The following is a 144179-nucleotide window of genomic DNA, read 5'->3' on the forward strand; positions in this document are numbered from 1 at the left end:
TCTTCACGCAGTTGCTTTACGAGGGCTGGTGAAATGCTAGCTGCAGAAGTATGATATCAAACAAGGACAATAAACATTGATCAGGTCCTTCTAAAATCAGATAAGAAGAAAAAGAACTGGAAAACCTTCCGCAATTTTCAATCCCCATTCTTGGAAAAAGGAGGAGTAAAAACTGACAAATTTCTCAGTTTTTCCAGATCAAACAGATTTAGCTGCATATCTGATGTTGCATAGAAATTGATTTCACACGAAAATAGCTAACACAAACTATACCTTGCACCCCACTTTCTTTGGGCAAATCAGTGCTTCCTTGTCCATTAGAACCTGCAATGCTGCCATTTCCGTCGGGAGCAGGCACATCATTTTCATCTTCTGGTGTTGCATCTGGAGAAGATTCAGTGGCAGCAGCAGTTACTGGTTCCTCTACCCGACTCTCCTGGGGTTCTTCAGTGACCTTGCTCTCTGTATAAAGGATCCAGTCGTCAGATGAATTTGGATCCTTTTATTGTATAATCAAACTAAAATGAACAGTCAGCTCTCTGTATTGACAAACTATTTTTTTGAATATTATTCGTCACATAACTCTCATCAACTGCCGCAGAGCCAAATTTGTTATGCAGAACGATATATTGCATATAAAAAGTTATAGCAAAGAATAAGCCACAAAGATTACTGTTTTCACAGACGTCAAACTGATGAAATGTTTTCGCTCCCTACAGTCAAAATGTGATATAGCCTAAGACTATTACATACTTTAAATTTACCGGATATCCCGAAAATGTTATGTTAAGTACCAAAGTACGAACCTGTAATTTCTGATGAAGAAACATCAGTTTGTACATCTGAGCTCGAAACAGTGCCATTCTCATATGTGCTTGATTCCACCATATCCTCAACTGCCAGTTCACTGGCAACAGTTTCTTCTACTTGTCCTTCATCTTTCACAACAGCATCCTCGGATTCATTCTTCTCCTCAACTGCCAGTTCACTGGCAACAGTTTCTTCTACTTGTCCTTCATCTTTCACAACAGCATCCTCGGATTCATTCTTCTCCTCAACTGCCACTTCCTGGGTAACTTCTGCAACAGTTTCTTCTACTTGTCCTTCATCTTTCACAACAGCATCCTCGGATTCATTCTCCTCCTCAACTGCCACTTCCTGGGTAACTTCTGCAACAGTTTCTTCTACTTGTCCTTCATCTTTCACAACAGCATCTTCAGCTTCGCTCTTCTCCTCAACCACCACTTCCTCGGTAACTTCTGCAACAGTTTCTTCTACTTGTCCTTCATCTTTCACGACAGCATCCTCAGCTTCGCTCTTGTCCTCAACCGCCACTTCCTCGGTAACTTCTGCAACAGTTTCTTCTACTTGTCCTTCATCTTTCACGACAGCATCCTCTGATTCGCTCTTGTCCTCAACTGGCACATCCTTAGCAACTTCTGCAACAGTTTCTTCTACTGGTACTTCATCTTTCACAACAGCATCTTCAGATTTGCTCTTCTCCTCTACTGCCACTTCCTGGGTAACTTCAGAAACAATTTCTTCTACTTGTGCTTCAGCTTTCGCAATGGCATCCTCGGATACCAAACTAGCAGCTGGTTCACTGACTTCTGGAGTCGGATTATTCTGACCAGATTCATCAGTTTTCAGTTCATCTGCTGCAGGAACCTCCTCAGTTATCAAACTAGCAGCCGGTTCATTATCTTCTGGAGACAGATTCTCAGAACTCTCTTGTTCTTTCACCTCTGTCTGAACTGAAGTCTCAGACATGGTTGCCTCTACACTTTCAGGGATGCCCTCGTCTTCCGCAGCTGCTTTATCTGATTTCTCCAACTTCTCCCTCTCATTTAGGAACACTGCAATCTCCTTATTCTTCTGGAATGCTAGAACAAAGGGGTTCACCGCTGTATGGACAACTCCTTGTGTGAGTTCTGCGTCCAACTTCCCGACATCTCCCTCCGTCTTCATGGTCAATGTGACCTGTCCTCTGGCAATCCTTAGAACCCGAACATTAACTTCCTGACCAATTTCTAATGATGTTGAACCCATCATGCTGCCAAACCCGCCATCAGCTTCCTCCGATGTCGGGAGAAAGCCTTCTTCCCCCTCAGGAAGAGACACAAAGGCACCGGACCGTGTTAGATTCTTCACCATCCCCGTCAGTTCCTGGCCCTTCACAAATTTTGAGGCTTTCCTTGCTTCGGCTCTCTTCTGACCTGTTGCTCCAGTATTTTTCCTCGGAGTTCTGGGCCTGCTATCACCATTGGAAGTAGAGCCAACCTGCTGCTGGGTTTTACTGCCCGAATCGTCACCTTCACGCATTGTGAGGGAGATTCGCCCTGTCTCAGTATTTGCCTCAAGTAATCTCACCTTCACCTCTTGCCCGACTGAGACAAAGCTCCCAACGTCCTTAACAAAGCTGTTGCTCAACTGCGAGACATGAACGAGACCATCGGTGAAAGCCCCAAAGTCCACAAAGGCGCCAAAGGGCTGAATGGATCTCACTTTGCCTGTAAAGGTCGCGCCAGGAACAAGCTCCTCGTTCTTTACTGGCGGCAGCTCACTCTTTCGAGGGCCCCTCGATCGCTTTGTCTCGGCAGGGGCAGGGCCTGCCTCCTGTTCAGTTGGAGCCTCGGCGGACTCACCAGAATCTTCACCAGCGACAGGGGTATCTTGTTCCTCCACTGCCACATCAGTTCCCGTGGCTAATACTATATGATCACTTCGAGGTTTGTAGTGTATTGCCAACCCAATCCTGTTGTGGGGAAAGAGTCTGCGAGATGCTGGCCGGGGAAGGCTACATCTCTGTTTTGCCCGTACCCTATATATACTTTGACGGGTTGAACAATTATTGCACCTGCTCACCGTGAAGGCAACTCCAGGAATAAGTGAGACATTGGTCATAGAAGATGGAACCACAGGTGTCATTTTCTTTTTCAGTTCCTAAAAACCTCAATGTGATGCAAGTTCCTTAGCCTTCACCTACACATATAGAACCAAAATTAATAAGGCATCGGCAAACAAGTATTCAACAAACAAAACTTCAAGCAGAGCTGCCAATTTCCTGAAAAAGCTTGAGCATGAGAAATAATAGATAAAAGACGTAAGCATACATCCTCTGAAAGCTGTTCCAACTATTGCCTAATCAGTCATAGCAATTCCTCGTCGAAGAAAATAAAATGAAAGGGCAAATGCAGACACAAACTGCGTCTAGAAAATCTCCAAAGCTATTTCAACCAAAATTTAAGCAGTGAACATTTGCAAGCTACGAAGACACTTACAGGTCACAATCCAAACAATAAACATAGAAGTAAAAGGCACCACACCAAGTCCCCACTAAAAATGTCAGAAGTTCACGTATACAATTCTCACACACCACAATTTATATGCTATCACATGAAGAACCATCCAAGTCTCCTTCTGTCTTTCCAGTTCCACAACTTTTGAACAAAATAGATGCTTCGTTTGACCGAAAAGTTTATCCCAGCATAAAGACATCCACTTCAACATTAACAATAGCCAGAAGATATGGGGCAAAGGAACATTATCGATCACTCTGCAACTTTAACATGTAATTTTGCATGCAAACCACATCACATTTCAAAGCTACACAATGTTTCAAAATTTTTGTTTAATTCGTCCTCTTTTCAATCCCGAACTTCACCAAAAGTAACCGCGTATCCACTTTCAATTTTCTGGTCAATTTTTCAGCTAACACCTCGGTTCCAGAATTCCGGACTCATTCCCCATAACCAATGCCGGGACATTGCAGCGATGTTTTACGGAGAGGCGACGAAGCAATTTTAGTTCAATTGGGAAAGCATAGAGTGTCAAATTAAAACAACTGAAACAGCCCAAAATTCAGCAAGTATGAACACCCAGTACTAATCCGAAACACCGAAATCAGCTCGAAAAACTCAAGACCCGCCAAGACCGGCAGATACCCAGTACGGGGAACACAGCAGAAAGTAACCTTCATGAGCTTCAACCAATCAAGAAGAAACAAAAAGCCAAAGGAAGAGGAACTGAAAAACCAATCATCACCATCAAAAAGAACAAAAAGAAAAAAAAATGGGAACTTTTTCGTTTATTGTTTTGTTGGGTGTCTGAAAAATGGAGCTTACTGATAAGGAGGAGAAGAGTTCATTTCATTCTATCAGTGGCGAAGACCGTTGAGCGGAGGGAAAACAAGAGGTAAGGCGGGGCTTCATAATCTTATCTTCTTCTACCTCTGCTGTCGCTGCTCTCAAGCTCATTCTCTACAGCCGAGCCGAATCCCCACCGGCTCCGCTCGGATCTTTTCGGCTCTGTTAGCCGCTTCGTGGTGGATTACTAGATGGGCCTTTGTGCGGGCTTATGGGCCAAAATTGACTCCAAAAAGGCCCAATCTGAAAAGAGCTAAGCTTCTATAAACCTCGTTGTTGGGCTTTTGGAATTTGTTATGTGGTCCTGGCAGTCTCTTTCTCATGGAACTATTTTTTTTAGTTTTTTTTTTTCAAAACTATTCGTATCCTTAACCTAATAACTGAGACCGTTTCCATTCAGGTATCTGCTTGACCATCACCATGTGATACTTCTAGCAATTTTGGAACCACTACAGTACTGGTCATTCAAATCCGACCACTAATAATAGCTCATTTGTTGTTGAGCGGCAGCCTCGTGGTTTCCTTCCAGATTGAAACTACATAATATTTATTTGGCAATAGCATTGTTTGGTCATGAGAAAAATACTGAAGATTTTCGTTTTTCTCAAGTTTTCAATATTTTTATTATAGATAAAAAAAGGAGAGAAAAAAATTGATACCCCACATTTTTTAGCTTGCAACCTCTGTATTCTTTAGGAACTAAAAAGGAATTGGTAACTTCCTTTTCTTGGTCATGATCTATCAAACATGAAAATGGGAAATAGAATAACTTTCAATTTTTTTTTCTACATGTTTATAGTTACAATATAGATCTGTAGCACCTAAACTGCTAGTAATCATCAATAAGGCCACGTAAAATGGCAATTTTTGCACACCCGAGCCGTTGAGTGGTTAATTTGTTCATGATTATTGATTGTCGTCAAAGCCTATACATAAATAATTAGGACAAATGGAGAGTAGCATCAGCGTATGATCATGAATTTTGGTAGGCATTCTATATACTGGTTAGTTAGGGGGACAAGCTTATTGCACAAGCTCTCAAATGCATTAATACATCAATTAGTTCTCCTAATGATTCTTGAGAAGGAAACTTCTCAAAGAAAATAATTCCATCGATATATATAATACATAAGGGTGTCCACGGGTACCGGGTATACCCGGAGCCGGTCGAAACCTACCCGTTAGAGTAGGGTCTGGGTAGCTCGTATTGAAAATAGGGTAGGTTCCGGGTATTAAAATCAGGATCCGGTGAAAATCGGTTCCGGTTCCGGTCCTGCCTACAGGGTACTCGAAACCGGTTATTTATTAAAAAAAAGAGAGGAAAGAGTAAAATTACTGTCTCATCTAATGAATCAGAATAGAGGTACTTTGTTATGTGAGATCGTATTATTGAGGTTTAATTTTGTCGATGGACTGATGAGACATTTTTTTTATCATTGTGAATTAATCTAAATTTTATTGATATTTTATTTTGCGTGATTACTGATTATGTATATGACATTTTTGATTTTATTTAGCCAGAGAAAAAAATTTATAGGTTCCAACAGGGTATTCGGAACCTGTGGTATAAAACAGGTTCCGGTTAGGTTCCAGTTCTATGATTCAACAGAGTAGGGTCCAGTTCCAAAATCTTGGAACCTATCCCTTACAGGGTAGGGTCCGGGTATCGTGAAAAATACAGGGTATCCGGAACCGATCACCTCTAATAATACATAATCAATGACGGCATGAGTAGTCATTGGACCAGTCCTACATGCAGACCGACTCTATTGTATAATTGCTCAAGAGTTTAGCCATAGCTAAGCTAGGACACACATTAATATATATGTCTCAAAAAACTATAGAATAGTTTAATGTATATATGAATATATATCCTCATATTGGTATCATCATTGAATGTATTTTACTCAACCATAATAATTGGTATTATATTTACTCAATATGCATGCAGGCAGTATTATAATTAGTACTCCTAATTATTTGCACAAAAGAATCATCTTGAAGAAAATAATTCTACAGCTATGTACTACATAATCAATTACGCGTGTATGAGTACTCGTTGAACGGTTGTATAAATGTAAAATCTCCGCAAGACTTATAAAGCGATTGGACACATCTCTAATTCAAACAGACACACTCTCATCATAATTTATCATGACTTCAGCTATAGCTAATTGAAACATCACCATATCTCTTACAACTACAAAATAAAAATCTTTAGAGCTATTAGTATCAGATATATTATTTTTTCTTTCTTCGGTTACATCAGATATACTATTTATATTTCATATATATTCAACCATAATAATTGGTATCTTTTATTATTATTATTTTTTACTGAAGATGGCATGAAGGCAAGTTGAAATCAACTAGCATATTTTAAAATCAAGTTTGTACCAAAAAATAAGGCATGCATTGCATTGGTGCCCCATGAAATTCCGTAAAACATCAGAAGTATCAAAAAGTTTTGAATAAATACATACATATATGTATATGTATGTATATATTCGTTTGGAACAACCATAACTGTTAAATACTATAAAAATGTTACTTTGTTAGGGAATGGGCCTAATCTCAAACAAATGTTCCAACGCAAAAGAAGAAGATCATGACATCAGCCCTACTTGGATTTCAATTTAAATATCAAACAACAGATGGTTAAATTGATCGATTCATTTCCAATTGCAGATTCTCTTCTTCTTCTTGATTTCCCAATCGCAGATGCTTTATGTTAATTTCGAAAACTAATTAATGGGGGAAGAATTGAATTATAATATTAACCACGTGAGAAGGTCCTATTAATAATTTTTGCCTCCTTTTTAAACAAAGGCAGTGTACAGTACTACGACTTATGTTCTAGCACATTTCGTTCTTTTCTTTTTTTTCTTTTTTTTTTGGGTGAGAAGCTCTTTTATAATTAGGGCACAAAAATGAGGCGGACATCTAGCTGTACAATTTTTTTCTAATTAAATTATACACAACTTAGGAATTAATTCATGCTTTTAAAGAAAAAATATTGGTGTCGAGGATACATATAGCACGGTGCCACTTGCTAATTTCTTTTTTTTTCTGTAGATAATTTCGTCAACATTATGATGTTTCAATTTTATTTTTTGCCCCCTGTTTGGCTTAATATTTAATACTACTTTATAACATTTCCCTTTAATATTTATGACAAACTTTAATCTCTCCAATTTAGGGTTCTTCATAGTTAGGTTTGCTTTCTTCAACTTGGGCTTGAAGATAATGTGCTAAATTAATTTATGAACCCCATTCGCCTATCTGGCCATGGTGTTTGGCCACAGAATACTATTTAAAATTTTAAATCACAGCATAGACGCAGTTGACTGGATTCATCAAATGTAAATGTTAATGAAATAGGTGAATGAATTATAATATTTCTTCCTGAGGGAGAAAAAGAAAAAGAATTCCCCGTATATATCCTTTGTCTCGTGTACGAATTAAATTTTCATTCAAAAAATTAATTAGTCAATTATATTAAAAAATGAAATTTTTTCCTATGGTTTCATCCAACATATTCCAAACCTAACTTTTAAGATCGATATACATTATCATAAATCTGTGGTCAACTACCTACCTAATAGCCATCTCATTTCAACGTAGAGGCATTATAATTTTGTGACACGAATAAATTTCAAAAAACTCTGCCACCTTAGAGAACAAAAAAATTTAATTACATATCATGTCACGCAAGGGCTTGTGATTATATATATATATATATATATATATATATATTTTCCATACAATTAGACACGCAATATATAGGACGAAAATATCTTCAAGGACTTTCGGAATTGGAAATGAACAGGACTAGTCAAGAAAATGATAAACATTGATTTTTGTCATCGATATAAGATTTATATTCGTAACAGTATCTACGGTTTAGAACGCAAAAGAGCTAGCTGGCGTCCTGAGGATGTTGGTTCCATGGGAACTAATAGGAGATAAATAGGATGAAAATTCATTCAACACCTCGAAAAAAATTTGCACGACAAACTACTTTCCTGAACATCATTTTTTTTCCCTTTTGAATTACTAATTTACAACTTGATCTTCTAACCAAATCGAAGCAAATTCTTTTACCATGTGAGCTATTTGGAATCTTATGAAAATAGCATAATCATGAGCTTCAAAAGGTCAACCTTTTTTTTTTTTTTGATTGACAGATGATGCGCAATTTATCATTGATTTATTTAACACTCCCCCCACTCGTATTTGAATAGTTACAAGACCCATCCCATGGAATTTAATTATTGAATGGGAGGAATATAAATGTGAAATGTTTCGAAGATACCATCTAAAATTTTAATAGTAGAGTAAAGAAAGGGGTTCAGTGCAATAGTGATACTTAGTTTATTTCAAGTCAAGACATCCTAGATTCAATTTTTATCGATAACAGCTTTCGCGCCCTGCCTTCCTCTCTATCTCCTGCCACACTTATGCACTTTTCTTTTGACCGGAAGAAGAGGGAAAAAAAAAAAGTAGAATAAACGTACCTACATGTATACGTGTGTCCGTGTGTGTCCAGTAGTTTTGGGCCACGCCACGGCACGCTGATAATTTCATAATATATGTTTCTATGCATTTCAAAGTTTGTTGGGAATTTAGTGTCATATCGACAAATTTAAAAACAGTCGTCTCCGTTATCTATGTTACTGAAAATAATTATTTTTGCAATCTGCGATAAAAAGAACATGCGTAGATTAGTTAGACGTACTACTCATACCGTCGACCACATAATTTTTCTCATCTGATCAATTATTCTCACATAAGTATGAAAAAAATATGTATTGCCCCTATTTTTTTAAATACCTTTTTCATTAATTTATTATTTATTTATTGGTAAAAAAACTTTCTTAATAATAATTCTCGGTGGATTTTCTTTTATCACATGACTAACTAACTAATATTCACATAATAAATTATGCATTGCACAGATACAGTGCAAATATATATGGTTTGCGTTGCTTCATGCAACAAAGAAAAGAGATTTTATATATAGTATAAGATCATATAAGTATTCCATTCAATTTCCTTGTCGTTCTATCGTGCCAAAATGAGTCCCAATTTTTCTTACTATTATCATTGTTACCATCTATATATATATATATATTTGTATATATAACGTTGTATTCCCTATAATAAATGGGGTTAGAAAAATAATTATATATATAATATAAGGTCATAAAGGTAAATGTCTAAATAAACAATTATAAATGTATATACAATTAAGATTAAATTTGTAAATGCATATAAATCATTACATGCGTAATAATTTTATTATACAAGCACATTCGTGATTTAAAATATATAATCTCAAAATTTATTTGTAAAAAATACAATTTCTTAAAGTATATATATATATATATATATATATAATTTTTGACATAATTAGTAAGTAAAATAAATCTACTATATACAATAAGTATGTTTAAATATTGAAGACTTTTGAAATAGTAATAGATAGATTTATTTAAATATATATATATGGGAGATACAAATTTATATATATAGATTATTAAAAATAGATGATTTGTACTTCTTCTTTTTTTTTTTACAAAATACATGGAGGTCATCTAATACAATTTTTTAGAATTTGATATTTAAGAAAATGTAATATGTTTTCTAAGTAATAACATTTTCTTCATTTATATTTGGTGCTATTATGCATTTGCAATTATTCTGAATTTGTTATTATATGCACTAATATTTGAATGCTTTCAATTTAAGATTGTATAACTTAATGAAAATTTCAATTGTAATGTCAAAATTTTTAAAAACTCATCTAAAAGTGATTACTCTAAACAACAATCCATGCATCATACGGGCAAAAAAGCTAGTTACAATATTATAATGGAGCCCATGGACTTAATATATAGGAATGGAAAATAAAGAAATTGCAAGTCCAAGAAAATAGGAAAAAATCTTTAACAAAAATAGGAAAAATAGCCCCACATAGCACAGTTTTTACCTTATTTTCACTTCCTAACACGTTTTTAAAAATTGTCACGATCTAACACGAATCACCATTTTATTCTCGGATATAGCACACCGTTAAACTCTGTCTAATCGAGAGGGTATAGAGCAGTAACACACGCCCTCACCCGGTAACTAAGAGGTTCCGGTTTCAATATTTGAGGGGACTATCCATACTCTTTTATTATATATTAGAATTTCTATTTCATTGTACTAGGCTCATGGACCACCATTATCGCTGAAAAAATGGTTATGCTCTTGGTCCTGCAGGGGCGAGAGAGGTAATTGTATCAATGGCTTTATGCATAATATTGAATTTGCTTCTTTAGTTACATATGAGCTTTGGGGAGTTTATTCGAGTCTTGAATTGGCTTGATCCCTTGGCTTTCGTCACAATATTCTAGAGATTCATTCGGTTGTTGTGAAAGATATGATTTTTTTGGGAGAATGCATGAATTTTCCCTTGTGTAGCTTGCTTTTAAGGATTCGAGATTCTCTTGATTGTGAATGGGAGTTAGAGATATGACATATCTACAGGGAGAGTAATTCTAGTGCGGATTGGCTTGCTCGATGGTTCATTAATTTTCTTTTAGGAGTCCATGTATTAGGTATTCCCCTAATGGGCCTAGTCATCTTTTGTCAGGGATATTTTCAAACTTTTCACTCTCCGACTTTGGATTATTTAATTAATCTAGGCTCGGCCCCTAGCTCACTAAAAAAAACAAGTTATACTTATGTGCACTCATGTTAGGCTCACACCACACCAGGTCTAGTATCGAAAACCATCCAAGGTGCGCCTAATCTTAATTTAAGCTCGAGTTTGGAACTTGTGGCATAAAAGCCCGAATGTGGAACTCGTGGTCTATTTGTTTCACTCAAGCTCGAGTTTGGAACTTGTGGCATAAAAACTCGAGTGTGAAATTCGCAGCTTATTTGTCTAGTTTAAAAATTCGAGTGGAAACCTCATGGTTGGTCTATCTCCCTTTATCCGAGCATGGAAGAAAATATCTTGCTTGTCGTCAGTTCTTGATAGCGGGTGTTTAAATCTACGTGGAGCTATAGGTGAATTGTCAAAACCACGTGTTGCTATATGAGGGCGGGTATTGAAAGTTAATTCCCACATGGAGAACGAAAATAAAAAATCGAGAATTTATAAGAGATTATGTACCACAACCTATTAGTTTAAACTTTTGGGTTGAAAATGGGCCTACCAATTTATAAGTCGAATGGATATTTTTCATGGTATCAGAGTGGATTATACTTCCAAGCGCTCATTTAGGCTTATCACCTCAGCTTTAGCATCAAGAGCCAGCCAACGTGTCTCCCGTCTTAGTCCGATCCTGAGAGTAGGACTCGTGGCACGTTTGTCTAGTTTAAGCCCAAGTATGGAACTCTTGGCCCAACTAACATTTGAGGTCCACTTTAGGTCACCTTGCCTGGAAACTAGACTAGATTTGGAGTGATGTGAGCCACATAAACACGCGAATGCATAACCCCATATAAAATTTTTACTGGGCTTATAAGCGATTGGCCAAAAACTCAAATTGATAAGTTGTGGAAGCTAATCCCTTATAAATCCATAGTTTTTCTATTAACTTTCCGATGTGGGATTCTTGTTAATCATTAACTCTCAATACCCACACTGACATGGCAATGTTGAGAACTTGTGGTTAGTTTAATTTGAGTATGGAGAGAAAACACGGCTCATCCTCAATTTAAACCCCCATCGTCCTCTCACTCGAGATGAGAAAGAGGAAAGCCACCTCGTGGTTAATAATCTAAAGCAAGAAAATGGGCCTGACTCGTAGTCAATTTTTGTGGGTGGGTGTTCAAGTTCACATGACACGTGTAGGGTTCGAAGGGTTGCTCTGCTTTCTTTGGACCATCACATGTAGAGTAAATGACTAGAGAGATGGGAATTTGAAGAATTACCTCAGGTTCTAAATCAGTTGAAGTGACATTTTCGAATGGTGGGGAGGAGACTACGGAGGAAAAAAAGGAAACCCTAAGCCCCCGACCCCAAAATTTCTTGGACATCCTCTAATTTTAATTTGAATGCGATTGATTCAATATAATTAATAACTCTTTTTGCACGATATCGATATGTGCTGGTCTAATTACCCTATACTAGAATATACCCACGCGTGCCACGCGACAACTGTGGAAAAAATTAATAGTAAGAAAATAAAAGTAAGAGTTGGAGATTAAACTTAGAAAAGAAAAATATAATATGATCGAACAAGGGTGGGGATACGAAATATATATCGGGAGAGGGTAATTCCAGCATGGATTGGCTTGCTTGGTGTTCCATTGATTTTCCTAGAGGTGCGACGTGTTAGATGTTCCCCTAATGGGCATAGTCATCTTTTGTGATGGGATATTTTGGAAGTTTTCATGTTTTCAACTTTGCATTGTTTAATTAATTTGGGTTTGACCCCTTGCTCAAAAAAACAGAAAAATGACTATATTGTGCTCGTGTAAGCTCTCACCACTCTAGATTTAGTACCGAGAGCTAGCCAAAGTGCGTTGCATTTTAATTCAAGCACGAGTGTGAAACTTGTGGCATGTTTGTCTTCTTTCAAGCCCAAATGTGGAACTCGTGGCCTATTTGTCTTCATTCAAACTCAAGTGTGGACTTTGTGGCTTGTTTGTCAAGTTTGGAAATTCAAGTATAGAACTCATGGTTGGTTTATCCTTCCTCATCCGAGCACGAAATAAAATATCCAGCTTGTGGGTCAATTCTTGAGGGCAGGTATTTAAATCTATGTGGCACGTGTATGTGAAGTGTCAAAGTCATAGGTTGCCATGTGAGGGTGGCTGGTGAGAGTTAAATCCCTCGCAAAAAATTGAAAGAGAACACTGTGAGTTTATAATAGATGAGGCATCACAACCTATTATCTCAAACTTTTGGGTTGAATATGGACCCAACAACTTATAAGCCTAATGGATATTTTTCATGCTATAAGAGCGGGCTACGCTTCTGGGTGCTCATATGGACTTATCACGTTAGGTTGAGCATCAAGAGCCAGTAAATATGTGTCTCTTCTTAATTCAAGCTTGAGTGCAAGACTCGTGGCTTGTCTATCTTAATTCAAGCTTGAGTGTACAACTCGTGGCCTAGTTTAAGCTTGATTGTGGAACTCATGGCCTAACTAAAATGTGAAACGCACTTTAGGCCACCCTGCCTTGAATTTGGACTGGATTTGGCATGTTGAAAACCGACATAAGTATGTGAATGCGTAACCCATATAAAATTTTCATTGGATTTATATGAGTCTGACCAAAAACTCGGACTGATACATTGTGGAACCTTAATCCTTATAAATCCATAATTTTCCTATTAAATGTGGGATTCTTGTCAGTCCTTAACTCTTAACACCAACCCTCACGTGCCAATATATAAAACTTGCAATCACTTTAGTTTGAGTACGAGGAGAAAACACGCCTCATCGTCAATTAAACCCCCATCTCACTCTCATCCGAGGTGAGGAAGAGGAAAGTCACATCGTGGTTAATAATCTTGGGCACAAAAATGGGCCCAAATCCTAGTCAGTTTTTGTGTGTTAGTGGTTATTCTAGTCCACTTAGTGTGTGTAGAGTGGATTGCCAAAGTCATATGTTACCATGTGAATGCGGATGTTAAGAGTTAAGGATTAAGAATAATCTCATATGGAAAGTTAATAAGAGAGCCATGGGTTTATAAGTTATTGGATTTCATAATTTATCAATTTAAGTTTTTGGATATAAGATACGCCAATTGCTTATAGGCTCAACGAAAATTTTGCATATATAGCATCAGAATCTCACCAAAAGTATTTTAACTAGGGTTAAATCAGCGTCCACATAATGCTTAAAGACAACCTATTAAGGATACATTGTGGTCTCATAAAAAAATGAAAGGCATGATTGCCTTGATCATTTTCATGTATTTTCTAAGGGCAAATGCACATATTTATTATATATAAAAATTTATGCTCCTGTGACGAGAGCACTCCATTCGTTTAATAAGAGACTTCCATGAGTTTTCTCTCATCTGATAATTAAACGTCCATTCACATCCCTTATTTTAATGCATTATGTGATTGCCAAGATGAATTCATTACACAATAGATAATATGCTGAAAACGAGATCGAGAATCCATTTTTAAATATTATCCTATTAATGTTCATGAATTCAATTTTAAACTAGTTGTAAAGCCCATTCATTGCACGGAATAGAACGTGATATTACATAAAATTAGAGAATTTTGAAATTTTACAATAGTTTATGTCTAAAAAAATAAAAAGCAAAAAATTGGAGAATTCAAAAATTCTATACAAATTTGTGTGAGAAACAACAAGGAAGTCAAAGAACTCACATTTAGAAATTGAATTATAAGCATAATAAAATAAACTCATGGCATACGTGCAAAAAATTGAAGAACCCTAGTGGTAACTATATTTTTTCAAGGCGAATTGATCATAGTTTATATGTGATAGCTCTCTTATTTATAACATATCTTACAGAATGTAATATAAATAATATATCATAACTATTTAAAAGAAAAATGATAGAATTTGCTTTTTAAAATGCAAATATATATTATATAACACATCATATCTATAAAATATGATATAATTTGTTTTTAAAAGAAAATTACATGATTTGTTTTATCTAGATCTTCTCATAAAATATTTATATTTTAAAAATTAAAAAATAAGACCAATCTGATAAATCTATATCCATATGTTTTAAAAAATTCATTTTAAAACAGCTAAAAAAACCCAAGAAAATAACGATCAGTCCCACAAATCTATTTATATTTTTATATTTTTACAAAAAATAAAAAAAAATTATCTTTTTCAAATAAGTAAAAGAAATCGAAAAAAAATAAAGTACGGTCCCACAAATCTTCCATATTTTTATATTTTACAAAAATTCAAAAAAATTATCTTTTAAGAAAGTAAAAAATCAAAGAAAATTTTACTCAGAAACCGAGTGTTCTAAGGCCATCTGGCTAGGCTCACCTTGATCATGCTTTCAATTATATATATGGATGAGATATCCCCCTATTCATAAGATAAAATAGGTTTCAAATTGTCATTGTGAAGATAATGAGAGTGTATATCCACAATCGGTTTTTCTTTTATATATGTTAGCACCCCGTTTTGATCAACTGGTTCTAATAGGGGACATTAACAAGGCTCTTGGCTATGACTCTTGGAACTCTAGCAGAAGTAGTCCGGTGAACCCCAAGTCACTATACACAGCCTGGTCAACAAGGGCCACTAGACGATCTCGGAGAATGACAATATAGAAGGCCTTAGGGTTCTCCACAAATCCCAAAGAGAAGCCACAGAGCCTAGATGACGGGCGATCTTGGGCTAGCAAAAATTGACTCCAGCAGTACTATCCACTGCCGGCTTACCAGGCCATTAGAAGGCATCTAATATGGGGCTAAAAAAATCCATCATAATGCCAAACTGTTGAAAAACATCTTCGGGCACACTCCGCAAATCATCTGCTTGAGTCAGGCCATACCCGAGTAATCATAGACGACCCTTCCAGCGAGCTTCCAGAGACACTGGCTTGTCAAGCAAATTATGGATATCCAAGAATAGGTCTAGCCAGGCTCAGGGATTCTCTAGACCATGGGGCTTACTTCAAATTGATCTCTATAAATCATCTTTGATTCTCGAGTAGAAAAAAAAATGGGGTCCTTTCAACGAGGTTCTCGAGTCGGTGGCATGTCGGCGAAATGTTAACACCCGAGGTCGGACCCGACCGGTCCCAGTGACCCTAAGGACCACGAAGGTCATTTCTGATATGACATAAATCATTCAAACTTCCCTAGTAGAAAAAGGGACCGTTTCAACGAGGTACTCGAATCGGTGGCCTGTCAGGCGAAATGTTAGCATCCGAGGTCAGGCCTAACCAATCACAGTGACCCAAGGACTAGGGAGGACATTTCAGTTCGGACTGCAAAAATCATCCAAGCTTCCCGAGTAGCTCCAGAAGGGTCTCAAACCCTGCCTAATAGATCTTCGGGATCCGTTTTCGACGAACGGAAGACACAGTGGTCTCCGGGCACCTCGAGGCACCTAGGAAATATTTAGAGAAGTTCGAGTACAGATCCCCGGGTCATTTTCGGTTTGCCATTTGCCTGCGGAGTGAACTGTTCGACCCCAACTACAGAACATATCAAAATGACCGTCGAAGAACGCAGACACGCAAAAGGTCGACATAAACAGTTAACTTTGCTCATATCACCTGAATCGTGCAAAAGCGACCCTTGAGTCTTCGGGCCCTCAAGTCATCCGTCTAAGCAAAACATGTCGATATTGGGCTCGCTGGAATCCTCTATTCGCCAACATTAACAATGCACTATCCATTCGAGTTACAAAATTCGAACGTGCAACCAACCGAGACTTGAGCTTCCCCGACACCCCAAGCTTACCTATGGGACCCGCGGCTGCTTCCCCCTAGCCGACCAAGCCTAGCCACCCTCTTTTTCCCTATTTCCTCAATTCATGGAAGTTTGCCCCATATCTTCAAGACCAAGGACTACATCCCATCAATCCATTCACTTCTTTCCCATAATAAATGTGAATCTTGCCTTCTTCTTAATCCTCTAAATTCAGTAGTCCATCCCCTAATCTCCTCTTAATATTGCTTTCATTTGCTCATTAACACTCATATATAAGCTTAAATGCAAGACCATTTAATCACTCTCTACAACTCATTTTCTCTTTAAGTCTTTAGCTCTCAAAAATCCTCTCAAGCCCTCTTGTCTTCCCACCAAGCTCCAGAATTTGGTCAGCTTATCCCAAGCCAAAACCGGCCATAATTTGTCGAAAAACCACTCGATTTTCCAGTAATTACATCCCAACTCGACCCGAACTTTAAACAAACTACGTATACCACATGTGTTCGACCTCCCGAGTCCATTGGTAATGTTAGTTTCTCCATTTGAAGACTCCATTTGCCCGCAACAGCCTAGGTCAGTAGCGCCTCCTCTAAATTCTCCCATTTCCCAATGAGTTTCCTTCCTCCACGACTTACGAGAGTCGTGCCCACCACCGCGGAAGAGCCACCAGCAGCCCTCACTCTCCCCATGACAAGGAGGACACAACTCGAGAGCCATCCCACCATGTGCAGGCACTTCCCAGGGTCCTATCCTCCTCTTAGGTAACCTTCTCATTCTCTCGAGTTCACACTCCACGCGGGCCAGCCTGTGGACCAGCCAACCGAACGCCACCCCAGCCCGTGTCCAGGGGTCACTCAGCTCCCACGAACCACCATGCATGGCTGCCACAATCTCGCCTAATCACCCTCCTAGCCGGGTCTCCTCTCGGTTCAATCGGATCACCCAACCCCCTTGCATTTCCTCCTAGCTACCGAGACCTCAAATCATACCCCTAAGCGTAGGTATAACTCTCTAATACTTAGAGGAGTAGGTCTTTTAAATTTTATCTCACTTGTGGAGAGATAAGGCGGAGATCAGAGTCGGGGAGTCCATGAGGACTTAAGTCGGGTCAAGAGGAGTTCTCAGTCAACCCAAGTGGGTTTGGTCCAACCCCATTCCCCAACCCTACCTTGGTCCAAAATAGACTCATTGGCCCCGATCCGACATTATTTTCATGTTTATCGCATGCCCGAGTTATCTCATTTTCATGTCAGTACCGTTTTATTGATTCTCGCTTAAATATCATGTTATATACGTAGTTGTGTGTAAGTTGCATGCGAAACACAACCGAGCAGACCATCTCAGACACAAGTTGGGTGGAGGAAGTCTCGGGCAACCCGTAAGGGTAAGGCCGAGACCGCTCTCACCCAGTTTGGGTCCATGACGTTATCATCGATTCCACTCAATTGTGCTTTCGTATTTTTATGTATTCATCGCTATCATAGCGGTACTGATTTCGTGTATACTTTCTTGATGTCGTGTTTGATTGATGAGGCAGGCGGGAAACGGTCAAAATCGAGGTCGAGGAGGATATCTCGACCTGAGCCGAGTCAAAGGGTCTCTCAGTCACACCCATGAGGTAGGGCCGAGAGCCTCTTGATCCATCTTGGGTCTATGGTGCCTTCCTCCTCCTTGATTTAACTTATTTCCCGACTCTTGGTGTAACTTTGTTTCCCGTGCCAACGTTGATCCGATGATTAATCACACGTTACATACAAAATTTGCATGAACTCGGGTCGAGATGACCATTGTGGGCCTTTTTCTTGGCCTCGTGAGGACCCATCATGGTCTTCCTATCACGAGTCATTTTCAAACGATTAAACTGCTCAGGAATTAGAAATCCACTCAGACGGTCCACTCATGATCGGCCCGATGATTTGAAACCCACAAATCCAAAAGCATTTTGCAATTCGTCAAATTAGAAAATTTCACACACATGGTAATTGGGATGTTTCATTCAGCTGATAAATCCGCCCAAATTTTCTAATAAATTGCACGAATCGGCCAATAACTTGTAATCGAGTCAACACGTCATGGACCGGTGGTCGTGCCCCTTTCAAAACCTATTATTTTCAACAAAATACTGAGACACGTAGTAGCGCAGCATGGACATCTAGGGAGTACTCGCGTGTCTTAACTTGAGTCTGGGCCTTATTTGAGGTTGCTCGAGTCGAAATATAGAAGTCATTCTTAGATCACTTCCAGGGGTTCAATCGTGCTCTTGGCTTGCTCAAGGTTCATACGACCCTGGCAGGTCCAAGGGATAGGTTGGCACCAGCTACAGAGCTCGACGTTTCGTATTACACTGTCTCAATTTACCTTCAGACAAGCATATTTTTTTCGACTCAAGGGCATGACGATTGGTTAATGGTTTACCGACAACCCTAAGGTTAGGATGATCGAAACACTTCGAGCCATGGGTAAAGACAGGCAACCCGCACAAGCACAGGTCTTATTTACATAGCCCTCTTCACCCGACCGAAGTGTTTCTGTCATTCTAGCATAAGCTCGGGCGCTTAAGAATGTGGATTAGAGGCGCGAGCGAGGAGGGCCCGTGAAAGGTTATTTGGTTCTTCATAGGACATGAGTAGAGACCTTGGCACCCCCGTGGTGTTTCGAATTCCCCCTATCCTAAGTTTGTGTTTAGATCGGGTTTATCCATCATAAAACACAAAAATGGACTAACCACGTAATTGACATAATCAAACACAGGGAAATGGGCGGGGCAAACTATAGGTTTTAAGATCCTTGCAAAACACATCTCGATCATAATCTGTTAATATGTCAGTATCATAAAACAGAAAAATTTAAAACGAACCCACACATTCCGGACTTGACAATAGACGTCATGTTTGTCAAGTCCTTTCTTAAGCAAAGCGCTATGCTACATGCCCTTCCAAGGCTACCCATGATCAATTTTCATCGCGTATGTAATTTCTATTTTTGTCTATCTAGGATAGAGACATGTTTGTTAAGCAACTCCGGTTAACTGGATAATAACGTAAATATGACAAATAACTCAACACTTGTTTGTTTTATTTGCTTTTATCCGTTCTTGTCTGTTTTTTGGTGGTTCCAACCTGAACCCATAGGACGCACTTAACACGGGATCGAATGCCCTAATCATTTATCACGGGGTCCAACGGCCCCACACACCGAGTGCGCGCGACTTGAGCTCGATATGGTGTCCAGTCTCGAGTCACCATTTCGACCTGAATAGTATCCAAGAGGAGGATGATTTTGGTCCGGACGCGTGAAACAAGATTGGACAATCATCTGCAAGCTCGACTAGTCCCACGGCTACCTCAAGGACCATTCGGTCCTCATGGGATCCGTCGATTCGGTCAGACCCGACCCTCGGCTCCCATGAGCCCGCGTTGTTTTAATTTCAATTTCGGTCTTTCAAACTTACGGTAAGCGTGAGCGGAATATTGGTCAAACGCAAACCAATTAAAATACACTTGATGTATTTATATTTATTATTGAGAGTATATTACGATGCATTTATTTGTATATTTATTCATGTAATGATCCCGGTTAGCGAGCGAGAGGTCCGAGAATGGGGACTGGACGAGTCGATTTACGGGTCCTTGAGACGAGATTGACTACATGAGTCATGGGCTCGGTCCACACGGTGAACCGGCCATCATGATCCGATTAGCCGAGACGCGAGGATGATGGACCGATCCTCCAACGCGAGAATCCGCTCCTATTTCGGTCTATTAGCTCGAATCGATCGTTTTTACGAATTTACAACGTCAAACCGAGTGAGATGAGTGAAACTTAATTCACACGGTAAAGTTTTAGACAAAACCACACGTAACAGATCCCCCTAACTTGGAACCCTCGGTTCCGTAGACCATATGCCTTAGCAATTAGGTGTATCCATTACCCTTAGACTCGGGCAACTCACCGACCCTCGACCTTTGAGTCATAAATAGATAGTGGCGACTTTTTCTCATGCGTGTCCTTCATGCGTCCCCCGGAATAGTGGATACTCTTAAATTGTGCGATCAGTGCGCATGCATGTACTCGACGAAACAAAATTTAGGTACGCATAATATAAATATAATATATATATATATATACACACACAAAAGACTCTTGCACTTTTGTAATAAAAAACTTTTCAAATTCTATGAGTGATGTGGCGAGATTATGACATATCATTTATTAGTTATGAGTAGTGAAAATTTCATAAGTCATTCAACCAGGAACTATCTACGTCGTAAGTAACTTTTTCCAGTGAGTTGCTTGAACTTTTATAATTATATACATAGATATTAATTTAAATTACAAATATAAATACTCTGCAATGTACGAGTTACTATAATTATGGGTAATAGAACTAGTTCTTTTTGGGTCAACATAATTGGTGGGGCCCCATATTCATGGATTTCTTTGTGGACACCCATTAATCAGAAGAGGACAAGTGTTTTTTCATCGAAAAAAAAGAAGAAGAAGAGGCCAAGTGTTGAATTCTAAATGCATTCAGCATCTCACCATGTGCATCAGGAGCTCTCTCGGTAGTTTCCATCCAATAGTGTTTACATATAAATTCCGATATATAAATATGATATCTTGCAAATACTATATAAACCCATAGGGGACTTCGTGGTCTTATTATTTTTTTAATTCAATTTATATAATCGACAGAAAGATAAGAAAATCTCCCAACTCGCGCAAATATGAGTTGGATATTTTTATATTGCAATACTTGCTAATTTTTTATTTTATTAAATATTTTTATGGGTAAATATATTATTAAATATGGTTTGAGCATTATGACACAAGGGAGATGGATCTTTGGCATCCAATTTGTAAATTAATTTCAATCATGATGTTTATTTTAAGGCCCAAGTGTATAAAATTATTGATTTCACTTTCTACACCCACCAAAAAGCATTTCTATACCACATGTCCTGCAGCTACCAAATCACAAGCCCCTTTCTTCAGTGGCCAATTAATGTAGATATTAAGTACATTTCCAACGCATGCAGATAATAAGTATGATTTCTTATTCCCAATATATAAAGTATTGGATACATATATGGCCTCATAGATGATGTCATGCTGTAATTATAATATTGGATGACTTGTTATGTAAGTGATATTTCTTCCATTTTCTGGGATGGGCAAGATCTAGCTTAAGGAGTCACACAAGCATTATAGCAACTATATTCAATAAACTTGGAAATTTTCCAACAATGTCTAGTGGGTTAGTGGTAAGAGCATGGTACAGTTGCCTTGATATTTTCTCGGATTTGAGTCGCCTCGCATACAGTCATAGTTCTCCTAAAACAAGAGTTTTAGTCAGGAAAAACTTGTAAGGAGTCTACTAGAGTCTGGAGGAATTAAAGTAAATTGTTTCTTGCTCACCGATAGCGCCTTGGTGGGGCACTGCACGCCTACGCCCTATGAGGGTATCAATGCACCGGAATTCCGGGGGAAAGACTCTCCATACTCCAAACCCCTTATTTTTATTTTTTCTAAAAAGAAACTTAGAAATTCATCGAGACTTTGAGAGCTTGAGATCTAGCTAGTAGAAACTATCAATTTATATAATTAAGAATAATTTCTTTTCTTTTTTAACTTATTTTATGAGTAGTTGACAGATTAGAAATTAATAAGAGTGTGCAGCGTTGAAATTCTTATATGCAATCCAAAATGAGAAATAGAAAATGATATCAAAGAAAAGCAGATACATAAGTAAAAAATAACATATGACCCATATATGGAGTATTCCATACGACAATTCTCATCTCTAATTTTTTTTATGATATTTTATATTTTTATTTCAACCAAGATAAAACATATGGATTATATATATACAAGTAATAAATTACTTCTTAAAAGATGTAAAATAGGTTTCAATTAATTGTGATAAGCGCTTTTTCTTGTAATTTTTTTGGGTAGATCTCTTTCCTATAATTTTCATATTGACATTTGATGAATATCCTTCTATAGAAAGGGAAAAAAAGTCCAATAAACCAAGATAAAACATATAGATTATATATATACAAGTAATATATTACTTCTTAAAAGATGTAAAATAGGTTTCAATTAATTGTGATAAGCGATCTTTCCTGTAATTTTTTTTGGGTAGATCTCTTTCCTATAATTTTCATATTGACATTTGATGAATATCCTCCTATAGAAAGGGGAAAAAAAGTCCATTGGTAGTGCAAGTTTCTATTGGAAATAGTGTTACCCACAGAAAAAGGACACGTCTTTGATTTACAACTAATAGCTTTTGGATTTGATTCTCCTACTGAGAAATATATATCGCACTTTTTTCTGGAACACTGATGCAAAGAACCCTTTTAATTATAAGCATGCACAGTAATTACTAATTAGCATATTGTGTGAAGGACACTGAAAGATCTTGTTGGGCTAAAAAAAAATCAAATACAACAAGAAGAGTACACACATATAAGAGATAATAAACCCCAGTAGATTATGGTTAAATTAATATGATAAATAAAAAGAATAATAAGATAAAATACAATTATTAATTCCAGATAAATCTCTCAAATTTCAAGTGAAACATTCTTGACTGAGGAAGTAAACAATCAATAATTGTGAAGTGAGTTATCCGAAAATATCAATAACCATAAAAAAAAATACAAAGTTTCACAGCCAGTTATATAATTCTCCATCTTATTCTTTGGATAATTGCTAGGTTTCTTTTTTCGGTGAGGGCAAATATTAAGTGTCAAATAACTAAATAATATCATCATATCTAACAAGGTTAATCTTTTAGGCCAGATGATTATGGTATCTCATATTTTCTCACACGAGAGTGGTCAAAGAGACAAGACTCATGTTGAACCTAATGCAAAAGAAAATGACTATACTTGAATAAATAAAAGATACAGTGGAAGATTGCACATGAATCTAGCTTGACTCTAAGTATAATTATGAAATCCTGCAAGTTTGTTAGCGCTTCATTATTAGAGATTATGAGTATTTAAATTCCGAAAAAAAAAAAGGGGCATACATGCCCTAAAAAAAAAGGGGGCATTACGCATATAATTAGCCTTTGCCAAACCAAGAATCCATAATTACGAAAAGTTATGTCTTTAGACTATGTTATTATCTTTGCCTATATTTTGCTTTAGACACAATAATAATGAAGCATTCCAGATTAATACATGTTGATTACTCTTATACGTGAGATGTAACCCACAGATTTGTTCAAACAATATAGCCGCAATGATTGCCTTTGGACTCTGCAAAGTAACGAGAGACATAAGTTCAGATTGAACTGCCTGCGATTATGACCTTTCTCTACAGTCCACTTACAGAGCCAAAAATATATATATATTTGGCTCGTCAACTGAAGTTTATTATATCCCGTAATTTAAATTAAGTTATATATGATACGATGATCATCTTTTTTTCTTTTGCCACTATTAATGGATAAAATTTACTATTGACGTTCCAATTGTTATACATAAATGGTCCACACGACACTTCTAATTTGGCCATCACTAGGATGTCTACACAGGAGAAAGACATATATTCATTATTAGCATTTATACTTTGGGGTATAATTATAATTTTTATGTTTAGGCAGATTATCTTACGTAATTTTAGTAAGTCATTTATATACCGCATCCCAAAACTTTAATTAGGGTTAAGGCTTTACAAGCATAGTTCTTTTTTTTCGGTGTGTACCATGATATCCAAAAATTTATCTAGCCTCGTCTAATCCAGTTCGAGACGGATTTGCCCATTGAGGGAGTAAAACATTGTTCTTTGTTATTAAAGCTTTTTATGGTATCTAAGTGAAGACAAGAAGAATTTTCCATAAAAAAAGAAGATTTATTACAGTGGTACAAGTAATCAATTGGAAATCAAGAGGTCTCGTATTCAATCCTCACTATTCCATGAGTCTTCACAGTTTTGCTTACTCTACTATTGTAATAGGACCAAGGACCTTCCTTATTACTAAAAAAAAAAAAAAGAATGACTCAGTTGGCCCATTGTGTGCGCGGCCTTATTTATCATATAATTTGTTTTGATTATTTGTACCACCATTAGAATTCTGTATATCTCAATCCAATTTGTATATATATGTTTTTCACGCCATCGAGAAGTTAGTCATCTAACCAGGACGGACAGGCTTCCATTACCTGTTCAACCGTTAAATCTATCGGTCTTGTGAGAGTATTCATTTGAATTGAGCAAAAAAAAAAAAGGAAAGGGATGGGAGAGAGTTTCTATGGAAATTTTGCAAAATCCTATAGAATTCTTTCCTCCTCATAATCTTAAATATTTAAGACTTTATATGAATTGGGACCAATTTTCAACCCAAAAGTTTAAATGGATTGTGGTATCTAAATCTATATATATAAACCTAAGAAATCTCTTTTGATGCCCGGTATGGGATTTTTCCCCATGAGTCTTTGACTTTCAATACCGACCCTCATATGGCGACCTATCGTCTCTCTTTCATTTGCCTATACATGTCACAAATGCTCTTGAACACTCAACCTCAACAACTGACCTCGAGCCAACTCCTCCCTTCTGTACTCATGTTGAACTACCACAAGTTGGACTTCCTCCTCCACACTCGAGGGAGGGGGACAAATCACTACTAGCTGGGCTTCCACTTCTGAACTCAAACTTACTAGCCACAAGTTCCAACCCGAGTCAGGGGTAGTGTGAGTCCTGCACGGGCCCATAACCTTACTCCGACATATCTTAAACTTTTATTGGGCTTATACGAACTGTGGCCTATCTCCAACCCAAAAGCTCAACCTGTTAAGTTTTGGTACTCATATAAACCCAAGAATATCTCTTTTGATGCCCGGCGTGAGGTTTTTCCCTTTGACTGGCAATACTCGCACATGTCTTCTCTCTTTCACTTCCCTACACGTGCCATGTGCCCTTAAACATATTGAGAATTGTTATCCCACTCAAAAAATCAATGAGATGGGTCCAACTGATCATAGGCTTTTAGGTTGAAGATATGTTCAATTGCTTATAAGCTTACTATAAATTTTACATAATATTAGAGTGTGTTACATTTCAGTGGACATACACCATGCCAGACTCAATGTCTAGAGCAGCCTAAATTACCCTCATGTTAATCCCCCTTGCTTGAACATGGAAGAAAAGCTCGACTCGTGATTAATTGTTGAGGGTAAGTGTTTAAAGACATGTGATAACAAGTGTGAAAAAGAACCACATGGTGCTATAAGAGGACAGATGTTGAAAGTTGTCATCTCACATTGGAAAATCAATGAGAAAACAATATATTTATAAGATATTGAGTATAACACAACTTATTAGCTCGAATTTTTTTTATTAAAAATGGACCCAATAACTTATACGTGAAAATTTTACTCCTTCATTTCGGTCTATCTAAAAATAAGGTTAGGCCGAGAAGGGTAACTAACTTAACGAGTTGATAAGAACTGGGAGGGAAGAATTGAATTAAAAAAGTTAGGATTAAACTAGGTTTTGGGTTTTTGAAAAACTTGATTTTAAGGAAGCAACCATGAAGTTGCCTCATTTATTGGCAAACAATGGTGATTGTTAATAAACAAATAATAAGATTCACAGACCACAAGAAGAAGATATATATATATATACACACACACATTTATATAATACATTGCTATGTTAGACCAAAATCTTTTTCAAGAATCTTGGAGGATTCTTTCCTTTATGTTACTGAAAAAAATTAAAAGAAAAAGGGGAGGGCTTTGTGAAGTCCCAGAAACTGATCACAAGCCCCCACATCCTTTTGAGCTCAATCCTTGAAGGACTGAACACAATCCTCCGTGTCCTTCAATTTTTTAAATAGTTTTAATTAATAATTCACTATGCAGACTTATATTTTATGGGATTTAGGTTGATTTTGTCTCCATAGTTTGATGGATTTGCCAGAGTCAGGAGAGCTTTTTTTTTTTTTAAATCCTGTATGGATCTTTCGTAAAGGGCATTTATTCAATATTGGTTTCTCAAAGGGATCTCTTCGCACGTCCATCATCCAAACAAAAAAAAAGAAAAATCAATTATTCACTGTTTTCCCTTTGAAAATATTTGATATTCTTTCTTTCAGATAAGAACATGGATTTTTTAATCTATTGACCAAAACAAATCTAGTTGACGTCTGGACTTACCTTTGATTACGAGGTTCTTTGAGTATTAGCATTGCAAATATAATATGTCAGCTGATAATTCAATTTGCCTTTGATAATTCAATTTGCCCGCTAATAATTCAATTCACCTCTAGCTCTCTTTATACCGTCTCTATAAGATTCTCTAAGTCCTCTCTAGCAGAGTGTACACTCAAACCGTTTGATCATGAACGTTTAAATGCCAGAACAATCTGATCCGACAAGGTAATTTTTACGTTAAAATACGCATGAACATGATAGAATCATTGAATTAATTTTTTTTCCATAATCTCATTGAATTAATTTTTAAGCTATTTGGTTAATGAATTGCATGTGCTCACAATCTAGAATAGAAATGATAATATTCCCTCTACGCGTCAATCCCTCTCCGGTCCGGTCCACTTACCTCTGTTTTTGTTGTTCCCTATTATTTTACTCCTACGTCTACCTGCTATCATATCAAACATAATCCAAAATATGCCCTTGTTTCTTCTTGAGCTTTTTCAACAATTTATTAATTATTATCATTATCATTAATTATTGTTGTTATTGTTCTGGTACAGTGTTTCGTATATTATGAGGGAACACAGGCTTTAGTGCAGTTGCTAGTAGCAGACATAAACTTAACTTTTTTTTTAAAGAAAATGGTTATTTATAATATAGTTGCACACGCTCTTGTGTAATAATTTAGAAATTTTTAATCCGATTCTCGTGGTGAGACTATCTATGTCTCGTTAATAAATTTCTCATTTACTTATATTGGACTCGTGGATTTTTCTGATAATTGAAAAGAAAACATTTTTTTCTATTATCTTTTTTTTTTGGTGCAATTATTATCATTATCATGCTAAGTTATAGCTTCTATAGATGATATTCGTGAAGATTCTATTAGACCAGTTAACACAAACGTAACATCTTCCATCTGATATATGATGGATGTTGTAACAATATATCTCCTAATACGCCATTGCCGAGGCAACAATCTTGCAGTGATAACATCACCTACAATTTTAACAAATTTCACCAAGTTATGTTTTAGGATGAAATGAGGATTTGACAGCATACTCTCTGGTTTGCATGGAACAATACAAATGGGCTAGTGAGAATGAGTTATATGTCTTTATTAGCCATTTATTTGTATGATAAAGTTTTAGAGACGTATCGATTAATTGTCCATATTGTTGCCTTCTCTATAAACCTTTAGAGATGAAATTGAGACAAATATTTATTTGCGTCTAATTGTTAAAATTATAAATAAAATAAAATGAACCTAAAAGTGATCAAAGGCAACCAATAGTAGCCTTATTTAATTGTTCCAAGTTTTTTACTTATTTAAATTTGTAATTTTATTTTGTACTAACATTTTGTGATATTTTTATTTTTGAAATTCTGAATAATATACTTGCTTTACTTTCTTTTCTTTTCTTTTGGCCTATAGTTGCTGACTTAATCTCAAGACTGTGTTCTTAATTCGTACTTTATTGCCTCTTAAATTTTTATTGATTATAATTATCTTGCCATTTTATAAACAATTTTGAAATAGAATCTTGAGTTTTAACATTATTTTTTGGAACCGTATAACAAGAAATTTATTAAGAGAAAAATCACTCGATCTAAAAAAGAAAAGGAAATTCAGGAAAAATGAAGAAAATGGCAAAAAGTCGAAAAAAAAAAAGAAGAATAGTCAATGCAAAATTCAAATAGATGAATCTTAATTAGCTCTTAAATTTTGTGTATGGGTTAAGGAAACAAGCAACCAACCACCATCACAACAACAAAAGATGTTCTACTATAACATCTGATTCACGACCCAAATAAAAAATTGAAAAAATTGATTAAATACTGTGATTACGCTAAACAGAGCGATTTTGTCAACGGGTTTTTATCAAAGATTGGTAATGAAATAATTTTTTGATCCCTGGCCTCATGTAAGCCACGAAATAAAGCATATTTAATTAATTAATTTAATAGTTATTTATAAATTAATCGGTGGAATTATCTTTTGGAAACTCAATATTCAAAGAGACCTAATTCGATTTGACAAGAATGATGTAGATTAATTTTTAAAATAATTTGATATATGACTATGACAGAAACGAAATCCTGGCTCAGCCGTACACCATATTAAAAAAAAACCCATACTATATTTTTTTTATCTAATAAATATTTCATCATATGTCTTTCTTTTGCTGAGATAATAATTTATATTTCATCCTATTTCTGCAGCCTATGAAGCCAATAACATAATGGGAAAACTTATAAAAGCATAGCCGAAGAGCCGACAAACTCCTTTTCAATATGCTGTACAATTGTCATGGCTCATCTGTATTTACATGCATAGAGATGCCTCGACAAATTCGACCTCAATCTCGGAACTAAATGCCATAGCATATCTACGTGGCTTTCTTATATTGCGTAACTATCTGTCGGTACTGTTAATATAAATATGTAAAGTAACTCTTCATTTCATCTCATCAGTGAAATGAGATTGCGAGTTTGATTCTTATTACTGTTGTATATATATCTTCGTTTCATTTCCTGTATAAACAATGGCTTTCTTAGAGAGGAGTATATGAATAAATGATAAGACATTAGACAACACTAATTAATCTTTTAATGGCAAGATCTAGTTTTAGAGCGATATGATAAAAGAAAATTGAACTGAAATTAAAGCGGCCTCAAGGAAAAAAACAACCAATCACAAGGAAAAAAAAATGCAAGTGTTTCATAAGTAGAAAAATATCATAATTAATGAGTTGAAAGGAAAAATAAAAAGGAAGGATAAAAAGGCAAATAAATTGCATCTTTTTCCCCCCCTTTTGGGCCAAAAGTCGGAATGTTGGCGAAAAGCTAGCGATTGTGTGGGGTGTTGAGATCATTTTGATGAAGCTCTACCTACTGGTCAGTTATATATTTAAAAATATGATCAAAATTTTCTTTTGAAACTGAATTGGTAATTAAGTTTGTTTAAGATGAAAGTGGTTTTTAGTCATGACCCGGCAAGGTGACACGTCTCTCTTATGGATAGGGAGATTTAATTATGTAATTGGAGGAGAGTTTCACGAGTCTTGTTCAAGAAATTGAGAATTGTTCTTATTGCACTTTCCACCCTCACAAGACAACCAGCTCATAAAATATGACCCACAAATCATGCCTCTGACAGCTCAGTTAGATTTTGTTCTTCGCCAAAGTCCACATATAGTTCCTTATTCCGTAATAGATACACAATACTTGTGAAGCCAGTTATGTAGCAATTAAAAAAATCCAAGACATGGAGCGGCTCAAGCAACATTACAATGTTTGCAGTTAGTTTTAAATCTATCGCAACAAAAAGAGGTTTTTTAAGAGTAATTTGCATCCCCTATATCTTATGCCGCAACATTCCAAATTTAATGGAACTAGTTGAGCTAGTTATGTGTTCTGTAAGCCTTTTCATTTTGATTTATCATTTTTTATACTAATGGCTAAAAAATAAAACTAATGTTTGCGATTGATTTCAATTCTATTTCAATGTCTGATTCGTTGAAAAGAATGATATGTAATTTTTAATTTACTAATATGGTATTTTGTTTTGTTTTCTCAACTTCTACCCTTTAATTCTATCGCCATTTCAGTTATTCAATACCGCATAAAAATATATATATATATATATATATATTTATCATATCCAATAAGAGAGCTATCAGTTGGTTAGCTAATCTCTAGTTGAATCCGTGGTACGGTTGCTAGAGGCTTTAGACCTTAATATCTAACTTGAGAGTGATCAGTTATTAGCTAATGCGATTCTTCAAAACTTCATATTTGAAAGATAAGGATCAAGAGAAAAGTAGATGAAGGAAAAAAAATTGCCAGCAGTTCCATATAAAAAGAAATTAAAAAAAAAAGTAAGAAGAAATAATCACAAATTTTTTCTACCAATTTAAATGTTACGTTAAATTTGGAATTCATCACGAATATGGGGTATTTCAATGCAATGAAATGCCTTTTTTTTTATTACGAGTAGGTATCGAAATAAATTAATTTTGCCAAAAAATAAAAGAAGATAAGAAATTTGACTTCACCTCGGTTGAAAGATATTTTATTTTAACTTCTAAGATAAGTAATTTATATATATATATACATACATTAGACAATTAATTTGGGAAAAGGATCTAATATTTGCGCTCAACAAAGGTTCTACTATAACATTTGACTAGTCATTTGCGCCTTGCGCGAACTTTCTTGCTATTTTTAGTTTTGTTAATATTATTGTATTCACGAATTTTATAATAACAAAAAATTTGAAATAAATAATCTCCTCCAAAATATCTAATATATAAATATATTGTGTATTTGAAAAAAAATTAATGTACACGGGATGCAAAGGGTCGATCGTCCCGAAATTGAAGGTTACGAAAGGAAGCTCCTCATTAATCGAATAGAGAGCTCTCATGAGCTCTCGTCGAAGGAGTCTAAATTACATAATACTAGTCCTTTGGCTTGTGCGTTGCGCAGGTATATTTGTGCTTCTTGGAGACGTGTAAGTAGATTATAAATTTATTGGATAAATTTCTTGGAAATTCGAAATTCATTAATGATGTTATTCAAGAGTATTTTCTAGAGAAAAAAAAGTTATCAAGATAAAAATTAGAAAAGTCAATGCGGGGAACATGAAGGGATAATAAACCCTTAACTCCTTATTCATCGAGTACGCTTACGTGAAAGCTTCTTAACAAATGAATCGGAGGCTCTCGTTGAAAGTACTTTAAATTACTATAGATATATATAGATATAGATTATTGTAAGAAGATATTAATATAAATATCTGGTAATAAATCTACGTCCACTTTTACCATTTTCTCGCTATTGCATTGACCCTAGGCTGGACTATTTTAAAAAGTGAGAAATCTACCAAATATTTATGAAATATTGATTAATATTACACCAGATCCATTAACAGAATTGTCTGGTGGCTCGCCACTGGACGATCATATATGTAGCAAGGTTATTAGTGGTCGTGAACTTTGATAAAACCACAATAGAGGCTGCAATAATTAGCGATATGCCACTCTAATCCTTTAAAAGACACCGATTTGAAGAATAAGGACTACTCGAAAAGCGAAGGAAAGAGGACTGCCAAGAATTTCATATTAACAATGATTAAAAATCATATTGTTGGGAATTATAATCCCATATGAAAAAGATGAACGGATATCAATTGGTTTACATGAGACTTGCGTACCACCACTTATCAGCTTGACCTTTTAAGTAGATATGGACCCAAACCCGTATAAACCCAATAGAAATTTAATATGGTATTAGAGCGGGTTACGTTTCCGCGTGCTCACGTGGGTTTACACTACGCCGACCTAATATCGAAATCATCCAAAAGAGCGCCTCGTATTAATCCCCCATCGCCCGAGCACGAAAGATGAGCCCGGCTCAAAGTCAGTTGTTGAGGATGAGTGTTTAAGGGCACGAGACAACGTGTATGTAGAAATACACTACGCATTGCACGTGAGGGCGGGTGTTGAAAATTATAATCCCACATGGAAAAGATGAACGAATATACAATGGTTTATATGAGACTTGGATACCATCACTTATCAGCTTGAGTTTTTAAGTGGAAATGAGCTCGAGTCCATATAAGTCCAATGAAAATTTAATACATATATTTTTCTAAACTCCATTTTTTTAGTTGGCCAAAATTTGCACATATATTAAAGCAAAGAAGACAAAATTGAAAGCATACAAGTTTATTGATGAGCACCATTCTAGTGAATATTTCTCTCTCATCTTATAGTTTTTCCACATGTATTTTATAGAAATTATATATGTCTAGAACTAATCAAAGAACTCCAAAAGCTCAAGTGTGGTATGGTATATTGAAAGGTGTGGTAATTCTATTCAAATGCGTAATATTTTGAAAATAAATAAAATAATAAGTCAAATATTACGCATTTGAATAGAAATATTATACCTTTTAATACAATATATCACACTTGTCGCTATAACTAATTGTCATGTTATAAATTTTAAGTCGCACCCGTAGCATGGCTGCAACGTCTAATAAAGTCTAGATGATAATTTAAATTATTAGAGTTCCTCTCTTGTATTGGAAAACAATCCATCAAGTAAAAGGCAAACAAGATTTCTAGAATCTATATATAATTTGAACATGACTTGGCCTTGCATTAACTGTTTACTACACAGTATACTTCCTATCATAATAAATAAGCTTATTTATTACAATTAATTTTAGTATCCCAAAGGGCATTCTTAATTAGCCGATATCATGAAAGATTGGTCACCGAAAAGAAAATGCAAAAATTGATAGGGGATTGTGTGCGGGTCTCATGAGGGAAAAAGATTGAATAAAGATGATAAAATTTAAGATCATTAAAATAGGTGAGAAAAAAGATATTTGATAAAAATAAAAAAAATAATTTGATTTAAGATTCGTGTTTATGTTTTAATGTAGGATTGTGAAGTGATGTTTTACCATAAGTTGGAGGTTTATAAAAAAAGCTTACATGAAAGGATCTCGCGAGAATAGCTTGAATTACATTACAGGTAGATTCCTAAATTCCTTATCCATCGGAAGATATGGCAAGTGTTGAAATATATGCATATGTATGCCTGTATATATATATTTTAGAAACATAGAGCTCAGTCCTAAACGATTGCTAAGGCATACATTTTCTAGAATGAAAAATCAGATTCCCAATGTCTTTTCTTTATAAATGGTAGTATTTTTTAAAATAAATTGTAAGATACATTACTTTTTTTAATTTTAAAAATGGATTTAAGGTTATTATATATGGATTCTTGAAATTAAATTAATTTATATCCTTCTCTGATTGATACTACTTACGACGCAACTAATGGCTTGTCAGTAACTTTAGTAGTCTTTCAAAACAATTGGCAAACAATCTGATAACTTGTCCATAAACAAATTAGTATTGTCAGTCCGGCCATACATGCTATGCGGGTAGCCCAATAGGGATTATTTTTGCATGATTTCTGAGGTAAATTGAATTTGGAACTTCCCCGAAAAAATCACACTCCTTAACCATATGGTCAACTCTTTATTGGCTTAATATCATTTAATTCACTAACATAATTGAAAGAATTTTGCAGGGCCGAAATAACGACTTGCAAAGGACCGAAAGTTCAGAGTCTTCAGACTGTAATAATAGTTGTTGAAAAGGGCTGAGATTTGGTTTAAGTATAAAATCACATCCTAACATTTAAATTGTGGGCAAGAAGGACCTGTGGTTTTAAATCATTGCTAGTCTGATGAGCTAGCCTTCGTTACTTTTATATAACTGTCGTTCTTCAAATTCCACTGCGATCTTCTTAACTTTATAAATTTACCCCCCTCTCAAATCTCTCATAGCACTCTTGTCTTTCTCATTCACAGAAAATCCGTCCATCTTGTTCAACCTCCGTTGGTCAAAAGCTACAAGCAAAGGTTAATTGATCGGACCTACTTATTATCAACCACCATCACTGTTCAACCTGTTTTTTTTTTAAAACAAAATAGGCCCATAAACCTAGTACAATGTCTATTGTTCAACCTCTTGATAAAGCCTTTTAATTCTTCATCATGTCCAGTTTCTCAGTTGAGATGTCTAGCGCTTTGCATTCTCTAGTGAACACTAAAAGTTACAGGAATATTTGATGTGACGAAACTGTTAATCGACGAGTACTCATTATGACTGGTCTAGCCATGCCTCCTATAATAGACACTAGAGGTATTGTTCCACTTGAATGTGAGAGAGTTCAGTCGAGAATGGAGTGCTAGACACTCAAGCGAGAAGGTGGATATTGGAAACTTTAGTGAAGATAATTAATGGCCTGATGGCGGTTGATTAATAGTAAAAATGCCTGATCAATTAATCCTGTTGCTTTTGATCAATGGAATTCGAACGGCATACTGAGTTTCTGTGGATGAGGACAACGAGATTGCTATGAGAGGTTTGAGACATGTCCAGGTAATTTAGTAAAGTTAAGAAGATTGGGTTGTAATTTGAAGAACGTTAGTTATACTAAGTAACAAAAGATTATATTAGTAACGATTTAAAATTACAGACCTTTTCTGGCCTGTAATTTGATTTATACGGTAGGATAGAATTTTAACTTAAACCAAATCTCAGGCCTTTCTAAGCTTGATTAATAAGCTACCATAGTACTATAGAATTCAATTTTGTGATAGTAATTTCTTTCCCTTAATCATCATGTATACTCTAAATTCTGTTGAACTAATTGTTAGACCGTAGATAAGACCTCTTAAGCAATTTTCAAAATGTTAATAGTCTCATACCATTCAGTGTGTGTATTTTTCTTACGTATGATTGATGAAAAGACACAGTGTGTGTGTGTGGGTATGGCCCTATTCCCTGTGAAGCTTCTATTTAATGATGTTATATTAACACATACATAATGTCTTTATATGTTGATATAATATTTAGAATGTGATGCACAAGTGGGAGGTTTGAAAAGTAAAAAACGGGGAACTCTAGGAGCGACATTAAGGCACATAGACAAGTGCAATATTATATTGCCCTCATGCAAAGAGCACTTGGTGAAATTTGCTTTGAAGACAATATTAATAATAATATCTCTTTAATTAGTTGGCGGGGGCCACTTGCCCTAGCAATTTTTCTATTTTTATATTCAATTCCAAATCAGAGACAATCGCTTTCAGCCTTTCAGGGTCGTAGCCTTCAAAGTTTCTATTAAAAAAAATGAAAATTAGGGAAGGATATATAATAAAAAATTATATTAACTCCATCAATTATTTAAGGTAACATAACACTACTCAATAATTAAATGGGTTTCGATAAGCATGAAATTTAGAGGAAACACAAAGCTATAGGAGAAAGCACAAAATCTAAGCATATAAGTCACGCACACACGAACCAATATGTGCAAAAGAAAAAGTTAGTAAATGCTCTTATAGAAGAAAGAATGAACAAAATGGAAAAAAAGAAAAAGAAAAAGAAAAAAGAAGAGGAGGTTTTTATTAGTATAATGTCATTTATTTTTAATCTAAAATTAAGAAATTTTGAATTTAATATTCATAATAGGACTTCGGGTTCGTGATTTGAAGTATTAGTAACAATATCTACTCTTCCTCACATTGCCTTATTTTCTGTCCTTCCATATTTCCTTATTAGGGCTTACACCTTCCTACCATTAAAAAAATAGTGAAATCATGAGAAAATTGCTCAACGCCAAACTTAGTTTTCAGTAAGAGAACTTTACCAATAGTGTAGCATTACGAATGGAAGTAGCTCACTAGGACTAAGCCTATGTTCTAACGGAATTAGTCTCAATCAATAGATTGATGATAAATGTGATTTACCAAAAAATAAAATAATAGACTAATCTGTTAAGAATTTGAGTAAAATATATCTCTTTAATATTAATTTTATTTTCTAATATTTTTCGTACGATGGACCTGCATCGAATACAAATTGCAATTTCGTGAAGGAATATTATTATTAATATTAATAATAGTGTGTAAAGCTTGCAACATCTTCTATAATATATATGAGTGTCAAATATAAAATTATAAAATCTGATACAGCGATGCAATTATTACTCACGATCTCTCTCTAGGGTTATAAAGCAAACAAACATTAACACAAAAACACACACAGAGGTTGAGAGAGGCCTTCTCCTTCTTCTTCCTCTTCCTCTTCGCCCTCTTTTTTTTTTTGTGGTGATGAAGTTCTTCTTCTTCTTGAAATAGGCAGGGGGGATCTGAGAATCAATCTCTCTGACAGATACTGTCGTTTTCTTTTTCTTTTTCATTTTTTCCCCTTCTTTTGGGTACAAAATAGTTTGTTTGGGGATTGGGAACTTCCCAATTTCTCTTCTTACAAGTTCTGTTTGAGATGTAATAGCAGTAAATATATATACACATATACATATACAGAGAGCTCAGTTGAGGAGACATGGGAAGCAGTTATTTTGGGGAGCCAAATATGGGAAATGATAGAGGAACATCAAGGAGGAGCAGGAAGGGCAGCTCGGAGAAGCCGAAGCAGCCGCAGAGAGGGCTCGGGGTCGCCCAGCTCGAGAAAATTAGACTTCACGGCCAAATGGCCAGTAGCGGCAGCTGCTCCTCCTATGGCCAGTTCCACCATCAGTACCCTTCCGGTCCTTATCCCACCTCGGCCTTCTCCCAAGTAAGTAATACCTCGTCTCCCTCTCTCACTCGCTCGATAACACGTAATTTCCTGGTGATGCTGGGCTTCGAGACTAGGAGATCGACGAATTATAGCGAAGGGAGAATGCGCGTGAGAGTGTATAGTGCTTTAGAATTCAGTGTTAGGTAGAAAGTATTCAGGACACTGTTAGTTGTTGGGGAAGTACTATTATGAATCGAGAACCATATTTTGATGTGCTGGGGCGATCGCTGCTACCTGCACACGCAAATTTAGCAGGTTGAGGGGAAGAAGGGTTGATGCGGAGTTAATAGCACGACGAGCTTCGGATTTCACTGGAAATTTTCTTGGGGAAAGATTTTCATTTTTTTTCCCGGTGATTTTACTTTTAAGAGATCCTATTTATAATCATAAGTTGTACGACTTTTGAAGCTTTGTTTGATCGTACCAATATTGATCATCTAGTCAGAAAGCCGAGAAACATGGCAGATTCTTTACGGAATCTGTTTTATTTTTCCTTCCAGCGTTGATTATAAATTCAAAGAAAAAAGAATATTGCAAATTGGCAAAATGAATCACGTGAATTATCACATTTCTCACAATTATTCATACAATATTCCATCTAAGAATAAATGGGAAAGTTGGAATATGTGCCAAATCAGACGTTTTTCGGGAGGCCGTCTGGGGGATTAAATAGATAATCTCGATCAGACATTATGTGTTTCTCATTGTTGCACGCAGTGGTCTACTGGAGAATTAATGATCTTACGGGGTCTAATTGGTTTTTTGCTATTAATGTTGCGCAGGAGGATTTCAGAGGGCAAACAGGTTATTCATCAACACCCTCATCTTCATTTTCATACACTTCCTCCTCCTCTACCTCGGCTTCCTACGGTTTGGGACCCAATTTCATGGTATGCCTCTAGTTCGTCATAACTACGTATACCAATGTATGAAAGGTTATTCTATCCAAACACGAATCCAAATCTTGTGTGGATATATATATATGCACTCTATGATTCATTCCATTTAAGCGACTCAAGAACCAATGCACATAAAACTGTCAAGATTTACTGGAAACCCTAGCTTAGATAAAGCAATTAATTCTTCCAAGTATCACTTACATAATTATAGGATAGGATAAGATCTCAAGTTATGACTGAAAATTAATCCTGGTTGGAATATTGATTTGATTTTGAACACGAAATGACATACTTTATCTATTGGTGATATGTACTGTTAGTGCATTTGTCATGATGGTATCTTCTTCTTCTTCTGGTCAATCATTAAAGTTTCCAAAAACATACATAGCATAGGAGAAGTGCTCTACTGTTTGGTATCTGAGTTTAGTGGGTCCCTGACTTGATAAAGTTTGTCGGGTGAATTTAATGCTTCTCAGCAGATGGGAGGAGACCATGAAAGAGGAAGCATAAGATCATATGGTGATAATAATTCTCATCATCATTCTTCAACTCACGCCAGGTACACAATCTAATTTAATTTGCCAAGTTGGATTATGAATTTATTTAATTTGTTAGGGCACAAAATTTGGAATCTTCGGATCATTTCTGATTGATCAAAGTTTGCTTTATATCCCTTAATTGATGATTTTCCTTTCTGATGGTTCAGCTGGGGCACTAGTCATGGCTACTTGGATATGCCTCAATATATGCAGCCTGCGATGACGAGACACCTTCTAAACTTACATGTAGAGGTGCGTTCCGCATTAATGTTACGCTGAAGTATCATGAACTTGTCAATTTTCATCTGTTTTTGGAAAACTGTATGCTAGAAAAGACGTGCTAATAGAATATCTATTATTATCTTTTGAAGGCGTCATGATATGGTGATTTAGAAGATGAATGAAGAACCTTCATATACTTTCTGTTTTTATTTGTTATTGTTGTCTCAACGTTCTTCATCTGTTTATATTAATGAAATGATACTCTTTATCGGGGGAAAAAGAATGAAGATCTGTCATTGAGTTTATTTTTCAATTTGGATTGTATAGTTTTTTTTTTTTTTGCAGTTTTAAAGGTAGTCTCCAGATAAAAAGGTGTAAATGACACGAAGATAATCTTTCCATCCTACATTCTAGATGATCGATCAACATTCATATTTATTAGATTCGTATAACATACTAACTAATTAAAGTCATGGTGATATGGGCATAAGTAGGAAATTTTCTGATTAATCATTTTGTTCTGTGGCTTGATTTTCTCGGCACAGGATCCACACGCTCAGGTCCACCACCGAAGTAGCTCACTGGGCTCTAGCCACAAGTCCGAAACGAATGACGCTCAAGAACTCGACTTGGAACTCCGACTCTCGCTCTGAATGCATATGCATTTGCTTTTACAGTCTCCCTTTTTCCTTTCACGGGATTGATTCCTCTTATGCCTAATTTGCATATGGGATGCGTTTGGCTCTCTGAAATGTTATGAAGTAATGGAGCCAAGAAATTAATCGACTTGTTTTGGAGCTCCAATTGTTGGAAAACGAAATACACTGTATGAAAGGTAAGAATAATATATATTGAAGCAAATTAAATGATTAATCATTTTTTATTTTTTTATTTTTTTTTTAAGTTTTACTCCCTGAGGATATCAAGGGGAAGAATTTATGTTGGGAAATTGTCCCGATTATAAATGAATTTTTCATAGTACGCAGATAAGGGTTATGCACAGAAAGCATAAATCATGCTATGTTTGGATACCTTTTTCCTCGTTGAAGCTTTATGTCATTCTTTTTCTGGTGAATCTTTATGTCATTCATTTGATTGAAGTATGTGGTACATAGCTTGCATAAACTTCCTTATAATTCAATAGCAATTAACTTTGCTAATTAGTTCACCTTGTCACATCCTATGAGAAATAATTAAAGGGGAATCAGTCCGCGCCGAACGATCGGCTCCAAGGTACATCATGAGAATTTCCCTTAAACACTTCTTAGCGATGGAATTCTACAGTGTCTGAACTTATTCTTATTTCAAACTTCATTTCAATTAGCTAAAAAAAATTCATTGTTCTAATCGGTCGAGTATCTTCCCTTAATACAAAAGAAAAAATGTGAAGTTTATGTTCATCATCTGTATTATACTGACTATATAGAAAAATAAAAAAAAAATTGAGTTAGACATCGAAAAACAAATCAATGAAATCAGCTCATTAGAAGAGTTTCACTCTTTAGTGGATTAAATTGACTCAAATCTGATTAGTTGGTCTATTAAATTTTGTGGATATTAAAGCTCTGCTTGGTTTCGCAGTTAAAATCATAAAAATTTTAATTTTAATTTTAACTCAACACACTATACAATTATTTGTCTTTTTCCACAATTAAAATTAAAATTAATTTTAATTTTGAAATCAAACGCACCATGTATGTCTAATTAAAAAAAGAGAGAGAGAGAAAGAGAAAATCAATGAGGCTGAGAAGGGAGATGCCATATCTGTGGGATCCCATACAGTGGACCCTATGCTGGCTAGAATTTGTCTGGTGACCCCACAAGATCACAGCTGAAGCCCTGTCAGGAGATTATGGAAGATAACAGGGAAAACTCATAATGATGCCTTGGTTTCCAAAATATTAGTTTTAAAAAATTAATTGTGCAGTAATTACTTTTTTAATTGAAGAAATTCATCAGAAGCTTGATCAGACATACTGAAACTGCAGCAATTACTCTTTTTTTTTTGGCTAATTCTAAAAAAGAAAAAAAGTTTGTAATGAATCATAACATATGTATGTCGAAGTATATATACCACCAATTATATAGCTGCCTTGGAGCTCAAGATAATGCAAATTTGTCAATCGTGATCGGTGATCTGCTTCTTCAATAAGAGACAAGGGCATTGCTATCGGTATCTTCTTCGATGTACTCGATGGCCGGTGAAGTTCTTTCACAAGCTAAAGTCACATAAATTACGAGATTCCCTTGGAAGCAAAGCTAACTACCTCCTTAGATCAATTCCCCTTCTTGCATGCTTTTTGGTTTTAGCTTCCCCTTTTTGGGTTTTTTTTTTATGAGTGAAAAAAAAAACGTGTGTCCGACAAACATTATGAGTCAAAATTTGATCAGACGCAATGGAAAAAAATATCCCACAAAGCTTTTTTTGTCTCTTTGATTACCCTTTATACTTGCATCCAGATAACATATGTGCGTACCCGAATTTAATCTCGTCGGAACACGCGTGCGCGCGCCTATACAACGCGGCTTGGAAGTATTCACCTTCCCGGGGACGCGCGACGGACGTACGTGAGAATGAGTCGATACTTGTCATTTTACGACTCGAAGGTCGAGGGCCGGCAAGTTACCCGGGTCTAGGGGTACGGGGTACATCTAATTACTAAGGCATATGGTCTGCGAAACCCGAGGTTTCGAATTCAGGGGTTCTATTATATGCGAGCCTATATCTCGCATGCTGTATCAGTACTCTAACTTGTCTAGGCTTGCCATTTTAATTTAATTACTGCTTAATTAAGTTCCGCTCATCTTACGCGTTTTGACACTGTAAATTCGAAGAAACACTCCAACCGTCCACTCTCCGACCGAGATCCTTACATGAATAAATGTACAACATAAATTCTTACATTGTCCTCTCAAATAAAATACAAATTACAACAACTGAATCTCGATCGGTTCGCGTTCGATTATTATTCCACTCGTGCTCATCGTGTGATTTGAAAAGACTACAATTGAAATTAAGATGCGCGCTCAGTGTTATGGGATTGGACCCCGTGATCTACGGTTGGGGCGTTGGACCCCTATGGATCGTATCCTAAAGGATCGGGCTCGATCCGCATAACAAACAAGTGCAAAAATGTAACAAAATAGGCACAAATAAACAAACAATAGGGTTTTGTTATTGCCGAATTTACGTGAATTAACCGATTATTAACCGAAGTATTCTTGGCATGCAAATCCTACCTTAAAACAGACAAAATGGGTACAGGGTGTGTATCGATCAAGGATCGCTTCGGGAGGGTATTTTGCATTTGGCATTATTTTCCGAGGACTTGACGTGCGTGACGTCTGTTGTCAAGTCTTGTGTTTGTGAGTTGCTTTTAGAATTGTTTTATGTTGTGACACTACGGTTGTTACAAGTTATTTCTTGAACATGGATCCCACCCGTAAATCCTAAAACCTAGTGCCTATCCCGCTATTGCCCGTTTTCGTCTTAGCCAAGTACACAATTAGTCCGGTATTTGTATTTTGAACCAATTCACCCGAACTAACTACCCGAGACTATGCTAGAATAACAAAAAACTCATCGGTCAGATAGAGCGGGCTATGCAAATGAACTTGTGCCTAGACGGATAGTCCATCCCTACCCTGATACCGTAGTGTTTCTCTTATTCTAACCCTATGGTGTCGCTAAGTTGCAAATAGACGATTTTGCCCTTGAGGTGAAAATTATTTTCAGAAGGAAAGACTACGCGGTGGGAGCCACCTCGGCCAGTGACCGGCGCTAACCAAACCCCTGGACCTTCCGGGGTTGTCAAGAACCCTAAAAAGCCAAAGGACCGATCAATCTATCCGGAAGTGATTTAAGAAGAACTTCCACGCCCCGACCCGAGTTTCCTGAAATCAGGTGAGGCCTCGAGTCAAGATGCGCAAGTCCTTCCTGGACGTCCATGTCACATCGAGCCACGTGTCTCGGGTTTTATAAAATTTGCAAGTTTTGAGAAGGGCACCAACGCATGTTTACAACCTATCGACGCGTGTTACCGATTTATTACCAATTCGAGCAAAATTATTAGGGCCAAGTGAGTTAATTAATCGCATGAACGTCTCAATTACCCCGTTAGTGGAATTATTGATTAAATTAATTAATGTTTTGCCAAATACTCTAAATATGCGAGTTTCAGACCGTCGAGCCGATCATTGATGGACCGTCCGATACGAATCCTAATTCCCGACCACCTTGGGGTTTAAAAATTAATTTTAGGTCGATTTTGCATGATTAAACCGATTCGTGTGAGGTTTTGATAAAAAACAAGAAAATAAAGCGTTTAAACACGGATCAAGAGCACATTAGCACGTCAAGCACGACAAACATGCATATTTTACACAATTGGTGCCGCCATGATCATGATAAATACATACAAACATACACAAACATAATATTAACGGAATCAATAAAATGACACCGATTCATGGAAGCGAAAAATCATGCAAACGTATTATCATGTTGTATATATATATTTACAGAAACAAAACATTCAAACGGGGCTCATACGTTGTCGGTCGGGGATCCAAGTAGGAAAGGGTTGGATATCTTTAGAAAATATCCAGGGATTGATTTGAACAATTTTAAAATATCAGGGACTGATTTGAAAATTCGGATGAAGTTTCAGAGGACTGATTTGAAAATTCTGGAAAATTGGGGACTGTGTAAGAAATACTGAAAATCTCCCAGGACTTGTTTGAAACGAATTTGCAAATTGGGGCTGATCTGAAAAGTGAAAAAATGCCCCAAGGACCAAACTGAAACAACTTTAAAAGTTTCCGGAACTGGTTTAAAATTCTGAAAAATTCGGGGACTGATTGGAACGTGCTGAAAGTGGCCGGGACTCTACTGAAACGAATTTTAAAATTCGGGGCAGATCTGAAAAGGGTGGAAAATAGCCCCGGGACTAAACTGAAACAACTCAAAAGGTTTCTTGGAGTGGTTGGAAAATTCTGGAAAATTCAAAGACTGATTGGAAAATGGTAAAAATGGCTGGGACTTGACTTAAACGAATTTTAAAATTCTGAGCAGATCTGAAAAGGGTGAAAAATGGCCCCGGGACTAAACTGAAACAACTTGAAAAGTTCTTTGGGATTCTTAAAAAATTATGGAAAATTCAAGGACCGATTGGGAAATGGTAAAAATGGCTGGGGCTTGACGGAAGAGAATTTTAAAGTTCGGGGCAGATCTAAAAAAAATAAAATGCGTCCTCTGGACTGAAATGCGACAAAACAGAAAGTTCGTAAAATCGAGTTCGGGACAAATCCGATCACCCACGTAACCCAAGAACGCTCATTTCACATCATATCCATCAAGCAAGCATTAATATTCAGGAATGGAGCCCTAATCATGCCACTAAGCCGGGGATTTACCTAATTCGGGAAGTTGAGGGGTGATTCTGTAAAAAAAAATGTAAAAAAAGAATAAAATCGCCGGATGGGTTGGGCTGTCGGGCCGAGTTGGTTATCGGGCCTAATTGGGCTGCTGCTGGGCCGTCGTTGGGAGTGTTTGTTGGGCCGCAAAGATCTGGGCCGGGTCGCGGAGAGCTGGATTGGGCCGCTCTGGGTTGCTGGGTTGTTGGCTGGGCCGGGCTGGATGGTTGTCGCTAGGACTGGGCCGGGCCGCCACGAGCTGGGCTGTTGGCATTCACGGGCGTTCCTTGTGCGTCAAAAAAAAAATGGAACTCGACCCGGTTAGAACGAACGCAGGGAATCGAAGAGAAAGGATGCGATTCGGGTGAAGGACGAGTCGGGAGTCCGGGCGGCCATGCGCGTCCTAGCTGAGGGAGTCGAGGTGAGGGAAATCGGGAGAGTGAGCTGGGGGGTGGCGCGAGAACCAGGACGAACTGAGGGATTTCGGCAGCCGCGAGGTGAGAACGAGCTCCGGGTTTCGAGAGAGTTTGTGACCTTCGGGTTTTCTTCCGCCGTGAGCTGTGGTTTTTTTGGGGATCTCGAGCTTCCGGTTCTTTTTCTTTCAAAAAAAACGAGACAGTCGAGAGAGAGAGAGGATCCCTGAAATAAAATCGAGCTGAGGGTTTCGGGAACCGGCTGACGGAAATCGGGCGAGTGAGCTGTGGGGTTTCTTGGGAGCGAATCGGCGAGCTAAGGGATTTCTTTTTTTTCCATCCGCCCTCGCCCGAACCGTGAGCTGCGGGTTTTTGTTCCGAAAAACCGAGAGAGAGAGCTCGAGAGGGAGAAAAAGAGAGAGAGAGAGAGAGAGATATCGCGTGTCGGGAACCGTTGGCGTCTCGGGCGACGTTGCGTGTGCAGAGGAGGCGGCAGGCTCGGGTCGCAGTTGGCAGCAGTGGTCACAGGATCCACGCCAGAAGAAAGAAGAAGAAAAAAGAAAAAAAAACGAAACGGAAACGTGAAGAAATCAGAGGAAGAAGAATAACAGGAGGAAGGGGGGAGCATAGTCAACGGTCAGACGTTGTTAGACTTCTGACCGTTTGACCCCAACTTTTTTTTTTTCGAATTCGACACGCATACGAATTGAAAATTTCGTCTTCTTGATTAGGCGTCGGAAAAATAATTCGAGACCGCCATCGTGCTCAGAAAAATTCGTTGATCGATATTATGCAATAAAATTATTTTCAATCTCGAATTTCGTCCCGAATTTTAAAAATTGTCGTCGATGTACTCGAAATTCGAAAACGTCCCAAATAGTATTATTTTTTTGAAAAATCATAAAATTAGTGTTAAATTAGGAAAATTGTGTTATTTCCGAAAGTCGTGAATACTCGAGCAATTAATTGGAAATACTTCCTCACGGGTGGCAAAAATGACGATTTTGCCCCTCTGGAGTCGGTGGACCAAAATTGGGTGCTGACAACATGTTTCTCGTTTACTCTTGCCATGCATGAAAGAGAAGATAACTTAGGACGTACATATGTAAAGGAATAGGAAATTTTTTTTTTTGGTTATAAGTGTCTATAAGTCTATTACAATGAAATAAAAATCCTAATGGCTAATAAAGGGGTACGAGTAGCTCCACTAATTATGGAACCTGAAAACTTCTTTGTTACCTCTTAGTATCAAAGATAGTGTAGTCCAATGGCGCAGTCTCTCACCTAGTAACCAAGAGGTTTCAGGTTCAATACCTATGTGAGACTACTTGTGTCCCTTTATTAAATACTTAAGATTTACATTTTATTATAGTAGACTCATAGGCTTTCTTTATAATGGAAAGAAAGAAATATTGATCTCATTGAAAGAATTAAAACAAACCACATCCCAACCTAGAGTGGTGGTGGCCGGTATCAATCCACCATCGTCCCACAGTAGTTTCTCTCTTGTCATAAAGGTGGGAGTTCCGATTGTTGGGGCTTGATGTCGGTCTCCAAGGCCTCAGGAGATAGGTCGTCAATGATCCTTGAGGCCGCCGGAGACCTCATCAAGGTGGTAGTGGTTGGTGTGGGCTCATTGTTGCCTTTCTCCCTTCATCAATGGCAATTTTCTTTCAAAATAATACCGGCGCATTTCCATATTTCCTTTCCAAATAATATATTATCCTAATTTGTCCTACCTGGGATTAGTTGCTTAATATTTGTATCTTGATAGAATTCAATCCTAATGTCATCCCCAAATATGGGATTTAGGAGTTCGGAAATCTTATCCTCTCTCTTATCTGGATTATCAAACGGTTGCAGGTTGAAGAAATTAAAATTCAAACATGGAGAAGAATTGGAAATATATAATATTTTCCTCGATGAGCTTAACAAAATCAGCATCTTACTGTTAGGAAAAAGTAGGCCATCTTTTATTACAACTATTTAATTTCTTGATAATATATAATCGACTGATAGTACTCGAGAAAATTGTGTATTACGGACGGGAATTAGGGACGGAACTACGCCGTCCATAATTCTACATGAACTTGGGATGGAAGACATCGTTCAAAATTTCTTTAAAGATTAGGGAGGGTTTACTGATGAAAATGCTGTGAAGGTATTTGGTATAACCGGCTTAATATCCTATGTGTGCAGCCATCATGAATATATATTACATGAAAGTGTATCGGCTAACCGTATGACAGATAATATTTCATATTACTAATATTATTCCCTAATAAATTGTCAGTTCTATTGCAATATGACATGACTCATAGAGGGGGGGAGGAAGACTGTGGGAGCAACCTTGGTAGCATGTCAATTGACATGTTCAAAACACAAGGGGAACCGTTCAAGGATTACGCCAATGTTCATATGAAGCGACCGGGCTATATGCGTGTGTGAAGGAGAAAGTGGTCGAAAAGGTCCATCAATTTCTTATGGGCCTTCATTCGGAGATGTTTGATGTCCAGTCATAGATCGTACCGATAGAGCCATTTCTGATGGTGGGTAACATATTTAGTATGGTGATCGAGGAGGCATTAAGGAGGGTCTGGTCACCCGACCAGGCTCATCGAAGGCAAGTAGGGAGCAACTCGGCATGATGGGCCTGGAGGAAAGCCCGATAATAACAACCCAATCAGCCTTGGGAGCCCATTCACGCAGACAGCACGTTCGGCCCAGCCCATCCATTAAACCCTCGATTTGGACCGATTTTTATCGTACTTCTCATCGATAATTTTAATTAATAGTATATATATAATTTTTTTCACTTAAATTTAATATGCTGTCAACCCATTGAACCCTCAGTTATTATCAGACGCCGAATGTTTATACTTCTCATCGATCTTTGTCTCCTCTCCTCAATCCCTTCCACTCGCTCTGTCGCAATGCTCTCAAAAACTAGATGTTTTATTTTATTTTTTTCAACTTGATCGTAAAAAATTTCATTAAAATTTTTAAAAACTTGTGAGTTTATATTTTTAACGGTGTTATCAGAACCGGACCGAACATCGAATCGGCCGAGCTACGGGGTCATGGGTTTATGGGTCCAACCGGGGGTTCGATGGATCGGACCGCATGCTTAATTATAAAATAAATAAAAATTTATTATTTTAAGAAAATAATATAAAATACAAGAAAATATTAATAAATATTAGATAATATGTGTCCAAAAAATACAAGAAAAAAATTATTTGCATCAATTGCATATGAAAATCGAAGAACCATAATTGTTACATTCTCCCCATATTTACTCTTTTTTACATGTAAATTCACAATTACAAGTAATGTGCTAAATGATTTTCCTCAATGATTATCTGTGCAACAACCTTCAGAATTGGTTGCAGAGTTCTCCCTTCGAATATGAAAATGTGAAGTCCAAACCAGGGCATCCCCCTGCATCCACTCGCATTTGTTATCACCGATCGACTATTATTAGAAGGACCAAATAAATCCACAAAATGGAGTTTGCGATAGAGATATCATTGGATAAACTTAAGACCGATCCAATTGTGATCCCACTGGAGCAGTTGCTGAAGCAGTGCCAAGAGCAAACATGACTGCAGTTCACAAGAACGAGTCAAATATATGAGCAAAGATCACCCAAGTAGTCGACAGTAAAGAAACGAGAATTGTCAACAGAGATCATGAGAAAAGATTTTGCAACTCAAAATTGTGTGATTCTTGTTTGAGGCATAAGGTAATTTTTCCAAGGTATTGGATTGTCTCACATATGGGCTTGGTTTTAGTAGCTCATCCAAGCAGAGATAAGATCCGGTTGTCTCTGGGGATCACTCGACCCTAAATGAGAGACACCCCCATTAAAATTCGCACGCAAAATGCCAAAAAAGCATACTCGTCGGGCAAAATTGGCATTCACGTAACAAGAGAATGCGAAAGCTGATAAAAATCCAAACTTTACCCACTTTCCACCCGCAATTCACTACCCAAAGAACGAAAATCCCGAACAGGGTCGTGAAATTGAAGAGAAACCCAAGATTACAGATGGCACAAAATTGGATAAAAAGACAGAAAAGTTGAACCCAAATCAAGACAACCCACCAAAGGAAGAAGGAAAGCAATGAGATAATTACTTAGATAGAAGTTTGTTAACATTATATGTTTATATATCTAAGCTCTACTTTTTGTTATGTATCCTTGAACTTGACTTAGGTGCTCCTTGACCTGGATATAAGCATGAAAAAATGGATGTTTGATTCCTTAGATGAATTCTTTTATGCACCAATATGGCTTGCAAAGACCATTCCCCTGCAATTCTTGCTCTTTTTCCGTGAAGGAATACCTACAAAAGAAGAAGAAAGCTCAAGCAAAGTCCGATAAAAGCTCTCCTGCAACTCTGGTAAGAACTTCTCTGAGACTGGAAGATGAGCCGAGAAGAGGCGGGAAGGAGAACGGAAGGAGAAGAGGAAGCTGAGAAGAGGTGTCAGCTCAGAACTTCACCTGGAGACTTCGATATGGAGACTTCGAGATGTTGCAGCCTCTGGCCCTTTACAACTGCAACAGAGAAGAAGAGAATGAAGACTACTAGGGCTTCATTTCATCAGTTTTGAGTTTTTTTTTTAATTTTTTAGATTTACATTTAGGTCCTTCATGTTAAAAACATTTTGAACCTATCAAATCGGCCGGTTCACATGGGTTCAATGGGTTTGCTTAAAAACTGGCTAGTTTTTTGGGTTCACCGGTTTATTTGTGCATTTTCGATTTTTAAGCTAACCGAACCGAACATAGGTTCGGTTTTCGATTCGATCGGTCGAACTGGCCGGTCCGGTCCGGTCCGGTTCTGATAACAATGATTTTTAATTTCTACGATGAGTTAACTTATCGTGAAAATTTAACTTGTAATAAATTTGTGGAAAAATGCAAAATTAATTGAAACTCAATTCTATCGAGTTAAAAATTAAATTAATTTGTTAACATAATTATCCTAATTTAAGAGAAATTGATCATTTTTAACACCTTTAGATTAGAAAAATGAAGAATTAATTTATAGTTTCTTAGTTTCGCTTTTTTTTTCTTTTTTAATTGCACAATCACCACTTGGAAATCCAAACAATTAGAAAATTTAGGATGTATATTAGTCCTCAAACACTCCTCGAATTGGCTTTCATCTTCATATCTTATTTATTTGTAAATTACGCAACCCCAATAATAAACGTATCTTCTTATATTCTTATTTGATATTAGTAACTTCTACAACTCACCCTCATAAATGATAACGTATGAATCTCACCTACCTACGCATGCGTGTCACGTAGACTTAAACATTTATCGGATTGGTTTTCATCTTCTTATCTTATTTTTCCTTAATAACATAATGATAATAATAAATATATAATAAATGTAAATATAATAATTTCCTTGCCAGACAACAACGGAGATACTAATCATTCACTGGCGTGGACTACCGTCTAATCCTGACTTCCGCATCATTTCCTGCGCAGGTGCGTACGTGGGCCGACATCCGCGTCAACCCTCTATTCACCCGGGCGCAGGAGATAACTCGGGGTCTGATAGTAACGCTAACACATTAGAAAAACAAACGCGAAACGGTTCTGCTGGATTAGTACTCGGCATGTAGCTGCACCGGGCGCAATAAGCCGCAACTCCTCCCCTGTGCACCCGGGCGCACGGAACAATTTCTTCCTTTTATCCCGCTGCTCTCTCTCTCAAGGGGTCAGTTGGCGCTTCCTTCCTCGTCATTCGTTTGTGGCTTTCAATTTTTCGCATTGCATTGAATAAAACCCTAAAAAGGTTATCTTCTTCTATGATACCTTGCGATTCGGTCCTCAGATCCGGGACGTAGTAATGGAACGCATCATCGGCGGCAAGTACAAGCTCGGCCGGAAGATCGGCAGCGGTTCCTTCGGCGAAATCTATCTCGGTACATGTCTTAATTCGCCTGTACCACCTACCTTACCTTTCCATTGATAGTTGTGGATTGGATTGGAAATGAGCTGAATTTGAGCTGATTTCTTGGGCGACATGGCGACTGATCTCTTTCAATCTCGGTGCTTTGTAGCCACGCATGTGGAGACTTTCGAGATCGTCGCGGTGAAGATTGTGAGTTCTCGATTTGCCTGTATAGTTCAGCATTTGATCGAAATGAAAGTCTGAAAGTTCCGAAGAAAAAAGAGCTGACATTGCTCCGCGAGCTAAGTAATCAGCTTTATTGTTGTCTCTGTTCGCAGGAGAATAGCAAGACGAAGCACCCCCAATTGCTTTACGAGGCCAAATTATACGGGATCCTTCAAGGAGGGAGTACGTGTCAATCGATGCCGATGATTAAGAATTTTTATATACACTGCGAGTTTACACTTCTTCTGCGAGTTGTTTATCTAACATTCACGTTGTTTCTGTCATCTTTTAGGCGGGATACCCTGCTTTAAATGGTCCGGCATTGATGGTGAGGATAATGCACTTGTTATCGATTTGCTCGGTCCCAGTATGGAGGATTTGTTTGTTTATTGTGGCAGAAAGTTTTCGTTGAAGACGGTTTTAATGCTGGCCGATCAAATGGCAAGTGCAATTTAATCTGCCTATGGGACAGAACATTTTCGACTTAGCTTAATGGAGAAATTCTCCTGCTGCATCTGTGGTCTCCTTACTCTATTCTTTTTTTGCTTATTTGTAATTTTGTAGATTACGAGGATAGAGTATGTGCACTCTAAGGGATATCTGCACAGAGACATTAAACCTGATAATTTCCTTATGGGCTTGGGTGCCAAAGCAAGTCAGGTGACAACACTGATATCTTTTAGTTATAGTAGTTGTTTGATTCTTTTTCAAGTTGCCCTAAATCTTCTGCGTGCATTTACTCCCCAGGTTTACATCATTGATTTTGGGCTCGCGAAAAGATATCGTGATTCCACCACCAACCGTCATATCCCTTACAGGTCTTAGTTCTTTTCTCCATATATACATATGCATAAATAATTTAATCTTTCTTTAGTTTTTAGTGTGCGAATCAATTGCCCATGATTTATTGAGGTTCACAGCCATCCAATTATTGGCATTTTGAAGAGGGAAAAAAAAAAGGTTGACAGAAAGATATTTTTTTTAGGGTATTTTTCTCTCAAGATCATGTGACTAAGTTATTTTGTTTGCAGGGAGAACAAAAATTTAACTGGTACAGCACGCTATGCTAGTTGCAACACTCATCTCGGAATAGGTGAATAGATGACTTCCATCAGTACCTTCTGAAATTATGTTCTCTTGTCCTGCAATAGCATTCATTTGTTCTTTTTCAAATTTTCAGAACAAAGTCGTCGAGATGATCTGGAATCACTTGGCTATGTGCTTCTCTATTTTCTCAGAGGAAGGTATATATTGCAAGAGTCCTTTCTTTTGGTGGAATTTTGCTATAGCAGATGGGTGTGTAAATATCTCCAAGGACCTTATAGTGTGGCATCTTTGACATGATCCACGGGGTTAATAATTGTATTTTCTTTTTATCGTAAATTTCCAAAACGTTTGTTTTCCTCTTGTAGCCTTCCATGGCAGGGACTAAAAGCTGCCACAAAGAAGCAAAAGTACGACAAAATTTGTGAGAAGAAGTTAGCAACCCCCATTGAGGTACCTATCTGGATTATGTAGATCAACAAATGACTTAGTCTAAACTGCTATGTTAAACTTTGACGCATCCTATTTGCCTTTGTAGTTTATCTGCAGATCCCATTCTAAGGAGTTCGCATCATATTTCCATTACTGCCACTCTTTAAAATTTGAGCAGCGACCAGATTATGGATTCTTGAGGCGACTTTTCCGCGAGTTGTTTGCTCGTGAAGGTTACTTTCTGCCTTTTTCTTCTAATAATGTTGTGTGCATTGTCATTACCGTGGCTAGCTCAGTTCCTATGAAATTGATACTTAACTGCAATTTAATATTTGGGTCAATTAGGGATTTTCTTTGTGTTTGCTCATGACAGGGAAAGCATGAAGCTCATTATTTTGTTAGCAGAAATTGGAAAATGAGTAATTAAAATTGTAATCTACTTAAGAACAGGCAATGAACAAACAGAAAAAAAAAAATTCAGGAGGAAGTCAATAATTAAAAGTTTCTACTTATTCTAAAATTTTATCTGAATCTCTTTTCCAGGGTATGAGTTGGACTATGTTTTCGATTGGACCATTTTGAAGTATCAGCAATCTCAGAAGAACAAAGCTCAGCCTCGGATGTCGGTGTGTTGCGTGATTACTTTGCCTCTTGCAAGTGAATTTTTATTTAATAACTTAAGTTTTGGCGGATTCTTTTTGTGAACTAATATTTTTCTTCCTAAACTGTATTCCCTATTTTTCAAAGTGGAAACTTTGGCCTTCTTTTTATGCATACAAATTTTATGTGTAAAAGTTAGTGTTATTGTTATTACTGTTACTATTCTTTTATGTACCTTTTTACGAATATTCTTTTTTCTTACTGTTTGTTTTTACTATTTAGGTATTTTACTATGTCATTGACCTCTTGTTTCTGTTTTTCTTAATGTGTTATTATATTGCCATGGTACTGACATGGTCAGAGCTTGCTTCTGCAGCCTCTTCATGTAGGAAGCAGTAGTCATGCAGTACCAACAAATGTGGATGCACATCAAGGTAGATATTACCGATGCATTTATTACTTCAATTATCTTTTTGGTGTAGTTTTACATTGTGAGAAATTGGTGAATTGATCCCTTTTACTGTTGCATGTTAAGTCTTATAATTGCATGAATGCTTCCCACTTTAAAGATACATACAAAAAAGAAAACTTACATTTGGCTTACTCCGGTAGAAATGCATCAATATAGCCAGAACTACATGTTGAGTTGTTGTGTCCATCATTTTCAGTTTTCAGTTATCTTCTTTATTTGTATGTGTTCTTTGGAAAATTCTGGCTCTCAATATGGTTGCTGATCTAAAAGGTATTCATTTGGGCCTGAACCTTTCAATAGCTAGAACTACTTTTGTGCTCCCCTGGTCATATTGAGTCCATTCTGAATTACCAATGTTCTATGAGAACAGATACATGCTCAGTGACCTGCCTGAAGCCTTAATCATTTTAGATGATGGCTATTTGGCCAGGCTAAACCCATCCATAATACTGTGGGAAAGAGAAGGTTGATTGCAACAAGAATTTCTGAAGATTTCTCATTTCTCTCTCATGTCTATCAGTCGTAGGAAATCCAAGTGCCGCTCATTTGAATGATGTCACAGACCGTGTCAAATTAGGCAGTACAGCTGGTCCTGGTGTCCGCATGCAATTCAAACCATCTGCGGCCAAGAATCGGACTTATCAATATCCTCCTGATAAGAATGTGAGTCTCTGCATGAATGAGGAATGAGATTCTCTGTTTTGAGATACTCTAGCACCCAAAGAATTATGGATTAGGTCAGTGTTATAATGACATGGCATTCTTTTATTAAATTTGATTCTGAAGGATGGCATTAAACCTGTAGGTCTTAAGCAGTGATAAAGTGCAATCCTCTCCTCTTTCGCTTGGCGCTGCCACGAAGAAAAGCACCTCTAAACCCCAACTGCCTGCTGAAGTTGCAAGCTCAGGTCATGGACATGGAAGTAGAGTTGGTCCTTCGAGTAGTTGGATCTCCTCTCTTCAGCGTATTTCATCAGCCAAGCAGTGAACAGAAGTGGTTAGTGGAAAAGAATCTTCCATGAACTTAATTATCAGAGTTATTATAGCTACTCTTTTTTCTATTTTTTTTTCATTGCCATCTCCCTTATTCAATGACTTACCTAGTGCAAAGCCTAGCACTATCACAAAAGTGCGTTCTCAGTTTTTTCAATCTCAAAATGTTATTGACGATTCACATGTAATATATGTAGATTGATACATTAATTCATGAACTATAGAAATCCACATAACAAGCATTGATTTTTTTTTTTGAATCGTTGCAAAAACTAGCATTGACTTATTGTTGCGTTCCATCTGACAGTTGGGCATTTGGTTCTGAAGATCCTCTAGCAGCATCTGCAGAGGCCTCTAGGCTTGAACATACTCGAGGCATATGTATTTTGAAGCTTATCTGGAGATGGCTACTGCCCAGGACTACGGGGATGATTGAGCTACTTGTTGATTGGCAGCATCCCGCCTTTTCATCTGTTGAAGCTGCTAAGTTTATCTGAATTTGATGCATTGCAATTAATTCTCCTGTAGAAGCCAGCTGGAATTTTTTTCCTTTGAAGGTGACTATAATCCCATAATGGAATTGCAGACAATATGATAGGTTACTTTCATGTACATAGATGACAAACCAGTTTGCAGCACCAAACTTGTACCTATAGTTTGTGAATTTGTGCATACAATTGTAGGATTCTTTATTTGTTCTACATTATCATTGCTCCTTGAAGTAGTAGTGTATCTTGCATTTTGTATTGATTTCTTAAGATATCTATTTCATAATGATACTCCGCTTGACATGTGCAACATTTCTATTGTTTCCAACTTTGGATCAGGGTGACTGGAACGTGCCAAGGAGCTCGTTGTTACCCCTGATGTTTTCTTAAGTCACGTTCTTCTGTAAAGCAAATACTGTCAAAGTGGAGTTTCACTGGAGAAATAGCATGGACACTTAATATGCTCGTGTTTGTTCATGAAGCTTCATGTCCAAGTAAGCACAGCTTGTGAACTGTGTGGTCAGGCCATTGAAGATTTTTTATGTTTACTACTTCAATGGTATGGCTGCAACGGGTCTTTGTCCAGATCTGCTGGGATGATAAAGGTAGTTGTGGAGGGCCCTAATGAGCATCTAATAGTCAGTTCATTGTGCAAGCATGGAATACTGGGGAGTTTTTATTCCCTTTCCTTTATTGGCAGGCATCAGTTTTTTATGTGATTTCTTTTCCCCTTCCCCCCTGGCGGAGTGATTTGTTGCTGTTAAGTTATTTCTTTGCAAAAGTTGATAATTTCTGTAGCTGCTTCAAAAATATCACTGCGAGGATCTGGAAGTGATTATAACAATTTTTTTTTGAGGACGTGCTCACCTCCATCTTGAAATTTGTGATGATCTTGTCATGTTTGGACAAACATTTGATGTAGAATTTCCTTTGCTTGAGGTTTATGATATTTTTCTTTTTTGTAGCTTTTGCTGAATAGTTGCTCTACTTGTGTCCCTTCTCTGTTCTCTCTTATTAGCGAATGCAAGACCGCTCTTTATACTCAAAACATTGCACTTCATGTGATGTTTCTGCTGCCCTTTATATATTTTGTGTAGTGTGCACTCAATGACTAATTAAGTTATGGATGTCGTGGTTGCTTTGCAGGATCTTTTGTCTTTCCATTGCTTTGTCGATTGGAGATTGTATGTGGAAACTCCTAAAGACAAAAGCAGACCTTGAATGGGATAATGCTGGGGGACATGGCATTTGCATGGTGCAGTATTATAGTATACAGGAAGTATCTATAAGGTACTTTCTTTATGCACCTGAACCTATAGGTAATGCATGCTCATTGCCAACTGAGTAGTTGAACATTATCTTGCTCAATGAAATGCTGGTCAGCCAAGATAGAGAGAGGTCATATGGATCTCATTGGATGCAGAAGGTTTTGCAGATCGATTTAGGTCTTAATGTCGCGAACAAGACATTACTTTATGCAGGACATTGATACCTTTAAGAGTTTTGCCCTTAAATATATATATATATATATAATTTTTTTCTCTTGTTATGTTTCGGATATCTCACAATGATGACATAATGTGTAAAAAGTTTAATCTGTCAATACGTGTAAGATTGGCTTTTAGATCCATGACAATCGTTTCTATCCCAAAAAAAAAAAAGGGTGGATATGCCCCCTCTCGAATAGAAACACCGATTAATTAACTAAATAAAGCACTATTATCACACAATAGAAAAGTTCATGTAATTTGAGCTCAAACTACTTTTTGTAAGGAAACAGTGGCTTTCTGCATGAAGAATATACATAGAAAAACTTTCACCAAAAGATAAACCTTACTCAGAATTGGTTCTAATCTCTTCTCTTCTGCTTGTTGCGCTGCTGTTGCTGGTACTCCCTTAGGTTCTTGGGGACGCTCTCAAGACCGATGTAGGTGAAGAAGCTGATGCTGAATTCCGTGTTGTCAGGGCTGTCCTTTGGGAAAATAGACTCGAACGTGTCCTGCATAGTTGGATCATTCAGGCGTTTGCTAAGCAAGCGGATCCCCAGATGCTCCAATTGTTCCAGGAAGAGATTTTTGATGAATATACATGAGGAGGAAGTTCCATGGTAAAGCATCAGTTCTGAGTAAATGGGCAAAGAATTTCGCCACGTTCATCAACGTATTGGTCTCGAGCCGATGGACTGTCAGATATTGCAGGACGAAGCGCTTCTCGAAATTCTCCTGATAGACTCTGTTGATCATGCAGAAACGCTGCCCGAGTAGACCGTAGTAGCGGAGGTAAGTCCTCTCTTGACTGCAGCACTCTAAAAGCATCACACAGCTCCATCTCTTGCCCTGGCTCTAGCTTGATTTTCATCAGCTTATGCCCGGCTTCCTTGAAATCCCGACTCGACATAATAGTGAGATAGATCGTCCTCCAGAGATTTACAAGATATGTTCCTGTGTCATCGTTAATTTTCATCTCCTCTTCATCAGATTCGTCATCAACTGAACGTGCATCAGATCCATCTTCCTCCTCAGCCTCCTCACCCTCCTCGCCCAGTATTCTTTTCTTTATTTCCTCATAGCGTTTCTCGTTTTCCAGGATGTGAGGATCAGGCTTGATAATATCAAGAGAAATCTTGGGATCAATCGGATCCTCCTGTGATATCTCATGTGTCCACTGGTCTCCTATCTCCACAAGATCCAACTCCGGATGATCAGCTGGGTATCCCTGAAACTTGGCCTTCCTTATTGCAAACAGGCCTTCGATCGAAAAGCTGTACTCTCTTGTCTATTTCGCCTTCATGTAGGATTCCACGAAATTGTTCATATCCACAATCCTTATTGCGAACAATCAAGGCTTGTCATTCCGCTTATATGCTCTTTTGAGCTGCAGAGCAATCCTTTTCAACAGAAGCGCACTTTCCTCAGGAAAAAACTTATTGTTTACGACAGCAACAAGCGCAGCAAAGACATTGGTGAATCCGGGAGAACGCCATCTGAGACTTGATACAAGACCGGCCATCTGAGACTTGATACAAGACCGGCAAAAGAGACCCCTCCCGCGGATCAGATTCTCGGCGAAAAGCTCCTGGATGATATTCTTGATATTAGTTGCGGTCACTTTGTTGACGAGACCATTTATACTCCTGCGGAGCGCATTCCATGCCAATCGCTGATACTCGGTGCTAGTCTTGTCGTCTTGTACCTCTCTCAACATGCGTGCCAATTCGAATGAAGGAGTATAAACTCCTCCACATCTGCCGGCCAAAGTTCGTGGAGCGACGAGCGAATCAATAATAACAGATGGAGGATGCGGAGAGGGATGGAGCCTTGGAGACAGGATTAGCGTAGAAATTGATTGAGTTTTCAGATCAAGGCTCATATATATACATACATACATACATATATATATGGAGGCGGTGGCCATCGGGGCTGCTGTTAAGTGGGGCAGATCCCCAGGACAGTGTATGTATACATATATACATACATATATATATATATTTATATGGAGGCGGTGGCCATCGGGGCTGCTGTTAAGTGGGGCAGATCCCCGGGACAGTGATGCAATGGAATGGTGATCAGTGAATGATCAGAAGAAGAACAGGGGAAACAGAGGACGCCGAGCAAGAAATAGAGCTGTTTGCATTTGTCTTCCAACCACACTGTTCTTGAGCATTCTCATATTTTAAATAATTAAAAAACAGACCCAAGTTTTTTTGTTTTACTGGTCAGAAATGCCCCACCCTCTCCCTCTCTCTTCTCGAACGAACAGATCAGTGTGTCCCCCATTCCTAAGCCAGCCTCCGTCCCCTCTCTCTCTCTCTCGACTCCGGGAAGACAGCTGAGAGACAATAATGGTGGCCGACGAGCTAACAGTGAGGGTAGAGGACGGGAGGTGCCAACAGTGCTTCTTGGTCAGAGTCCATGGTATTCGATCATGCGAGGCTGAAGACGAGGCGACTTAGGGCTCCAATCACTGTTATGTTCCTCCGACAAGCTCCATTCCATCTAATTCCCATCACTCTTCTTCGTTTCTGGAAACCGACGGATTTGGTTATTGTTAACCTTCAATTCATTCACCTTCATCGTTCATGTCATCGTCATCACCGATCCACCATGGCCATTGCCATCTCCTTTTCCGTCTGGTTCAATAGTCTTCTTCTCCTCCTTCTGTATGTCTCTCTCTCTCCTCTCTCTGTCTTTCCCCGTCTCTCTCTGTCTCTCCCTTTCTGGTTCTGGGATTGTTTGGGTTGGGGAAGGGATGAGAAGAGCTTCAATCTCGGATTGGAAGTCTCTATGCTTCAATCTCCGCTTGGGACTGTTTCGATGGTGGTCGGTTGCGCCGAGACTGTGTGAAAAGGAGAGTCGAGGAGAGAGCGTGCTAGAGAGGAAGAGAGAGAAAGGAGCATGATAGGCTAAACCGCGCTGAGGTGGCAACCTTCTATTGGTCTGTGTTAAGGTAAACTTTTAAAAGCAGTAAAAGAAATGTCATGTCAGTGGATTCCGTCTACTTTTAACTAGAGGCTGGCAGAAGGGCTACTTAGGTGTCTTTTCTGACTATGTTCTATCTGATGTAAATAATAATTTGAGGGCATGTTTAATGTAAAATTTATTTTTCGAAATATATTTGACAGTTTTTTCTTTATAGGAAGGTAAATACGATTGTTCAAAATTACGATCTGGCTTTTTAAATATTGTTACGCCCCCGTTTCCAAGCCATGAAGAATTCGACATACGATATACTATAGAAGGCTTTAAATATCCATAAAATTCAATAGTCCCATAAAATATACAAATAATATAATATTACACAATTTTCTTAAAATAATTTGTAAGTACAATACGGATGCTTCCGCTGCGCATTCTGAAACTTTTAAACCCGTAATCACATATGAAAATAGAATTGGGGTAAGTTTGGGCAGAACTTAGGAAGTGACCATAACTAATATTAACTAGATCATACATGTGAAATAACTTATCTCACAATTAAACATATATTTCGATTGTGGAATATAAATTCAAAATTCATAAATAAACATACGGATAGCTATGCTCACCTTAGTCCATGAGAAGACCTACAAACATTAATCACTTAATTTAGCGTATATATTCACTGGCGAAGCCCAGACTATAGCCAAATGTATCAGTCACTAACAAATTCCACAATTGTGTACATTATCATATACATAAAATCAATAATATACACATATGATCCATAGTCCTAGCAAACAATAAAGCATAGACCAATATAGATTTCGAAAACTATTTTCTTTACAAAAATATTCTCATTTCGACAACACTAATAAGAGGCACGATCACTTGCACAACAAGTCTTCAAACCTCAATTCGCCCCACAACGATCAAAATCTATTTTTAATAATGCCTCACTTTCTCTTGTCAACTAATCTCTCTCAAGCTCTCTCTGTGTGTGATTTGATTCTGTTTTGCCATAAAACGCAGAAAATCCACTTAAATAGAGAATCGTAGTTAATGGTCACAAAAGAGAGCATTAATGGAGGAAGCAAATCTCGGTTGAGATTTTTAGGGAAATAAAATCAATAGGTAACTAATTTGCTAATGTATTGGAATTCTTTTAATTTTAAAAAAAAATCAAGGAAATTATCTCTATGTGCTTGGAGATATGCGTCAATTGGGCCCAGATAGGATAGAAAGAGTAGTGTTGTCCGTAATATATATTTTAAAAAGTTTTTGCATGAACTCACTTTTGCCATTTTTTCCTTTAGTTTGTAGGTTAACCTTAAATACTTTCTTATTGACCAAAGAATTTTGTGTTACCAAATAAGGCAAATGAAGAGTTCACTCTCCTTGTAAATTATTTTCCCCTAAAACAAACGGTCACTACTCTTTTTATGCAATTAATCCAACATATAAAAGAGAAGGAATTTCTTCGGATCGCCAATGTTTGAGTCATGCATCAACTTCAATATCTCTTAAGTTTCAGAACGTCGAGCTTGTCTCTGAAGATGGATTCAGCCCATCAATATTTTTTCCCGACCTTTTACTTGTTATGATGGAAGGATTAATGGCCTAAAAAGAAAAATGAACAACTAATACAGGGAATACGAGAAAGAAATCACGGAAATTAAGGGGAAAATGATTTCCATGTGTACGTATCAGTGTGTATGTGTATGTATTATTTGTTTACAACGCACACTAGATGGAATTCTTGGGTCAGTTTAATTTCTTAATAGATTTATTATTAAATAGAAAAAAACCATATTATATCTCGTCTTATATCTTATAAGTACTGGCCTTGATTACTTATAGAAAATTAATTCTCAGTTCTAACTCCACTTTCATGCTCTTTTTCTAAAATAATATTTAATATAAAAACATGTTCACTAATGTTAGGCTAGAAAACTTTTATACTTTGAGATAAGTTGAGAAATATTCTTAACAAGTAATAACTTATATACGATAAATTTTAATATAATAATTTAACTCAACTTTTATATTTTGAAATAAAACATAAGATATGTATAATAAGTAGATTTTATAGTTATTAATTCGTAAACCACAATTGTATCGGTAATCAATAAATTCTTCAAATGAACTTGATGATGAAGAGCTAATAAAAAATTAAATTAAATTAAAAACATAATATACTGGAAAAAAGACTCAAGAACAAATAATAAAGTTTTTTATAACCCTAAAAGTAAAAGTATGAGATAATCATCATTAAAAAATGTTTTAAATTCAATTTATAGTAGAAAATTAAATAAAGACAAAGGAAAATTACAAATTCGTAGAAATAGAAATAATTACCTAATTAAAAGGTGGAGAATTAAAAAAATGCTTTTCTAGTTCATATATAAACATGAATAGTGGAGAATAGAATTTTCCTATAATTATTTCTTTTTCATTTTTATATTAGTAAACCTATATTTTGCAGTTTTCGATTTTTTTTAAAAAAATTCTAGAAAAAGTGGAGAACTCTTTAAAGGTAAACATGCCAAAAACTTGTCGCATATTGTGACAAAGGGTGAGCGGGGCACTTTTCCCCACTCGTCAAATTTTTTGGACAAATTTCATATATATTTTTTAAATAAAAATTTCCCTATTTTCTTAAAATGCTTATTTTTTTCAATTTCTTTTAAACTCAATCTAAACAAGATTATTGATTATCCGATTATTTCGTTGAGGTAAATAATTGATTGTTATGGTCGGATCAATGCTTTTAAAAAAATATTTTTTCCTCATTTTCATCTAGAAAAATCAAAAGAAATCTCATGTAGAAATACTAGATATATTAATTAGGATATTTAAAATGTTCTTTATCTCCAAATTTTATGTAAAAGTGGACCACCTTTCCTCGCTGGCGAGTGTTCATTTGTTTTTCCTTATTTTCTAGGTTTTGTAAAACTATTTGACTAGCAAATTTGAAGTATCCAACTTACATGCAAGTCACAGGATTGAACAGGTAATTGATATTTTATGATCAAACAATTGAGTAAATATCCTTTTTCTCCAATTTTCTTTTTATTTTTTAGATTTGTCCCCATGTGTACAAGTTTTATCCATTTGTGTTTTTTCTTTTTACTATGACTATAAATATATAAATAATGTCACCTATGGAAGCAAACATCGAGCTTTCCGAAATAAATAAATAATATTTTTTTTATATGTGCTTGTCTAGAATTGGCATGCAGTGTATTTGGCTGGACCAAAACCGCGTGGTGTTGAATAAGAAAAATACAATGAGGGCTGAAAGCCGGTGGTGCCATAAAGCCGATGGAGGTGTCGACGTGATGTCTAAATATTTGATGATATAACCTTCATGTTCACAGTTGGCGCTAAAAAAAAAAGGATAGGTGTGGTGGCTGATCGAAACCCTTCTATCGGGATAATTAAAATAAACTCCCCTGAAAAAGGGGGTTTGGCGAGTCGTGTTCTTTTTTTCTTTTAATATCGCCTGTCATTCGTTATGTGATCATTCTCGTCCTGTAATCCACAAGTTTTAAATTCAATTCTGATTAGCGAAATTCTCTCGTGACGTTTTACGTCATGCCTCTTCTTTTCACTTCCCTACTGTAATGTCACAAAAATTACTCAAATTTATTATTATATATAAAAACATTAAAAATATTAGTTTTTATCTTAAAAAAAAAGGAGAGAGGGGGTTCCAAAATCCAACCTACTTGCTTCTTGGTTCCACAGATCCAAGATCATTAAAGATTATACTAATACTAATACTGATACTAATTGTACTAATTGGAATGTCATATGATGTTAAGGTAATATTATTATCTGCTAATAATTTATAATTAGAAAAGCAAGACCACAATATAATAGGTTATGAGTAACCCCGTTAATTTGAAATAACAAACTTTCATTACAGTATAGGGTTCAAAATTCGCAAATTGGCCAAATCACTGTGAAAGCGGGAAATATTATAAGTCCAAGGTGAGAACTTTACCATTACGTTTTACCTAAAAACATCATGATATTTGTAAGGGCATAAACGGAAAGAATTGGTGATCAATTCAAACATGTATTTCATATTAGAATGAATAAATAAGAAGGGCAAAACTTATTAAAATAAAATTAAGATGGATGGACGTGACTGCGGGTGGGAGAAAACCCACCCATTGGCCATAACCATCCTAGAGCTTTATCGAAGGCGGTGCACAACGAGAATGAAAAAATATCTTAAACACTAGGCAAATGTTAATATAAAATAAGCGATAAGACCGCGTGTTCAAGCCTTATGTAAGTGGAAAAAAATCATGATTTGCAAAGCTTTATCCTTTGAGGGTTATTCCGATATGTACTAGAATTTGGGAGGGTCCAGTGGTCATCTAGATAATAGGTGATGCACAACGAGAATAAAATATACTATAAATGCTAGGAAAATATTTGAAAAAAAGTAATAAGATCTCGTGTTCAAGTCTTATGTGAATGGAGAAAACCCATGATTCGAGGAGTTGCGCCATCTCCCTCTCCAGATGTATGGCGGGGAGTGGGGGTGAACATGTCAATGACGACACAACGATGGTAGTGGTGTCCTTACTCTTTGACTGGCTATGACCAAACCCTGACCTGCCTAGACTGACGGCCCTGACTTGCCTATCCTATCCTGACCGGCCACTCCAGAAACGACGTGGTGGTTGCGCTCTCTTCCTTGTCCTCCCTACCCAATCGGTTCTCCTCTCCCTCTACTCTAGTGGCAGCTTCTCATCTGCGGCTTCTCCTCCTCCTCCCTATTGCAGAATCCCCGCCCATCACAACTAAAGATCAAGCTGTCGGTCCGACTAATTCATCCTCCGCTTGCTCGAACCAACCTTTTGTGACTTGCCCTTTTTTGTCGGGTTTTTGACAGGTTTTGGCTTACTTGTGAAAGTCGATGGTCTGAACCGACCATGGAGGCCTTGGCTGCTTTGGTTGATTGTCCTAGGTTTGGGCAATTTTGGCTCCCTGGTGACAGTCACTGGTCTGAACCGACCTAATAAGCCATGGTTGATTTGATTTGATTGTCTTAGATTGGGCAGTTTAAGATTGGGTTTTGGTCCAAAGGCTACGGCTTGTGATGGGACCTTGAGTATGAATATCAGCCCAACCATCGATCTGTAGTTGTAATTACTATGTGGAAATAGTCGGCGACTTGCGGATGGTCTCCTCGTGAAAAATTAAAATGAAAGTAAACACAAAATTTATCTTTAACTCATTTTTTAGTTACCGGGAAAATGCACATTAAGAAAAGAAAGTGATTGCGGTAGAAAAAAGAAAACACCGTGATAGCATAATAATTAATCTCGATCGATTTATATATACCAGTGTTATTTGATCTGAAAGATATGGATTTATGGATTTATGAGTTCAACCGGAGGTTCGATGGATTGGCTCACACGTTTATGAGTCGGACCGCACGTTTATGGGTCTCTCTCTCCCTCTCTCTCCCTCCCCTGTGCAAAGGGCTGGAAGACGCAACCAGGAATTTCTCCGTCCGCCATTGCCGTAGCTCCTCCTACACTTTAGCTTCAGAGGTACTCTCTTTCTCTCTCTCTCTCGATCAACTGCGCATTACATTACTGCTTCAATGATGCGATCATTGCAATCGCCATGAGAAATGAGAGTGGCGGAGAGGAGAGCTCCTGATTCTAGGGAAATGAGTGAGAACGAAAACATCTGTCCCGTTAATTAGCTCCGCACGGAGCTCGCTTATGTCAACTTCTAGATACTAGTCGTACTTCGCCTCCGATTTCGATATTGTTGTCCGACAACCGGTAGGTAGGCTTTAAGCACGGTCGGAGAATGTTGGCGGCATCAGAGATCATGGAAAATCGGCATTTTAGTGAGACACCTGCTCTCTGAGAAATTGCGAAGATTTTGGGGGGCGGGAAATCAGAGAGAACTTACCATATTAAAGAATTTACTCAAGAAACGCATCGGGGAATGAAGGATATAGATACCTAACAAATCAATCACTAATTACAACATAATAAATCGTTCATTGACTTTCCCATCATGTCACAACAGCTTCCTTGTTATATCATTGTACCATAATTTTGGATAATTTATTCTATTGGTTACCATACTTGTTGCCTTGGCTTAGACTCTGCTATGTGTGTGTATATATGTATATATTAACATTCATAAGAACCAACGAAAAGCTTGGTCTCTCGTTAACTTAAATTAAATAAGTTCTGTCTCCTTCTCCATGTGGCTTCTGGAGGTCCTGGCTCTGTTTGTTGCCCGAGAATGCCGGAGGTACAGTATAATCCCTCTAATTCTCTCATTGGTATGTATGGCTTTCATTCTAAATAGTGCCTGTTGCTGTACCCATTACGTTACATTTTGCGCGTCGTAGGGAATTATGGATTGGCTTCGCAAGTACCGAAGGCTGGAGACAAGGTGTAAGGTGGGTCCACTGCCCGGGATGGATACGATCGACAGGGCTATATCGACCATCCTACCAGACAATCGGGGAGTGCCATCAAGACCTACCAGCACCGATACCAATGATGCTTCTTTGGTGGCCGAGGCTCAAGGAATTGTACTTGATATGTGCACCAAGCAACCCCCCTCACATTATTCCAAGCACCCTCTATGTCAGGTACAAATCGGCTGTCGAATATTATCTCACGTGGACGGTGGTTATATGTGCATAAATGATCACTTCCTTTCCGTACCCCAAATTAACTTCTCTGTTCTCCCTCTGCTTGCTTTAGGTGCTGCCGAGCTTGAGAGTCAAGTCTGCCCTGCTATTGTTACAAGGCCTAATCCAAAGGTGGTTGGATCATGATGCCATCGTTGGGCGGCTTTTGTATCTCTTTCAACCTCTCAAGCAACACTACATTTCTAGGGAAAAATTGCCGAGTGTCATGCAAGCTGCTCTGCGCATGTTCCTGCTTGTGGTAAGCGGGTGGTGTGGTATGCTTGTTCCCCTTGTGGTTGTGTTATGATGCTGAGTCGTTCTGCCTTTGTTTTTAACAGGTTTTTGATCAATTGCATGATAAACTTAGGATTTTGGTGCTGTCGATGGTATGTATTTGGACTACAAGTTCTTCCTTGGTTCATACCCTCCCCCTTCACTTCAATAAATCACTTAGTGATATTTATTGAATCAGATTAAGCAACAACGCGAAGGAAATGCAATTGAGGAAAGCCTGCTGCAGAGTGTTTTAGACATATATGTCAAGATCAATACAGGAAACATGTCTCGATACGAGGATAATTTTGAGACACATGCTTAAGGACGCTTGCTCGTACTATTCTCTAAAGCCCTCGAGATGGATTCATGTGGACTCACTCGTAGAGTTTGTCTTGAAGGCATATGTAGAATCGCCTTTCCATTTATCTCCGATTGAAACAGCCCATTCTTCCCAAATCAGTTTGTGCTATAACATTCTTAATTTCAGGTTTGTGGATGCTTGCAAAAGGAGATAGAATGGGTTGACACTTACATGCATCCCACCACCAAGCCGAAGCTAATAAAGGTTTTGAACCGCCCTTTCTTGTATTAGTGTTGTTTCCTCATGCATATCCTTTGCACTACTGATCGGAAACACTCTAACCGTAGAGAGTTGTAGAAGAGTTTCTTATAGACGATGAGAAATTAAAAGAGAAGTGCAGCAGGAGTTTCCTCAACTGCTTATAGACGATCAGGTCAATTGCTTATAGGCTAAAAATGAGATTGAAAATGAAATGAAATTGACTTGATCGTTTATAAGCAGTTGAGGAAACTCTTGTTGCACCTTCTCTTCTAATTTCTCATCGTCTATAAGAAACTCTTCTACAACTCTCTACAATTAGAGTGTTTCCGATTAGTTGTGCGAAGGATATACATGAGGAAACAACACTAATCCAAGAAAAGGCAGCTCCAAACCTTTATTAGCTTTGGCTTGGTGGTGGGATGCATGTAATTGTCAACCCGTTCTTTCTCCTCTTGCAAGCATTTGCAAACCTGAAATTACGAATAAACTAATTTGGGAAGAATGGGTTGTTTCAATTGTAGATAAATGGAAAGGCGATTCTGCATATGCCTGCAAGACAAACTCTGCGAGAGAGTCCACAAGAATCCATCTGGAGGCCTTTAGAGAATAGTACGAGGAAGTCTCGTTAAGCATGTGAGTCTCAAAATCATGGATCGAGACATGTTTCTTGTACTGATCTTGACAAATATGTTTAAAACCCTCCGCAGTAGGCTTTCCTTAATTGCATTTCCTTCGCGTTGTTGCTTATTCTGGTTCCATAAATATCACTAAGTGATTTATTGAAGTGAAGGGGAGGGAATGAACCAAGGAAGAACTTGTAGTCCAAATACAAACACTTGACAATCCCTGAACTATTGTATTTCCTCACAAGCATCTTAAAAGGGCTCTTGATGAAGCATTCGTTGCCATCTGCAACGAAGATGTTACTTGAACCTCAGTCCCTGGACTATTGGCAACATATTGTGATGATCTTTGTCAGCACCCAATTTTGGTTCACCGGTTCTAGGACAAGACATTAACTAGGATCTCAAAACTCTAACAAAAATGGCGAGGGCAACATATGAAATTTTGTGGCACACACAATTGATCCCAAAGAGCATGACACGAATTATCAACATTCAAACCGAAGGCAGTGAAAAAAAAAAAGAGAAGAACTCACATCTCTGCATCATTTTATTCGACGAGTACGACTATCTTCATGGATCCCAGAGCCAGGTTCGGTATTTTTGGATCAATATTTGGTGAGTCAGGGACATTTCAACACAAAAATCACATCGAGATCCCATTCGGGCAAAGAGATAAATTCGTGGGATCTAGGGTGCCCAAACAGTGAATACAACAGCTCGAGCATGGGATTCAACGCATCATATCACAATCAATCATGAATCTAAATGGGCGAATTTCATATGCTTGACCTAGGAAATCGAGTTAGGTTCAATTTGACGGGTTACTCATCCCAAGATTCAATACGGAGAGAGAATTTTTTAACGCACCATGCGCAAAACAGTTAAACTTGGACAGACTCTGCCAGCCGAGGGAGAAAATCCATAAAAAAATTCAATTCTTTGTATTTTCAAGCATGGCCAACGTCATTGGATTCCTAATTCACTGAAGATTCAGAAAATCAAGAAAAACGGGGTGCGTTTTAGGCTAGATTAGTACAGAATTGGAGATTTGCCCACAGAGCATAACCAAATCTCCCAGTTTTGGCCATCTGTTGGAGAAAAATTCTTTCGGGTACTTCCCGAGATCGAACGATCTTCAAATTTTACAAGAATGTGCCTAATTCATATAGGGATCAACGAAAAATATCACGTAGACTGAAAGGTTCATGAGAAATTCAAGGAAAATTCGGATGCTCATGGTCGGATCATGGACTGCTGGTCACAACCCTGCACTTTTTGCTTCTCCTGCTGAGCAAGGTGAAGTGCAAGAAACGTTTTCCTCCCTTCCCCTCCTTCCACACGCCATCCTTTTCCTCTGCTGCAGCTGGTGCATGAAACCAGCAGCTTGTCATCATCACCACGGTCTGCTACCCCATCTCCAGAAGCAACCCTCACTTCTTTGGAACCTCTTCTCCTTTCCCTTCTTTTTCTTCCTTTCTTCCGCCACTCATCACGTAGGTTCCCTGCCTTCTTCCTCTGCTTCTTCTTCTGTTTGTTTTCTCGGACACACGAAAAACTCCAGCTCACAAACCTCTCCCACAGCTCAACCGAGGGACCGCCAGCTCACAGTCACTCTCATTCCTTCCCTCTTCCTTTCCTCTATGCTACTGCCATGTTGCTCTTCTCCGCCCCTTTTTGAACCGAAACAACCGAAGGTGCTCTAACTTCCTGGGCCTTCTCAGCCACTGCTGCTGCTCCCCCCAAAGCTCCCTGAGCTACGCGTTGCTGCCACCATCCGAGCTCCTAAGCTCTGCTCTGCTGCTGCCACGCCATTGCCACTGGACGCCCTTCAGTTTTTTATAATCTCCGCTGCTTCTTCACGGGATTTCCATCCCCCCCCTAATGCCCTCTCTCGACCCCAACCAGTGGGATCATCAGCATGGTCCCCATGCCCTGTTGATCATTACAGTGGCAACACTTCCCCGCCTCCCTCCGCTCGTAGACGAACTCCAAGCTAAGTTTCTTCGCCCCTTTCTGATCTGTTCTGTCTGTCTTTGCTTGTCCCTGTTCTGCTACTTTCTTCCTTTTCCTTGCAGGTTCCTAAGCTCCTGAACAGCACAGCTCGAGCACAACTCTAAACCCATGGCAACCCAACTTCGAGCTCGCACTTGTCGGGACCTTCTGCACTCGAACAGTAGCAGCGCTTCTCCTCACCCTTTAAAACCAATATCACTGAAGTATTGCAGCCTCCCGGGCGTCCTGAGCTTCTTCTGCAGAGACAGCTACTTCGTCGTTTTCATCACTCCAGCCCGACCTTTTGCTTCCCTGTGTCGTTTAACTGTCCACCTCCAAGTTCCCGAAGTTTCTTAGCCTCAGCCACCGCCCCTTTGCACCACCTGAACCCACTGCCACTACCTCTCGAGCTCCCCTATAGCTGTTATATGAGCTGTGGCTGAGCTTCTCCTCAAGCTCCGAAGCTCCTGGTCCATTGGCCAACTGCTGTACTGCCCCTCCCGCAGGTTCCTGCCATTGCTGCTTGTTGGTTATGAGCCTCAACGACCTCAGCAACTGCTCTTCCCAAGTCCCAAAAGCTAAGCCTTCAACTGCTTTGTTATTTTCCTACTCTTTCTCTCGAATTTTTTTTTTCTTTTCTCTTTTGTTCTATTGTGTCAAGTTGCTTTTCTTTGGTTCACTTGCAGCATTTTCTTTTCCAATGCAGTCCCTTACAGCTCTAATGAAGCCCTCGACAACCCTATTTCGAGAGATTTCTCGAAGCTCACGCAATTTCCTCGAAATTAACTCGGGAGAGATATAAATTCCGAACTTAGTGATATGTTTAGGGCTCCACTTGTTGATTAATTCGAAAATCGTGATGATATTGTGAAGTTGTTGTTTTGATTTAAAAAAATAAAAAAAAACATGAACCAACATTAATACAAGCTCAATATTTAAAGACCGGAATGCGTAATAAAAAAATTGATATGAGCATGAACTTGATTTTTTTTTTTAAGAATTGAGCTAAAAATTGTTTGTTTGAAGGGAGAATGAACTCACACGAATTAATTTCATGCTCACTCAGATTTAAAGGAGTAAAATCAATTAAACGCACCGAAACCAACTTAATTAATCACTCGGACGTAAAACCGACAAATTAAATTTTAGTGTGATCATTTTTGCTTATATTCATGTGCTTTGGAATATTTTAATGCATTTTTATTTAAAATCTTGCACGAATCGGTTTAATCATGTAAACTTGGCGCTTAATGCACAATTTGTCTATATTCATTTGTTTTCTTTATCAGTTTTTGTCTGTTTTTATCAGTTTTTTTTGTCTATTTATTACGGTTCGGGCCCGAGCTCATAGGACAAGATGCACATGTGGTTCAACGCCCTTCATTATCGATCACGGGGTCCAACGCCCCCACACACCGAGCGTGCACGACCCAAGTGCGATATGGGGTCTCGCCTTGAGTCACTGTCTCGACCCATTTAGTATCCACGTGGATGATAACTTGGGTTAGGACATGTGAAACGAGTTTAGACAATCACCCGGGAGCTCGACCGGTCCCACGGCTATCTCGAGGACCATCATGTCCTTTTGAAACCCGTTGGGTCTGTCGGACCCGATCTCCGGCTCTTACGAGCCCGCATCGCTTTAATTTCGGTTTCGATCATTTAAACCACACGGTGAGCACGAGCAGAATATTGGCCGAACGTGAGTCGATTGAGATCCATTTGTTGTAATTTGTATTTATTTGAGAGTATATTGTGAGGTATTTATTTGTACATTTATGTAACGATCCCGATCCCGATCGGCGAGTGTGGAGTCTGAGAGTCGAAATCGATCAACTCGGTTTACGAGTCCCCTAGACAAGCGAGACCACACGAGTCACGGGCCCGGTCCACAAAGTGAACCAGCCATCATGATCTGGTTAGCCGAGATATGCGAGGACGGTGGACCGATCCCTTGACTTGTGAATCCGCTTTTCTCTCGGCCTCTTAAATCGAACCGATTGCTTCTACGAATCTATAGTGTCAAAACGAGCGAGATAAGTGCAACCTAATTCGCGCGGTAAATGAAATAAAACGGCAAACCCTAGACAAACAGAATACCGAAATGGTGTGTGGGATATAGCTCTAGACATAATAGAACCCCCGGATTTGGAATTTTCGATTTCGCAAGACCAATGCCTTAGCAACTAGGTGTACCCAGTACCCCTAGGCCCGAGTAACTTGCCAGCCCTCGATCTTTGGGTCGTAAAATGGCAAGTGGCAACTCCTTCTCACGAGTGTCCGTCACGCGTCCCCACGGGAAGGTGGACACTCCCAAACCGTGCGATAGGGCACTCATGCGGACCCCGACGAGACGAAATTCGGGTTCGCACAATTTTCTCAAGAGCAGCAAGAAGATTGATGATATTGAAGATAAGTTGAAGAAGGTATATCTCGAGTTTTGCATCTTGTTGGTCTGTATCTTAATCCCCGTGGCTTCTTTCTTGGCTCACCCATGCTTTTGCAAATTGTGAAGTTGTTGGTGTTTGTAAGGGATAAGGATCTATTTGCTATGTTCTACAGGTAACTGTGAATTAATTCATTGAATTGAAATAAATAGCACCTGTCCTGTCTTTACTTGGATTGATACTTGGTTTTCTTCAATTTTTTGTAGAAAGAAAATGACAAGGCGACTTCTCTTCTCCGAGAGTACCAATGAGGATCTTGAAAGGATGATGGTGACGATGCCGAAACAAGAGTTTGGGTCTGGCATGACTTGTATGATGGAGATGTTAATTATATGCCTAGAGCCAGGTTTATATATTTGGATAATTACTTTTATGATAATAAAGTTTATTCTATTATTCATGTATTATTTATGTTTATTAGAATAAAGTCCTTAAGATATTTTGAATGCTTCATTCTTAAAGAGTTAAGAATATGAGTGACGGAGTAATTTGGTAATAATATCTTTAAACCGTACACGATCGTGGGAGACTTAACTGGACATTATTTTTCGGGATAGATCGTCACTTTTGTCTGTATCCATGATTAGTAAATAGATGCTAATGAAGATGGAGTAGTGAGTGTCATGTTATCTGATAATTATTGTCAGGACAGACATGTAGATGCTTATATGATATGTAGTTAAACGTGACGTACAAATAATATTCATATGGTAATTCACTAATGTCAATGAATATTATCTAGATCGTATTAGTGCATATAGTCCTTAGACCTGAGATGGAACGCTATCTCATGTATTTGTGCTTACCATGAGTATTCGACAGATAGTGGTTCTAGTTAGTTATACTTGGAGTTAGGTGTTCGATCAATATGGGATTCACTAACTTGAGTAAACAGGGAAAATATCCTATGGATGTGAGTTTTAATCTGGATCATGAAATCATCGGCCGGGGTAGATAGACTTGAATAGAAAAAAGTTTCTTTTTAAGTTCTACAAATCTAAGAATGAAATCAGAGAATCCATATGATTAGCTATAGGATTTGGCATTTACAGTAGTTTTGGCTAGATCGGGATCTTGTAGTGAAGGGACTCAGTGCATGGCATATACGATCACAGGTTCATCAGAATGTTTTAATTATACATTCGCTACCATATGGATTGTTATGATATGCTGCTAGGCGTCACTCGTGAACTTTGAGAACCAATGACATTTTGGAAATTATGTTATTTGGTTACATAAAGAGTTTATGGTAATGTCAAATAAGTTGATGTTATAATCCCATTGCCATTTGGTGATGAACCTAGTTAGTCACACATTGAGCGTGTCTAAACCGAGAAAAAAATTAATTCTAATTAAGGAAGTTAATTAGGAATTAATTATCGAACAAGGCTTGCAATGTGGTTGCGAGGGTGTTAGCACATCCTGAAGCCAATTTCAACATCAATGATAAATCTAATTAAGAAAATACGAGAATTTCCTTATTTGGAAAGTTTCTATAAATAGATTGTTTACTAATGGATATTTATGTCAAAGACTAATTTGATCTTTCTTTCTTACTTTGAGGGCAAGTCATTGGACGACTTAAAGTGCAAGGACTGATTTGTGATTTATTAATTAATGTGGATTAATTAATAATTGCAAGTAGGTCCCTAGGGTAAAGATATATATTGATAAGATCGTGTAATTAATCCTAAGAACACTTTTATTATTAAGACTCGGAATTGAGAGAAAGTGAGAGGAGAAGAGTCAGCCGAGCAGCACAGCCTAGCCACACACTTCCTTAGGCCGATCGGAGTTCATCTCGACTTCGATTTGACAAATCAAAGTCTGTCCAAGACATCCTTGAAGTAGTCTTTTCCTTCTGTGACGATTATGTTTGAGTTTGGTGACCTAAATCAGAGTGTACGAGTCGAGAGGAGCCTATACTCAGTGGTGACACGCTCGTGTGGACGAGTTAGAGGCCGGACACTTGGATGGTTGTTTTGATCGATCGATACGACTTGAATCGACGAGGTTAGTTTAAAGATCTTAACTTTTCTTGTGGATTCGATATTGGATGTTATCTTTTCGTTAGAAGGTGAATCTTATGTAGATTTGATCTTGAAGTTTTTTGATAAAATAAGCACGCGATAAAAAATTGATTTTTACCTAATTTAAACTTTCCGTTGTGCACGTACTTGGTTTTCCAACAGGAGAAGCTGGTCAGTGGTTGCAGGTTGTCCCTTTTGCTCTATTATTACTTGCATAATATTCACGTCTTTGGTTTGGTTGGGCTTTATATATTGCAGGTTGAAGATATTAGTTTGTCCAAGGAAAATCATGTGCGACTCAAAGATTATCTCAGGACCAACGAAGATCCTAGGATCGATTTCGAAGTCAGGGTACTTTGTGCTGGGCTGTGGCAATGAATACAGATGGTACCTTTTTGTATACTTTGAAAGCTGTGAATATGTGAACCCAACAACATTTTGATAGCATATGTATTTTACTTTGCTTTCATGGCTCTCATTCAGGTTAGCTGTATGGAGTCATTCTGTGGATTTTATGGAGAGGAATGGCCACATAAGAGGCTGAGATGGTTGCACTCCTTGGGGAGCTGCAAGGCTACCGCTTATTTCAAGTCCGCAACTGTCGAGATGCTAGTAACCACGAGCTAGGTTTATGAAACTCGTCATTGTGTTGTTGGCTCATCTCGTGAGCTAAAACTGTTTTTGTTTTATTTGTTTGTAGGTGGTTGTTCTCATGCTATTTAACTCGTCTGATACACTAACATATTCATATATAAAATCACAATTAAATCTGTGTGATAATTAGATCGTTAGACTTCTACACTCGTTATCGTCTGGAGACTATAAGGTTCTTGTGAAGATTCCAGAGTCAAATTCCATTTCCTACAATGACAACTTCTTATTCAATGGAAATTTCACTCCCACTGCGAGGAGAATCAAGGTATGCTTTGCACAAAGAGTGACAAGGAAGGTCCTAGTTCTTTCGTCACTGTTTATCGTTGATTAGGCTGGAATCTCATCAGAAGATAAAAACTTGCATCGCCAGATTCATCTACCTTCTTGTGTGGACGAGAATCTAAATGAGGAAAAAAAAAGTCACTGAGGAGATTTCTAAGGACCGAACAATGGCTATCGGCGCCATGATCGTGCGACTCATGAAGAGTTGCAAGGTGTTGACTTATGAGCGAATAGTCAGTGACTACTCTGAGTACTTGGGACGCATGTGCGAGGTCTCTACTCTTGTAATCTCGACTTGATTCTTTCCTCAAATTCCTTCATACTTATGTTATTGGAACTGGTGTTTCTTGGTCCAAGCAATTGTTCATTTTGCTCTATGCATAATAGTTGCCACTGTTTATTTTGCTTTGTGAATAAGTTGCAATTGTTCATTTTGCTCTTCTGCAGCGAGATGTCGGAGCCATACATAGAAGAATAGAAAGCTTGATGGATCGAGAGTACCTCGAGAGAGATGCCCATGACCCAGAACTAGTCAAGTACGTGGCATAAGATTGGGACAGCGCTGAGGATTGATCTGCATCACCAACTCCAACTGATTTTGACTAGAGAGCGTATCTTGACAAAACTACTATTTACGAAGATCGCTGTTTTCTACCAGCGATGTGAAGACTTATCTAACTACATCAGTCTTCTAGCTGCTTTTGTATATCTTTTGTCATATGGGTTTTGTTACAAGTACTCTGAATTTGCCACTTATCCGATTACTGAGATGCTATTGGGTGGGGCGGGAATGTTTGAAGGACTTGAAACTTTAGCTAGTAAGTCCAAATTTGCTTTGTACATAATAGTTGTAATTGTTCATTTTGCTCTCATGCAGCTGGATGTCTGAACCATATATAGAAGAATAGCGAGCTTGATAGATCGAGAGTACCTCGAGAGAGATGCCGATGACCCAAAACTAATCAAGTACGTGGCATGAGACTGGGGTAGTGTTGAGGATTGATCTGCATCACCAATTCCAACTTATTTTGACTTGAGAGCGTATCTCGACAAAGTTACTGTCTACGAAGATAGCTGCTTTCTACCAGCGATGTGAAGACTTATCTAACTACATCAATCCTTTGGCTACTTTTGTATATCTTTTGTCATATGGGTTTTATCACAAGTACTCTGAATTTACCACTTATCTGCTAGAATTGCTAATTAACAAAAACCTAACGTCTCGATTTGAAGAATTATCCTACTTCCGGACCCCCGAAATACAATTACGGGGCAATAAACCCCGTCCAATATTACTTATTATTGCAATCTTCACAAATTAATATCCACAACCAACCCGACAAGTATCTTTTAACTTCTCTTTTCAAATATTTCATTTGCCAAGTCCATTAAGGGCGTGTTTGGATCAGTGTAATCCAGAGCATAATATGAAGATCTTAATTTTGGGATTTTCGGACTCCCACGGGCCTTGAATATCATAATACCAACCTTGAGGTTGGTATTTTGAGATTACGACCTCGGGGGAAGAGGGGTTACTCTCCTTTTTTTTTTTGCCCTATTTCTTTTTCTTGCTATTATATTTATATATATATATATATTATATATTATATATATTTATATTAAAATAATTATCTATCACATTTATGTAAATATATTTATATTTATATTCAATATAAATATTTTTAAAAATTATATATTTTAATATTTATATTAAATATTGATATAAACATATAACAAATAATTATATATAAATATATTTAAAATTAAATAGCAATAAAATATAATTTATGGGGTATATTTGTAAAGTTACTTAACTTTTCCATCGATTTATTTAATATACCAGATATAACAATCTTACATCACATTATATTTTTTTAAAATAAATAATAACTTACCAAATACAATAATGTTATATTCTTTGTAATCTAACATTCTCGAGCTTACTTTCCCTGCAATCTAATGGACCAAAGAACCTAGAGGATCTTGAGGCAAGGATACACAGAGCCCACACATTGATATTAGGTATTTGGTAGAGATCACAACTTCATATATTATTATTATTTAACAAATATATATAAGGTATTTATGCAATTTAGAAAGAAAGGGATGTTATTAATGCCACCGATGATGTCCCACTTCAAAGTATGGGCCATTAGTTGCTAGGGGGGTCGGGTGGCCCTCTCTTCCTCCGCCAATTTTGGTCCAACGAAACATTCAATCCTGAAACGATGTTAGGGATAGTGATTTGTCATTAATATACTATTTTTGTATATACATTTATATGTGTAAAACAATGTCAGGGATAGTAATTTATCATTAATATACTAATTTTGTATATACTTTTTTATGTTACGCATATGTAAATACTATTATCAATATATACATATATAAATGTTTTCACTGAAATTAATCTAATTTAATTATTTTATTAAGTTGAATGAAATTTTTATGTGAATATTACTAGTTAATTTTAATATATTTTTTATTTTAATTTTCAAATACCAATGGGGTTCACTTAGTAGATTTCCAAATGCCATATCTGTAATGTTATTGTCATGTTAGAAAAATCCGTTTAGATCTGCATGAAAGTCATGGTGTGCTAGACACGATACGAAGCTCATAATTTGTAATTTTTCACTCAATAAAGAAGTTCGTGCTTGAAATAATAAAAATGCCAATTTTTTGGGTCATCATAGATATTACTAATTATTTTTTATTCTATTTATTTATAAATTAAAGTAAGAATAGCTTTCTAACTAGAAATAATTACAAATTCATTCAAAAAAAGATACTAACTTTACTTATAATTTAAATGTTTCTTTTGTAAAAAGAGTTTTCTTGATTTTGAACTTAAGAATATCTTGTGACCCATTAATTCTTGTATCATTTTGCAAGCATATATTATGCCGTTTGATTATTATGTATATTAATCTTATCGAAAAAATTTCACGTGCAACATACGTGTAAATTCACTAGTTTAAATAAAAGTATCATACCTTTCATTAGAATGTACCCCACTTGTTATCATGATTGATTGTCTGTTATAGATTCTTTTTTATTACAAGAGTTAATCTATTTGTTGGAGCTGCGTCCGAAAGAAATAAAAATCCATGCTGGAGATTGTAAAAGTTCAAAATAATCACATGCTCTGAAATCTTTTTGGAGTTTTGAGCTGTCTTTTAATATAATTATGGCACCTGACAATTATTATACTTTGATCCACAAACATTTTCTTCTCATGCAAATTATGCACGTTGACTATATTCCATTATATTTTCTATAAAGAGGTTTCCTGTACATCAAACAAAAAAACAAAAAGTAGATTAGAAGAGTCTCCACTCTTATGAGTAGGTCTTAGTCATAATCTTTTATTTATTTATTTATTTCTTTCTTAGATGTAATTGCTAGAAAATTCATGAAGAGGGAAATGGAAAATACGGGACTCATAACTTTTCAATTTTGAGAATCGAACAAAGAATACCTTGGAATCAATTTGAAGACAAATACCACCGCGCTACCTTCTCGTTTCATGGCATCGGTCATGAATTGCAGATAAATTGCAATTCTTGATATAGACATGATCTATGAGAGATGCATGTATATACATCATACACCCGACACAATGCCCCCATTAGATTAACTTTAAATTTTGAAAGATCCATATAGATAGAGAGGAAAAAACAATACCGGGACCAAGTATACATGGAAAATTAGGAAAGGTTAGTGGTGGTTATTAGGTCCAAGACATAGACCAAAGAGGGGACCTCTTGACAGGTTCTGTACGAGAACGTGGGTGGTGGTTCGGCCTCTTATAATTCCTCAATTTCTTGCGGCTGCAGGCTTTTGTATATGTAGGCATTGAAAACTCATAATAGAAATGTGGGATTCATCTCAAGTCTTAGTCAGTTGTAAGGAAATGCATTCAACTTTTTCTAATGCTCTTAGGAACATTTATGATAGATCCTTTTATTACGAGAATTTTCAGTGATTCTATCTTGTCAATGTGCAATAAGAGATTAAACTCCAATACCAGGGTTACAACAAACGCATGATCACGAGTCTTAATACTACCGGTCTTAGACATATATGGTATATGTATAACAAGTTGTGTGTACATCGGTGAATTAGCTCATCGTCATTAGGCAGATTTTTCTGCAATTATAGGAGTTCGAGCCTGCTGAAGCACTTTATCTGCATTTAGTCGTCGAGAATAGATTCCCAAAATCAGAATCGAATGAGATTGATATCCTACGAGTTTTCAGTGTCTCATTTTTGAATTAGGAGCATGATAAAATCTAGAATTGTGACATGTGAGGTTGGAATGAGGACACTCCTCTTCTTGATGGTGTCCAATGCCAGCTTTTCCGCCTCCTTCCCTATCAAAGTTGGCAGCGGGCTCCGGATCCACAGGCGACTTCAATCGGCGTGTGTGGGTGGTGACCGTTATTGGGCATTTTCCGCCCTCTTGAAGCTCTTCCTGGAGCAGCACAAATTTGTTTATTAGATTCCAGAGGGGGTAGTTGTGCAATGTTGCTCAAGACAATTTCCTAATCCGCAAAACTCTCCCCTAAGCAGGACAATTTAGTGAATAAATCATCCTTTTCAATCCTTTCAAATATTCTGTTCTGTGAATCGCCAACACTGAACAAGAATTTGGAGAATTCTACCTACCCTTATATCTGTTCAGGCTAAGCATGTCAGAAACCAGACATGGATTAGTTCAGTCAATATATTGAGGAAATCATGCGACCTCGCAGAAAATTTAAAAATAATATAACCATAAAAATTAAGTTAATAGTAATAGTATGTTATAGTCAAATTCTAAAATTTGAGGATATTTATAATTAACCACTTAGAAGAGAGCAAGTAAAATATAAAGATAGCACCATATCTAAAATTTGCGCAAGGCTATATGTTATGCAGACTCTCTGTTCAATTTGAAGACTAAACAACAAAAAACATACGCAATTTATATTTTGATTTTAAACTTTATTTGTTAGAAGTCTCAGAGAAAAACGATACTTACTGAAGACATCCTATAAAGTATATGAAAAGCACAGAAGTAAGATTGCTGAAATACTCAGCCAAAAAAAAAATGCTGAAATATTTGTTAATATCAAAAGACAATTACGAGTTGATCGAATACTGATTCTACATTCATTTGTTAAAATTTTTTCTCGTAGAAAAAGCGCTACCGAATTTCTTTGAAGATATATAATAAAGCGATACAGTTGAAAAAATATAGAAAATAATGACCACTCCTAAAATCTGCATCGAATTTTATTTTTCCTCACCGTGCCCGATCAAGTGCACTTTGATTGAATTGAATGGATTTCCCTTTTCATTTGCCTTTCCCTGAAAAAGACGATTCATTCATTCTTGCCTTTTCCCCCGAAGCGAATCCATCAATATTTTCTTTATTATATTATATTTATTTATTTTATCATGGGAAAGGAAGTGCATATTTCCTGAATGCAGAGGGAAACACGTGGGCTCATATGATACCGTCAAAAGCTGAGAGGCTCTGACCAGTGACCACTCCCTCACACCACCACGTCCACCCTCCAATAACCTTGACCCTGTTGTCCCTGTACCCCGGTGCACCGCACCGCCTCTCTACCCTTTTCAAATTTACGCGGGTTAATAAAAATAAAATTTTCTTTTCAAAAAGCGTATTCGGCGTAGATGCATGCTGTCCTCTAATGACAAAAAAGAGATTTCATATTTGATATTCAGTGCGATTATCCATGCTCTTTTATTAACTATTACAATTTCTATCGTATTGTACTAGTCTATAGACCTCCCTCATAAGGGTGTAAACCAGCTGAGTCGAGCTCGATTACAGGAAAACTCGACTTAGCTCGCTAAAAAAAATGTTGAAGCTCGATTCGAGCTCGAGCTTGGTCAAACTTCAATATGGAGGCTCGAGCTCGAGCTCGTTTGATAGTCTAGTAGCTCGAGCTCGGCTCGTTAGAGCTCATTTAGGTTTTTGGTTATATTATTTATGATTTTATTTTTAAATTTAAATTTAAATTTTATATTTATAATTTGGACTTAAAAAAATAATGAGAAAACCTAGCTCAGTCCGTGAATTATGAGCCTGGGGGCCTAAAACTACTAATAAAATGAGATATACGTAATTTTATGAAAAAGTTCGGCTAGGCTCACGAGTTGAACGAGTCGAATACTAGCTATCTCGACTTGACTCGAGCTCGACAAGAACGAGATGAGTTCGAGTTATCACCGAGCCAATCTCGAGTAATTCATGAGTTGCCTCGTCTCATTTACACCCCTACTCCCTCATAATCGAAATAAAAGTAATTTTTTTTGTTAAAAGTAATTTGCGCGGATTAAAAGTAACTCTAATTAATATAAAAGTGTAGTTTCGTTAATGTGATTTTATGTGATTGTCTTTTTCATTTTTAGTTATATTTTAATATATTAATTCATTAACTATTGTAATTTTCATCAATATTTTCTAAATTATACTAGACCCAAGCTATGAATGATGCCAATAGAATAACTTTTTTTTTCTTCTCTAAGTATATTCTTATGATGGTATTTATTGTGTAATGCATAACTTTCTCGCTCATTAAAAAATATATAACTATTTGATTTGATTTTTTAAAACGTGATGCAACTTCTCTTTAAAGAGTTTAGAGCATTATGCCCGAAAACTATATATAAGTACAATGAATAATCAAATAACGAGTATCAAATGAGTTCATATATTTTGTGGGAATTATCCATAGTCGATGCATTTCAAATTTACAAAGAAAAACAAAGTTAAATTGACACGACGAAGACGTTGAAAAAGTGGAGGGAAAAAATAGGGATTGAAAGTACGTCTTCCCTTTTATGTAAAGTTTATATGCATAGATATTGGTCTATCTAGTATGTATGATGCTTAATGCAAACTAGATATAGCTTGATTTAACCAACCGGATTTACCCTATCTTATTTCTCTAATTTTGTGATTCCGTACTAGAACGGTATGGATTCACTTCCACGCTAGGTGGATCTGCACATAATTAATTGACTCCATTTACTTTTTAAAAACTTAAGAGATATTCATTTGCCAGTATATTTTGTTGAAATCTCGAAAGAAAATTTAGGAGGAAAGAGCATGGATTTGATCTTGTGTGGAGAATGAGAAAATGGTGTTAAAATTAGTCATTTACCAAGGAGATATTCAAAATCTTCCTATAAAATTGCTGGGAGTTTATTTGGTAAGAGGAGATGTGAATTAAATGGGTAAGAAGAATAAGGATAAATTAGGCACAAAAAATTAAGAATCTTTGTATTAATGATTGAGAGTTTCAAATTGGTAATTTAAGTTTGTTTATCCTATGTCCTTACGGCATAGGATAGAAAAACCCATTAAAGAATGCCCTGGAGCCTAGTAGAACGAGTTTGTTTAGTAAGATTGATATAGTTTGATCGATGCTAATGAGAAGGAAAATCATACATAGATATTCTTATAGATTGAAATGGGGGTGGTGATTGGGGTAACATTTATATTCCAAAAAATATCCATCACATACCACATGCTAAAAGTCAAGGAAAAATCGAATCGAAAACAAACCATGTGTTCATATATTAGATCATTTCAAATTTATTTCAGCTAAATTTTTAAGTTACCCAAATTTTTTTAAATAACTCTACTCATGACATCCTCATTGGTTGCCGATCGAGGATGAGTATCATGGAACGTCCATTTCTAGTAAAGACGGCATTTTGTGTAAATAAGAGTTATGACAAATTTCACGGGCACCATTAGTAGTTCTGTACAATACAAGCGATACATCTTCTGATAAACAGGAGCAACACTTACGCTCTGTTTGGTTTCGCAGTTAAAATCACAAAAATTTTAACTTTAACTTTAATTCAACACACTACACAACAAAAATACATATTTCTCAAGTCATAAATTTTAACTTTAACTTTAACTCAACACACTACACAATCATTTGTCATTTTCCACAATCAAAATCAAAGTTACTTTTAACTCTAAAACCAAACGCACAATTAGTATATGTAGTAGCTGACTCAATGGTTAGCATACCCTTAAACTCTAATAATATTATTTGTTTAAAAAATAAAAGCAATTGTAGAGAAATCAAAATAAAAAAAAAAGGGAAGGGAAGAGGGACAGTTGGGGGGCTCCTCTCCGGTGGCCGGCCACCCACCATCCGGGACAAGGCTGGTGGAGCGGAGGCCCGGGAGGGGTCTCGAGTCGATTTTGTCTGAGCAGTGGCCGAAGAATTTTTTCGCGTGGGATTTACTCTTATAATTATCGATAGAAAATCAAAATTAATGTTTGCATTATACACCCGGAGCACGCAGACACGCGCCATCCCTATGGATAACTTTCGAAACGAACTAGATAGAGAAAAGCTCGTACGGCAGACACAGAGAGAGAGAGAGTGGAGAGAACTCAGTCTGCTCTGCAACTCATCTGAAAGTGAACCCACGCACTCCGCTTCTCTTCTTCTTCTTCCTCCTCTTCTTCTTCTTCTTCTTCGACCACACCCATTCGATTCATCAGTCTCCCATCGACAAGTTGAAATCCTCTCTCTCTCTCTCTCTCTCTCTCTCTGACCCTGCGACATTTTCAACATTTCTCCATCGCAATCAATATAGCCATAATTTGAATCTAATTATTTGATTGTTACCCGTCCGTTAAGTCGTCACTCCCATCAATTTTATCCTATTGCAGGCTTATCCTCTGTCTTCTTCTTCCCCCATCTCCCCACCCTCCCTCCTCCCTTCTCCTTCGACGGTTTCTCTCCCTGATCCAATTCGAAATTCTACCCTTCCACCCCCCATCAAGGAATCGACAGCTCATCGCTCCCCCATAGTTACCTGCTCTCTCTCTCTCTCACCACTGCTGTGTCTCCCAGGGTTCTGCCCTTCTTCACTGTGTAAGTGGAACATCTGTGTTTGTCGGGCAATTCCTGTTTTTGTCCGCTTTATTCCCTTAGCATCAGGACGGGGGTCGTCCGACATTATGGCATTAGGCTGTGGATCGAATTATCCTGGCTGGAATCGTCACTTTGTCCTTAACTAAACCCGGAAGTTGCTTGCTTTCATTCGGAATTTGCCAATTTATGGTTCGTCTGATTCTGGGTCTATCGTTTCTTGCTTTGCATTTTCGTTGTGGCAGAGGATCCGCTGAACTGGATGAAGTGGAAGCTCGCTTGATCATGGTTTACTTGCTAAACCAGTAGCAATATGGGATGCGTTTACTCCAGAGCATGTGTCGGCGAAATCTGCGCCCCGAGGGAGGCTAGGATTAAAGGACCCAAAAACAATGCAAGAGCACAGCAGGAGTTCCCTGTCTTCTCTCCCGCATCGTCCTCGGATGTGCAGGAATCGGAAGCTCGGGATCAGCTGAACCAGCTCAGCCTCACTCAAGATCCCGACGCTGGCATTACTAGGCTCTCACGGGTTTCCTCCCAGTTCTTGCCTCCTGATGGATCGAGAACTGTCAAAGTCCCATCGAAAAGCTACGAGTTGAGGTACTCTTTTTTATCGCAGAGAGGGTACTATCCTGATGCCCTTGATAAGGCCAATCAGGACAGTTTTTGCATCCACACCTCTTTCGGAGCTGACCCAAATGATCACTTCTTCGGGGTCTTCGATGGACATGGAGAATATGGGGCCCAATGCTCTCAGTTCGTGAAAAGAAAACTGTGTGAAAACCTACTTAGGAATCCTAAGTACCCTGTGGACCCGGTTGAGGCTTGTCATGTGGCATATTTAACCACCAATTCTCAGCTTCATGCCGATGTAATTGATGATAGTATGAGCGGGACAACAGCGATCACTGTATTAGTTAGAGGGAGGACTATATATGTTGCAAACTCGGGTGATTCGAGGGCTGTGATTGGTGAGAGGAGGGGGGAAGAGATCGTGGCCGTGGATCTCTCGGTGGATCAGACTCCGTTCCGTGAGGATGAGCTTGAACGGGCCAAGCTATGCGGGGCACGGGTGCTCACCCTTGATCAGATCGAGGGGCTGAAGAACCCCAATGTGCAGTGCTGGGGAACTGAAGAAGGTGATGATGGTGACCCACCGAGGCTGTGGGTTCCAGATGGGATGTATCCTGGCACCGCTTTCACAAGGAGCATCGGTGATTCCATTGCTGAGACTATTGGGGTTGTTGCGAACCCTGAGATTGTTGTCCTTGAGCTTACAAAGAATCATCCTTTCTTTGTGCTTGCTAGTGATGGAGTATTCGAATTTCTTTCTAGCCAAACTGTGATCGACATGGTGAGTTCCTCTGTTGCTTGTTTTAGGTCTCATTATATTTGGTGGCCTATAACAAGTCTCGTTATGTTTCCAATATCTTGCAGGTTGCAAAATTCAAAGATCCCCGTGATGCTTGTGCTGCAATAGTGGCCGAGTCTTATCGGCTCTGGCTTCAGTATGAAACTCGCACTGATGATATCACAATTATAGTCGTTCATGTCAATGGGTTAAAAGAAGTAATGGCCTTTACTTCCAAAAATCCTCTTTTTCTGTTTTTTTTTCTTTTTAATTAGTAATAATCCTTAGTTTTAGTTGTGATGAGCTTTATTTTGCTGTACTGAAATGCTGTCTTCCTACAGACTGCTATTGGTGGTCAATCTGTGGGCCACGGTGTTGCTATGCGTCCCCCTGTTCCTCAAGTTGTAGAGGTGACAGGGGCAGAATCTCCTTCCACCTTCGGCGGGAGTGCCCGGAACCTTCGAGCAAGACATGATCTATCAAAGGCGCGAATTCGTGCGCTCGAGAATTCCTTAGAAATGGGTCAACTATGGGTTCCCCCACCCTCATCCCACCGGAAAACTTGGGAGGAAGAAGTAAACAGAATAATCTCTGCTTATTTATGCTCTTTCATTCAAACTAGGGCCTATTTGGTGAAAAGCTTAATAGACTAAGTAGATCGGAACCAGCTGAATGTCTCTCCACACTCTCATACCGTATTTTCTATAATTTTTCCCATTGAACATCCTTTTAGGTTCGTGCAAAAGTAAATTCTTGCTTTTCTTCTCTTCTTGAGGCTTTGTCTAATTGGTCTCTGTTGCAACAGGCACACATTGAACGGGCGTTGCATGATCATTTCCTTTTCAGAAGACTCACCGACTCTCAGTGTCATGTTTTGTTGGACTGCATGCAAAGAGTAGAGGTCCAGCCTGGAGATGTTGTAGTCGAGCAGGTTTGATTCATGATAAGGAACACCATGGAAGAATCAATTTTATTGGAAAGGAAGAAATCTAGAAAATTAGCAGTTCTACTTTTCCAATCATATTTAGAGCATTGAAGAGTTTTCAAATTTTTGCAGGGCGGTGAAGGTGACTGCTTTTATGTTGTTGGCAGCGGAGAATTCGAGGTCTTGGCAACGCAGGTCCTTGTTTTCTTTGGCTTATTTCTTATGGGTGTATATTTTTCATGTAACCCTTGCAATAGTTTTTCATTGTGAAGTCTTAAGTTTTTATCATGATTATCATAGTTTAGTCTGATTAACTATCTCTTATTCCCTGTTTGTTTTTCATTTCTTCCGTTGGCATTGAGACACGTAAAGATAGTAATGACGAAATTTGTTCTTTCAGGAAGAGAAAAATGGTGAGGTAACTCGGGTTTTGCAGCGATACACTGCTGAAAAGTTATCATGTTTTGGAGAGCTTGCGTTGATGTAAGTCACTTCTATTAAATATACAAGGCTTTAAATTTCCAAATAGGCAGAGAAAAGGTTGCATTTTATCAACCTTTTTGCACTTATATCCCATTTTAGTGTTTCCTATGCAGTTAATGTCCCCATCAAGTGAAAAAAATAAAATAATGCTCTTTCCTGATGTTTTATGACTTTTCAGGTACAACAAACCTCTCCAAGCCTCAGTTCGCGCTGTCACGAATGGAACTCTTTGGGCCTTAAAGAGAGAAGATTTTCGAGGGATTCTGATGTCCGAGTTTTCCAATTTGTCATCCTTGAAGTTGCTTAGGTCGATAGATCTCTTGTCGAGATTAACAATCCTGCAGCTAAGCCACATAGCAGAATCACTTTCAGAAGTTTCGTTCACGGATGGTCAGACCATAGTTGACCAGGTAAAATAGTAATCAGCAGATTGTCTACAGTTATGATTATAATAGGCAATCCCTCCTCTTCTTGGCTTCTGTTTGCCATTCCTCCAATTCAAATGAAAGATATTAACTGTTAGATGACAGTTAAAATTGTAATTCATTCTGCTGTACCTGAACAATTCCTTTACCTCATTTCACTCTTTGACACTTCTACACGTTTTTCAATATTTAATCGATTTTCCTTGACTTGTTTGAGTGCTTATTTCCTTTTTCCGGTAATCTATGCGTCATCTCGTTTATGTAAACTGATTTTATATCAGCTGCATTGCATGTGACTATGCAGCAAAGTGTGTGCATTATATAGCAAGTTCTGTTTGTGTTATGGATCCACTTATATTCTTATTCACAATAAACTCCTCTCATATTTCTGCTGTATTTAATTGCAGAACGAAGGTTTGTCAGCAATGTACATCATCCAGAAAGGACTAGTGAGGCTCACTTTTGACTCAAAGATGACTAAGAATCCAAATGTCTGCAGTCTCAAATGTGATAGTCTAAAGGAAGATGATAGTTTTGATAAAGAGCTCTCAGTGGAGAAGACTGAAGGAAGCTATTTTGGTGAGTGGGTTCTTCTTGGTGAGCAGATTGGTTCTTTAAGTGCAGTTGCTGTTGGAGAAGTTTCATGTGCCTTACTGACAAAGGAGAAGTTTGAATCGGTTGTGGGTGCCCTCACAAATCTATCACCGGAAGACCAAAAGTGAGTTCAGAATTTAACGTTTATATTAAAAATATAAATTTTTAGGTTGCATTGGGTGTTTGAGATTGGACTAAATATGCAATGGGTGACCGCATAGGATTTCAACTGATGGAAGTTTCAATGGGTAATTCTCATATGGCTTTGAGCATTTTAGTAGGTTTACGTGGTTCTTGCCCTATTGAGTAGAGATCTGTAAATTATGTTGACCAAAATGTGAATTACAACATGGCCTTAACTGCCAGTCGTGAGTGCCGGATAAGGACTCCCTAAAAACCCATCCGATGCCTTGTCCTCCTGCTTATCAATCATTAACCTTTTGCTTTTCAGAAGGATTATTATAGATTCATGATCTTACTGATACATGAATTATATTATATAGGGAAAGGGGCCGTAATTCTGAATTTGCTGATGCATCTGCCACAGTTGTTGATGTCTCTGTTTTCGATAAGGTTCAGCTCTCCGATTTGGTAAGGGAAATTGCTATTCATTCATCAAAGTTCGTGCTTCCACATCTAATTATGAAAAAAAATCTGGAAATGTTTTCCGTTTTAGTAGGAGTGGAAGAAATGCTTATATACCACTGACTGCAGCGAGATTGGGCTTGTTCTTTTACAAGACACAAGTAAGTACTATAGTTTTTATGGCAATTTTCGCTAAAGATGGCCCTGTGATTGCAAGTGTTGGCTTTCCTTGATCTTTTGTTTTGTGAAGTAGAGCAAAAAAGAATTCCACAACAAAATATGCGGATATAATACAGGATATTATCTCCCTTGTTGTTAATAACATGGATATTGTAATGGGGCAATGTTGAAACGTCTACTGACATAGCTTTCTTCATAGAAGGATGATTTAAGTTGTCCTTGCTGACCAACTTTAGCGATGATATCCTCTTTCTGCTGACAGAACATCAACTTAGCTTGAAAAGATTTTTGAAGAAAAAGGTCAAAGAGCTGGGGAAGGAAGAACAGGTGTTGAAAGAAAAGAACCTGATGAAGGAACTGAAGCCTACTCCTTGCGTACCTCAACTTTTACGCACTTGTGCTGATAATACACATGCCGCGATACTTCTAAATACGGCTCTTTCATGTCCTTTGATTTCTATACTTCACAAACCACTCGATGATTCATCTGCAAAGTTCTGTGCTGCCTCTGTCGTCATTGCATTAGAGGAGCTACACAAGGTCCAAAGCTAGAAATACTTTATGAATTTTGCGAACTACTTGGCACTTTCTACTTTCAGAAAATATGAAAAGGTTCTACCTGATTATATACCTTTTCTCATCTTGAAGTGCAACGTAATCAGTAGAGGAAAAAAAAAAGAAAAAAAAAAGGGAGAGAACGTGTTTGATCAAATTTCAGATTTGAGAATATGTTGTAAATAGCAGTCCAGCGTGTTTTCCACTTCATTTTAGATGAGCAGGAATATAAACAGAAAACTTCCTTACTCAGGTTTCTCATCTTGAAATGCAGAAAAAGCAAGTTAAAAAATGGTGCATGTGTTTGTAAGATATGCTGCAAAATGTTTTCCACTTCATCCTAGATGAACAGGAATATGAAAACTAGAAAACTTCCTCATGTTGTATCTGCTAGAGTTTCTAGTTTGTGTTTCTGCTTATCCCCAAGGATACTTAAGAAATTAGAAAATAATATGTAAATTTGTACTTTTGAAGTGTAATGCGGCAGATTTTCTCTTGTATCCATGATCAAACAAAGACTATTATCTTTCTCCGCTTTTTTCTCACTGTCATTTTGCTTGTTCTGAACTGTAGAACGGTGTTCTCTTCAGATGTATCTCTGCAGATGCCATAATGTTGGATCAAATGGGACATCTACAGGTCAATGCCCCAAGTTATCTTCCTGTTACTCATGCCCTTTGATTATTGAATGGACCACTCTTGTTTTGGTTAGATTATCTGATTATTCTTCTTTGTAATTGTACAGTTAGTAGACTTCAGATTTGGGAAGAAATTATCTAGAGACAGAACGTTCACGATCTGTGGAATGGCCAACTTTTTAGCTCCAGAAATTGTCCAGGGAAAAGGGCATGGCTTCGCAGCTGACTGGTATGCCTGCAGCTGACTCATTTCTCATTCTCTCAATTATGGAATTCTGAATAGCACATAAGGAAGATTAGATGTAATGAAAAAATGTGAGGTAGGATTGCTGAGCATCTCTCAAAATGTAAGTAATTTATGCAGGTGGGCACTTGGAGTCTTGATCTACATCATGCTACAAGGGGAAAAGCCTTTCGGTTCATGGAGAGAGAGTGAGACTGATACATTCTCAAAGATCGCGAAAGGCCGGCTACATCTTCCTCCGACTTTATCTCCAGAGGCCGTCGACCTCAGTACAAAGGTTCCTACTGAACAATTTTACTCCTCTTCTATCCCCCCTCCCTCACTTTTATGCTGACACTTCATTTAATAATCCTTTCAGTTGCTTGAAGTTGACGAGGATAAAAGATTGGGGAGCCAAGGGGCCGATGCCATTAAGAACCATTCATGGTTTGATGGTTTTGATTGGAACGGGATTGCCGATAACTCCTGTGCTGTTCCTGATGAGATTGTTTCCCGAATAACTCAATACTTGGGAAGTAATATCAAGGAACCAACGACTTCTCTATCTTCTTCTCGTGATACAGAGGAAGATCTCAGCTCTACTGAATGGCTTGATGATTGGTAGTGATATAATCTTCATGTAGATATCTGCCTTTCCTGGTGGACTTTCTATGCTCAAGTTCTCTTTTGTGCAACATGGACCAATTACTGGATGAGGCGCTGAAGTGGGGCATGTAATGTGATCGATGTCCTACCATTCTTGGTTTCCATTGATCAGTGATGAGTCAAGAAATGATTTCCTTTGGAAAATTCTTCATTCCTGCTCAATGAGATCTATACAATGCATTTGTCTGTCGGAAAGCATTATTCTTTTTGCTTCTCCGATCTTCACTGTACTTTCTCACTTCTGTAAATGTATGTATATTTAAATGAGAGTTCTTATCAGAAATTTCTTTCACTGCAGCTTTGCATTTCATTGTCTAACGACTTACATTATTCAGCAGTAGAAGTTGGAAAGGAACATATGGATGTTAGAGTTGAGGATCTCATATTTTTCTTCTCGTTAGTTTGGGCTTAAAGTAAAATGGACAAGTTCAAGAATTACACCGTGGATAAGTATCAATTTGAGTGTACGGATTTACTAGTATGTACCGGGGCTTCCGAACTCAATCTCTAGCTCAAGACTGACAATTAGCGATTTAAATAGGTGGCTTACCGGCCTATGAAAATGGTGGCTACTCCAAACTCCGGGATCCCAAGCTCCGATAAATTTAACATAATCATCTCAAAGTCGGTCGGGACTTAAAAAACTCCATACTGACAATGACGACAGAGAAAACATGTTCTACAGTTGTATGAATGCTCAACGCGATCTAGAAAATATTTGGTACGTTGATAGTGGTTGCAGCAATCACGTGACTGGAAACGAAGACATGTTTACGAAGTCAGATAAAAATTTCAACTTTGAAGTCAAGCTTTGAGATGGAAAATGGCATAAGATAGCCGGAAAAGGAGCAGTAGTCAATACCAAAGCAGATGCAAAATTGACATTGGAGAGTGTGAACGATGATGAATCATATTTATGGCATCTAAGATATGGTCATCTGAATTACAGCAGTCTACAATTATTGCAAAAAGAAAAATATGGTAGTTGGTCTTCCTCAAGTTTCATCTCAAGAAAAGGTTTGTGAAGGATGCATATATGGGAAACTACATTGTCTTGCATTTCCTAAGGTGTCCTAAGAGCAAAAGCGTCATTGGAATTGGGACATGCAGATATTTGCGGTCCTATGAGAACAACATCTATTGGAGGAAACATGTATCTTATATTATTTGTCGATTATTATACATGGATGATTTGGATATTCTGATCTTGATGTCACACAACTGTTGTTCCTTGCTGCAATTGATTTCGACACAGAGCCGAGGACTTATTCTCAAGCCGCCAAAGATCTACAATGGCATCTTGCGATGACAGAAGAAATTCGCGCTCTTGAGGATAATGGTACTTGGACCATTCAGTCACTCCTTTCGGGGGAGAAACCCGTCGAATGTAAGTGGGTTTTTAAGATTAAAAGACGGGCAAATAGCACTGTGGAGCGTTATAAAGCTCGGCTCGTGGCCAAGGGTTTCACTCAGGTTGAAAGTGTTGATTTTCATGAGACCTTTGCACCAGTGGGAAAATTGGTCACCGTACGCTGTTTATTGACCGTTGTTGTTGCTAAACAATGGGAGATGCATCAGTTCGATGTCAATAATTCTTTTCTTCATGGGGACTTAGATGAGGAAGTTTATATTGTCCCTTCCTCTTGGTTTTCGCTCCACCAATTCTCATCAAGTATGCCACTTGTGGAAGTCTTTGTATGGCCTTCATCAAGCTTCTCGTAACTGGTACTCCAAGTTTACGGTTTTCAACAGTCCCAGGCTGATCATTCTCTATTCACCTTCTCCCATGGTGGTCTATTTCTTGCGGTTCTTGTCTATGTGGATGACATGATTCTCGTCATGAATGACTCCATCTCTTGTACTCATTTTAAGAACTATCTCAATGAGCGCCTTCGCATTAAGAACCTGGATCCTTTATCTTATTTCTTGTGGATAGAGATTATTCGCAGCGGTTCCGGTCTCTTTCTCAACTAGCGAAAATACACACTGGATATTCTTACTAAGGCTGGTATGCTCGGTTCTCGACCTACTTACTTTCCTATAGAGCAACAACACCTCCACCGACAGTGGCGATCCCATTCTTGACCCATGACAATATCGTCGTCTCATTGGTCGTCTATTATATCTCACCATCACTAAGCCAGAGCTCAGCTACCCTGTTCATATTCTATCACAGTTCTTACAAGATCCTCGCCAAGGACACTGGGATGCTACTTTGCGAGTACTTCGCTATCTCAAGCAATCTCCTAGGTAAGGAATTTTTCTCCGGCCAACCTCCCTGTCTTTAACGGCTTACCGTGACACGAATTGGGCTAGCTGCCCAATGACTCAACGATCTTTGACTGGATATTTCATCACCTTAGGCGGCAGTCCCATCTCTTGGAAGACCAAAAAGCAAACAACCGTCTCCAAGTCCTCCGCCGAAGCCGAATTCGCTCTCTCCTTAGCTATCTTGGTGTTTATCATGCAGGTCCAATGCGTCTTTTCTGTGATAATCAAGCGGCTCTCCATATCGCCTCTAATCCGATTTTTCATGAGCGCACCAAGCGTATTGAAATCGATTGCCACTTTGTTAGGCAACATTTGCGCTCTGGAACTGTGGAAACCTCTCACGTGTTTACGCACTTTCAATTGGCAAACATATTTGCTACGACACTTGGGCGAGAATAGTTCCGTTTTCTCCTCAGCAAGTTGGGCATTCGGAATCTCATTCTCCAACTTGATGGGGAATATTATGGAAAGATTTACTTTCCGTTGAAACTTAAATACATATTTTTGTATTCCATACTTAGGACACAATAATTTAGTCAGAGATAGCGTTTTCCTTTTGATGTATACATACTGGATTGATAAATGAATACAGAGTAAGCTTTTCCGCTTCATTACTGTTCTTGACACATATCTTACCAGGAGGTTGTTTGAGATCGAAGATGGAGGGAACAACGCTTTCTTGCATGGTGACCTGGACAAGGAAGTTTACATAGAGCTTCCACCTAGATTTGTTCTTCGATGACTGGGAGCGTGTGTCGGCTTCGTAAATCCTTGTATGGCCTTGGTCAAGTGTCGCGGGACTAGTTATCGAAGTTTGCCAATGCACTTTGATAGAATTAAACAACTATCTAAATATACAAGATATACAACTATACAATCGAAGATACCTGAAGATACCCTAATCCTTAATAGAACCCAAAAGAACTAGAGAGAGAGGGAAGGGAGAGAAGGGGGTGGTGGCGGCGGGCTGCTCAGTGACAACTGCCCCAAGCGTGGTTGCCAGTGGCTTGAGGTGTAACATCCCGAGAATTTTCTTCAATATACATATTTACAGATTTCATCTATTATTTATTAAATTGAAAATTTTACATACATGTACACACGTGTATGTGTGGGTCGTTTAATTTGATTTTGTGACAACCTCATATTCCTTATCATTATCAATTTAAATAAATTAATAATTTCTTGATGTGTAATTATTTGCAAGATAAACTTTAATTTAACTTTCCGTGTATTGAATTCTCTTTCACCCTTGCTTTTCCACATGTCCAACTCAATTTCATCTTGATCCATAATCGAAGATACCTGAAGATACCCTAATCCTTAATAGAACCCAAAAGAACTAGAGAGAGAGGGAAGGGAGAGAAGGGGGTGGTGGTGGCTGGCTGCTCAGTGACAACTGCCCCAAGCGTGGTTGCCAGTGGCTTGAGGTGTAACATCCCGAGAATTTTCTTCAATATACATATTTACAGATTTCATCTATTATTTATTAAATTGAAAATTTTACATACATGTACACACGTGTATGTGTGGGTCGTTTAATTTGATTTTGTGACAACATCATATTCCTTATCATTATCAATTTAAATAAATTAATAATTTCTTGATGTGTAATTATTTGCAGGATAAACTTTAATTTAACTTTCCGTGTATTGAATTCTCTTTCACCCTTGCCTTTCCACACGTCCAACTCAATTTCATCTTGATCCATTTCCTTTTTCCACTGCCATTCTTCTTCAATACCGCACGGAAAATCCAAATCAATTTCATCCATTTCCACCGCCTTCTCTTCCCTTTAAATGGCCTCATGAACTCTTCTTTGTCATTTAAATTTCCACGGCCAAAACCATTAATTACATAGAGTGAGAGAGAGAGGCCTTGAGGAACTTAGGGAGAATATTGAGGGAAAAATATGAGGAAAATTCTAGAAAATAGAAAACATTCAGTTTTCGATGTTTAAGGTTCGGGGGACTTGTCAAGGTGAGTAACCTATTCTTAAATTAGTATTTTTATTATCGTTATAATGGTATTTTTAGAATTGCATTGTTATGGTCATGTCAATGTCACAGATCATGCATGTATTTTTATATAATCGATTATGACATTTGGAAATGAGAAGAGAGTTATTGAGTTGAGTAAATGAGATTGATGGGAGTCGGTGAGTCCTGTAGCGCCCTAGCCAGTCATAAGTCGAGCAGTAGGAAAGGGCTGCCTAGAGCAGAGAGGCTGCCAGTATGGAGCCGCTACTGTGATCAGGAGCTGGAAAGGGGCACATTGATGATTTGAGTTCTGGAAGTCTTAATGATATTTTTATGATATTATTAAATCCGTACTATGATCCGGCTAGTTTAGGTTGTGGTTACTCACTGGACGTCAAGCTCACCCCCAAATATATTCTCAGTGTTGCGGTGTATCGTAGCATTTTATCGGAATTTTACTCGTCCAATCGAATTTGTAATTTTTTTTTGATATCCTTTATATGTAAGGATATCTATGTGTAATTATCGAATTTTATCGTAATAAAATTTTTGGATTTTACATGAGTCCTCCAGCGACCTGCCCCTACCCCCTTCTCTCCCCAAATCTCACTGCGGCGGGCAGTGGATGCAGCGCCAAAATCCTACGCGCTAGATTCCTTACCGAGTTTAGGTGTTAGTGTCCATCAAGAAACCGTGAAGGAAGCTGTGATAAGAAGATTGGACTTTGTGAAGGACATGAATGTGGATTTTAAGAGGACTCTGTTCCAGGAAAGTGTTATATATATATATATATATATAATAGGTGAGCTCCAGCAAAATGAACACGAGCTTGGCGGATTTGTTGATGGCAACAAGCGGCCAGGGAAGATTTTTACTTCAATGTCATTCAGCGATCGAGAGGATGAGCTCCTGTCTTAGACTTCCCCTTGGGGTTATGAGGTGTAAGTTATTCGAATTTCTCCTTCCAATATTTTAATTATTGAAATTAACTTTTATATTATGATATTGATAAAACAACAATAAATTAAATTTGGCTGGAAATGTAATTGGAAACGTGATCAGGGTGCTTTTTATTCTTTCTAAATAGCTCGGATGATTAAATAAAAATTTTCATAGATCAAAGGACATTTTACTACTAAACCTAGTGGTCGGAGTGCAAACTCACTTTATTCATTATTTTATATTTATATAAACATTAATATAAATATAGATATTGACTAAACATATTTTAATTGTTTTTATGTAACACGCAACGCATGTGCCCTGTATCTTGTACTGATTTTGATCTAATCCGGTTTAGCTTGTCTCTGTACTCTCAGAACGATTTATTAAAGTCACCCGGGAAAATTGAAAGGGAAAGTCACGGCCTTACCGAAAAGCCGCAAAAATTAAATAAAGATGTATAAAAGTCTATTGAGAAGTACCGAATCCGAAATCATATGATTTTCGAGGAGCCATTACACCAAATCGTTTTGTTTTGTATTTTTTTTTTCCGTTTCAAGTAATAAGGGGTGTCCGCGTGCCAGTGTGCAAACCCATAGTAATCAATCCACACATAAAGTTGGTGCAACTTAAAATATATTATCATTATAAAATATCAACTCTTTATGATTTATTATGGGGGTACCAGATCTCACCTAATGGGTTTGTCGGGCTCGGTTGCCCGCATCATGACAGACGATATTTAATGTAATGTGTGTATTGTATAATATCATTATCTTTCTATTCATCTATTCATCTTCTCATTACTGAAAGCTCCAGTGGTTGTTCCTCTCGTCGCCTCTGCCACATCCTCGGCTTGTCCCCGCCTCCTGCTGCGTCCTCTTATTAATCGCCTCCGCTCTTCCTGATCAACATATCCCAGGTTAGCCACATTTCGATGTTCTAGTTGATCTGATTTCTATCAGTTGCTGGGGAAGGTGTGCTTTGTATATGCTCTACTGCAGAGTTTTTTTTTTTTTTTTTAAGACTATAAGGGGATTTATGGCATAGTACAAGAATTGAAATAGCAAAGCTAAATAAAGGGGTACGGAAGTCTCACTGACAAAGATCAAATTCGAGACCTCATGAATTTGGGACGCGAATTGTGCCACTGCACCAAATCCCCTTCTCTGCTGCCGAGTTTTAATCCTCCTCAAGGAGGAATTGATCACCGATGGGTGTTGAGAAATTTCCACTTTGGGAAGTAGTTCAATTTCTCAGAGAGAGTTTAGGCCGAAAATGAATCTTGTGTCAATTAAGGGATGGGACCTAACCTATAGGTGGACTTTACCACCATATATCTGCAAGATCGGAAACTCCTGAAAACACATCGTAAACTGGACAAGTGTAAATATATATGGATTTGGAGGGACATGAAGAGAGGGTGGGGCACGAGCCTCAATGGTCGGTGGTGGTCGCCGGCATGGCCATCCACTGCTCCTTCCTCACCATCCAAGTTCCTTGTCTCTATTTTTTTTTTATGATTTTCGTAAATTGTTTCAATAAATAACTAATTTTTTTGCTGAGTGAGAGGAAATTTTTGTATGGGAGTTTAAGTGAACAAAAGGTGTCACATTTACGATAAAGTTGAAGAAAAAGTTTAAGACGAAATTACAAAAGTTTTATTTTTTATTTTTTATTTTTTAAATTTGGTAGAGAAAATACAAAAGTTAATGTCAAGGGAAGGCAAAAAATTCTCGGACTTTTTCCCTAAACGAATTTGTTCGGTTCACAGTAGGTGGTAAGAGTTACCTTGCTTATTAAACGCAACCCAGTTTAATGCTTGAGCCAGTCCTAAAACGAAGCCAGTTTAAGCCGTTTATGACTTTTTCCAGTTACAAAAGAGGTGCATGAGCTTAAAACATCCAAATAGCTTATTTAGGTCCAGGTGAACGTATTCATAGAAATGAATATCCCTAGCCTCCTAGGAAGATGCAAATCTTGATTATTCAGATTTATTATTATGTTTTCCTATTGGGACTGTGGGATACAGTAAGTCTAGGGTACTATATCTTTAAAATACATTATCATACCATATATACGACGAAAATTATTTTAAAGTTGTAGATCTAAACATCGAGGCGTCGAGGCTTCCGGTTACCTCTTCTGGGAGGGCAGTTGTTTGCGAGGAGCCCTTCTTGCCACTGGCCCCCCATGGAGATCTCCGTAGGTGTCAAAGCCCTCCGACGATTTTCCATACGGTGCAATTGCTGGTAGGGAGCTCCCATCATCGAAATTGCCCCTAAGATTTTCTTTTCAGATTTTTTTAATTTTTTTTGTAATTTTTTAAAGTTTCAAATATAAAAATCTTTTAAAGAAAAATCCTTTTCACGAGGCGTGCATTTTTTAATGGAAAAATGGACGGCTGGACTAAAGTGATAAAAAAGTGAAAGGTTGAAGATAAGAACAATAAAAAAATAAAAGTTTAGGACGAAAATGGCAAAAGCGTCAAAGATTGAGGACCAAAATTGTCTTTTTTATTTTTATTTTTTATTTTTTCTGCAAATTAAGTAATTTATGTCAACTTTGGAATACGTCAATTGGTCTATCTTTCTATGTCACGCCTAGAAACCAATAGAGTTCAGGTTTGGTTCTCATAAGTGGAATTACATGTGGCTCTCATTTTAAATTTTCATTTTTTTTTGTACTAAAATTCATTGGCCTCGCTTGTAATTGCAAATAACAAAATAAAAAAGCTGTTGAAATATGTTGTCTCACACGAAAAAAACTGAGAAAGAAACAATAAGCTTATACGAGGTTTGGGTCTAGCAATTTATCATGTTAAATTCTTGGATTGTAGATGGGCTCAAGTCCGTGTAGGCCAAAGTGAAAATTTTACATGGTATCATAGTGGATTATGCTTTCGAGCATACATGTGGGGCCACACCACGCCATATTCATTTCGAGACAATCAACAGTGCACCTCATATTAGTCAAACCCAAGAGTGATTTGGTCCAGTTCCGAAGTAATTAAATGTGCACCTCTAGTTAGGCCCAAGCGTGGATCTCGAGGCTAGTTTGGTGTTTGTCTCCTATTTTGCCCGTGCACGGAAGAGGATGCCCTAGATAAGTTGTTGAGGGCGAGTGTTTAAGGACACGTGGCATGTGCTGGACCAAATGTTGTCAAGTGATGGCGAGTGTTGTGATATATTGTCTCACACCGAAAAAATTGAGAAAGAAGTCACGAGCTTATATAAGGCATGGGTCTAGCAACTTATCAGCTCAAGTTTTTGGGTTGCAGATGGGCTCAAGTCCATGTAGATCCAAGTGAGAGTTTTCACAAAAGTAATGCATCCTATATTCCTAACGTCCGATTGCAGGGTGATTTGAATCCCATAAGGTTTAGTTGCATAAAATTATAACTATCATTTTGGCATCTTGACCCTATTTTCTCATAGCAACTTAACTCTGATCCTTTTTATGTAAATAATGAAGCTTTTCCTGAAAGTTGAGCACGGACTTCACTTAAAGGCTCTCCCTTGCTGAGGTGAAAGTGACGAGATGATGAACCCAAAGAGCCAGGTTGCGGTTATCCCATTTCCCTTCACCAGCCACCTATTGCCCCTCGTCAACCTCGTACGTCGATTAGCAGCAGATGCCCCTGATGTGATCTTCTCTTTCTTCAACACTGCCAGCTCAAATAAGACCCTCTTCTATTCCAGCAATAATCAGGCAGAACCCCTACCATCTAATGTCTAGGTCTATGACATTGCCGCTACCATCACTTGGGAAGAGGAAACTACAAAGGAACTGAAATCCCAAATGGTAGAAGCATTGGAGCCCTTCCTGGAGGTGGCTGTGGCTAGCTTCGAAGATGCGATCAACGCTGCAGTGAAGGAGAATGGAGTGAGGGTGAGCTGTCTCCTTATAGATGGCCTCATGGCGTTCTCATGCAAGATCGCGGAGAAGTTGCAAGCCAAGTGGGTCGCCGTGTGGGTACCGACACCATCAATTTTACCGGCTTACATTTATAGAGATCTCATTGTCCCTCTATTAAAAGGTAAGTTTTTATTGATAGCTAGGGTTTAGGTTGACATGAGTTTACAGTGCAACTATAAATTTTTATCTATATATATATATATTATTTACATAAATATCTTTTAGGGTTCAAGTTTCGTGATAGACATTTCATTGTTTTTGCCAAGTGTATAGATATAATAGCTTATACTATCCCATATATGTTATAATTTGTCTCCATAGCATGAGAGTAAGAAATGTTTCTTGGACTAGCCGTTCTCATTCAGTGAACATTTTCCAGAAATGGAAGGAGAGGCGAGCTGTGTGGACATATCACAAAAGATCAAGGACTTGGTTCCCGGATTCTCCACAATACACTTTGCTGATTTAACTAATCGATTGCGTACACTGGATCCTGCACCATCAACATACTTTCGCATGCTGCGTGATGAGGTTGGGCATCTATTGCCATGCGCTGATGCAATAGTAATGAATTCCTATGAGGAACTGAGCCCTGCTCCTCTTACCTCCGCCCTCAGGTCCAGCTTCCGTCTGCTACTTCATGTGGGTTGTTTGACCGTAAGAATTCCACCATCACTTCCTGCTTCGTCAAGATTGGACCAGACCGGCTGCTTGGAGTTGTTAGATAAACAGAAGCCACGGTCCGCGGTCTACATAAGTTTTGGGACACTAACATCATTGACACCGGAAGAGATGTCCACGCTATCTGAAGCACTCGAAGAGAATAGAACTCCTTACATATGGTCAATCAAGGACCACTTAAAGGTGCACCTGCCACTAGGTTTTGTAGAGAGGACAAGCTCATATGGGAAAGTTGTTCCCTGGGCACCGCAAAGCCAAGTCCTCTCGCATCCATCAATCGGTGCACATATAACACATTGTGGGTACAATGCAGTGTTTGAGAGTATTGTTGGTGAGGTTCCCATGATATGCAAACCCATGTGGGCCGATAACATGATTAATGCAAGAATGGTGGAGGATGCGTGGGGAATCGGGGTGAGAGTTGTGGGTCCTATAATCACCAAGGATGAGATGCTTACGTGCCTGAAGATGGTGTTAGGAGATGAAGAAAGAGGAAAGGAACTAAAGGCAAAAATTAAGGCTGTGAAGGAGGTGTTAATGGAGGCCGTTGGTCCAAATGGGAGTACTTCGAAAGATTTCAAGAGTTTGGTGGAGCTAATCTCTACCGAGTGAAGCAGATTTAATATCTTTGTGAACCAGCCTTGCGTATTCGACAGCACTTAATTTTCTAATTTGTTTAATAAATGGGGCAATGCCCTCCCTAAGTGTATCAACAACTTTCTTGTTTTACCGACATAGGTTGGTTCGAACAGTTCGACGCTTGTTTTCTAGAAGTAAGGTCTCAGGTTTGAGTCTTGTGAATGAAGAAAATCCATACTGGAGAGCTTTACCTTGTAGTGGTCGACCGGCTCGATCTGGATTAGTCGGAGTCTGTTGAGTTTTCGAATGTCAGAGTACAAAAAAAAAAGGTACTTTGTTGTTTATCTCATTAAGTGACGACATCCCTTTAGATTGTAAGCAGGCAATCAGAGGTGTATGCTAAATTCTAGTTTGGCGTGGTTCCGACCATGTCATCTCGACATTTTCAAATTACAAGAGTTGGAGATTCGAAGCAGAACTTGTAACTATATATCCTCTTGTCTAGCAGAGTATACAAATAAGAGGGTAAAATATACATTGGGTCTGTCAGTTATTGGGTTCATATTCAAATAAAAAGCTTAAGCCAATTGGTTGTGGTATTCAATCTTTTATAAACCCGTGGATTTCTGTTTATACTCATTTTCCGCACTTCGTAGTAAATGGGGCCTAGACGTGTAGGGCCACGAGATCAACCTATGCGAGGAGGATACCCTACAATTGAAGTCCACGACAAGCCCAATCCGAATTAGCGGCAATACCCGACCCGAATCGCCGTGAATGGGCTGGCAGATTGAGGATGAAAATCATGGGATCATTTCCAAGCATAGACAAGAGTGAATATGGAAGAGTTGTTGGGCACATACGAAGATTGAGTGTACCACAACTAATTTCCGTGTAGGAAATTATCATATATGGTGTCCATATATTGCCAAGGAAGAGACATGGAAGAAAATTCTACAAAGGATATCCATACATTGCCAAATGAATGTAAATGTGCTACATGATATAATACATGAGAAATATCTTACTCACTTCCTTCATTTTCAAGGCAGAAGACTCCAAGATTGTAATGAATATTTCCTGAAAATAGAAATGAAGATGGACGTCACTTGGGTTTCCCTTTTATTTTAATCTCTTCCCTTGCATTTTCTTTGCCTAATTAGAAATAAGTGGAAGATATTTCCCACATAGTCCTAGGGTTAGCTAGTTGCCTAGTTTGCTAGATTATTTCCCAATTTCAATGTCTTGGGCCGCACTCTAGTGTTAGCCTATATAAATTGAGTCTATCTATTGTATCCACCCCCGACATCAATCACAAAACACCTCTACGCTATGCACATTGATCTTTATCTTTACTTTATCGCACCGCATATCTATCTTACTTGCATCATTTTCCTTATCATGCAATAGTCTTCCAAGGTAATCCCGCCGATCCATCAGCATATCCTTCTACTCGACTTGGTTCCCGATCAAGGAGGTCCCTATGAGCTAAGGTTTCGGCTTGGGCTCACCCTTTTCGGCTCCTAGTAGCTGGATCCAACAATTCATTCTACTTTTGGCTAACTAAGCCGTGAAGCTATACAAGTCCCTCACGAGCCAATCTAGCTCGTAAGCTACACTAAAGACTGGCTTCTGGCCGTCTCTCGACGTCATATGATTGTTACCTCTCATATTAGGGAGAATCCTAGCAGCCAAATTCTCAAGTCACATAATCGTCTGACCGTTATCGTCTATCCTCTTCCATGACATCTCTCCTAAACCTAGCTACCGATTAGACCTACGGACTTTTGGGTCGTGGAGCTGCGCTCTAGCACAGTGAGGTCGGCTGGTAGTTTCACAATCAATCCTTGGAACTGCGCCCTAACACGCCTGGCAGTGTCGAGCTCGTAAAATATTCAACTAGCCGGCGCCGATAGTGGGATTACGTGATTCTACGCAAAGCAATTTCTCTTTAATTTTCCCACATGGGACAATCTCACTCAACTCCCGCCCTCACGTGCATGTGAACACTTAAACACCCGCCATCAACAACTTACCTCGAACCGGGCTCTCATCTCTTTCGGACTCGGGCCTTGACTACCTCGAGATGGGTTTTCTCTTCCACACTTGGGCGAGGGGTCAAACCAACTACAAGCCGGGTTTCCACTTCCAGACTCAGACTTTGCTAGCCACGAATTCCATAATCGGGTCCAGCGTGGTATGAGTCCTCTCACAGGAGCGTGAAAGCTTAACTCGTTCTGATTCCATATTAAATTTTCATTGGGCTTATACAAGCTTAGGGTCACTTTCACTTAAAAGTTCAAGCTGATAAATGATGGTCTTCAAATATCATATAAACCTATGGTTATTCTTTCATTTTTTTCATGTGAAATTATAATTCCCAACACCCACCCTCACGTGCAACATGTGATCTATTTCTGCCTACACGTTGTCATGTGCCCTTAAACACCTGCCCTCAACAACTGACATCGAGTCGGACTCATCTTCTGTACTTAGGGAAGGGAGGACTTACACAAGGTGCACTCTTGGCTGCACTCAGACATACTGGGCTTGACGTAGCGTCGATGTGCACACGTGCGTGGGTGAGCATTCCCGTAGCCTGAGTTCTTATACCATGTAAAACATCCATTGTGCATATAAGCTATTGGGCCTATAAACTCATGGTTATTCTTTTATTTTTTCCATGTGAGAATATAATTCCCAACAAATGGATATCAAAACTTGCTATTGCAACCATTTCTATTTATATGGCATCTATTATATCTAGGTAGAAAAAAAAATGAGAGTTCCACGTTAATCTTAAATTATATAATTACTAGTTGAAATTTGCGTGTTGTGTGGAATAAAATTTATCATTATGAAGGCATATTGCATAAAAATTTGAATACAAGATGACGAAGGAGCCTTCTATATATACTTGATAATATTATAAAATATTAGATTTCCACAACCATCCAAGCCATGTAGGCGGAGTGCGAATATCTATGGTGCAATCACTTTAAATTTATTGCACCATATAATTCAAGCAAATTACTCTAATTTGTAATAAATTACTTGAATTTCTAGTAAATTACAAACAATTGAAGTATATTATAAAGAAAGTAAATATACCAAAAAAAATATAAAGAAAGTAATCTATAAAATTTTGAAGTAATTTACATATTTCGATAAGGATAACATAAACTGCATAAAAAAAAGTGATTTCCGAAAATTCCCAATTTTATCACTTTCTTTCAAAAATTCCTCAAAAAATGTGTAATTCGATTTTTACCTCAAAAATGCCATGGCCATTAAAAGCCGTTAAATTTGATCGTTAATTATTTTAAAAGAAAAAACTTCACCTTTTTTTTAATTATCTGTCCATTTTCCTTTTCTCTGTCCTCTCTCTCTTCCTTCCTCCGCTCCATCACGTTCCGTTGATGGAATTCCTTCTGCCAAATCATTATTCCTTCTCTTGACAAACCTGAGACTTTGACTGAGCTGCGGATGCCCACTATTTTCTAGACCATACACATCTAGAAACATAGAATCCGTTCTATACGAAAGCAAATGAAAAAAGAAAAAGAGGAAAATGGGAAACAACCACCGTTCAGCCCGACAGAGATAGAAGGGAGGAGAACAACCGGTCTTGTCTCTCCTCTACCGCCTGCTCTCATTACCTTATTGCCCTTCTACCGCATATATATGTGTAATGTGCCCTCCATTATAGACATCAAAAGCCCAGCACACATTTGTAAGCAAGAGGACTCTAAAACAATGACAAAATCGGGAGGCCGAGCAATTAAGAGGAAAAGGAAAATTTACAGTATATGTGACGCAGAGGATTTTCTTATCGAATAGACTTTAAGAAGTCCAAGCCCAAATAAGCATATATATATATATATATATATATAAAGTAGAGTTGTGGTGAGTCCGATCAAATGGCCTAAGAACATTTTTAGTTTCTTCAGTGAAATTTTCTCGAACTTCTTAATTTCCTTTTTATATTAATATTTTTATAAAAACGAATTTTTTTTAAAAATCTTTAAATATATGGTATGATAAAATTTTATTTTCTCTTTTTTTGATTTTTAAATTCCTACGATAATTTTTAATAAAAACTATTTTTAAAATTTTAAATGATATTTTTTGAGATATTGATGATTATTATAAATCGCTAATATTTAAAATTTCAAAAATAAAAGGAATTTTTTTATAAGATTTCGACATGAAGGAGTATTTTTGAAATTTAAAAGATTTTATTATCTATATAATATTTGATAATCTTGAACTTTTTGTTTAAAAAAATATCTAATTACATAAATATTAGTATTATAATAATTATATATTGAGATATGTTTATAAATAATATAAATTTCTTCTAATAATATATAGTGGCACGATTATCTCTCATATAGGCTAATTTTTTAATTTAAAATTGAATGAATATTCTTTATTAGATATTGACATGATAGAATTTTTTGAATTCTTTTAGAAGATTTTACCATCTACATAATATTTGATAATCTCTTCTTTTTACTTAAGATAAAATTCATATCTAATCAAATTGATATTAATATAGTACTAAATATATAAATATTTAGGTATAATAACTATATATTTTTACTTATTTTATTGTTTAAATTAACAAAAACAAAAAGTCATCACGTTCTATCCCGTGAAATGCACGGACTTCACGACTAGTATTAGATATATGAAGGAATAATTCTTGTGAGGTGAAAAAGAAAGATGGGATTTCTTAATCTTTAAGCTAGAAATATTAAGCTAGTATATTTTATTACATAGGAAAATAATTAGGAGATATTTAGGATATTTAGAATATTTAGGATTTGATTATTGAAATTGATTTATTGTTATCTTGAGGATTTAATTTCCCATTTTTATTTGTATTAGGATTTCTATTTAAGTTTTGAGGGCTTATGGCCATGGGAAGAATAATCGTGATCAATAATATTTTGTTGATAAAGTCGAGAGATTTCACTTCTTTTATGGCCCCTGATGTTATTCCTCGAGTTTAGATATAATCTTTTCCTTTCGAATCTATATTCAGATTTAGGCACGAGAAACCGTAACTCACTCTGCTTCAGAATCCAAAGTTCAACAAATTTGATGGGTAGCTAACGTGTCCAAATAGCATTCGGCATTGTTGGGGGGGGGGGGGGGGGGGGGGGGGGGGGGGGGGGGGGGGGGGGGGGGGGGGGGGGGTGGTCCTCTGGCATTGGCCCGCAACCCCTCAGACCTGATTGCCAGAGGCCACGCAGTGGTGTCTGGCGGTGGAGCACGTTAGTTTCCATGTAAGAAGTTCGTTCAAACAAATATTATAAACTAATTACAATCAGCTATTATAGGAGTAGATTTTGAATTGGCTATCGGTGATTGCAATGTCTTTTATTGGTCTAACTAACATCTCTTCTTAAATGAAATTCTCTCGAATTTTTGAGTTTTTCTTTTTTATATTAATTTATTTTATAAGAAACGATTAAAAAATCTTTAAAGATATGGTACGATAAAATTTTATTCTCTTTGTTTTTTTTAGTTTTTAATGTCAATTTTTAATAAAAGCTATTTTTTAATTTTAAATGATATTTTTTGACAAAATTAGAGTAAAACAAAATATTTTCAAAAAAGAGATTCGATGATTATAAGAAATAGCGAATATTTGAATTTTAAAAATAAAAGGAATATTTTTTACAAGATATCGACATAACGGAGTATTTTTGAAATCTAAAAGACTTTATTATGATAGGCTCACGAACCACAACTTGATAAGAAAGAATGGTGGAGGGTAGAACCAGCGAAACTCACTTGATAAGATGACTCGCCACGAGCAAGAAAAGTCGGGTTGATTCGCCACGCTCAAGGATGAACGATAAGAATCGGGTTTTCGCCACTAAACAAGGGACTTGTTTAGATAAGAAAAATATAGGAAACGCTCTAGGTAATTTCATTCAAATATTCATCAAATTCGTCTGTGTTCTTCTCTTACAATAAGGTGCATATTTATATAGAGGGAATACACCTTTCTTGATTCTAGAATAGAAAACTGACATCAAATATTCTCCAGATTACTTTCCTAAAATAGAATAAAGAAATAATCTGAAATAGAAAACTTAAGATTACTGACTCAAGCTAATATAGGAAATAATATCTAATTAAGGGAAACTATATCATAGCAATATAGGAAACTTAATATCTAATTAAGCTAAATTCTTGTTCTGGAGTCTTCTAGAATACGCGTTTGGACCCGAAAATTTGAATACATGCTGGGCTGCAATCTGAAGCACATCATCCCCTCTCGGTTGGAAAAAAACTCGACCTCGAGTCTTCGTCGATGTTCTCCTGGTCTTGATTTGTGCGTTTTGCCGCTTCTTAACTTGCCACTTCAACATCTTTTCTTTGAGAACTCTTTCCAGTAATTCTTCATAAATTGACTGCTTTGTTTTTCCACGCCAGCCAACTCGTTGCCTGAACTGTTACTTCCTCGGTGGAGTCGTATATGCTTTGGCAAATTTTGCCTTCGATTGGATGAAACACCATCGACGAATCTTTAATAGCAATTACTTCTTGAAGTTCCACTTGGCCTGGGTCTAAAAACAATTCAGCCTGGACTTTCTCTTCAGAGTTTGAAATTAGTTCCTCCCGAAAAATCTTGCCAATCGCTAAATCCTTCTCGACCGGAACATTATTATCTTGTGACGCTTGAGCTGCTTCATTCTTGGACTCCACTTCTTCTTCTTTAAATTTGTCACCCTTCATAGAAGCTTCTTTCAGTTGTACTTTTTCCTCAATATCAACAATCGTCATAGGAAAAGCATTTGTTTTTCCATTCTTAAGAGGGTAGGTAGATTTCATGCAATCGTATTCAGATTCATAGAGGTGTTCTTCGTACCCCAAATGAAAGAATCTGACCTTTAAGAGTTGTTTCATGTGCCTCCATGTAAATACCAAATTCCTTCAATCTTGAAGACGATTATTTTCCAATTTCTCCCACCAAGTAGAAGCTTTGCCCCTTAACTGATAAACAACTCTAACAACTCGACTTCCATCATCGGGGATGCCGTAGTACTCGAAAAATCGGTCCACATCTGAAATCCACGCCAAGAATTCCTCAGTACTCATGCTTCCATTGAAAACTGGGATTTCCTTTAGCCAATAATCTCTCTGCACCCATAGGTGTCTTCTTATTCCACTGGAACTCTCGAAGGCTTGGGTCACTCGCTCGAGCCGTGCAATGAACTCCTCTCGCGTCTGCTAGAAAGTGAGAGGCAAGTCATGGTCGAAAGTAAACCCTCTTGGAACTCGTTCAGGGTTGCTTTTAGCCATTAATTATCTTCGCATATTTAGAAAAAATCCACTCAAACACACGTGTTTCACTCGACCAACAAGGATAGAACCTTCGTTTTAATACCAAATGATAAGCTCACGAACCATAACTTGATATGAAAGAATGGTGGAAGGTAGAACCAACAAAACTCACTCGATAAGATGACTCGCCACGAGCAAGAAAAGTCGGGTTGATTCGCCACGCTCAAGAATGAACGATAAGACTCAGGGTTTTCGCCACTAAACAAGGGACTTGTTTAGATAAGAAAAATAGAGGAAATGCTCTAGGCAATTTCATTCAAATATTCATCAAATTCGTCTGTGTTCTTCTCTTACAATAATGTGCATATTTATATAGAGGGAACACACCTCCCTTGATTCTAGAATAGGAAACTGACATCAACTATTTTTCAGATTACTTTCCTAAAATAGAAAAAAGAAATAATCTGAAGCAAAAAACTTAAGATTACCGACTCAAGCTAATATAGAAAATAATATCTAATTAAGGGAAACTATATCATAGCAATATATGAAACTTAATATCTAATTAAGCTAAATTCTTGTTTTGGAGTCTTCTAGAATACGCGTTTGGACCCGAAAATTCGAATACATGTTGGGCTACAATCTGAAGCACATAATTTATTATCTATATAATATTTGATAATCTTGAACTTTTTTTGAAGATAAAATTTAATATCTAATCGCATAAATATTAGTATTAAAATAAGTATATATTGAGTTATGTTATATATAATATAAATAAATTTATTTATATATTTCTTATGATAATATATAGTCACGCAATTATCTCTCATATAGGCTAATTTTTTAATTTAAAAATGAATGAATATTCTTTATTAGATATTGATATAATAGAATATTTTGAATATTTTAGAAGATTTCACCATCTACGTAATATTTGGTAATCTTGAATTTTTTATTTAAGATAAAGTTAATATCTAATCAAATTGATATTAATATAGTATTAAAATAAATTTATATTTATATATGAATAACTATATATTTTTACTTATTTTATTGTTTAAAATAAGCATGTATATGATATATAATAAAATGACATAAAAAAAAGACATCACGTTCCATCTCGTGCAATGTACGAGCTTCACAACTGGTATTAGATATATTTAGGAAGAATTCTTGTGATGTGAAAAGGAAAGATGAGATTTCTTAATCCGTAAACCAGAAATATTAAGCTAGTATATTTTATTACATAGGAAAATAATTAGGAGATATTTAGGATTTGATTTTTGAAATTGATTTAGTGTTCTCTTTAGGATTTAATTTCCCATTTTTAGTCGTATTAGGATTTCTATTTAAGTTTTGTGGGCTTATGGTCATGGAAAGAATAATCAGGATCAATAATATTTTGTTGATAAAGTTGAGAGATTTCTCTTCTTCTATGGCCCCGGGTGTTATTCCTCGAGTTTGGGCGTGAGAAACCATGACCCATGTTGCGTCAAAATCCAAAGTTCAACAAATTTGAAAGGTCGCTGACATGTCCAAATAGCATTCGGCATGTGTCCGAGAAGGTCGATCGGTTTAACAAGCCATTCAGCCAGTTGAACCGACTACAGAAAAAAGAAGAGGAAAATGATATAGTTCTAACATATAGTTTTTTTTTTAAATGATCATCGTTTTAAAATATTAGCGTGAACCATCCTAAGAATTTATTCATACAGTAATGGGAATTTTTTATATTCAATAGAAAATATTAGCTCAACCGAATATTATATTTAGCTTGAACTGAGCTATAATAGGAAATGAAATATGTTATACATAACACTTGAGTGAGTCTTCTGCAACAAGCTAGTTAGGACGAGAAATCGAGAATGTGCTTATGGGACCAGTTTCCTCGACTTACTTCAACTCCTCATACTGCAACATATTTCATAAGGTCCATGCTGTCTCTAGTAATATGATACAGTTTGATTGTACAGAATGAAAGAACTAGCTCATACGAAATCGCCTATGAGTGAGTCGCCTTGCCGACTCAAAATCTATTCTCTAAGTAAAAAGATCGTAATCACTATATACATGTTGTCACTCTGCATCGGTTTATCTTTTCACGATTTCTATGGGCCTACTACATGTTAGGTTAGTTTAAACTGTTAGGTAAAATCCACAGGCTTACTTTGGACTCGGACCTATCCGCAACCCAAAGCTTAAGCCAATGGGTTGGTAGACCATTATCTCTTATAAACCTATGGATTTCCTCTCAACTTTTTCATGTGGGATTACTTCCAATACCCGCACTCACCATTCTCCATATAGGAGAGAAACCGGCCCAACAATTCCCCCCCTTCTCGACTATATGGAGGACTTCGAGCCGGGCTTCCACTTCCGGACTCGGATACCAATTGTTAGGCCCTTCACTAGCCACGAGTTCCACACTCGGGCCTTGGTACGGTGTGGGTTTTCACGCATAGCATGTGCACTTCTCCAGGATCGTTACCTTGAACTCTGATACCACTTGTTAGGTAAAATCCATAGGCTTACTTTGGACTCGGGCCCATCCGCAACCCAAAAGCTTAAGCCAATGGGTTGCTAGACCATTATCTCTTATAAACCTATGGATTTCCTCTCAACTTTTCCATGTGAGATTACTTCCAACACTCGCACTCACCATTCTCCATATAGGAGAGAAACCGGCCCACCTGTGGATTTTACCTAACAAGTGGTATCAGAGCCCAAGGTAACGATCCTAGGGAAGTGCACACGTTATTCGTGGAAACCCACACCACACCAAGGCCCGAGTGTGGATCTCGTGACTAGTGAAGGGCCTAACAATTGGTATCCGAGTCCGGAAGTGGAAGCCCGGCTCGAAGTCCTCCATATAGTCGAGAAGGGGGGGAATTGTTGGGCCGATTTCTCTCCTAGATGGAGAATGGTGAGTGCGGGTGTTGGAAATAATCTCACATGGAAAAGTTGAGAGGAAATTCATAAGTTTATAAGAGATAATGGTCTAGCAACCCATTGGCTTAAGCTTTTGGGTTGCGGATGGGCCCGAGTCCAAAGTAGACCTGTGAATTTTACCTAACAAGCTATTGATCAATACATGGTAAATATTAAATTTCCATTGGGCTTATACAGGTTTGTGCCCATATCCACTTAAAAGCTCAAGCTGATAAGTGGCGGTACTCAAATCTCATATAAACTAATGGATTTTGATTCATCTTTTTCTATGTAAGATTAATATCTTCAACAGTAAACTCTTTTGTTTGAAACATTCGTTTTAACTAGAACTTTAATTTGCTCAAACTAATATGTTCAACAGAAACTTTAAGGAGATTGGCCTAGCAGTAAAGAGAAGCATAGATACCCCTGGTAAAAAAAAATATATATGTCGATTATACTAACGGTAATTCTCGCTCTAACTAATGTGTTTTGTATAAATTATTGACATTCTTCTTCCTCCACGCGAGCAAGATATTTCTTTTCTGTTTTTATTTAATTGATTTTCTTGATTAAATAAGTCATAATATGAAATAAATATCTAAACTAAAATTGAAAATAAATAGTTGTAAAAAATGAAATAAAATTTTAAAATATAAATAAAGTTATTTTTATACAATAAAATATATATTTAGAATTAAAAGGTTATAAACTTAATTTGTTTTTTGTAAAGTAAAATAAGTATTTAAAATAAAACATCTCACATAAGTTATTTTCAAAATAAAAATATAATATGAATAAAATTTTGATTTTTTAAATTATAAAAAATAAAAAGCTGAATTATTTTAAATATTTGTAAAATAATTTAAATGAATCATTTTAAAATAATTGTAACAAAAAGATCAGGATTCAATGTGTTGGATTAGGTTTTTACAAAATAAGCTATTTACTAAAAGAGTAGAATACCACGGTCGCCATTCATTTATTCATTAGCAACCGTTTTTGCCCCTAACATATTTTTGTCACCAATTAGCCCCAAACGTTGGTATTTCGTCTACCATTTATACCCTTCCGTTAACCTTCGTGACGAAAAATTCATAGACGACGTTACCTTTTTCGTCACTTTTCCGTTACGGAATGGTATAAATGGTAGACGGAATGCCAACGTTTGGAGTTACTTGGCGACAAAAATATGTCAGGGGTAAAAACGGTTGCTAATGAATAAGTGAATGGCGACAGTGGTAGTCTGCTATTACTAAAATGTATCCTTAGGCTAATAAAAAAGAAATAATGAGCCACTTTTTTGACAACTTGAATAATATAATTAATATAACAATTTAAATAACTTTTAAATTTCAGAAAAGAAAAAAAAAAACAGATGAAGGTCTGAGAGAAGAATAGAAGAGGGAGGGGCGGTGGTGGCTGCCCTCGGCGTGGCAATAATTCTCTAGAAGACGATAAGGTTGTCCACCTCGTGCTTGCTATTACATATTGAACATATCATGCATCATGACACCTCAAACTCTGTTAGACTATTACACTCTTCTCCATTTTTACGCGTATTTATTATATTTATTTTTAAAAACTATATTTTTAGTCCTTTAACTTTCGTTACATTTCTATTTTCGTCCACTTTCAATTTTTTTCTATTTTCTACCACCATCTTTCACTACTTTCCTATTTCTTTCCTATTTCATTGATTTAGGGCCCCCTGTTTCTGGGCCTACCACTAGTAATAAATGTTTTAAACTCTTATTTTATTTAGGGCCCTCTGTTTGGTCGAGTGTAGGGAAACGAAATGAGGTGGAATGGGATGGAATTAGAAATGGAATGACAATTTTTATTTTTGTGTGGTTTAATAAGTAATCAAAATTCAATTCCATTTGCTTCTACTTGTTTCATTGCCTACGGAATCGGAATCAAATTTTCATGTACGATAATTATTTGTAATATTTCAAGTGAACAACTAACAAGTATTCATGCGGGTGCGGCTCAATAATTATTCATATAACATACACAAAGAATAAAGAGTTCTTATATCATACCGAATTTATTCAATAACATGATATTAAGAAAAAAAATTACAACAAAAGTTCAGTCAAACTTCATAGAAAGTACTGCAATATTGTTCCGTAATTTTTTCAACATATATAAACAAATTATATAAAGCGCGACATTGTGGCCGGCAATGTTTGCTGATTAGAAAAATCTTCCATTCTTGACCAATCATAAAATTTCATTTTATTATTCAATTAAATTTTATGAGCAAAATTTTACTTAAAAAAGATTTTGATTCCCCTTCCGCAAACCCTATAACCCGGAATCGATTCCCTTGCATATTCCTAGTTCCATTCGAACAAACATCGACAATTAAAATTGTCAGCACCCCATTTTGGTCCACCCTAACAATAGGAGGGCAAAATCGTCATTTGTCACTATCGAGGCCAAAAAAATAATTTTCTACATAATATCGATCCCTGAATTTTTTGAACGCAATGGCGGTCTCGAATCATTTTTTGATATCCAATTGAAAAGATGAGAATTTTAATTTTTACGTGCGTCAAATTCAAATTCTTAAATCTGTTTTAACAAAAAAAAATTCGCGCTTAGATCGATCAGATCGGCGTCAGACCGGTCAAGTCGTTATCAGACCGGTCTGACGCCTGTCAGAATTTCTGATGCGGGTCAGAACTTTCTGACCCTTTCATTTTCGCCCCTGCACTTTCTTTCTTTCCACTTCGCCCCCTCATCTTTTCGTCCTCTTCCTTTCCGCCCCGCCATTCTTTCCTTCTCTTCTCTTCTCCCCCCACTTTTTCTCCTCTTCTTTCATTGACATCCCTCTGCCATCTCCGACACACCGCGGTTGCCCACCCACCGCGACCGCCTGCCACCACGGACACGCTCGCCCGACACGCCACTGCTCGCTTCCCCGACACGCTCCCTTGCCGCTTTCTCGCTCTCTCCGGCTCGATTTTCGCAAAAAACCCCCCGCGGCCCCCGCTCGAGAACGGGGGGATCTCTTGCAAAATCGACGCCGAATCTCGCTCTCTCACTCTCGTTTTTTCTCCCCAATCGATCCGCGACGCTTCCCCGAATAAAACCCCTCCATTTCTTCCTCTCAATTTCTCCGGATTTTAGACGATTAAGCTGGAAAACCCCTAGCCGGAAAAACTCAAAACCCCGTAGAGAAAAACTCGAAATCCGAACCGGCCCGAGCCTCGTGACCCCTGTCTCGAGCACGGCGTAGCCCAGGCTGTGCTCGCCGCCGCCTCCCGCGCCCTCCTGCACCGTCGCCGCGGCGCCCAGAGGCGGGAACTGTCGTTCTTGGTCGTCGAAACCCCTCTCCGCCCTTCTTCGTCTTCTCCGGCGCTCTCCCTCTCACGGGCTCGATCCATCTTTTCGGTTTGTGCAGGTTCAGCCTAGTCGAGTCGGCCCAGCCCAATCCAGCAGAGGCGATCCGACCCAGTCTGCCCGACCCGTTCCGCCTAGCCTGGAACTCGGCCCAGAACGCACGGAGCCAACCCGTTCGACCCAATCCGTCTGAGGCCCAAAGCCCTCCGCGGCCCAGCGCTCCACGCGGCCCAGCTTCTTCGCCCGCAGCCCAGTTCACACGCGCGCAGCCCAGTCCTCCGCGATCTGGCCCGGACTCTGCACTCCCGACCCAACTCGCCGGCCCAGTGCCCATTCTAGCCGGTCCGCACTGTTAAGACAGCCCGGTCCGGTCCAAACGTCTGGTTTTCTGGTTTAAACCGAAATTAGGTTTATTATTCCGACTTAGTGGCATGCGTAGGTCTTAATTCGTGAATAAATTTGAAGATTGCGATGATAATTTGTGATTGTTGTGTCGAAAATTTGAATTAAAAAAATTAAAAATAAAGAAAAGAATGATAAAAAAAATAAAATAATTGTTGTTCTAATTAAACCAATGAAAGCACGAATTGGAATATTTTAATTACTCGACATTAAAACCGATTGTTTGAAGCGAGAACGAATTCACACGAATCAATCTCATGGTCACTTGGCTTTAAGGGAATTAAATCGATTAAATACATAAAAACTAGTTTAATTAATTATTCGGACTTAAAAATTGACAAAATTAAATTCCGTCGTGGCTAATTTTGCTTATCCATGTGCACATGTGAATAATTGGATATGCTTTGATCAAAATCCCGCACGAATTGGCTAATCACGTAAACACGACATTAAAAGACACAGCTCTCTTGCATTCACACTTTCATCGGATTTCATTTACTTTGTCTGCTTTCGTTGTTTTGTCTGTTTTCTGTTTATTTATTGTGGGTCGAGCCCGAATCCCGAGGATGCGATATACACAGGGTCCAACACCCTCTCTTGTCAATCACGGGGTCCAACACCCCCACACACCTAGCGCGCGCAACCCGAGTGCAGAATCGGGTCTTGTTTCGACTTACTGCTTCGCTCCTAGTAGTGTTTATGTGGAAGACGACTCGAATTGGGTAAGTAAGTTGCGGCCGGACATGACCTGGGAGCTCGACAACTGATCTTACGGCTATCAAGAGAATCACGTGACTCTTTCACCATCCGTTGGTTCGGTTGGACCCGACCCCCGGCTCTCTGAGCTTGCGTTGCTTTAATTGCAATTTCAGTCTTTTCAAACCACACGGTGAGCACGAGTGGAATAATGACCGAACGCGAACCGATCGGGATTCAGTTGTTATAATTTGTATTTTATTCATTTGAGAGAACAATGTAAGGGTTTATGCTATACATTTATTCATGTAAGAATCCCGATCGGAGAGTGGACTGTCGGAGTGTTTCTTCAAATTTATGGTGTCAAAACACGTAAGATGAGCGGAACTTAATTAAGCGGTAATTAAGTTAAAATGGCAAGCCTAGACAAGCTTGAGTACCGATAGGGCGTGCGAGATATAGGCTCGCATGTAACAGAACCCTCGAATTCGGAACCTCGGGTTTCGTAGACCATATGCCTTAGCAATTAGGTGTACCCCGTACCCCTAGACCTGAGTAACTTGCCGGCCCTCGACCTTCGGGCCGTAAAATGGCAAGTGGCAACTCCTTCTCACGTGCGTCCGTCACGCATCCCCGGGAAGGTGGACACCACCAAGCCGCGTTGCATAGGCACGCGCATGCATGCCCCGATGAGACGAAATTCGGGTGCGCATAGGAATGATCCATTCCGATTCTGATTCCCCTCTCAATTTACATGAACCAAACGGTTAGTTCAATAATTAGTTAGAATCTATTATAGGTATTGAATTTTGACTCCTTGGGATTGTGCAGTAGGATGCCTCTATTCTTGTAACAAAAACGTGCCACATTAGCACTTTGAGAACTTTCGAAGCATCGAAGTAATTGACCCTTGATTTTCTTGCATTTAGTTTATATGCCCAAAAAATAATTAAAAAGTGACCCTTCATTTTATTGCATTTAATTTTTATGGCCAAAAACTTATTAAAAGGAATTCATCATTCTTAGACAAATCTTTTAGTTTTGGATTTCTCACCCACTTTCTTGTATATATTAATTCAAACTACGATCATGGAATTCTCCCTTGTGATGAGTCTTTGACAAAAGCATTTTGAACAAATACTCAACTTGTGGTTGATTATCCTTTTAAGTCTCTTCATCAATATATACCTCGGCTTTTCCTTTCTACACATTTTCATAAATAATTTGCAATTTTTCATGATATATTAATTTAATTGGATGTTTTCTAGGAGATTATTTATTTTATATCTTTTTGTAAACATGACAATATCAACAAATATATAAAATAAAAACAAATTTGAAGTGAAAACCGAAAAATCCGCGTGACTAGTCTAGTAATAAGAGGTCTAACTTTTCTTAATTAATAGATGTGAATTCCTTGGTTTTCTTTTTCCCTGGCAACAGTAGAAGCTTGGCAATAAATAGTAACAAAACAGAATAAGCAGCAGTTGAGAATATCAAGTATCAACAATCAAATTAACAATAAAAATAATATCAAAAGCAAAATAAAAGTTTTTATTAAATTGTAGAATAGTACATGCAAAGAATTAGTGGCTATGATCTCAATGAATTAATGAAGATGGGATGGAAAATTTTCTACAAAAGGACAAAAAGAAAAGCATATATCCTTTTTCCTTTCATATGAATTGAATTCATTCATTTTCTAATTTATGCCTATCATAAGATTTCTTATTTTTGTTTTATTAAAATATTAAAAAGATATATAATATATTAAAGTAAAATAATAACAATTCACACAAAAAAAAACAAAAAAAAAAACTTTTTTTATCATGCCTAATAAACAAAAATTAGTAATGACAAAGTTTCCTTTTTCTTAATCATTAAAAATTGAATAAAATATAGGGAAAATAGCCCCATATAGCACAATTTTTACCTTATTTTCACTTCCTAGCACGTTTTTAAAAGTTGTTACGATCTAGCACGAATCACCATTTTATTCCCGGATCTAGCATACCGTTAAATTTCGTCTAAAAATCGTTAAACACCGTTAGACAAAGTTTAACGGCGTGCTAGATCTGGTAATAAAATGACGATTCGTGCTAGATCGTGACAACTTTTAAAAATGTGGTAGGAATTAAAAATAAGGTAAAAACTGTGCTACATGGGGCTATTTTCCCTTAAAAAGTATTTACCACTCTTTTCAGTATTCTGATTTTGATAGTTTTTGTGAACTGTACGATCTCAAAACAAGGTGAAACTTTTACCCCATGTTCCTGATATTATTATAAACCTTCACACTAATTTTCAGATTTTTCTGAAAGGTAAATTTTCAGATAAAAAATATTTACATCTTTTTTTAGTGTTGTGATTTAGATAGTTTTTGTGAATCGTCCGATCTCAAAACGAGGTGAAACTTTTACCCCATGTTCCTGATATTATTATAAAGCTCTACACAAATTTTAAAATTTTATGGGTGGTGAATCTTCAGATAAAAAATAGTTACCCTTCTTTTCGGTGCTCCGATTTTGATAGTTTTTATGCACTGTTCGATCTCCAAATGAGATGAAACTTTTTTTCCATGTTCCTAACATTATTATAAAACTCCTCACAGATTTTCAGATTTTTCTGGACGGTGAATCTTCAGATAAAATATATTTGCCCATCTTTTTGGTGTTTCAATTTTGATAGTTTTTGTTAATCTCTCGGTCTCAAAACGAGATAAAACTTTTACCCCATGTTTCTGATGTTATTATAAAGCTTCACATAAATTTTCAAATTTTTCTTGATAGTGAATTTTCAGATAAAAAATATTTACCTCTTTTTTCACTGTTGTGATTTAGATAGCTTTTGTGAATCGTCCGATCTCAAAATGAGGTGAAAATTTTGCCCGATATTCCTGATATTATTATAACGCTTCACACAAAATTAATTACCCTTCTTTTCGGTGCTCTGATTTTGATAGTTTTTGTGAACCGTACGATCTCAAAACGAGATGAAACTTTTTCCCCAAGTTCCTAATATTATTATAAAGCTCCTCACATATTTTCATATTTTTCTGAGCAGTGAATCTTCAGATAAAATATGTTTACTTATCTTTTCGGTGATCCGATTTTGATAGTTTTTGTGAATCCCCCAATTTCAAAACGAGATGAAACTTTTACCCCATATTTCTGATATTATTATAAAGCTCCACATTAATTTTCAGATTTTTCTAGGCGGTGAATCTTCAAATAAATAAAAAGGAAAAATAGTCACATATAGCACATATTTTACCTTATTTTCACTTCCTACCACGTTTTTAAAAGTTGTCACCATCTAGCACGAATCACCATTTTATTCTCGGATCTAGCACATCGTTAAACTCTGTCTAACGGTATTTAAGGGTTTTTAGACGGAGTTTAACGGTGTGCTAGATCCCGGAATAAAATGGTGATTCTTGCTAGATCGTGACAACTTTAAAAACCGTGTTAGGAAGTGAAAATAAGGCAAAAACTGTGCTATTTGGTCTGGCCGTTTGAAACCTTTGGACTAATTGGTCCTTCTGTTCCAAACATTGCAAGTCCCTGACGGAAATTGTACTAGACGCCGTGAGCAACGAACAGAAGTCGCCCCTGCTCATCTTCTTCACTCATTCCCACTCGAATTTCCCCTAAATCGAGCAAACCCTGAGATCTTCCGATTCCCTAGTGTTCTTCCTCCAGCCGCCGCAAGCTTTCTGGTGGTTGTTTTTCGGAGAGAAGCCCGACAGCTGCTCCAGGTTCTGCTTCCTCATTCTGGTTCTGGTGTGTTGCTCGTCTGCTGTGTTCGTTGGTTCTGCTGTGTTGAAATTGCAGATTTTCGCAAAACTGAAGCTCATCTTAGGGCTGCTCTCTCCATAGAGCAGGTAAGATTGAGAAGCAGCTTCCTCTGAGATGGATATTTCTTTGCATTTTCCGGAAGTTTTAGTTCGATAGCTTTGATTGAGGTGGCGGGAGGTATATAACCAAAATCCGAGAGCGCTGGAGTTTAGATTCGATTTTGTTCTTTAACAGTATGATTAAGAAGTTTCATAGTTAGGGAGAGTCTCTAATTCTTTTCCTCTGTACATGCGATCTGCTATATGAGAAGGAGATTTTGATGAGAGTTCGGATTTTAATTTCCATTAGAAATAGAAGCTTCTAATTTATTTATTTTTCCTGAGTTCGGAACCTACTTGTTACTTTCGACTAGTCCTATTCAAGTTCTACAAAATCATTGAAGAGAATACAAATGATGATGGTGATTAAAGTCATCAATTTGAGATGGTGACGGAGTCAGATTATTTTGAGATTCTTAATACATCGTCGGCTCGGAATGTACTTAGCTAAGACTTGGCACGGAACAAGCAAACAAATGTCGGCTCGATAGAATTAGAAGTAGCCTAAAATTCGAAACACATGCATTTGATTGCGCCTAAAAATTCGTACGGACTGTCCGAGCTTGCTTTCATCTGATCAAAGTTGGGAAATAAGTTTGAGTCTTTGCCTTGTTAGGAACTGGTTCTGGTGTTGAGGATTATATTTCTCTACCATTGTCTTTTTTTTTCTGACATATTTTGTAACACGACGAAACCAAAGAAGCAGAAGTAGTAAACATTCTACTGGCAGACCAGATGAAATCTTGAGCAGGGTTTATTGAATTTATAGTTTTATAGTTAATTTTTTGTATATGGGAATGAGAGTAGAGGCTGATTCTTCTGCAACCTGTTTCCTCTGTGTTTCCTTTATGAAAGCAAGCTCTTTTAAAAGGTTTTTACCTGCTTTCTCACACACACACACACACACACACATATATATATATATATATGCAGATTCCTAGAGATGTATAGGTTTTATTCCTCTAGGCTTTGCTGTTAATCATTCTTTGATTTTGTAGCTTTTCCAATCTCACAGTGAGCAGAGTTCTCATATGCTTGAGGCTGTGAATTTTAGCACATATTCATGCGGCTGTGAATTTGTGAATTTTGTTGTTGAACTTGGTATCACGTATTTGTATTCTCAGCACTGTGATTTTTGCTGCTGAACTCGGTATCACTTGGACTTGGTAGCACATGAATTTTGCTGCATTTGCTTGGTGCTCTGTTTAGGTACTTGAATTATGCTTGCGTGCGGTTGCTTGGTCTGTTGCCGTGCATGTGCTTGGTGCTTGTATTCACATCACATGTACTTGTATGTTTAATTTCATGGTCCTGCTTTTCAAATTATTAGCCCATTTGGAAGCGACATTGAATAGAGACAGTACAAGCAGAGAGAGAGAACAGAGAGGGGAATCACAATAGATATGGGAGGTGAGGGAAGCCATTGGAGTGGGACAAACCAATATGTCCAAAAGTCCACGGCTTATTCACCGGTTGAGGAATCAGTCAATCTCTGTGGGTGTGGAAGGAAGCTCCTATTACAAACATCTATAGAGAAACAGAGCTATGGTAGGCGTTTCCTTGGTTGTCCCTTATGGAAAAGAAGTGATCTTACATGTGGATACTTTGAATGGGTTGATAATGAGGAGCAACTTGAAGTGCAGCAGACTGCAAGACCTCGGATTGGAGCTTCTTTTACATCCCCGAAGAAACAAGCTTTAAATGGAGAAGATAACAAGCTCATAAAGAAGATGAAGAAGAAAATTCGAATGTATGAACATGAAAACAAAATGCTTAAGATTGCATGTGGTGTATTGGTTTTCATCATTGTTTTAGTCGTAGTTTGTGTTGTATTGAGATGACTCTGGTATTGATAATATAATACAATGTTTGTCTTTGCGTAATCTGCTGTTATTGTTGCAAATTCTGTGTGGCTTTCTGTTATTGTTGTCTGTAATGTATTTTTTAGACAGAATACAGAAGAAAATGCATTTTTCAACAGAATACAAAATAATTTGTATTTTTTCACCAGAATACATAACATAAAGCGTTTTTTCAACAGAATACAAAACAATTTGCATTTTCTAACAGAATACATAACATAATGCATTTTTGCAACAAAATACATAACAGAATGCATTTTCACAACAGAATACATAATAGAATGCATTTTCACAACAGAATACATAACAGAAAGCGTTTTTTCAATAGAATACATAACAGAATGCATTTTCACAACAGAATACATAACATAATGCATTTTCACAACAGAATACATAACAAAATGCATTTTCACAACAGAATACATAACAGAAAGCGTTTTTTCAACATAATACATAACAAAATGCATTTTTTCAACAGAATACATAACATAATGCATTTTTTCAACAGAATACAAAACAAAATGCATTTTCACAACAGAATATATAACAGAATGCATTTTTTCAACAGAATACATAACATAATGCATTTGCTTAACAGAATACAAAACAAATGCATTTTCACAACAGAATATATAACAGAAAGCGTTTATCCAACAGAATACATAACAGAATGCATTTTTTCAACATAATACATAACAGAATGCATTTTCACAACAGAATACATAACAGAAAGCGTTTTTTCAACAAAATACATAACAGAATGCATTTTCCAACATAATACATAACATAATGCATTTCAACTTCAGAATACATAACATAAAGCGTTTTTTCAACAGAATACCACACATAATACATAACCACAAACATACAACTGCCTATATGGTCTACTAACTCCTCAAGATCTTCGACTAATGGTGTTTGATCCTTGTGATGAGCTTGAATGAGAAGTTGAAGCTGAAGCTGTTGAAGCTGGTGCAAGTCCTCTTGGCCTTATAGGAGGGGCTCTATAAGCATGAGTACTCCAATTGCCTCTACCCATCACTGCTGCAGGGAACCTGAATGGAAATGTACTTGGACTTTGAGATGGATTAAATGGTGTTGGAGGCCTCCAATTAGGACCTTGGTTTACCGATATCCCCACTCCTGAGCTAAAAGTCCTTCGTTGAACCTGTAAAAACAAGATTAGACAATATGTTGGCATCCCTTAATTAAAACAAAATTGCAATACTCAATGTAAGTTCAATCAACCTGTGCAGAAGAATGTGAAGCCGATCGAATGGATCTCATTGAAACAGGTACACTAGGCCCGAGGATGATAGAGTCTTGAGACCCTACAATGGGGACTGAGGGGTCTAGGGGGGCTTCAACCTATCAAAAGAGCAAAACAATTTGCATTTATAAGACACAACTAATTAAATTTATCATAGTTAACATAATAAACAATAGTCAAACCTGTGAATCGGATGCATTTAGACCCTCCATTGTTCTTCTATTTCCCCTCGTATTTGGAGCATCATTAGTGGCTTCATTCATACATCTTCTAATGTTATGCCCAGCCTCTCCACATTTAGAGCAGTGAATCTCACCATACTTTCTTGTTGCCTTGGACGAGTTGATAGAGTTACTTGCCTCACCTTCAGATTGCTTTCTCCTTTGCTTAGGCCTTCCAGCTGGTCTTTTAAATGCTGGTGGTTTAATTGGTGACAGTTCAGTGCGGTGCCAGTCACTTTCACCAGTAATTGGTTCGATGTACGGAACATATGTGGCTCTCCATCGTTCAGTAGAATACCATGAGTGAACATACTTCTCGGGTTCCAAATTATTATAAGCCATGCAAGCAATAGCATGTGCACATGGTATCCTAGTTAACTGCCACATTCTACAACTGCAAGTTCCAGCACCTAAATCTACCACCTTGCATTGAGGCCTTTTCCACACTTGAAATTTGTAACCATCTGCATCACCAACCTACTCAAGAGTCCAATATGAACTATCTTTTCTAGACTTGTCTAGCCTACTCTGTGCTACTGGACAAATTGGACCCACAAAGCTATTTGCCTTCAATCTGTGCTTATTCATCTTCCCCATCAAATAACATCTAATCTCTTCAAGCATCGTAATGATTGGCTTACCTCTGAACTTCACAATCTTCGAGTTAAACTGCTCACAAGTATTATTTAGTAGATTATCATTTTTAGAATAATCACTAAACCCAGCTTTGCTCCAAGCGTTAGGATTAAATCTCTTCAGCCATGCCCATGCATTCTCATTCATTCTCTTCATTATCATCATATTACGTTCAAACTCCACCATTGTGGTACTTCTTGCACATTTCCATAGTTGCTTGGTTAGTTCCATGTTCTTGAATTTGCTGTAGAAATTCCTCCATATGTGTAATACACAATTTCTATGTGGAGCACTAGGACATAATTCCTCCAAAGCCAATTTCAAACCCTGCAAGAATCTTTATTGTCAAATAATATTCTAGTTTTATTCAATATTAAAAAATAATAGTTAATTGATAGGTACCTTCTGCTGATCTGATATAAAGTTCCAACCATTGTCATTGTACTGTCCAATATCCCCAAGCAAATTGCTCAAAAACCAACTCCATGTATCCCTACTTTCTTGCGCAACAACAGCTATTGCAATCACATAGAAATGTTTATTGCCATCTTGAGCAACAGCAGACAGTAACTGTCCTCCATAATACCCCTTTAGAAAACACCCATCCAACCCAATGAGGGGTCTGCATCCTTCTTTAAACCCCTGTACATTTGCATTAAAGCAAATGTATAGCCTATCAAATGTTGGTGGCAGCTCTAAAGTAGGTCTATGTACTGTCAAACCAAATGTAGAATTAGGATTCCGCCTCCTAAGCTCCTCACAATAGTCCCACAATTTTTGATATTGCAACCTCTCAGATCCCTCTACAATTTTCCTGGCCACGCTGATTGCTCTGTATATCTGATAGTCATCTACATGAATACCTCTATACCTTTTAAACCACTCAAAAGCATCATGTGCTGACATTGTCGGGTAAGATCTTAATTCATCAACAAGTTGAGCAGCCAACACTTCTTATTAGCTTGCTTGTTTTTGAACCCCCTAGCACAAGTATGTGGCTCCACGAACTTCTTTATTTTGAAAGTTTTCACCTCATTACTCCAAGAACAAAAGATCTCCCATTTGCACCCTTCCGATCTACACTTTGCCCTAACCCTTTTGTTGTCACTCTTCACAAACTTGAACACCCTTCCTATTGCTATGTTATAATCTGTCACAGCTTTCTTGAACATAGTTAAGTTTGTGAATAACATATGTAACTGTAATTGAACCTCCCCAAACGTGGCATTCTCATCAAACTCGGGGTACTTTCTTAACTCCTCTTCACCATTGTCATCATCATAGATACACTTGTCCACTAACTCTTCTGAAATATAGCCTTCCTCTTCGTCACTGGATATAACCATATCCGCTGTTGTTGGTGATAATCTAACAACTATTTCCTCCCCATTTTTAGAATCTGATCGATCACCAAGATGCTCTTCTTCTTCACCCAAATGACCTTCAGCATCGTCATTAACCAAAATGCATTCTTCATCCCAATAAACTCCTGAATCAACATGTTCAGCACCTTCATATTCAAACTGATCCTCCTGCCTATTTACATCAAATCTTTCAAGATTATTCTCCTCACCAACCTCATAATCATTCCTTCACAAAACCAAACAATATAGTTAATATATAATTAATACCAAACAGAAAGACCAATTGGAATGAAATAGATATTTATCTCTATAATGAGTTGGAAAAAAGAGCATTCTATACTTTGAGAATCTTTTTTCTTCAACTTAATAAAGTGATCATTCTGTCGCGAAACTTAAGTAGTGTTCTTTATATCATTCCAACTAATTTTCATACAAATATCATATATTTTCTTTTAAACTCCTATATATAAATAAATGCATATAATGACATTTTGGTCAACCAATTATTTTTTAATTACAAATTGAAGATTACTGTATTGCTATATGAGAACCCCAAAAGGGGTATCTTCCTTGTGTATATAAAAGGGACTAATTAAAGAAGAATATAGATATAAATAATCACATTATTATAGTGAAATTGTCATTTTGGTATCAGTTTTGCTAATTCTGTAATCTAAATAGACACTCACAATAGCCACCTAAAACCAAAAAAAAAAATGCACTCACAATGTAAAAATTCTGGTTGTAATAAGATCAATCTTATTAGACACGATAAGAAGGAGGTTTTACAAGTACAGGAAAAATTAAAGCTACTTCATAACCATAATAAAATTATAAAAGAGTAGACATTAACATGTACCAAGAGCAGCATCACGAAACATAGAAGTTTATTATCCATGAGTTCATACATTTGCTACAAAAAATACAGAAAATACTGTTCAAGAACGCTGGAGCGAAGAAGACAAAGACAATTGCAGGTCCAACACATTCTAAGATAATTGATGTTACAATTAAACTCATGTGCATAAAACTGTCGAAAATACCTACTGCATTGCAGCACAAGAAGCAACACAATACGGATACGCAAATACAGCAATTGTACTATAAAGGTATAATGATTACTGATGATACGAAGAGTCCCCTGCTTCCAACCAAAGTTTGACAAGTGAACAATGCCAAACATGAGAAGCGATGCTCACATCCCAGTGGCAACACGATGTCACATATCGAGGCACAGTGGACTTCCAATTTCATTCACGGGAAAGCACAAAAATCCATCAGATAAAAAAAACAAGCAGTTGGTGAGCGGACATGCATCCCATAGAGCACCAGCAATAATTGGTAGATTATTACGCACCCGACGGCGAAGAAGACAAACACAAGAAAAAAAGATAAAACTTTCCAAGGAAATGAGTTGGATGACATAATTCCATTTTCCATTCTCAATTCTGTTTAAAGTTTTGCTTTTTGGATTGTTGAGACCAGTGATGTATTGTAGTTAGAATGCAGAAAATAATTAAGTTCTTTCATATATGTGGAACTTCACTAGATTATGTTCTCACACATCCATATCATCCAGGATTTGAACTTACCGACTCCTCATGTGCAACAATCGGGCTTCTCCCACGAAAACTTTAACAACACAGCAGAACAGACTGTTCGGGCAGCAGAACAATGACCAACCAACGATCAATCGGGCCTTCTCACACCAAAACGTCAACACAGCAGAACAATGTTTGTTCGGACAGCAGAACACAGCCCGACAAGCTCGACTTCGGGGAGCAGAACACAGCAGAACCAGCGCGACTTCGGGGAGCAGAACACACCAGAACCAGCGCGACTTTGAGCTGAGCAGAACCAACGAACACAACAGACGAGCAACACACCAGAACCAGAATGAGGAAGCAGAACCTGGAGCAGCTGTCGGGCTTCTCTCCGAAAAACAACCACCAGAAAGCTTGCGGCTGCTGGAGGAAGAACACTAGGGAATCGGAAGATCTCAGGGTTTGCTCGATTTGGGGGAAATTCGAGTGGGAATGCGTGAAGAAGATGAGCAGGGGCGACTTCTGTTCGTTGCTCACGGCGTCTAGTACAATTTCGTCAGGGACTTGCAATGTTTGGAACAGAAGGACCAATTAGTCCAAAGGTTTCAAACGGCCGGACCAAATAGTATAGGGAAAATCTTTTGGGGATGAACTTGCCGTGAGCAGCATCTTTGAGGGACCAAATCGTCTATTTTGTCTACTTAAATTGTCCTCGGGCTCAAAGAGAATAAAAGGACAGGTCAATAAAAGTTAACAGAATATTATCCGGGATGTTTTAACGATGTTGGTCAACACAGTAAAATGTTTAGAATGTCAATTGTTCTTAGAAATAGGAGTAAGTGTTATTTAAGAAAATAACCTCAAGAGAAAATAGCGTAATTTACCCTAAATTAAATTATTAAAATGAATAAATAAAAAGGAGAGCAAAAGTATTAAAAACCCAATGATTGTCCAATATCATACAATGCTATATATATATATATATATATATATATATATATATAGTCAAGGTCACTATATATGTATTTTCCTGCCAAATACTACATAGAAAGGCCAAAAGTTGGAGCAAATCCCAATAAATATCAGATTGGATCAAAATGGTTCCCCTTCGTATATATATTTGTTTCCATACTTAGAAGTTTCCTCAAACTCAAAGAGATTGAAACGACCAGTCAAGAAAGAAGAAAGTTTACTATGGATGCTCTCCTAAGAGCTGCAATAATTGCAATCGGGCTACTTTGTATCTCCAATTATACCAAATATTCCGCCGGTGAAGCAGATTATACACTGCTGTCCAAAATCTGCAATGGTCAAGAATTTTCGGATATGCGCTGGATTAAACAATAAGCACTCTGTCCTGAAGCGATTAATAGGAATCACCCCAAATGCTGGCTTCAATCATTACGAGAAGTCTTCGTCTTCCGACCATATCGTCTATGGCCATGCAGCATGCAACGGAGAACTCTTGAAAGAAGACTGCCATTTGTGCCTACTTAGCGCTTACCTGTGGCTATCCGATGATGACTGTCCCAAACGGACCATGGGGGCTCAAGTTCATCTCCGTGATTGTAGATTTAGGTTTGAAATTTATGATTTTGAGGATTGATACTTAAACTCGACCTACCGTAAGAAATGATATTACATAACTCCCCGGAAGCCACGTCTTTTTCATGTTCAATGTATTGAGCTTGGGCACACACAGAGCAATTATCAAATCCCCGTGGTATCAATTCATGTATTTGCTTTTTGTATATGAGCATACTTTTTGTATTACACTAGAAAAGGACCAACGGAGAGTTTTTTTATTTTCCCCCCTGATTCTCAGTTTTTTTTTCCTTTCAATTTTTACAATTTTTTAGCTTCCCCCTTCTGACACTAGCTAGTAGATGACCCTATTGAACCATGGAGCCAAATATCCGGTCTGAGAATAGTTATTTGATTATTTCGTGAAAAGCACTTTTTTTTTCAACTTTAATAGAGAAAAATCGAACGAATTTCATATAGAAATACTAGATATATACAAATTAAGATATATGCAATGATTTCTTTTGTCAAATTTTAGATTGCAAGTGGGAAATCTCTTCCCACGTGCGGAAACTATTGTTTTCTTTTATCTTCACATTTTTTAAACGAAAAAAATTCCCCATTTTGTCTAGTGTTTTTAGATCTGGCCCTTCTTTTTTTTCTGAAGAGTTTTTAAATCTGGCTTGCGAAAGGTAGCAGGTTCCCTAGTTGATCTGTCTAGACAAATGATGATTGCTATGGACAGACAAGTTATCTCAAAAATATTTTTCCCTCACCTTTTATCTAGATTTGTTCATTTGTTTACAAGTTTGCCTACATTTGAGGGAAACTATATGGTCCAATCGCTTATTTTATACCATCATTTTTTGAATCATTGAGCTGCATCATTGATAAATAAATTAATAATTTATTGATCATCTTCCTACCTTTTAGCCTCTTTCCCTTGTTTGACTTATATTAATTTTCAGTCTCGAGTGTTTCAATTATTTTGCCTCTTTACGGCCTTTTTCATTTTATACACATGAACCTGCTTGCCCTCAAGAAACTTCTCTGCAATATGGCTCCTAGTCCTGACGGCCATAATTTTGGCTGGGGTATCATCGGAACTGGACATAGCATATTTTAGGGTTAATTATCAAAAATAAAATTGTACTTTTCATCAATTTCTTCATGAATAATAATAATAATAATAATAATATTATTATTATTTTTGCATGAATTCATCAATTATCAATTTGACATCATATTCACTAGAAACCACTTTTCCCGTCGATTTTAATGTGATTTTTTGATGTAGCACTTAACAGTGTTACACGGCTCACGAAACTAAAGCAACCAAGTTGGCGGGAAAAATATAATTATCTTTTAGAAAAATGAATGTCAAAACCTTAAGCGGAGGAAGAGGAGGGGTGTCTGCATTGTGGCCTCGCTAGCAACCAAGTTGGCGCACAGTGGTGCCAACGGCCCCACATGAACAATTGTATCAGCTAGCAAGGCCCGCACACGACACTCTTTACTCTCCTTTTCCCTTTCACGATTCGTTTTTTTTTTTTAATAAATTTGGAATGATGGAGACCTCCCCGAAGACCACCACCGCCTTTGGTCCGTTTGCTGACGACAACTTGTTGACGACAGCTGAGATCGCCTACTTGTGGCCGCTGCCAAGGCCCATACCGCGAGTCCTCCCCCATCTCCCTTCACATTGGGGATTTCATTTTTTTTTAAATTCCTTTTTAAATTTTTGGGATCCACTTGGTCAGCATCCATGAGGCGAGTGGCACTATTAAGTTCTATGTCTAAAAATCCCGTTGAAGTTGACGGAGAAAGCGTTCTTGTACTAAATATTATACCAAGTCGATAGTTGATAAATTCCATGCAAAAGAAAATAGTTCGTGTTAAATTCAACAAAAAGTGCAAAATTCAAATTTTTTTTTTTGATGATTAACTTTTTTTTTTTTTTATTTTGAGAAACTGTATAGACAGAGTTCGTCCCGCACTTATTACTCTCGACCTACGTTAATAATTTGAATGCTAGCTGCAATAGTTTCGCAGAGGCGCATAACCATGATGTCTAATTTGAATTTAATTGAATGTCCTTGGGCTTGATTAATGTAAATGATCATTCTCTGTATATTTATGAATGTGGCCGTGTATGTATGTGAAGGAATAATCGAGTCAAAATTGGTCAAATTACAATTGAAGTCCAATTGTGCAATGATCATGCAAATTGGGTTTAATTACATGGGATTAAGGTTTAAGATATATCAATTAAGGATCTTAGGTGTCTTAGGAAGGTCTTCGTGCCCTTGAGGGTGGGTCATTAGGACCTGGGATCGATTTAACCGGTTAAAGTCCCTCAATTTGATTAATCGATGATTAATTGAATTTAAATTCAATTCTTGCGGTGAAATTGATAAATCAATATTAAAATGTTTAATCAAGTAAATTCAAACATTGAAAATCGTGGGATGAAAGGAAAATTCATGTGTCAAGTCTAAGGTTAAATGGAAGGTCCTCGGACCTCGAGAGTAGGATTTTTGCAGATTTTTTTGGGAATAATTAGTAAAATCATGTACATAGGACTTGTAAATAAAGAATCCTAGAATAAAAGGTCAAAAGTCCAATAAAATAAGTAGACTTAGAAAAATGGCTAGAATTTCATAGGTAACGAGCCTTAGATCCATTGTGTGTCTCTTTGGGCTCTAGGCTCGCTTAGTAGGCTCATTGGTCAATATTTGACCTGAATGTATAGCCCACCAACGATTTGGCCTGAATGTATGGCGCATGATGAATGTAGGCCCGAAGGTGTGGCCCATGTGATGTATGTATGTATGAGGATGTATAGGTAAGTATGTGTCGTGCGGAAAGCCATGTAATCTTTTATTCTTTCTTATATAAACTCCTAATCATGACTGTAGACTTTAGGATAAATTGGACTTATAATAAAAAATTGTTAGAAATCAATAGGAACTCAGGAGGGTACCAAAATGGCGGATTATTAGTTTGCAAACTTCTAATCTCGTAATGAAATTCCCGGATCTAGTTCTTTGGTTCAAAGACCGAGTTAACTTTAAATCCTTAAGTTGTTAGTATCTTGCCCCCTTATGTGATTTAGGTGGCTCACCGACTGATAAAACAATGTAGTGACGACTCCAATCAAGATGAGCCCCAGGTACAGAGACTGATAGAATTTTCTAGTCAGGGCGAAGGCCTAAAAATCATGTTTGTGGGACAGTGGGAGATGCCATGCTAGAGCCACTCAACCCTCGAGACAAGGTTGGCGGCGGCCTCATATCAAGAGGAGGGGGTCGCCGAGGAGGCCCCTACTAAGTGATTTTGCACGAGACTAAAGTCCAAGTCTCAAGCAATGTAGGGGTGAGTGCCTCACTGACGACCATTCCCCTTCTTCCCGGGATGAGGTTATCGGCACCTTTTGAGGTTGCCAATGCCTTTTGAGGTCGTCAGTAACCTCTTTTGCTGCGATGGGGGCTGCTAGTCCACCATCTCGGCAATGAGCCCTAATGCTTTAACTTTTTTTCTGAAAGCTCTTTTCCTTTAATTTTGAGTATTTTTTAATATTTTTGTTTTTTCTTTATACTTTGATAAAGGTGGAAATGCCACATCAGCTAGATACCTATAAATAATACTAAAGGCAAGTCAGTTAAGGATCAGAATAATAGATTGTATTATACGTAAAATACCCAATAAGAAATCCAATTTATAACAACCACTATTACCGACTATACGAGTGGCGCGACCCAATCTTTCGAGATTTTTTTGGAGAATTATATAAAACTTTTCCTCCAATCATTAATTTTTTTATATTTATAATTTAGGGAAGAATTATTTAGGGAGAAACATACACTGAGGTTATTAAATAAATAATTAATCACCTAAAAAAGCATGACCGTTATACTTTTCTTTTTAAATATAGCACCACCTTTGAAAAATAGATTAAAAATGCATGACCTTTACATTTTTTCTAAATACAGCACGACCTTTACATTTTTTTTTCTAAATATAGGACATTTGCATTTGTTCCTCAATATAGTCTGACTTTTGGAGAGTAGTACAAAAAGACACGACCTTTGCACTTTTTCTTTAATGTAGCTCGACCTTTAAAAATGGCACAGGAAAGCACGGCTTTCAGGTACGATCTTCTTTTTTAACATACTAGATTCGCAGTTAAATCCGAAGGCCATGCCTTTCTATGCCATTTTTTAAAGGTCGTACTATATTTAAGAAAAATTATAAATGTCTTATCTTTCTGTGCCACTCTCCAAAGATCGTGCTATATTTAAAAAAAATGCAAATGTCGTGTCTTTCTGTACTATTTTCTAAATCTCGTGGTATATTTAATAGAAAGTGCAAAAGTTGTGATTTTTTAGATGATTAACCCTGAATGAATGATGCAACATAGTTTCATAATGCAAAAGTTGTGATTTTTTAGATGATTAACTCTGAAATGAATGAAGCAACATAGTTTTATAATGTAGCTGACAAGTTGTGGGAAATTACATGCGTAAAACGTGCAACAGATAATGCACGGATTCCTCAGGCACGAGACTCAAAGAAGAAAAGGACGAATCTCTCATCGATCGCTTACGCCAGTTTAATCAATTAATTAGTCGGTCGGGACAGTAGATTAGGTTTCTTATCCCAACAATATATTTATTTGGGGACAGCGAATTAGCGTGAAATCAGACACTGACTTTGAATCTTCCCCATATTTCACTAAGTCTATAACGGGTAGGACAGACGTCCAATTCTAAAGTTCTGAGTTCATAAGATGATGGGATCAATCATCTTATTTCCTGAAAAAAAAAAACAAAACCCTCGATCGTCTTATATTTTAGAAATTTCTTTTTTATTTGTGAGTTTAACAACTGACGGTAGTATTATTCTTTGGTATGGCTATTACAAACTATAAATATCGCATCAATAATTTCAAGTGGCCTAGTCGTGAAGACTCGAGATTTCTTCCTGCGTCATTGTGCAATACTATATTAATTGATAATGCAGATATGAAATTGATTCCTTAAATATTTTAAATTGCTAAAGTTCAAATCAACTAAGAATGAGTGAATTGAGCACAATAATGGAATTAAATTTTTTCAAAAGAAAAAAAAAAGAAAGATTTGACAAATTATTTTCGCAAGAAGTAAGGAGTAAAATTTTTCTGTCCTGAATTTTCTCCACATATAATGACATCTTCACAAGAAATCAAAAGAAGCATTTATCCAAGTGAAGCACACCAACCAAAATGTATAAATTCCAGGCTGCACTTCTGACCACAAAATCGGCGAGCCCCCAGCCAGCCCAGCTTCTTCTTCTTCTTCTTCTTTTTTTTTTGGGGGGGGGGGGGAGGATAAATTTTTTTCCTTACTTTTTTCTTTGATTTTTTGTGCGCACCCGAATTTCGTTTCATCGGGGCACGCATGCGCGCGCCTATGCAACGCGGCTTGGAAGTGTCCACCTTCCCGGGGACGCGCGACGGACGCACGTGAGAAGGAGTCGCCACTACCTGTTTACGACCCGAAGGTCGAGAGTCGGTGAGTCGCCCGGGTCTAGGGGTATGGATACACCTAGTATGCTAAGGTAATGGTCTTATATGGAACCGAAAATTCCGAATTCGGGGGTTCTATTACGTGTGAGCCTATATCCCACACACCCTTTCGGTACTCTAGCTTGCTAGGCTTGCTATTTTATTTATTTATCACATGATTTAGAGTTGCATTCGACTCGCCCGTTTTGACACCGTAAATTCGAAGAAACACTCGAACCGTCCACTATCCGACCGGAATTATTACATGAATAAATATACAATATAAACCATTACATTATTCTCTCAAATAAATAAAAGACAAGTTACAATGACTAAATCCCGATCGGTTCGCGTTCGGCCATTATTTCACTCATGCTCACCGTATGGTTTTGGAAAAGACCGAAAATTAAATTAAATGCGCACTCGGTGTATGGGGGCATTGGACCCCGTGATCGACGGTTAGGGGTGTTGGACCCAGAGTGAATCGAGTCCTAAAGGATCGGGCTCGATCCGCATAACAAACAAGTGCAAAAATGTAACAAGCAAGCTCAAATAAACAAACAATGGGGCTTTTATTATTGTCGAATTTACGTGAATTAATTGATTATTAACCGGGGTATCTTGGCATACAAATCATACCTTAAAACAAACAAAAGGAGTGATAGATAGGGCATGTAGCATTCATAATTATTTTAACGGACCCGACAGACATGATGTCTGTAGTCAAGTCCTGAATGTGTGTGTTATTTTTAGATTATTTTGTATCGTGACAATATGGCTTTTACAGATTAAGAGTATTTTCACCTAAAACCCGAAACCTAACCCTCTGCTTGACTATTTGCCCATGTTTGATTAAGCCGAGTTTGTGATTAATTTGTTTTCCTATGTTTTGACCAATTCTATGCACGAACCTGCGCTAGGATTACGGCAGGACAAGAACCGGTAGTCATGCCCTTGAATCGGTAAATATGTGTGTGCATGAAAATCAAGATTACGTTGCACGTATCTCGGTGCTTTTGAAATTGTGAATTTGAAAATGGTATAGCTAACAGTTCTTGAACTGTCGACGTGATTACATATTGTTAATCGGTTCGTACAGATCATTTAAAGGAGTCAAGTGATTTAATTTAGCCAAATTTAACGTCCCGATTATCCCGTATGTAGATTTTAGGTTAATTAGAAATTTGCCGAATGCTTTAGTCTATGGATTTCGAGTCGTCGGAATAACCATTAGTTGACCGCCCGATAAACTCTAATTTCCGATCGTCTTGAAATTTAAAATTTTTATTTTAGACCGAGTTTGCATGATTAAACCGATTCATGTGATGTTTCGATTAAAACGAAAAAAAATAAAGCATTTAAACACGAATAAAGAGCACATTATCACGTCAAGCAGATAAACATAAATATTTTTACACAATCGGTGCCGCCATGATCATACAAACATACACAAACATAATATTAACGGAATCAATAAAACGACACCGACTCATGGAAGCGGGAAAACATAAAAGAACACACATATTCATATTGTATACATCTAATTACAGAAACAAAATATTTAAATGGGGACACGTAGGTTGTCAGTCAGGGACCCAAGTAGGAAAGGGTTAGGTATCTTTAGAAAATGTTCAGGGACTGATTTGAATAATTTTAAAAGAACAGGGACTAATTTGAAAATTCAGATAACATTTCAGGGAACTGATTTGAAAATTCTGAAAAAAATTGGGGATTGTGTAAGAATTACTGAAAATGCCCCAAGACTAGTTTGAAACGAATTTGAAAATTCGGGCTGATCTGAAAAGTGAAAAGATGCCCCAAGGACCAAACTGAAACAACCTTAAAAGTTTTCGGAATTGGTTTAAAAATCCTGAACAATTCAGGGACTGATTGGAACGTGCTAAAAATGGCCGGGACCCGACTGAGATGAATTTTAAAATTCGGGGAAGATCTGAAAAGGGCAGAAAATAGCCCCGGGACTAAACTGAAACAACTCGGAAAGTTCCCTGGAATGGTTGAAAAATTTTGGAAAATTCAAGGACTGATTGGAAGAAGGTAAAAATGGCTGGGACTTGACTGAAATGAATTTTACAATTTGGGGCAGATCTGAAAAGGGTGGAAATTAGCCCAGGGACTAAACTGAAACAACTTGATAAGTTCTTTGATGTGGTTGGAAAATTATGGAAAATTCAAGGACTGATTAGGAAATGGTAAAAATGTCTGGGACTTGACTGAAAAGAATTTTAAAATTCGGGGCATGTCTGAAAAAAAATAAAAATGCATCCTTAGGACTGAAATGAGACAAAATGGAAAGTTCATAAAAATCGAGTTCGGGACAAATCCGATCACCCACGCAACCCAAAAACACTCATTTTACGTCACATCCATCCAAGCAAACATTAATATTTAGAAATGGAGCCCTAAACATGCCACTAAGTCGAGAATTTACCTAGTTCGGGAAGTTGAGGGGCGATTCTGTAAATAAAAATAATATTAATATAAAAAAAATCACCGGACGAATTGGGCTTCTGGGGAAGATTGGGCCGGACTGGCCCTTTGAGATTCGGACTGGGCCGAGTGAGTTGCTGGGCTGAGTTGGACCCCGGCAATGGGCTGGGCCGCTGCTTCTGGGCTGCTGAACGTGAGCCGAGCCGCAGCTGACCACGGGCTGGGCCGCCACACGCTGTCTGGCCGGACCACTTTCTGTGCTGATCCGGAAAAGGAGAACCGACCCGATTAGCCAGAAAATGAAACAAAAAGGGAAAATGGGGGCGGCTCGGTTGGCCGTGATGGCTAGGAGCCTGTTTGAAAAACGAATGTTGCTCAACTCTGCTCAATCCTGGTTTACTACAGGACAACATTGGCAGCAAAATTCCTTCATGTGGGACCCAGGCGTAGCAGCACATGTACGACGGTCAACAATGGGCCCCGGTTGAATTTTTTTGCTGAGCGAGCAACCTGTTCTTAGTTCTAGGAATTGGAATGTATCCTTCGTGTTGATTTTTTTTATTCAAAAATTGTCTTTAACATTTTTTGAACTGATACCAAGGTAATTTCAGGTTCAAATTTTTTTCCTTTACTTTTTCAGCTTTCCTTGGCATTTTGCTACATGAAAATGTCGCAACTTTTCAGAGGTCAACTTTACACTTTCGCACATTTGACAGATTAAAGTAAGCACGTTAAAGAAAGGTACAAAAGTTATTACATACATTCATTTTTTTCATTCAATATAATGCGTGCAAATTCATTTTTCATGCCATAATAATAAATAAGACAACTCCTAATACAATATGTAAGTGCATGTCATTGCACTCATCTCTCTGTACGCCATAACCGATTAGCGATACGATCGCGTACAACGTTCATTTCGGCGCTACTCATATCTATATCCACTCTATTTCCTTCTTGTAGTGGAGGATTGCGAAATTCATCGTAATCCATCCACGCATCGCCGTACTCTAGAAATAATCTGTTATGGTAATTATTACAGCGAATAAAATTATGCAAAACAAAACAGGCAAGGACAAGTTGTCCATGTGTATACGGTATGAAGTTCGTCATTAAAGTCAGTATGGCGAATCTCTTTTTCAAAATACCGAAGCAACGTTCGATTACATTACGCACTGACGCATGGCGCTGATTAAATAGCTCTTTTTCCGTTGTTGGCGGATTTTGCCGAGGAAAATCACTCCGGTGGTACCGTTCCCCCTTGTACGGAGCCAAATATCCTGGTATATTTGGAAATCCTGCATCAACAACATAATATTGTTCTGCAAAGAACATAAGGAAAATTACAATTAATTAAATTAGAGTTGCAATTTCATAGAAAACCGTCGCATGTATAAGCAAATACTCACGACCACGCGGTGCTGGAAAACCTTCTATTGACGCAGCTTCGGAAAATATTCGTGAATCGTGTGCGGAACCCTCCCAACCCATCATCACGTATGTAAACATCATGTCGTGTGAACAAGCAGCCAATACATTTTGAGATATCTCGGCATTTCGATCGCGATAAGGTACTTTGTTCGCCTGTGGCACGCATGCAGCGACATGGGTTCCATCGATGGCTCCAATACAATGCTGCATGACAAACGCATAATTATATGTACCGAACATAGTATGCCAAAAACAGTTTTATATAGTATGAAATTAGCAGAAAACATACCCTAAAGAAACGCAACCTTTCATCATTTTCAATTTCCGGTTGGACAGAAACGTTCCGCGGTGTTATAAAATCTTGTGATAATTGTTGTATTCCGCGTGCAATTTTTTTGATAAATCGTGACACCGTCTCCTTCGAGTGTTGGAACCTTTCCGCCACCATTGAAAATCGCATACTGTGGGAAATAACTAACAAGAACATACCGACTTGCTCTTCCACTGTGATACCTCTATTGGTATCTATGATGCCACACCGCAATCGAAATGTGTCGCATAGATTTCTAAACACGTAAGGTTCCATTCTGAAACTTTCGAAGCACCGAACATCACTCCCTAGTAGTTCAACAATGTACTGTCTTCCTTGAAGTGCTGAATTTCTACAAGGCCTGTTACGTGGAACTGGATCATTGAGCTGATCATATTGCATCATCAAGTAGAAGAACGCCCGTCGCCTACTGTCTGGATCGTCGTTAATAGAGTTATTGGCATAGCCCGAAGACGACGCATTACGAGACATGTTGTTTGACAAATGATCGCCTGCCGGTGTGGACATAAGATCACGAACACTTCGTTAACAGTGAAACACATTAATCATAATCATTGAATTGCAAACAGAAAATCATCAACAAAACAAAACACACAAAACAAACAAGAGTTCAGTCATTAAAAAAAACCATAGTCAGATAGCCAAATAAAAATTAAAATGGGTTCACAGATTCTTCAAGTATGAGGAAGCTGCATCATCCATTCATGTCGGTCGTCCTCCTTGAACCACATGAAAAGCCTTCGTGCTCTCGGATCAAGGAGGGCGTTGGCGGCTTTCACATACAGGGAGTGAGGGATTCTCGATTTCAATTTTGCCAACTCCTCGAGGGCTTCCTCGATGCTATTCTTCTCAGGTTTCTCAGGGCTCGTTACCGACTTGCTTCTCTTTGCCGACGGTGGGGTGTTCTGTGGCTGCGGTTTCGTGTAACTCTCCCTGAACAGGTCCATGCATTCCTGCATTTGTGAACTCTTGCTTAGACGTCTTTTCGGCGCTCTACGTCGAGACTCGGTTATCATGGGCTCTGCCTGAAGTTGGACGAGGTCGTCACTGTCGTCGAAGCCTTCTTCGAGGTCGACATGTTGTTTCCCCTTCCCCTTCCCCCTAGATAAGAATTCCTCATTTAATCGGCGTTCTTCTTCTAACGTTGGAGGTGGATCGGTCGAGGAGATGCGAAGAGCACCGGTAGCCACTGAAGAACTAAAGAGTTGCTTCTGCAAATCGTAGTGGTTGCAGCCCTTGCTCCGAAATGCCTTGTATGCCCTGTTCTTCTATACAATGAAGTACGACATGACTCAAAAAAGATCAGTGACAATTCATTCAAAACAACCTTAGAAGCCGAACAAACAATTTATGAGAATGTACCTTTGCAAACATATCCCAAACATCTTGGTCGGCTGTGATGGTGTTTGTGTCTGCATCCCACCCAACGCCTGTATGCCTAACTATTTCAGAGAATCGGGTGAAATTGGTCTTCATTCTCTGATGCTTGTCCTTTACCTTCTGCAAACACAGCTGTTGTTCGGGAAATAGATTTACCATCTCAGCTGTAATCTCCTTCCAAGTAGTTTTCTTCCATGTTGTACTGTGTGCTCTTCTCAGCTTCTCGAGCATTATGTTTATGAAAGCGAACTCCATTTCATCACTCCAGTTGATGATGATATTTTCGCCTTTAGGTGCCATAATGCATGCACTTGGTCCAGAATAACAATTATCTAACAATGCACCTAACAATGATCTATCAGTTGCGGTAAACAACAGTATGCAACCCCAAACTTAGTCAGTCTTTTCCTTCTTGAAATGCAAATAACATGCATCTTCCAGTTATCACAGAAAGCACAGTAAGATGGCAACCTTGTACGGAGCCAAAAATTCTGAAAGACCACCATGGCATCAACGCATAGTAGCACAACCACATTAGAAGCAGTGAAATTAACTGACCATACAAGGAAGACAAGCACAGATAGTCCGAACCACAAACCCACAACAACATGGAAACATTCTGTTAACAGATCAGGAAGAACAAGCTGATAACTTTGGCCTATTCCGGAAAGGACAACAAACAAGGCTCATTCATTCTGATGAAGAACAGATCTATGAGATTGACACAGGTAGGCGACCTTACAGTAACAGGGCAAGGGCACCAGATGACCAAGGACGTCTTGCTAAGCAGACAGCAATCGTCGAAATTCCACCAAGTCTTGCAATCAGAAATCATTAATCGAGATAGAGATCAAAAGAATTACCTCACTGTCGATGCCTCTCCAAAACAACAACTTCCTGGGCTTCTTAAACCCCAACCCTGGTAGAGACCAGCGAACTGGAGGGGCCCCCGACAGCGACGAAAGTCGGGAATCTCTGGCAGCCGGTGACAGAGATGACGTCCTTCGCGAATCTGTCCTGCACAGCTCGTGCTTTTCACTGTTCTTCGCACCAAAGATGCACAGGGGCAAGATCACGGACGAACAGCCTGTTTGCAGAGAACAGCATTCATAAGTCTGTAATAATCGGTGAAATTTGTAAAATCAAATCAGTAAATGGACAGTTTCCGACCGAGGAGAACAAAGAAATTTCTTCGATTTCGGCCGTAGGCTATGCGCACAAAGCTCAGAAGGAAGAAGGGGTCGATGCAGGAAGGATGAGGGGATGAAGAGGAGCGGACTGTCTTTACTCCATTCAACGGCTCTCTGGCTTGACACCGACAAGGGCCAAAAAAAAAATACATATCTATATCCACTAGTCAAACTAACCAGCAGATCTGGGACCCACTGCTCCAGATGCATGTTGTGGCCAATTTTGTTTTTATGCAAGTTAAACAAAGCAGAGTTGAACCATGCTCATTTGCCAAACAAACCTTAGATGAGTCACGGCGATTTTCGATTCCCGGGAGGGGCCCGTCAATTCACCGGAGGAGGCGGGGATTTCGGTGTCCTCGCCGGGGAAGTTCCGGAGGAACTGTGGTCGTGAGGGGGTTCGAGCCGAGGGGCGCGGGCTTCCGAGTTTGGGGAGGGTGACAAGCCTAGGGAGAGCGAGACGAGCCGAGGGAGACAATCGAGCTGTCAGTTTTCCTCGCGTGCGAGCTAAGGGAGAGTCGAGGGGAATGTCTGAGCTGTGGGAGTTTTCCGATTCGAGAGGATGAGCTGAGGGAGTTTTTTTTTTTTGGATCCCAGAGGATCCGTTTCTTTTCGGCTAGCGTTTTGTGAGGAAGAAGAAGAAGGAAAGGGAATGAAGATGAGGCGAAATTTTCGCCGGAAACTTTCGAAAGAAGGAAAGAAAAATCTGCAGATTTGATCCTAAGAAGAAAGGAAAGAAAAAAAAGAAAAAGGAAAGAAGAAGAACAGGAAACAGAAGAAACTGGGCAGAAGGGACGGCAGGGAAAGTCAAAGTTTGACTTTCCTTTTTTTTTTTGAAATTAGTCGGTCAGACCGGCTCTGACCGGTTCTGACCGACTTTGACTTTTCTGACTTTTCCTTTTTTTTTTTGAAAATCCAAAAAATTTAACGCGTGTAGAAATCAAAATTCTTGTCTTTGTAATTAGATGACCAAAAACTGATTCGGGACCGGCATTGTGTTCAAAAAAATTTACGGATCAATGTTATGTAATAAAATATTTTTCGGCCTTGAGTTTTCTTCCAGGATTTGAAAATTAATGTCGACGCGCGCGAAATTCAAAGACACCCCGTAAAAATATTTTTATAAAATTGATGTTAAATTAGAAAAATGTCACTTTTTCAAATGCCATCAATGCTCGAGCAATTTGCTAGAAATACTTCCCTCATACGGGGTGACAAAGTGACGATTTTGTCGCTTTGGAGCTGGTGGACCGAAATGGGGTGCTGACATTTTTAAATATTTTCTTTGATTTTTATTGTATTTTAAATTTTATTGTTTGATTTTTTATGAGGTGAAAAAGCCACGTCAGCTAGAAAACATTTAATACTAATGGCACATCAACTAAAATCAGAAAAACATAAACATTGAAAGTTTATGTTTTGATATAAATGTGAAAATTCATAGTCTTAACCATTGTTATCAGAACCGGACCGGACCGGCCGGTTCGACCGATCGGACCGAAAATTAGATCTATGATCGGTTCGGTTCTCTTAAAAATCGAAAATGCATAAAAAAACCGGTGAACCCAAAAAGCCGACCGATTTTTTTATAAACCCATAGAACCCATTCAAACCGGTCGGTTGGATGGGTTTTGGATTTTTAAAGGAAACCCGACCCGAATAAGAAATCAGGCAAATTGATTGGATCTGTAAATTGGAAACCCTAGTTCTAGTTCAGTCGTCACCTTTTAGACTTCGACTTCCAAACTCCACTGCTGAAACTTATTAGCACTTTTTCTCGCTAACAGCTTAGAGCACTCTTTCATTTAGCATTTGAGAGCCCTTTTGTTATTGATCAGGCGAACATTTCTCTAAGACTTGATCATTCGTCTGATCCTTCCTCCTTTGCAGCTTGCTGAGGAACAACTGCTTTCCATGGAGTCAGAAGGCGAATCCGGGGTAAGCATGATTGATCACGCTTCAACAAGTCTTGGAAATTTCTTTCAATTGCTGAATTGCTTACTTTTGCAATTTTGAGCCATTTTTTGCATGCGGATAGATTACTTCCTTTCGAAAATTTTGAATTTTGTGGAATTTTTTGCACTGGAAAAGTCCATGAAGGCTCTGGGTGGTGGTCAAGTTTGCCAGATCTGCAGTGATAGTGTCGGCACAGCTGTAGACGGTGAGCCCTTTGTTCCAGCTCGGTGACTCAGAGTCTCAGACGACAGACAGTCTTCATCTTCGAGCTCCTCTTCATGGGATTCCTCTTCATCTTCACTCTTCTCTGTTCAGGTAGCTCTTCTCCTTCGAGAGGCGGCGTCCAGACTAGTTGCCTCGATCTCATCCGCTGTTCATCAATCAACCGGTAACCATCCTCCCGTCTGTTCACCTGTTGGTCTTGCGATCGTTCCCTAGGTCGCTTCTAATATGAATTTATTATGTTGTGCTCTTACCCGCATCTGAAGCTTGTTGTGCTCTTGCTCTGTTCATTTTCTAGCATGGATTCATTTCTAGATTGCTCTTTGTTGTCTAAATAAACTGACCAAAGTTGGTTCTTTTCAATCTTCCCTGAATTAATATGTTGTTTTGTCCCCCTTCGATGACAGCTATATACGGTATACAATAGTAACATTACACACGGTTTATTGGTCTTTAGACTCTTTACAGTTTACTCACTGCCCTGTTTTTATATACAGTATACAATACACACGGTTTACTGCCCCCTTCGATGATAGATGGTTGGATTAAGGATGCGTATGCCCTGCGAGGGATTCTTTTGTTGCAAAAAAGGGTGCTTCATGTAAGAGTTTGGTGCAACATTTTTTATTCATGATGTAAGAGCTACTATTTTGGAACTTAATGCAGTAATGCTTTTGACATTACTTTGGTGTGTTGTGTTTTGGTTACATTCTGCATTTGAGCATTTTCTGCATATTTTAATCCCATTTTAGCATATATTTCAGCAGTGATGCTTTCACTTTCTGTTTCTATAGTGAAAGATAACATTATGCTTTCATTTTGTATAAAAGCATCGCTGCAGCATTAACAAGGTGCATATAGTGAAAGGTCACTTTTTGTTGCATTGCAATGAAGCAGTTGCAGCATAAATAAGAAGAAGCATGAACAAGCTTAGGTCAATGCCACTTAATATTGGTTCTAGATCATGGGGACATCAGTACCCAAAAAGTGATGCCATTTTTCTTGTATTTTTTCATTTTTTGGACACATATTAATTATTATCTAATATTTATTACTATTTTATTGTCTTTTATATTATTTTCTTAAAATAATAAATATTTATTTATTTTATAATTAAACAAGCGGTCCGACCCATCGAACCCCCGGTTGAACCCATAAACCCATGAACCCATGCCTCGGCCGGTTCGATGTCCGATCCGGTTCTAATAACACTGGTCTTAACCTAATTTATGCAATAAAAAAATCCAATTATTATAACGACTTATATTACCGGGCCGGCTACCAAGTGGCTCGGCCGAGTCTTTGAGATTTGTTCAGAGACTTATGTAAAATATTTTCACCAGTCGGTAATTCATTTACATTTATTATTTAGGAAGTATTCTTAAGGGACAAACACACTATGAATTTTTAAATGAATGATGCCGTATAGTTTTATAATAGAGCTGATAAGTTGTGGGAAATTACATGCGTAAAACATGCAACAGGTAATGCACGGATTCCACAAGCAAAAGACATAAAAAAGAAAAAACGACGATTCTCTCACAGATCGCTTACGCCAGTTTAATCAATTAATTAGTCGGCCGGGACAGCGGATTAGGTTTCTTACGCCAGTGACAGATTTACGTGGGGACGGCGAATTAGCGGGAAAATGAGACGCTAACTTTGCAGGTTCCCCATAATTCACTAGGCCTTTAATTTGAAATATTTGAGTTCACAAGATGGTAAGATCAATCTTTTTTATATTATTGGAAATTTCTCTTTTAACGGGAGATTAACAACCGGCGGTGGTATTATTCTTTGGTACGCTATTACAAATTATAAATATCACATCTATCCTTTCAAGCGGCTTATTAGTGAAGACCCGAGATTTCTTCCTGCCTTAATTGTGCAACTAGATATAGCCTATTAATTCCGCATAAGATCGAATCGACCAAGAATGAAAAAGGATAGAAGAAAAAGAGTATAACACAGTGGCACATTATCATACACTATCGATTGTCAATTAAGATGTTGCATGTTCGATTCTAATTAGTGCTACTTTGATACCTTTTTTTCTCTTTTTTTTTATTATATTTCTTAATTTCCTTTTAATTTACTAAAGTATGAGGATCTCTTGTAATCAAGTAAGAAAAATTGAAACGATAGGGTACAAAAATGGAATCAAATTTGGGGGGAAAAAGAAGAAGGAAGATTCAACAAGTTATCTTCTAATAAACAGGCCACAGCC

At 37.8% G+C, this 144179-nt stretch overlaps 7 protein-coding genes, 2 long non-coding RNA genes and 1 pseudogene across 24 annotated transcripts in view; 7 read left to right on the forward strand and 3 right to left on the reverse strand.

The window, feature by feature from the left end:
* Positions 1-4268, reverse strand: part of LOC116198187 — a 5971-nt gene extending 1703 nt beyond the window's left edge. The window contains exons 1-4 of one of the 2 annotated variants that reach the window (XM_031528539.1): positions 4125-4268; positions 807-2982; positions 274-462; positions 1-40 (exon numbers count right to left, since the gene is read on the reverse strand). The exon at positions 1-40 is cut by the window's left edge and continues 684 nt beyond it. In XM_031528539.1, the coding sequence (XP_031384399.1) occupies positions 1-40; positions 274-462; positions 807-2928 (2351 nt within the window). In that variant the 5' untranslated portion in view covers positions 2929-2982; positions 4125-4268. The other variant, XM_031528540.1, reaches the window with a different exon arrangement.
* Positions 4269-36352: 32084 nt separating this feature from the next.
* Positions 36353-39591, forward strand: LOC116195008 (protein SPEAR1). 2 transcript variants are annotated; one of them, XM_031523954.1, is made up of 5 exons: positions 36353-36899; positions 37685-37792; positions 38281-38360; positions 38508-38592; positions 39108-39591. In XM_031523954.1, the coding sequence occupies exons 1-5, from the start codon at positions 36666-36668 to the stop codon at positions 39213-39215; spliced, it is 615 nt and encodes a 204-aa protein (XP_031379814.1). In that variant the 5' UTR covers positions 36353-36665; the 3' UTR covers positions 39216-39591. The 2 variants fall into 2 exon arrangements, with proteins under 2 accessions (XP_031379814.1, XP_031379813.1); XM_031523953.1 differs by having other exon boundaries at positions 36356-36899; positions 38278-38360.
* A 10548-nt stretch (positions 39592-50139) lies between these two features.
* Positions 50140-59192, forward strand: LOC116195403 (casein kinase 1-like protein 3). 7 transcript variants are annotated; one of them, XR_004154635.1, is made up of 20 exons: positions 50140-50337; positions 50476-50516; positions 50645-50714; positions 50824-50972; positions 51096-51191; positions 51279-51349; positions 51563-51624; positions 51712-51775; positions 51944-52028; positions 52114-52240; positions 52551-52633; positions 52984-53041; positions 53600-53742; positions 53885-54076; positions 54380-54629; positions 54900-55165; positions 55707-55850; positions 56461-56839; positions 57147-57350; positions 57441-59192. XR_004154635.1 is itself a non-coding variant. In XM_031524567.1 (15 exons), exons 1-14 carry the CDS (start codon positions 50262-50264, stop codon positions 54065-54067), a joined length of 1308 nt encoding a protein of 435 aa, XP_031380427.1. In that variant the 5' UTR covers positions 50140-50261; the 3' UTR covers positions 54068-54076; positions 54380-54832. The 7 variants fall into 7 exon arrangements, 1 of the variants encoding a protein (XP_031380427.1); XR_004154634.1 differs by having other exon boundaries at positions 55707-55879; positions 57147-59192; XR_004154637.1 differs by having other exon boundaries at positions 55707-55879; positions 56526-56839; positions 57147-59192.
* Positions 56284-58008, reverse strand: LOC116195402 (annotated as a pseudogene).
* A 5155-nt stretch (positions 59193-64347) lies between the features above and the next one.
* Positions 64348-67487, forward strand: LOC116198186 (cullin-1-like). Of its 2 annotated transcripts, XM_031528538.1 has the most exons (5): positions 64405-64551; positions 65241-65275; positions 65376-65621; positions 65737-65922; positions 66002-67487. In XM_031528538.1, exons 2-5 carry the CDS (start codon positions 65267-65269, stop codon positions 66128-66130), a joined length of 570 nt encoding a protein of 189 aa, XP_031384398.1. In that variant the 5' UTR covers positions 64405-64551; positions 65241-65266; the 3' UTR covers positions 66131-67487. The 2 variants fall into 2 exon arrangements, with proteins under 2 accessions (XP_031384397.1, XP_031384398.1); XM_031528537.1 differs by lacking the exon at positions 65241-65275 and having other exon boundaries at positions 64348-64551.
* A 5824-nt stretch (positions 67488-73311) lies between these two features.
* On the forward strand, positions 73312-75408 carry LOC116197554. Its single transcript, XR_004155061.1, has 4 exons — positions 73312-73579; positions 73855-73983; positions 74080-74804; positions 74980-75408. It is a non-coding gene; the product is annotated as an uncharacterized LOC116197554 (long non-coding RNA).
* Positions 75409-82942: 7534 nt separating this feature from the next.
* LOC116195813 (protein phosphatase 2C and cyclic nucleotide-binding/kinase domain-containing protein) lies at positions 82943-90375 on the forward strand. Of its 3 annotated transcripts, XM_031525179.1 has the most exons (16): positions 82946-83456; positions 83699-84807; positions 84891-85022; positions 85146-85379; positions 85610-85735; positions 85862-85924; positions 86130-86212; positions 86391-86622; positions 87045-87355; positions 87735-87822; positions 87911-87977; positions 88259-88536; positions 89125-89190; positions 89297-89418; positions 89554-89710; positions 89792-90375. In XM_031525179.1, the coding sequence occupies exons 2-16, from the start codon at positions 83767-83769 to the stop codon at positions 90035-90037; spliced, it is 3246 nt and encodes a 1081-aa protein (XP_031381039.1). In that variant the 5' UTR covers positions 82946-83456; positions 83699-83766; the 3' UTR covers positions 90038-90375. The 3 variants fall into 3 exon arrangements, 1 of the variants encoding a protein (XP_031381039.1); XR_004154701.1 differs by lacking the exon at positions 89792-90375 and having other exon boundaries at positions 82944-83456; positions 89125-89204; XR_004154703.1 differs by lacking the exons at positions 89125-89190; positions 89297-89418; positions 89554-89710; positions 89792-90375 and having other exon boundaries at positions 82943-83456; positions 87908-87977; positions 88259-88289.
* Positions 90376-95970: 5595 nt separating this feature from the next.
* On the forward strand, positions 95971-100852 carry LOC116194358 (anthocyanidin 3-O-glucosyltransferase 7-like). 4 transcript variants are annotated; one of them, XM_031523158.1, is made up of 5 exons: positions 95971-96192; positions 97371-97522; positions 98745-98885; positions 99009-99309; positions 99568-100852. In XM_031523158.1, the coding sequence occupies exons 3-5, from the start codon at positions 98811-98813 to the stop codon at positions 100479-100481; spliced, it is 1290 nt and encodes a 429-aa protein (XP_031379018.1). In that variant the 5' UTR covers positions 95971-96192; positions 97371-97522; positions 98745-98810; the 3' UTR covers positions 100482-100852. The 4 variants fall into 4 exon arrangements, with proteins under 4 accessions (XP_031379018.1, XP_031379019.1, XP_031379017.1 ...); XM_031523159.1 differs by having other exon boundaries at positions 97377-97522; XM_031523157.1 differs by lacking the exon at positions 97371-97522.
* Positions 100853-137878: 37026 nt separating this feature from the next.
* Positions 137879-138884, reverse strand: LOC116193647. The gene is made up of 2 exons (XM_031522387.1): positions 138567-138884; positions 137879-138472 (listed from the first exon to the last, which is right to left on the reverse strand). Exons 1-2 carry the CDS (start codon positions 138882-138884, stop codon positions 137879-137881), a joined length of 912 nt encoding a protein of 303 aa, XP_031378247.1.
* A 2580-nt stretch (positions 138885-141464) lies between these two features.
* LOC116194350 lies at positions 141465-142635 on the forward strand. 2 transcript variants are annotated; one of them, XR_004154408.1, is made up of 4 exons: positions 141465-141712; positions 141866-141935; positions 142046-142118; positions 142450-142635. It is a non-coding gene; the product is annotated as an uncharacterized LOC116194350 (long non-coding RNA). The 2 variants fall into 2 exon arrangements; XR_004154407.1 differs by having other exon boundaries at positions 141468-141712; positions 141866-142118.
* The last annotated feature ends 1544 nt before the right edge of the window (positions 142636-144179 follow it).

This window comes from Punica granatum, chromosome 2, assembly GCF_007655135.1.
Source record: "Punica granatum isolate Tunisia-2019 chromosome 2, ASM765513v2, whole genome shotgun sequence".
Lineage (NCBI taxonomy): Eukaryota > Viridiplantae > Streptophyta > Magnoliopsida > Myrtales > Lythraceae > Punica > Punica granatum.

What these genes read in the sequence shown, in the direction of transcription:
- LOC116194358 (XM_031523158.1), top strand. Translation starts at nt 98,811, where the DNA reads ATGATGAACCCAAAGAGCCAGGTTGCGGTTATCCCATTTCCCTTCACC. An exon ending in TATTGCCCCTCGTCAACCTC is followed by an intron (nt 98,886 to 99,008) that starts GTACGTCGATTA and finishes TCTAATGTCTAG; the next exon opens with GTCTATGACATTGCCGCTAC. An exon ending in CATTGTCCCTCTATTAAAAG is followed by an intron (nt 99,310 to 99,567) that starts GTAAGTTTTTAT and finishes AACATTTTCCAG; the next exon opens with AAATGGAAGGAGAGGCGAGC.
- LOC116195813 (XM_031525179.1), top strand. Translation starts at nt 83,767, where the DNA reads ATGGGATGCGTTTACTCCAGAGCATGTGTCGGCGAAATCTGCGCCCCG. An exon ending in CATTAGAGGAGCTACACAAG is followed by an intron (nt 88,537 to 89,124) that starts GTCCAAAGCTAG and finishes TCTGAACTGTAG; the next exon opens with AACGGTGTTCTCTTCAGATG. An exon ending in ATCAAATGGGACATCTACAG is followed by an intron (nt 89,191 to 89,296) that starts GTCAATGCCCCA and finishes GTAATTGTACAG; the next exon opens with TTAGTAGACTTCAGATTTGG.
- LOC116195403 (XM_031524567.1), top strand. Translation starts at nt 50,262, where the DNA reads ATGGAACGCATCATCGGCGGCAAGTACAAGCTCGGCCGGAAGATCGGC. An exon ending in TGGGTGCCAAAGCAAGTCAG is followed by an intron (nt 51,192 to 51,278) that starts GTGACAACACTG and finishes TTTACTCCCCAG; the next exon opens with GTTTACATCATTGATTTTGG. An exon ending in AATATCCTCCTGATAAGAAT is followed by an intron (nt 53,743 to 53,884) that starts GTGAGTCTCTGC and finishes TTAAACCTGTAG; the next exon opens with GTCTTAAGCAGTGATAAAGT.
- LOC116195008 (XM_031523953.1), top strand. Translation starts at nt 36,666, where the DNA reads ATGGGAAGCAGTTATTTTGGGGAGCCAAATATGGGAAATGATAGAGGA. An exon ending in CATTCTTCAACTCACGCCAG is followed by an intron (nt 38,361 to 38,507) that starts GTACACAATCTA and finishes CTGATGGTTCAG; the next exon opens with CTGGGGCACTAGTCATGGCT. An exon ending in TTCTAAACTTACATGTAGAG is followed by an intron (nt 38,593 to 39,107) that starts GTGCGTTCCGCA and finishes TTCTCGGCACAG; the next exon opens with GATCCACACGCTCAGGTCCA.
- LOC116193647 (XM_031522387.1), bottom strand. Translation starts at nt 138,884, where the DNA reads ATGGCACCTAAAGGCGAAAATATCATCATCAACTGGAGTGATGAAATG. An exon ending in TTTGGGATATGTTTGCAAAG is followed by an intron (nt 138,473 to 138,566) that starts GTACATTCTCAT and finishes TTCATTGTATAG; the next exon opens with AAGAACAGGGCATACAAGGC.
- LOC116198186 (XM_031528537.1), top strand. Translation starts at nt 64,363, where the DNA reads ATGGATTTATGGATTTATGAGTTCAACCGGAGGTTCGATGGATTGGCT. An exon ending in CCTACACTTTAGCTTCAGAG is followed by an intron (nt 64,552 to 65,375) that starts GTACTCTCTTTC and finishes TGCGCGTCGTAG; the next exon opens with GGAATTATGGATTGGCTTCG. An exon ending in TGCGCATGTTCCTGCTTGTG is followed by an intron (nt 65,923 to 66,001) that starts GTAAGCGGGTGG and finishes TGTTTTTAACAG; the next exon opens with GTTTTTGATCAATTGCATGA.